Source organism: Mytilus californianus, unplaced genomic scaffold, assembly GCF_021869535.1.
Source record: "Mytilus californianus isolate M0D057914Y unplaced genomic scaffold, xbMytCali1.0.p SCAF_2, whole genome shotgun sequence".
Taxonomy (NCBI): Eukaryota; Metazoa; Mollusca; class Bivalvia; order Mytilida; family Mytilidae; genus Mytilus; species Mytilus californianus.
In genome coordinates, this window is record NW_026262668.1 from 55,046,147 (window position 1) to 55,190,325 (window position 144,179).

General features: G+C 32.4%; 4 protein-coding genes and 1 long non-coding RNA gene across 9 annotated transcripts; 1 reads left to right on the top strand and 4 right to left on the bottom strand.

The window, feature by feature from the left end:
* Nucleotides 1-362: 362 nt before the first annotated feature.
* On the top strand, nt 363-1,842 carry LOC127730066 (uncharacterized). The gene is made up of 2 exons (XR_007994954.1): nt 363-788; nt 1,385-1,842. It is a non-coding gene; the product is annotated as an uncharacterized LOC127730066 (long non-coding RNA).
* Nucleotides 1,843-4,393: 2,551 nt separating this feature from the next.
* LOC127730057 (E3 ubiquitin-protein ligase TRIM71-like) lies at nt 4,394-6,177 on the bottom strand. The gene has a single exon (XM_052238108.1). The coding sequence runs from the start codon at nt 6,139-6,141 to the stop codon at nt 4,597-4,599; it is 1,545 nt and encodes a 514-aa protein (XP_052094068.1). The 5' UTR covers nt 6,142-6,177; the 3' UTR covers nt 4,394-4,596.
* Nucleotides 6,178-15,355: 9,178 nt separating this feature from the next.
* LOC127730053 (uncharacterized) lies at nt 15,356-44,212 on the bottom strand. 3 transcript variants are annotated; one of them, XM_052238100.1, is made up of 12 exons: nt 44,160-44,212; nt 42,581-42,618; nt 40,696-40,839; nt 39,324-39,409; nt 38,387-38,498; nt 36,838-36,957; nt 33,207-33,233; nt 26,050-26,158; nt 24,395-24,519; nt 22,711-22,854; nt 21,803-21,928; nt 15,356-20,709 (listed from the first exon to the last, which is right to left on the bottom strand). In XM_052238100.1, exons 2-12 carry the CDS (start codon nt 42,600-42,602, stop codon nt 19,964-19,966), a joined length of 1,761 nt encoding a protein of 586 aa, XP_052094060.1. In that variant the 5' UTR covers nt 42,603-42,618; nt 44,160-44,212; the 3' UTR covers nt 15,356-19,963. The 3 variants fall into 3 exon arrangements, with proteins under 3 accessions (XP_052094060.1, XP_052094061.1, XP_052094062.1); XM_052238101.1 differs by lacking the exon at nt 33,207-33,233 and adding an exon at nt 36,476-36,502; XM_052238102.1 differs by lacking the exon at nt 33,207-33,233.
* A 13,677-nt stretch (nt 44,213-57,889) lies between these two features.
* LOC127730056 (zinc transporter ZIP10-like) lies at nt 57,890-117,316 on the bottom strand. Of its 3 annotated transcripts, none has more exons than XM_052238104.1 (9): nt 116,903-117,316; nt 74,948-75,463; nt 70,590-70,773; nt 67,246-67,415; nt 63,271-63,429; nt 61,482-61,539; nt 60,922-61,161; nt 58,924-59,111; nt 57,890-58,151 (listed from the first exon to the last, which is right to left on the bottom strand). In XM_052238104.1, exons 2-9 carry the CDS (start codon nt 75,371-75,373, stop codon nt 58,008-58,010), a joined length of 1,569 nt encoding a protein of 522 aa, XP_052094064.1. In that variant the 5' UTR covers nt 75,374-75,463; nt 116,903-117,316; the 3' UTR covers nt 57,890-58,007. The 3 variants fall into 3 exon arrangements, with proteins under 3 accessions (XP_052094064.1, XP_052094065.1, XP_052094066.1); XM_052238105.1 differs by having other exon boundaries at nt 74,944-75,463; nt 116,903-117,260; XM_052238106.1 differs by lacking the exons at nt 74,948-75,463; nt 116,903-117,316 and adding an exon at nt 69,216-69,240 and having other exon boundaries at nt 70,590-70,678.
* A 21,205-nt stretch (nt 117,317-138,521) lies between these two features.
* On the bottom strand, nt 138,522-139,739 carry LOC127730059 (FMRFamide receptor-like). Its single transcript, XM_052238110.1, has one exon. The coding sequence runs from the start codon at nt 139,720-139,722 to the stop codon at nt 138,643-138,645; it is 1,080 nt and encodes a 359-aa protein (XP_052094070.1). The 5' UTR covers nt 139,723-139,739; the 3' UTR covers nt 138,522-138,642.
* Nucleotides 139,740-144,179: the final 4,440 nt, after the last annotated feature.

The following is a 144,179-nucleotide window of genomic DNA, read 5'->3' on the forward strand; positions in this document are numbered from 1 at the left end:
ATAATCTACAAATAAATTAAATGGCCGAAATCCTCAGTTGACTCCTGTCATGAAAGGATTTATTGTCGCTGAAGTCTTTAGGATGCTATTCAATTTTTTGCGGTTTTTTTTCTGGAAACTCTTTGAAATATTGTCATTTTATTGTATCAATTTATGAGAAATTGATAGGTGAACGGTACAGGCTCCTAGTGTTATTTTCAGGCGGTTGCATCTCATTTTTGGAAATTTTTAATTATACTGTTGATTCTTATTTCAATATGTATCAATGACTGCTCCCTTGGGGCAACTCAACCCCGTAATCCAAGTGATATAATTAAAGATGATTTGTTTCAGTAGACAAAAATAATCAATTCGTGTAAAGTTAATGATTTAATGAAGTATTATAGATATATGTAATCCAGACAATTTCAATTAAGTCAAACTATCTTTTTACATGAGATCAACATACAATGAATAACATTTTAATTGTATGCAAGCTAGTGAGTAACTCTGGTCAAGTACTATATACACATGAATTTAATAAAAAAAACTATCTTAATCACAAGGAATTATAGAAATCTCTATAATTATATAAACTATGTCGACTTTTCAAATGTACAAGTTACGACGCCTGATTTTACTGTACTTTTGTGGAGATTCAAATTTGTAATATGTAAAGAATCGTTGGAAAATAACAATAATAATTACTATACTTTTGGTATTTTAAGTGAATTATATAAGAATCACTTTGACCTTAACTTTCTTTGAAGAAAAGCTATGTTGATACTTATTTGATTAGCGACTTTAAGGTAGATTCATGGTATACCGCCATCTTGGATTGTACAACCTCAGTACAAAATTGGTCTAGTTATTTGCCCAAATCTGCAAATTTGGAGACAGATTTGCAATTTAGTGGTGAGATTGTTGATTTATATAAAGAAAACTTGGTGATTTATTCCATTATTCAAAATATTTAAACAAATATCAAATTTTGTGTGTTTAGAATCATTTTTTTTCAAATAAGCCATTTAAGGGGAGATAACTCTTTTAGTAAAAAATATATACTGGACTGATAGGGAAATTTTTTATTTTTACTTGTAGCAAGAAAACAAGTTCAGTGACACCATTTTTTCTTTTTATTTTTTTAAAACATATTATAAAACCTATCTTCTTACAATTTATTTCAAAATTCTATCTCATAAATTTTTTTTTATGCACACAAATGTTTTTTTTCATGAACAATATAACCAAATTTAGGCAATTTTCAACGACTCATAGCTTGGAAAATAGCTCGGTGACCCATACTTTTTATTATATTTTTGAAAAAAGCATAGTAAAATCTTCCTTTTGGCAAAGTATAAGAAAATTCTATCTCAAAAAGTATATACTTATGATCTACTTTAAGACTCGAGTCTGCGTCGTTGAGTCTCTGTAAGAAATAGGAAATATTTTATCTTTCCGACTTTTGGTGTACTTTTCAGTATATGATTTGTACGTCTAATCTTTAGAGTCTCTTTTAAATATAAATACTTATAAAACTATGCTTTATATAAATAAAACTCTGAGAAAATATGTCCTAACCTTTAAAGTGTAAGCTCAAACTGTTAGCTACAGTTACGAAAGGATTTTAATATTTAGGCTTTTGATTATAAGCAACCTTGTGGCATGTAGACCGATCACAACTAACGCTTTCAATAAGAATTCATTTTATATACAATGAAAGAGACTCGAAAGACTTCATAATGACGTCAAAAGCGACTCAAAAGATTCTATTTCTACGTAATACCGCCGTTCACGATAGTGCACTTAGACTGGTTTATGGTAAGCGACGCAGGTAAACATGGCGGACATTACACAGAAAAAGAGAGACTCTGAGTCTCTAGAAACTTGACCAGGTTAACTAATCCACTGAATATAATTATATATATAGATTAAAAGAACATAATACAATCATCAACAAATATATAAAGGTAGGTTAAGAATAAGGAAATTCCGTATTTACACTACACAAAAATTAATGCAAAAGCGACTGAGTTTCAGATGGGACCTAACATTATTTTTATCTTTGCTCAAGTTACTGTCTATAAAAATTGTGTTGAAGTACCAAATACCTAAGTCTGATAACTTGTATTAATAAAAAGAAACATATTTGAAAATTTCAATAAGTATCCAATGCTGTTTCACGGAGGTCGAACTGTTGATGAAACGGTGAAAAGAGGGAGGAGACACAAACTGCCAAACAATGAGGACGAATCCGTTACATAAATCTATTCATAAGTCTGTTGCAGATGAAGTGCTTCGTCGTTTGCTTATATTGTTGTGTAGCTGTGATTCATTGTCGTTGCACACCCAACTTCTTTTATTCAGAACGTGAGAGGCATTGAGAGGTTGAGAATGTTAAGTTATATACAAAGTTAGCAAATAACACTTAAAAGAGTCTTTGGCGATAAGATGACTTGTATTTTTGGATACAAATACCATGAAAAGGGTAGAATGATATAAATAGCAGTGGACACGATACTTACATCTAAAGTAATGCAAATGGTGAGGGAAAAAATTTTTGGTGTCACGAATGCAAAAGTAACTGGTCTGCGTATAGTATCACGTTGAGGTACCATTCACAAATGTAATTTGAGTATTTGCTCAGCTATTGGTACTTTACGGAACGGAACGAAAACGGAACGGAATTTCATTTAAGGTATCCATAGGGGCATCTATAAAAATTTAGAAAAATCTTTAAAACAAAATTAACTTTACGGTTTTCAATATACAGATAACACAATTGAATACTAAATCTCATCTTCATATGTAAGATGTGTAATTATGTATTAACACCAGGAAATATCCTGTAGATGTACATTCATGTCCTGTAAATTATCATGAATTTGACGCATTGGCAGGTCAGAGAAAAAGTCTTACTCCTTTCATTCCGATTATGATATTTTAGAAGACAGACCTCAGGTCGTCTTTTCCGACGATGATTAGAAACATTGATTCTGATATAAACATCTTAAATTTATTATCCGTTCCGTTCCGTTCCGCAAAGTACCATTTGCTAAGAGGAATTGATATTTAACGGAATCGAATGGAACATCTATCATAGTACAATAAAAGCAGTATGTTATATCAAATTTGAAATGATTTGCTCGAAAATTCTTCTATTAGTTTGTACATGTTGTGTATTATAATCTGTTGGTACTGAATACATGATTGATTGATTGTTGGTGTTTTAACGCCATTTTTAACAGTATGATAAAACAAAAATTATCTTGCAACTATCTTTTTTTAAATGAGTGGTAAGTGTTCTAGAAATGCATTCAATAACCAAAAATAACCAAAAATCAGAATCAATGTTCCTAATCATCTTCGGAAAGGACGACTGGGGGTCTTGTCTTCTTAGATATAGTTACGAATGAAAGGAGTAATATTTTTTAATTACTCATTCGTAATTATATTTATAAAGACAAGATCTCCCGTCGTCTTTTCCGACGATGATTAAAAACATTGATTCTGAATTTAATTTTTTAATTTTGTCATTCCGTTCCGTTCCGCAAAGTACTAATTGTTATGAGGAATTGGTATTTAACGGAATCGAACGAAAACGAACATCTAATATAATCAGAGCAGTATGATAAAAACAAATTGTCTGATACATCTATTTTGACATGAGTGGTAAGTGTTTAAAAGATAGCATTCTCGACGTGATCAATAATTATGAATTTAACACAAATGAAGGTTAGATAAAAATTCTTTCTCCTTCCATTAGTAATTATATTTTAAAAGAGGGCTTTCCATCGCCCGTTCCAACGATGATTAGAAACACTGATGAAGTTGAATCTGATTCGGTTATTGAATGCATATCTAAAACACTTACCACTCATTTAAAAAAAAGAGGTGTAGGACAATGTTTATTTTATCATACTGCTATATTATATTATAGAAATCTGTTTCCGTTCGATTCCGTTAAATACCAATTCTTCAGAGCAATTGGTACTTTGCGGAACGGAACGGAATAACAAATTTAAAAAGTTAAATTCAGAATCAATGTTTCTAATCATCGTCGGAAAGGACGACGGGAGATCTTGTCTTCTTAGATATCATAATGAATGGAAGGTAGAAGACTTTTTTCTCTGACCTGCCAATGCGTGAAATTCATGAATATTTATCAGGACATGAATGTACATCTACAGGATATTTCCCGATGTTATACATTATCACACATTTTACATTGTGTTATCTGTATATTAAAAACCGTAAACAGAGAAATTTAAAGTTTGTATTGTTTCAAAGATTTTTCGAAATTTTTATAGACACCCCCTATGGATACCTTAAATGAAATTCCGTTCCGTTCCGTTTCGTTTCGTTCCGTAAAGTACCAATAGCCGATTTGCTCCAAGTTGGCTTTATATAAACATTTGATAAACACAAATAAAAAGTTAGATTATTAAGCCAGCATTTAAATATAAGTCGAGCTGAAATGCAACTTGAAAAAAATAAAGATTTAAAACACAAAACATAAAAGTATTGGTAATCAATTTCTTAACAATCTTTCATGTCACTATAAATTTGACTAAGTTTTCTAACGTCATCATCAGAATGGAAATCTGGCATTTCAAATTAAATTGTCTTATGTGTCACGTATATCAAGATTTTCCCACCTTTCCCTCCGATCCAAAGTTTGTCTTTCTTGTCATAGGCAATAGCAATAGGATTAAGTAATCCTTCCATATTTGTTGGAATTTCCTGAATAAACTGACCGTCACAACCTAGAACGTTAATTTCATGATTGTAAAAATCCGAAACAAAAATTCGTAAATCAGAATCACAACAAACATCAAAGGGTAAAAACTTTGATCTCCTTGGGTTACCTTCATATGTAAAACGCAATTTTCCTACAAAATCAAATGCGAGTATCTTTCCCGACGTCTCTGTAGATAAATCGACAACTATTATATCTCCATTACTGTTCTCTGTCACTCGTCTCGGATGGTTAAGGATGTGTTTCTTATTGAAAAATGAGGCCGTAAATTGTATTGTAAGTTTAACGATATAGTCTTTGCCTAGACGATGTACCAGACGCTTACTATCAACAGATTTGGGATCAGCTTTATACATCTGTGTAACCAGTAAGTCTCCATTCCTACAAGCGTGAATTCCATGTGGTTGTAATGGGGCAGTGTTGAGAACTTCTTTCAGTATCCCATTATTTGTAACTCTTACTATACGCTTATTTTTTGTGTCCGTTCCTAATATAACATTTTTATCGGTAATAGTAAAATCAGACACTTCAGCTCCGAAATCAAATCTCTTATGTTCCGTTCCTTTGCTATCTATGACTCCACCAATCGTTGACTCTGCTGGATTGATCCATGCCAGTTCATTGTCTTGGAAACAAAACGAAGCAACATTTAAACAACTGTACCTTACTGAGGATACCAGCTTAACTTGTATTCCGACTAATCCACCTGCTAAGGATGTCATGTCGGCAAAATTGTCATCACAGGTCACTAGACCAATCATGTTTTTTATTACTTCTCTATCGGATTTCCCTAATTTAAATTTAGGTGTAGACGAAGGTCGTACAGCTCTCGGTTTAAAATCTCTTATCTGACATTTCAGCTTACTCTCGAAAAGAACTAGTTCAATATTATTAGTACTCTTGACGACTTCGGAGGCTTCCTGTAGACTTATGTTATACAAATCTATGTATCTACGAACAATACTGTCTTCAATCTGAAAGTATTTTTCTTGTGAAATAGAGGACTGCTTACACTGATCTATAAGCGAATCGCGCTCTTCCATGATAATTGCCATGAGCTCATTTGCTCTTTTATGTATTTTCTGTATAACGTCATCCGTTTTTGATACTTGTGATTTACAGCTTTTAATCTTATCCAACGTTGTCACCAAAGTGGGCAACTTTTTATTTTCAATCTGAGTGCATAATTTAGGAATGTTTTGTCTCGCATCAACGGCTTTATTTTCTATTTTGAAACATTTGTGGTCTCTGTGTGATTCTCTAGAGCAATCAAAACAAACTGCCTTCTGACAGGTATCACAAAATGCTATCACTATTTCTCTTGGATGCTCACTACAGTTTAACTCAATTTCTTTCTTTTCTAAAGTATATTTTTCTTCGATTTTCTCAAAAATATTCTCCATTTTTTAATTTACGGTGAAGGAAAATATCAAACACGTTCAGAGATCAATAACAAGTTAAACCGAGTTTTTGTTAATAGCAAAGCATTCATTCGAATGATTTTCTTGAATAGGGTTAAAGTGTGGAAATCGTTGATCCTTTCGCGTTAATTACTTTTGTAACGTTGAAACCATATGTAATGTTCCATTATTTTAACTTTGCTGTCACACCTTGTCAAGCCTTTTCGTTTATCGATTCCGCAGTCCGTTAATTTGGGTTTGCCTGTTGCTACATATGAGATTGGTCGGTTGGCCGTGTGAAAGTATTTTTGTAGAAAAGCATATATCGGAAAACAGTTTCCATTCTCAATTTTATTGGACATTTATTTCTATTTTATCAATAGAGTATGTGTCTACCAAAATCATTGTAAAACTTCTGACCTAAGGCATAAAAGTCCATTTTTGTATTTGTGTATTCAATTGCACTTTTTGTTGTTCGATTAGAAAATGTATTATGTACGTTCGAGAACTATATTGATAACTGTTATTGGAGGAGGAAAAATGAAATGCTTCAAAAAAAAGTAAAATCACAAAAATACTGAACTTCGAGGAAAATTCAAAAAGGAAAGTCCCTAATCAAATGGCAAAATCAAAAGCTGAAACACATCAAACGAATGGATAACAACTGTCATATTCCTGACTTGGTACAGGCATGTTCTTATGTAGAAAATAACAGTTGTTAGATCTTCAGTTAACTCATTGTCCTTTCGTTTAAATTCAATTTTACTATAGTCATAACTCGGGTATATATAGGCTCTAGCACTTTATCGAATGTGATACGATATTTCTCCACCCGAAAAAGTTAGATATTAAAATTCACTTGCCGATCGTTTTTAAAGTTAAAATTCAACTGGCGAGAGGGAAGAAATGTCATATTGCACGAGATTTGATGGTTGATACTGTTTATTCATTGATTTTTAGACGATAGGGAAACAACCTTAATCTTTCTTTGCTCATGATCTTTAAAAAATGTGTTCTTTCTATGTGATGTCATCAAGCATGGTCGCATTTTTTTCATGACGTCACAATAACAAATTTACAGGATGGAAGAACATTTGACGGCATAATTGAATATAACCAATGAAAAATTGAGACCAAACGCACCACACGTTGATTCAAAAAAAATAACAGGTCATGAAAGGGATGAATAGGTTACGAATAAATATGAGCCTTACATTTTAGCAATATGGGTTCTTTTACAGTATTGTTTAGTTTCTATTTGTATAGTGCAGTGTTGTCTTCAATTTTGATGAACTGAAAGGTAAAACTATTAACACAATCCGTATGATTTGATAAGCGTGCAAACAATAACAATAACCTTCATCGGGTAAGCTTTAGAACAGAAGTTAAGAAGCCAAAAATACAAAATCTTTGAAAGCATATAAAAACGACATAAACCGAAACAGGAAAGCAAAAAATATCTCTGGTCAACTTGAGTTTTAGTCTTATGATGTAGTTCTATGAACTGGAAATATATGGTCCATCTCTTTAAACAGAAAAAGTGTGTTATGTCATTAGTCAGGAGTCTGTTGTTCAGTGGTTGTCTTTTGTTGATGTGGTTTATAAGTGTTTCTCGTTTCTCGAAAGTGTCAAAGACATTGCTGATATAAACCTATGATTTAAGTTTCAGAAAATTCTTGCAAGAATTGAACACATGAGAGCGAAAACATTGCAATTTTCGAAATAATCAATATTTTCAAGGGCATAACTCTTTTAAAAATAATTGATCGGCACTGATTTTTGAACTCTTCATGAACATTGATGATATAAACCTACAATATAAATTTAATAAAAATCTGGCAAGAATTGTTCACATTAGAGCGCTCATAAGGCAATTTTCCATATAATTAATGTTTCCAAGGGGCATAACTCTTTTAAAAATTATTGATCGGCACTGATTTTCAAATTCTACTAAGACATTGCTATTATAAACCCATGATTTAAAGTTTCATAAAATTCTGGCAAGAATTGTACATATGAGAGCGTTAACGATGCAATTTTCCATAAAATTTATGTTTCTAAGGGCCATAACTTTTTTTAAAAATAATTGATCGGCACTGATTTTCGAAATAGTCCAAGACATTGCTGATACAAAACCTATGATATAAGTTTCATAAAAATCTAGCAAGAATTGTACAAACGAGAGCGCTAACGATGCAATTTTCAATATAATTAATGTTTCCAAGGGGAATAACTCTTTTAAAAATAATTGATCTGCACTTATTTTCGAACTTGTCCAAAACATTGCTAATATAAACATATGATATAAATTTCATAAAAAATAATTGTACACATGAGAGCGCTAACGATACAATTTTCCATAAAATTAATGTGCCCAAGGGCATAACTCTTTTAAAAATAATTGATCGGCACTGATTTTCGAACTCGTCAAAGACATTGCTGATATAAACCTATTATATAGTTTCATTTACAAATCTGGCAAGAATTATACACGTGTGAGTGCTAGCAAGACCGGACGGACGGACACATAGACGGACGGATGGCCGGTATTTCCATGTCCCCCGCAATGCGTTACGCGGGAGACAAAAATGTCAAAAATATGGGAACAGCCGTCAAAATTGTGTTATAATCTTAATCACTATAAAAACAAACAAATATGTCAACAAAGAAAAACAAAATAGCAATTATCTCCCAGTTAAGATGACCCATACCATACCTTATGGAAATAAAATAGGTCATTTTCTGTTCAAGTGATTAATGAAAAGTAGATTAGGTGCTAAACAAACCGCTAAAGTGTCCTGCATGTATTGCTATGAATCTCAGTTTATGACCAAACTCAGTAGAGACACATCATTGTTACATTTGGTTGATACATTCAACAATACCTACCGTTATCTGGATGATATTTTTTCGTTAAATAATCCAGAGTTCTCTAAATATACTACCGAAATTTACCCAAAAGAACTTACTTTAACTAAATCTAACATAAACAGCAGCAGTTGTCCTTTTCTAGATTTAGACATTTCAATTTCTAAAGGGAAACTCGTTACTAAAATTTACGACAAAAGAGACGATTTTTCATTCCCTGTTGTTAATTTTCCTTTTTTAGACGGCGATGTGCCTTTGGCTCCATCATACGGTGTTTATATATCCCAACTCGTTCGGTATGCCCGTGTGTGTAGTGATGTCATAGATTTTAACGAACGTAATCAATGCATCACTGGTAAATTATTAAGTCAGGGATTTCGTTACCATCAACTACTTAAAACTTTTACTAAATACTTTCATAGATACAAAGATTTGATTAGTAAATTTGGCTGTACCTGTAGAAAACTTATTAAAAAAGGTATTTCACATCCTAAATTTTATGGTAATATTGTACTTAAAGCGCGGAAATCATTATGTGATCCGTGTAACTCATCGAACCTTTAAACAAACTTATTAGTAAGGGTTATCGTACCAATGTTGTAATTAGATCTCTGAATATAGTTTACATTGGCACTAATATCGATTTTGTCATTAGCAAATTAAAACATAACTAAATTTGTATTTTCTTTTCAAACGGGATGTATAGAGACACACACGTTCATTTTTATCTATAAAGAAGTCACTCCTAACTATCCTACTACCTGTCGATACATTTTTTTTTGGCATTGCACAAGTCATGTCTTCTTTGACTGTTCATGACGTTAAAATACTAAATCCCTGGGATGTATTTTAGTTGATTTTAGTCTCTGATGCATGATTTTTTATTATTAATTGTTTTGGCTTTTAACTAGCTGTCAGTAACTGCGAGTACTCTCAAATCGTACTTTCTTTTTAATTTGACCTGTTGATACTATTTGTAATGCTTTTTTTTGGTATTTAATGTTAACATGGATCTTGTCTATATACCAGCTTTGATTATTTGGTATTTAATTTACTACAAATTTTCACTTCTTCGTACTATGAACATCAAAATTATTTCATTTTTCCTTAGATGCTGTTCTTGGACCTGTACAGGAAGTTTTATCTAGCACTAATTGTATATTTTTATTGTTGATATTCACCCCATATGTACCAAGTTTTAGATTAGTTTTATTGATACTAAAGAAATTTCTTGGTATTCCTAAACGGAAGATTTTATACACACAGAAAAAGAAGTATACTTAACAACAAAATTATTTTCATTTATCTGTGTATAATATGATGCAGGTTTCTTCAAAAGTGATGATATTCTAAAAATTGTTTGAAATTTCACAGTGATATCATACTTTAACTTTGTTTCAACCTGTTCATTTACTTTTGACATTAATTATTTATCCCTTGTAATTTTTTATTAGCTGTGTATTTGCATTCAGGTGTCACAGGTCAAATTTATTCGTTCATTGTGTGTTAATTTACGTTTTTTGATTGAGTTAAGCCTTCCAATTGATATTTTATAGTGTGTTTTTCTTTGTTGTGATGTTGTACTATTGTTTCAGAAAAGGGAGAAGGTTTGGTACCATTAAAACGTTTAATCCCGCTGCAAATGTTTGCACCTGTCCTAAGTCAGGAATCTGTTTACAGTAGTTGTCGTCTGTTTATGTAGTTCATACGTGTTTCTCGTTTCTCGTTTTTACATAAATTAGACCGTTGGTTTTTCCGTTTGAATGGTTTTACACTAGTAATTTTTTTGGGGGCCCTTTATAGCTTGCTGTTCGGTGTGAGCCAATGCTCCGTGTTGAAGGCCGTACCTTGACCTATCATGGTTTACTTTTATAAATTGTAACTTGGATGGAGAGTTGTCTCATTGGCACTCATACCACATCTTCCTATATCTATGTAATATAATTTATCTAATATATACCAACTTGGGTGTATATATACTTGAACTTACATCAGTGGAGCATGAAAATGATTTAAAATTACATTACATTAAAGTAATATTATATCCAAAATGTGAACTTAAAATTAAACTAAATATATAACAGAAGCTAATATGCCATGTTAAAATGGTCAGTGGTGACTTAAATATATGTCCCTAAATGCACTGTTTGCGTTATTAAGGGTCAACTTACAGGCCAAGCGTGTAGATAGATACTGATTTCTTTTTAAGTCGCTCAAGTGTGAACTTTAGGTCTGTTTTAGTTATATCCACGGACTGTCAAATGGCATTTCGAGTAAACTAAACATTCCCGAGTGTATCGCCTGATTTATTAAAAAGTTATGTTGAAGTCTTTTTCAAAAGTTTAAACCATTAATATTACATGTAAGTGATGTCATGGTCAGATGAACATGTACACATTAGTCATTTTATACAACAAATACGGTAAACTGTATAAAATTTTAACTTCAAATCTATAGTATAACAATGAGGAGATGTTGTATGATTGCCAATTAGACAACTATCCCCCCTAAGTTCAAATGAAGTGGATGTAAGCAATTATAAGCAACCGTACGGCCTCAAAACAATGAGAAAAACCAATACCGTATAATCGGCTGTTTTTACCACAATACTTAACATTATTACTGAGCGATGAAATTGAAGTCACAGTCAAATGACCCATCTCATAAGACATTTTCAACATACAATGATTCTAAACACCATAATTTGCCTTTTACTTATAGGATCTGTGAAACTGACTGAATGACGGAAAAGTTACAACTAAACTATGAAAATGAGGTAAAAAAAAAGATGAATCCTGTCCTCTATGTACATGTACACCTAACAATCATTCTTGACATCCTATATAGTTTACCTTATACATAAGGTAACTGCTAAATGATTGCCACTGAATAGTAAAAATGATGTCAAGTCAGATGAAGCCCATCAGACGAACATGAACTCAGTTACTCTTTAAAAACCAGTAGAAAGCTGGAACTACACATTGTTTTAGTAAAAATCATTTTCCATAAACAAATCTATTTTAAGTGACACTGACCTTTGACCTATTAACCATATAAGCTTTATCCATCCCCAGTATCTTCCAATCAACTAAAGGAAACCTTTTTTTTCCATAATTTATCAAGTTTTACCAACAGTGACCTTTGAACTAAACCTCAAAAGGCTTCTTCCTGTTCCGTTTTCTTTTCTGTACATCTATAATTCTATGCAAGAAAAGGAAGCCCTAAAATGAGGTCAATGTCTGATCAACCTTTATAGATGGATGTGAACACCTCACAATCATTGTCACAAAACACCTACACCAGTCGATCTATCGTTTTAATATAGTTCACCTATCATTTGTAAAAGCTATGAAACTAACCTATTCATGAAAGACTAAATGCTGACTACTCAACCATTGACAATGAGGTAAAGGTCAAAATAGTACAGTCAAAGAAATGTGCGCACCTTACAATTCCTTAATACCAAATAAAGTTTACCCATTAGAGTGTCACAAGTTGAGCAGAAGCTACTGGCCCTTCTAGGTCATCTGAGTTTACCTTGTTCTTAATTAGGTTGTATTGCTCAATCTTGTTGGTCATTGTTATTGGCCATGGTATTAAGTTTTTCTTTGACTTATGGCTTTTGATTGCCCCCTGGTATCTTCACCCTCTTTTTAAAGTATCTAAAGCACATAATACTCAAGTTTTGTCAATGAATCACGAAATGTGGTCACCGTCAAGCCAAATTAGTCTGACAGACATGTAAACCTTGCATTAATTCTAAATGCCAAATATATTGACCTTTACTAAAATCGTATTTATTGAAAAAGAGGCTATGGACAACTGGCAGATCCCAGATCCTACAAGACTTTTGAATATAACATATGGTTATCCAAGTCTTCTTGCTTCTGTTAAATGAAGCTTTATGGAAAAATCTTACTCTGCTGCCACCAGATTACCTTCAGTAAGAATCAAATTTCTTGAAATTCATTGTAAGCCAGACAAAAAACTATTGCTTTGATTGTCTTCGAGTATTACATGATCCTCAGCTGCAGGTTGTCTACATCATCTGTTTGAATGGAAACTGGTCTCTAAGAATATAAATTCCTTGGATTTCATATACAGGAAATTAAGAATGATATTTATTTCATGCAAATTTTGAATTATATTATAAATTTTTACCTTGGAAAAAAATCAATTGATTTTAAATGTACATGTTTCCAAGTTCAGAAGGCAAATGAGAAAACCAACATCACCCTTTCAAACCAAAGTCACAATTCTTACAAAATAGAGAGAGGATTCTTATTTTGAATGCATGTGTCTTGTACAAAAGTTGTTCCATATCACATGTCAGTTTGAATGATCACACTTGAAGGACAACCTCAACAGTGGATTTTTTAAAATAATTTTGAGGTGGAAAATGAAATCAATTGAGAACTAAAATAAATGGAGAATGTGTCCCCATGGACACAGATGATACCACCAATTGCATACAACATTATAAAGGGACATAACTCAAGAACAATAAAAGTGACGGTACCCAAATTTGTACTTGATCTTAGTTTTGTGGTAATAAGTATTGTGTATAGGTTTCATGTTTGGTTGGGGCAAACTTAAGTTACAGAACGGAAACTAAAAATTTTGAAATTTTTCAATTTATAAAGGACCATAACTCAATAATGTTTAAAGTGACACTACCCAAATTCAACTTGATCTGTGTTTTATCAGTGGAAGGCAAAATTAAACATTGCATTGTATAAAGCATTGATTGTAGTTGATTCAACTATAATCATGGACAAAGGAAGATAACTCCAATTTTAAAAATTACTTGAACAATGACATCATTGATATTTTTAGAAAAATAAATGTGGATAGTGTGCACATGTGGACACAGATGATGCCCCCGCTTGCATATCATATAGTTATTAAAGGGATATAACTGAAGAACGATAAAAGTGACGCTACCCAAATTTGAACTTGATCTGAGTTTTGTGGTAATAAGTATTGTGTGTAAGTCTCGTAACATTTGGTTGAGGCTAAATTAAGTAGAGAACAGAAACTAAAAATTCAGCAATTTTTCAATTTGTAAACACGCATAACTCTATAACGGTTGTGTATAAGTTTTATAACATTTGGTTGAGACAAACTAAAGTTAGAGAACTGAAACCAAAATTCAGCAATTTTTATGTTTATAAAGGGACATAACTCAAGAATGGTAAAAGTGTCGCCACCAAATTTCGTACTTAATCTGTATTATGTAGGAATAAGCATTGTGTATAAGTTTCATAACATTTGGTTGGGGCAAAATAAAGTTAGAAAAACGGAAACAAAAAATTTGTACTTGATCTTAGTTTTGTGGTAATGAATAATGTGTATAGGTTTTATAATGTTTGGTTGGGGCAAATTTAAGTTACAGAATGGAAACTAAAAATTTTGCAATCTTTCGATTTATAAAGGGGCATAACTCAATAATGGTTAAAGTGACACTACCCAAATTCAACTTTTATCAGTGGAAGTCAAAATTAAACATTGCATTGTATAAAGCATTGATTGTAGTTGATTCAACTATAATCATGGACAAAGGAAGATAACTCCAATTTTAAAAATTACTTGATATTTAGAAGAAAATAAAAATTTTGCAAATTTTCCATTTATAAAGGGGCATAACTCTAGAACGGTTAAAGTGATGCCACCAAAATTCAAACTTGATCTGTGTTTTGTGGTAATAAGCATTGTGTATAAGTTTCATAACATTTGGTTGAGGCAAACTTAAGTTAGAGAACGGAAACTAAAAATTTGGCAATTTTTCCATTTATAAAGGGGCATAACTCTAAAACGGTTAAAGTGACGCCATTAAATTCAAACTTGATCTGTGTTTAGTGGAAATAAGCATTGTATATAAATTTCATAACATTTGGTTGGGGGCAAACTCAAGTTAGAGAACGGAAACCAATTTTGGGACGTACGTACGTACAGACAGACAAGGGTAAAACTTAATGCCCCCACCGCTACGGCGGGGGCATAAAAATGAAAAATTTAGCAATTTTTCCATTTAGCAATTTTTCCATTTGTAAAGGGGCATAACTCTAGAACAGTAAAAGTGACGCCACCAAAATTCAAACTTGATCTGTGTTTTGTGGTAATAAGCACTGTGTATAAGTTTCATAACATTTGGTCGAGGCAAACTTAAGTTAGAGAACGGAAACCAATTTTGGGACGTACAGATGTAGGTACGGACAGACAGACAAGGGTAAAACTTAATGCCCCCTCCGCTTCAGCTGGGGCATAAAAAGCATTTTAAGTTTGATATAGTCTCAAGTAAATGTACCCTGTATCCTGCCTTTCAAAAAATATGACAAAAACTTTGAACTAAGATATATAGCAGATTTATTTCATTATCAAATAACAACTAAAAACATTTGGAAAAAATTTGTAAGAATCTTTTCAACTGTATACTTTCTGGTATTATTGAAATGCCTCCAAATATCATAATCAGCATACTCCAAAAGTCACCTGGCAAAATATTCTATCAAAATATTGCATCAGACAGTTTGACACTTTTTGTTATAATGAAACATTTAACTGCAAATTTTCAAGGTTAAAACAATGCCAATCATCTATAATAGTATATGTCAAACATTAGATAATTTATTGGAGGTTTATAGATAAAGCAAAACAACTGAGGCCATAGAAAGTCTTAATTATATAAATACTGTTGGAATTTTGAAACAATGAGCTGGTTTTTTTTGTTGAGAAAAAAATAAATTGCTTCCAATTCTAATACTTCAGAATTTTTAGTAAGATCATTACATTTTGTCTAAAAAAGACTGTTTCATGAAAAAATAATGGCATGAGACTTTCTAATACCTTTAATTTCAACAATACAACCACAAATAAAACTAGAGGCTCTAAAGAGCCTGTGTCACTCACCTTGGTCTATGTGCATATCAAACAAAGGACACTCTCCAACATTGTAGAAGAGAATAGACTTCATGACAAAAATCTCTATTTTGTTGATCTTGTATTACTGATCTTTTAGTCTGTTTAGTCTCTATCTTCTTTAGTTTTTGCTCAAAAAGAGGGTTAAAAAAATCCTCATTTAAGGTCAATCACTCCTATGAAGAGTGACAGTCTACTAACTATATCGGCAAAATTTGACTTTTTAATAGATCTTGCCTTGCTGATCATTTTTTGTGATTTAAAGTGTTTATTTATCTATTACAATTTAAATCATTAAAGGCATAACGGAAAAAAAATGTTTCTCTCTAAATATCATAGTTTTCATGATAATAGGCAAAATTGAAAAAAATAGTAAAATTTGTCATTTATGGGCAATAAACTATAAGAATTTGTTTAACAGTTTTGACATATATGGACAATTGGTAGAGCTCATTTTTCTGAACATTTTTGCTCCTTTCAGATTTTCTTTATTTACAACGGTTCAAAAAATAATAGACAAAACTTGCATTTTACTCCTACGTACTATTTTTAGCCATGTTGGTTGGACACATTATAACACTATAAAGGGCAATAACTCCTTAAGGGGGTCAATTGAACATTTTGGTCATGTTGACTTATTTGTAGATCTTATTACCCCGTCAGATTTGCTCTAAATGCTTTGGTTTCAGAGATATATGCCAAAATCTACATTTTACCCCTATGTTCTATTTTAAGCGATGGCGGCCATCTTGGTTGGCGGGCCGGGTCATTGGACACATTTTTTAAACTAGATACCCCAATGATGATTGTGGCCAAGTTTGGTTAAATTTGGTCAAGTAGTTTCAGGAGAAGATTTTTGTAAAAGTCAACGACGACGGACGACGACAAAGGACAACCACAGACGCCAAGTGATGAGAAAAGCTCACTTGGCCTTTTAGGCCAGGTGAGCTAAAAAATAAGACTTCTATAATTATGCTTTCATATAAACTGTATATCAAACAATTAATATATAAACAATATACAACTTCCCTTAAACAACCCTGAAAAATATCAAAATTTGATTAAAATTGTCCACAACAGACATTCAAATAATTGTTTGCCTTCACAACAGCCAATAATAAATTAGAAATAATCATATTAAAAAGTGTAAATGACAATGGCAGGTATAACAAACAAATATATGTTAGATGTATTCACAAAACAGTTATCTTAACTATGAAAATTCTTATCATCTTTAATTTAATAATACATTCTTGAATAAACAAGATATTTTACTTGAAGACCCTTAAACGTCACAATTTCACATACAAAATTTTGATAAAACTTTGAATCTTTTGTCTTTTACAAAATAAAATAAAACACTGTTCTCATAAAGTATTTATCACTGGAATGGTATTACCAAAGATTGTCAAGTTACAAGAGTTTATGACTTGTTTGAAGCTTTGTTTCAAATTGTACTAAAACAAATGTAGTATGGAATAATATTTTTTTAATCTTTAAATTTGTTTTTTCTAGATAGAACAAAAATAACCACAGAGACGCAATGATATGATCTGTGATGCCGACACTTCTATAAAAATACTTGCCCTAAATAAACTGGTATAATAAGGTGGACTAAGAGGGGAAGAGTTCAATATTTATAAAAATAAAAATTGCATTTCTTGTTCTTTTGATTATAAAAAGCAATGAGAATGCAAATATTTGTTTTCTATTTTGGTTCAAAATAAAGTGAACTCATTATACATGTAATTTTTACTTTTTGTCAAAAGAAAAAAACTAATAGATATTTCAAACAATAATTTCTGAAAAAATGAGTCAGAAATATTTCTTTCAAAAAAACATACTAGCAAAAATATCAAAAGATTATTTCATCAAATGGCTGCAACTTTCAATTAACGAAAAACAACTAATCTGCCTTTAAATGCCTAAATAAATATGTAAATATATAAAATCACTAGACATCACTAACCTACTTTGTTAATATATATAAATATTGTGATAAAATGTGGAATGATAAATGTATAAACAAATATAACAAAACTATATACATCACAACTAGGATTATAGAATTTTTATGCTTGGTAAACTTAACTAGGCAAATCAACATCTTTAAGCCAAACTTATAGTTTAATTTAATATAAAATTTACTTCGAATTTATATTTAACTAAATATTTAATGATACTGAAATAAAATTTCAACAAAACTGAACATTTTTACATCCTGATTTTTTTCTTCTATTAAATAAGTAGACTTCTCAAAAAATAAAATATACAATTCAATTTAATTTATAATGTAACAAAAAATGCAAACGAAACAAATAAATGTATAACACAATAATTTTCTTTTTAATAATCAATTTTAAATAAAAGCTCTTTTTTGTCATATATATGTATATTTCAGGAAAGCTACATTTAATCTATGCATGTGCCAAACTAAAATCAAATTAATCTACTTTATATGAGAGCAAAACCAAGAATCTGTGCTACATCATTTAGCATTCATGATTAATTTCTATCACACAGAGAGATTCTAATTTACAGTAATGAAAGTTTGTATATTTGCTTTATAAATAGCGTTGACAACAATCAACAACAATTTCATTTCACAAATCTAATAATTGTATTAACTATTCACTTTTAAAAACAAACAACTTTTGTTAAATTTTAATCTTCAGTATCAAAAACAGTAATAGTAAATTTCATATCTATAAATTATGCTCATTAACATCAATAACTTACTTTTTCACTGTAAAGGCCCTCCCTCCCTCCTTTCTGGGTGCTTACAAAATTACCAGATTGGATGCTGATCAAATTTGTAAGAAAACAAACCACCTGTCTTATAGAGATATTATATCAACACTTCAAGTTTGTAAATCAGTCATTGAAACACACAATTTTTATAACATTAAATAAGTAATTTGTATACACTTTTTCTTGATGATGAGAGTTTATGCCAATGAAGATACCAATGACCTGACTAGCTCTATATAATTTAGTTAACATCCTGAGTTGGGAAAAAAAACTGGCTCCTCAAAAACTTGTAAGTACAATATGATAAAAAAAATTTAAAAAAAACTGAGAATTCATCAATAATCCTTAAACATATATTCTCTCTCAAAAAAACCCCATACAACTTCAGTCTATAATAAAAAGATATAAGATACAAACTGTTTCACAAATAAAACTTCAATTTTTTTTAAACAAGTGCATCTTTTAACAAGTAGACTATATGATATGAATACACAAAATTACTACTGGGAAGTCAATACAGATTAAACGACATGTTTTTACATGGTGTAATTTTCAATCTATGTTATTACTGACACTGCACATTAAAGACATATTTTGATTTTCTAAAGATTTATTGACTAAATGGACTTTATACATGTTTAAATGAAAAATCACAAATAAAAAATGAAAATGTGATTGCAGTGGTGTAAATTGTTTTATTTTAAGGAACTTTTGATGTCCTATTATATCTCTACACCTGTTCAAACTCGTAATGTTGTTTTCTTTAAATAATATGAGGTTTTAATGAGTAAATCTTACAAAGAAAAAAATCAATGAACACCATCTTTCAAGACCAAATTTAATTTCAATATCTGTTATCTATGAAAATTCTAATTTCCTGCACCAATGAATGAAAATAAGGCAGAAACAAAAATTGCACCAATTGAAGCTTCATTTTCTTGTAAAAAAAAAAGGACGAAGAAAACACATAAAAGCAGAAAACATATTTGCATATCATTTAAGTAAGGTTTCTGGTTTCATGCTCTCATATAGTTTGCAACAAAAACACAATGCATTTCATTTCCAGGAACAAAATATAAGAAAGTAAAAAATGATTTAGAAGATAAATCATCAAAAAAAACAAATTTAGTTCTTTTTATGCTGCATTTCACATCAAACGAAAACACAAATAAATGTTATTGCACTTTGAAGCTAACAAAATGATTGATAAAGGTGAGCACTTTTAGAAAGCAAAAAGCATGTCTTATATTGACACAAAGTGAAGAATGAGAAATTCTTGTCTGGTAAATTAGTCTTCATCTTCACTAAGGTATGGGTTGCTAATTAATCTGATAATAGTTTTCATCATCGCTGCTGCCACGAGTGAGGCATATGGTTGCCATTCTTTGTTTCTTGTTCCATCGCTGTAATCTGCTATGCCTCTGATGAACAGGAAACTATCCTTCCTATTACCAACAATGGATTCTAAGACTTGATCAAACTCTGCATCAAAACAGGTGATGTTATATTTATGAGCAAAGTCAAGTCTAGTGGAATCATATTTGGTGACTGGTCTTCCAGAACCAATAACACCGTAATGAACATTGGGAACGCCTTCTCTAATGCTCTCTCCATCTTCTGGTTTTAAGGGATGTTGTACCTCTATCAAATCGTCTTCTCCAATGTTCATGTATAACCTATCGCTTTCTTTTGGTGGTCTATTAAAATCTGCCTCCTGATTACGTAGAAGATCTAAACCTTCGTAAATATATTTTTCCCAAGGTGCCTTATCTGGTTTTCTCTGAGCCCTATCTCGCAGTTTTTCAACAACATTTTGAAGAGTGAAATCTCTAGGAGCAAATGTACGAAGTTTATACGCCAAGTTATCTTCTTTATCTTTTAATATTTTGTCACAGTGATAGTACACATATCCTTTGTCATTACACTGTGACATAACAATATCACCAAGACGAACATGTTTGTAATAATCTGTATAATGGGGAACACCTCCAGAAACTCCCACTACAAACACATGCTCTATATTTTGGAATGATCCTAAAAAAAATATTTTAGCTAATTAGTGCAAATGAAGATGGAAAGAATATACCAGAGTATTTTAAATTCTCCTTTCATAAACTTTATAACACATTTCACATGTCCTTAATATACATTGGTACATTACAGTATCTTATCAAATAAACTTGCATTGGTATTTCCTGCTGAAATCATGAACTTTATGCTAATTTATATATTACCATTGTGTAAGTATTTCCTGATGAGAGGATACCTGTGCTGACCTTTGGTAATTTACATACTAACATCATGTTGAATTGAGATACTTGCTGCTCTATGTAAATTATTTATTAACATTGTATAACTATTTCCTGATTAGATGAGATCCATGTTGCCCTATGTTAATCTATCTAATAACATTGTGTAAGTATTATCCAATGAGATGATACATGTGCTGCTCTATGGTTGTATGCTGTCATCCTCTAATTCCCTTTTTGACCTTGTGATACGAGCACTGTGTTGCCCTATTGTCATTTCTTGATTACCTGCTTGTGGTAATTCCTTAAGTATTTTGTGCTGCCACATGGTAACTGACTTATACCCTCCTGGTGTAGCATATTGATGAGTATTTTGTTTCTACTTGGTATAGATATATACTGTTCTATGGTAACTTATCTAATAACCTTGTGGTTGTGTATCTGATAGATCTATCCTGTACTATGGTAACTTACCTAATAACCTTGTGGTTGTGTATCTGATAGATCTATCCTGTACTATGGTAACTTACCTAATAACCTTGTGGTTGTGTATCTGATAGATCTTTCTGTACTATGGTAACTTACCTAATAACCTTGTGGTTGTGTTTCCTGATGAGATCTGTGCTGCCCTATAGTAACTTACCTAATAACCTTGTGGTTGTGTTTTCTGATAGATCTATCCTGTATACGTACTATGGTAACTTACCTAATAACCTTGTGGTCGTGTTTCCTGATGAGATCTGTGCTGCCCTATGGTAACTTACCTAATAACCTTGTGGCTGTGTTTTCTGATAGATCTATCCTGTACTATGGTAACTTACCTAATAACCTTGTGGTTGTGTTTTCTGATAGATCTATCCTGTACTATGGTAACTTACCTAATAACCTTGTGGTCGTGTTTCCTGATGAGATCTGTGCTGCCCTATGGTAACCTATTTGAGGTAATTTTGTAGACACTACCTTGTGTTCACCAATATACCCAATTGTATATACATTGGATTCACCTTAAATAAAGTAAATTACAATAACTTATAACCTTAAATTGTTTGGCTGACGGATGAAAACTGCACAAGAAATATCCTTCAAAATCAATTTAACATACAAAATAAGTATTTTATTATATTTCTTCATAAATGAAAGAAACTAGAACTGTGGATATACTAAGGTTAACTCCCTGTAATACTATAACCCCATATTCCAATATTGAAGTAATTTTGTAAGTTTGGTTATCTTCCCTTTAAATTGTAGGCCAACAATTATTTTCCTTTATGTACATCCTCAAGCGGTGTTGTGTAAATTTTCATTGATATCCATCCAGCCTGTTTGTTGTATTCACAAGGTATATGGACAGATGCAGTGATTCCTAAATAGCATCCCCCAAATAATACAAAAACACTTTTTGTTTTTGCTCAGGTTATAATAAACTTTTTTGAATGTAATACAGTTTCATTGTGACAACATCTAAACTCATGCACTATTGTCACAATTTATGTTAAGAATGTTTTTGATATTTTTTTTGACAGGTATAAGATATTCTCAATGATGAAATTCCTGGACACGAAAGAAACGAGGCATCCAATAAAGAAAATCTTGCATTCAGGATAAATGCACATGGTTTAAGAAGAACAGAGTTTTTAATCCTTTTTATGCTATGGTTTTCCAACAAAATCATTTTCTTGCATAGTTGTCATTTTTAGTTAAGATAAATTCCAAAGTGTATTTTCCAGTACTGTTATTTGAACTGTAAAAGTAAGGCATCATTTGCCAATAAACAAAAATAAAGTACCTTCTGTTTTAAATTTAACAAAAGTTGTTTTCTGTTCCATCATTGCATCTACTGCAAGTTTTTCCGAATAATTTGCTGTAATTATGGCAATTGTTGGCTGCTGATTGGCTGCTATGGTTGGCATCTGTTTTACATGTTGCACCTCTAAAACAGAAAACAATATATCAATATAAACAACTTTCAAAACCACCGTGCAAATTAACAACATTGTAAATTCAAATTTTGTTGATCTTTCAAAACTAATATTAAATCTACAGTGAGTGACATTCTGCATCATGTAACCCTTCTATTAACCTCCTGTAAAAGCATCAGTGACTATCGAGTGGTGATTAAATGCTAAACTTCAACATAATTCAGAATCAACTTTGTCATAAATATAAAACAAATTCTAATAATGTAATTATGTAAAAAATATTTTCTCTTTCTTGTAAAAGGAGGTATTTTCTGCTCTTTGGTTGGGTTGTTGTCTCTTTGACACATTCCCCATTTCCATTTTATGTTAAGGCTCTAATTGCATGATTTGACTTAGAATTTGAGGTATTACAAAACAAAATCAGGTGATTTTGGTGTAAATGATAATTGACAAGTATGTTCACAGTAAAAACTGTTAGATCTTTGAAATATTATATTCATATTCACAGATATTTGGTGTTCAAATGATATTTTTATATTCAATAATGACAAAATTTGGAAAAATATGTAACAGTAAGCAAAAGTAAGATTTTGTGACCATCATTTAAGAAATAATTCATGCAATCCATAGAAATTTTCATGTGGGCCATGTGAATGATAACAAATCTATGGCTTGCATGAATTATTTAGATTCCAATAGGACAAATATGGTTATTTGAAAAACTGAAGCGGAGGTAAGATTGCCGTCTCTATGGCTGTTCCATTTTACCCCCTGGAAGATAAAAGCTACAAATTTCAAATGCTTGCGTGAATTATTTCTTAAATAAACACTAGAAAAAATATGTTCAATTCTTAACCCAAACATTTTTTTTTGGGTTGGCTACTATTTACTGTCAAAAGGAGAGAGCTTATATGTTGACTTGCTGAAATTCATGAATGCGCGAATGATGCAATAGAATAGAAAACCAAACAACACCTACCTTGAAAACTCCATTTAAACTCGATAACATCCCAATTTAGAGCGTACACATAACCGAATATTCTTCAGCTTAAAGAGTTTTCATTCATATGGCGTCACGTTTAGACATGACTTTAATGCAGCAAAATCATTCTTGAAATTTCTCAGAATTTTATTTTAGTTTGATTTTATACATTTTTTAAGATCGTATACATTAATTCTTTTTGTTATGCGTTAGAATAGGAATAACGGTTCTGTAGTTTCTTTTTCAATTTCAATTTGAACACAACAAAATCCACATAGTGTTTGCACATAGGCTACGATACATGTGGATTTACATTGGAGGTAAATAGTAACAGTTATTAATATGTACATCTCTGAGTCTGCGCTAAGTATAGATATATCGAAAATTTTATCGCACTGTTGTTAACAAAGCTAAAGAAGCATGTCACATTAGAATCTATATTTTATTACTATCTCTGATGATTTTTCATAACGAACAGGTTTGTTTTACATAACAACCAACTCCAAAAAAAAGACTCATTCTAGGCAGAGTTTTATTATAATGCTCAGTGTACTTTTAAGGAATCTAACCTGTTTTGTCGTCATGTAATACATGTCTGACAACTTTCTTTCCATCTTCCATTTCAGCAATTAATTCTTTTTGCTTGAGTTCTCCTAACTGTAGGGTAACCATAGCTGGATCAGCATTTGTTATTCTGTGTTAAATAAAAGAACTGAGTTTTAAAAATTCTTTGACAATCATGTAAACTGTCAGGACCTTGCGTTTTTTTAATATATTATTAAGGATTTCTCCTGTGATGCCTAAATAGCAACCAATTTATACTCGAGCGTAATGATTTCAACATTAATTGCCATTCTGTTCTTTGTTTTTCATGTTTTTGTTCAGGGCTGTTCCACTGAAACATACACGGTAACTAGGGAAGGCACTTTGAAAATCGGGTAACCAACCATAAAGGCAATTTAGAATTTCTCTTTACATTTTCACCGTTCAAAATAATTTAAACACCCACCCATAGTTGAAATTTCAAAGTGCCTTACCTGGGTCCCATGTATGTTTTTATGGAACAGCCCTCACAGAGAATATGGCTTCCTACCCCCTGTCAAAGGTAACCAATCAAATTGCATGATCAGCTTGGATGTTTCACTGCAGTATAATATACAGTGATATTTCTACAGTTAACACTCTGTGTGTGAAGGTATACTTAACTAAATCACTTAACTCAGTTATTTGGACATACTATTGGCGATCAGCATCAGCTTTTGTTTACTATAGAAGATTTATTTTATTTTTTCCAGTTTTACAAAGTTGAAAGACATGACCTCTAAACATGCATGATGTTTGAAGTAAACTTATCAAAGGAATAATTGCAACAAACCATGTGCCAAACTATCCTTAAGAAAAAGAAAATGTCTTATTTTTTTTATATATATTTATAATATCTAAGCCTTTGTGTAATTATAATAATATAATGCAAATGTTGAAATTAAAATGGCAATACTTTAACTATGCAAAAATTTGAAAGTAAATGAACCAGGAAGAGGTGGCAGGGCCATATTATTATTCATGGAAAGGAAATATGCAAATATAAATACAACTCCATACCAATTATCATTGACTTACTATTGACAATTTATCTAAAACTTACCTTATCAAAAACTTTAATATGTAAACTGTGCAAAAATTAGGGTGTGGGGCCAAATAATCTCCATAGAAGTAATATAAGCAAAAGCTAATACAACTGCATACCAACTATCAAAGACCTACCACTGACTACTGATTTCCCTTAAACAGACCTAATCACAAACTAACATTTAAACTTAGCAAAAGTCTGAAAGTCAATAGAGTATGACTGAGGGGGCTGACCAAATTTTATCATGGATATGAGATGAGCTAATGCTGATACCACTTAATACCAAATATGATTGCTGTACCACTAGTGGTTCCCCTTAAACTTACCTAATAAGAATTTTTTAACATTTAAACTAATCAAAAGTTTCAAAGTCAATAGACTGAGGATGCAGGGGCCAATAATCTCCTTGGAGTGAAATGTGCCAATGCTAATACAACTGCATACCAAATATAATTGACCTTCCACTAGTGGATCCCCTAGACTGACCTAATCACAAACTTAATACATTGTTGATGCCGCAGCCAAAAACACCACAGTTAAAGTCATGCTTTTTCTACTTTGTAATGGTGAGACACAAATGGACTAAATTGTCACCTGATCAAATCCTCTACCTCCAACACATTAGGATAAGCTGATTCAAGTATTTGTAACAGTTTTTCCCTCAATTTCTCTTCTTCAGATCTCTTGTCTTCCTTGTTTATACCTGCAAATAATAAATTTTTCAATAGTATTTTATTTTCTCTGCTTCATGATACTGCACTTGCAAAATCATTGTGTAGATCCTGAATTTGAAACTGGACACTTTTTTAATTTTCAGTAACAACCTATAAAATTTTCTTGTCTTGTTTCCAAAAGTTAAAGTATGGAATTTATTTAGCATAACTATGCCTTTTTAATCTGCAAAAATATTCATGACACATACTATTTTGATAACCATTTTACAAAATTATGCATGACACATACTGTTTTGATAATCATTTTACAAAATTATTCATGACACATAATGTTTTGATAATCATTTTACAAAATTATTCATGACACATACTGACTTGATAATCATTTTACAAAGGAGTGAATATAGAAAACAACTACATAAAGTTGTCTGTTTTGATTTTTTGCGTTTTAGATAAAATTTATAATTAGATTTTAAAATCTTTTATATCAAAATTAAAAATCAAATTTCTTAAAAAAATTTTGCAATTGATAATAATTGGAGATTAATGTCATTTCTGTACACATTGTGGAAGAATATCTCCAGTGGAACTTTAAATAACACTTTTCATTTTATCGTAGTTTTTTTCTTCTTCTCATTTTGCACATGAATAAAATTGTTAATGTGAATCTACAGTTTTAAAATTTAGATATGGAAATAAAAAATGGTATTTTTCTGAATTATTCTTGAGTGCTATAAGACCTTTTTTTTCAATTATTCTGGACAGTTTATGAAAAGAAATAACCTGGCTGTACCAATGACTAGCAATAATAAAGACAACTAAAACATGTGCAGCTGTTTATAGTAAATGACGTGTATCTCAGTATTTCTATTTCTAGCTTTATTCAATGTCCATAAATAGAGTTGATACAGTTGAAAAACAGAAAAGAATGGCTCACAAAAAAAAAACAATATGAATTTTGGTGTGTACCAGAACTCTTATTTCAAATCAATACTGCATTTCACCATAAAAAATCTTTTGAATCAAATTACCTAAATGATCAGTTGAGATTTTTTTTAATATTGTTTATGGTAACATACCCTTTCTTATATTTATGCATATATACTTTGGGGTTCTTTTCCTATATGATTATACAAACCAAATAGTATCTGGTATAAATGTTCTACCAAGTTATCTAATGCTTTCAGCTTTTTAATGTAAACCAACTTATTTTCCCAGATATTTTTTTATTTTCACATTTTCCTGCATTTCATTTTTGTAATTTTTATCTCATTTTCAAGTCATTTGTAATATTAATAATTGTATTATATTTCAACTTGTGACAAATGTATGAAAGTGGCATAAATAAATCGCTTGCAAAAATAGGTTGGTTTACAGTAATTTTATATAAAATATGTATATCACATTTTTGTCCTATTCCAAGTCATTCATTTTTCTAATAAAATGCTTCGCTGGGGCGCAGCTTGATACGACCGCAGAGGTCGAACCCTGAACAGTTGGGGCAAGTATGGACACAACATTCAAGCTTGATACAGCTCTAAATTTGGATTGTTATTAAATATTTGACACAGCATAGGTTTCTGACACAGAAAGAATGTGGTCTAAGAACTTGAATTTTTTTAATTTACCTATTATGGTCCAATGTCCAAAATCAAAATACATGGTTAGATTCAGCATATCAAAGAACCCCATATATTCAATTTTTGTTAAAATCAAACAAAGTTTAATTTTGGACCCCAACTTGGACAAACTTGAAAACTGGGCCCATAATCAAAAATCTAAACACATGTTTAGATTCAGCATATCAAAGAACCCCAAGAATTCAATTTTTGCTAAAATCAAACTAAGTTTAATTTTGGACCCTTTGGACCTTAATGTAGACCAATTTAAAAAACGGGACTTAAAATTAAAAATCTAAATACACGGTTAGATTTGGAATATCAAAGAACCCCAATAATTCAATTTTTGATGAAATCAAACAAAGTTTAATTTTGGACCCTTTTGACCTCAATATGAAGCAATTTGATAGCGGGGCCCACAAATAAAAAATCTAAATTCATGGTTAGATTCAGCATATCAAAGAACCCCATATATCCAATTTTTGTTGAAATCAAAAAAAGTTTAATTTTGGACCCCAACTTGGACCAACTTGAAAACTGGGCCCATAATCAAAAATCTAAACACATGTTTAGATTCAGCATATCAAAGAACCCCAAGAATTCAATTTTTGTTAAAATCAAACTAAGTTTAATTTTGGACCCTTTGGACCTCAATGAAGACCAATTTAAAAAACGGGACCCAAATTAAAAATACGGTTAGATTTGGCATATCAAAGAACCCCAATAATTCAATTTTCGATGAAATCAAACAAAGTTTAATTTTGGACCCTTTTGACCTCAATATGAACCAATTTGATAGCGGGGCCTACAAATAAAAAATCTAAATACATGGTTAGATTCAGCATATCAAAGAACCTCATATATTCAATTTTTGTTGAAATCAAACAAAGTTTAATTTTGGACCCCAATTTGGACCAACTTGAAAACTGGGCCCATAATCAAAAATCTAAATACATGTTTAGATTCAGCATATCAAAGAACCCCATATATTCAATTTTTGTTAAAATCAAACAAAGTTTAAATACTGGACCCTATCTTGGACCAACTTGAAAACTGGGCCCATAATCAAAAATCTAAACACATGTTTAGATTCAGCAAATCAAAGAACCCCAAGAATTCAATTTTTGTCAAAATCAAACTAAGTTTAATTTTGGACCCTTTGGACCTCAATGTAGACCAATTTAAACAAGAAATGAATGTAACAGGATGCTGTTACGAAGTCTCCCAAACGAAGCTCCCATAATTCGTAATTCCCAGGGTCGCCTGACATTGGGCAACTTCCAGTGAAAATTGGTTTGGTCCAGTAAAGTTATATGCATTAGTGATGCCTGGGGACTAACCTTGTATATCATTCAAATCATCTTGGCATGACAAACCAGAATATATATGGTTTAGGGGTGGGGATCTCGACCATTTACAAGATACTAAACCATTGGGGGTGGGGAGGAACCCCTGGGGACTGGCCCTATATGTCATTCAAATGTTCATTACATGACGAACAGGAATATATATGGTTTAGGGGTGGGGATCTCAACCATTTACAAGATACTAGAACATTGGGGGTGGGGAGGAACCCCTGGGGACTGACCGTATACGTCATTCAAATGTTCGAGACATGACAAATAGGAATATATATGGTTTAGGGGTGGGGATCTTGACCACTTACAAGATATTAGAACTTTCTCAAATGGCAGGGGGTGGGGGTGACCCCTGGGGACTAATCCTGTATTTCATTTGATGTGCTTTATCATGACAAACCAGAATATATATGGTTTAGGGGTGGGGATCTCGACCATTTACAAGATATTAGAATTTTCTCAAATGGCAGGGGGTCGGGATGACCCCTGGGGACTAACCCTGTATATCATTCAAACCATCTTAGCATGACAAACTAGAATATATATGGTTTAGGGGTGGGGATCTTGACCACTTAGAAGATATTAGAACTTTCTTAAATGGTAGGGGGTGGGGGTGACCCCTGGGGACTAACCCTGTATTTCATTTGAAGTGCTTTATCATGACAAACCAGAATATATATGGTTTAGGGGTGGGGATCTTGACCACTTACAAGATATTAGAACTTTCTTAAATGGCAGGGGGTGGGGGTGACCCCTGGGGACTAACCCTGTATTTCATATGATGTGCTTTATCATGACAAACCAGAATATATATGGTTTAGGGGTGGGGATCTTGACCACTTAGAAGATATTAGAACTTTCTTAAATGGCAGGGGGTGGGGGTGACCCCTGGGGACTAACCCTGTATTTCATTTGATGTGCTTTGTCATGACAAACCAGAATATATATGGTTTAGGGGTGGGGATCTCGACCATTTACAAGATATTAGAACTTTCTCAAATGGCAGGGGGTCGGGGTGACCCCTGGGGACTAACCCTGTATATCATTCAAACCATCTTAGCATAACAAACCAAAATATATATGGTTTAGGGGATGGGATCTTGACCACTTACAAGGTATTAGAACTTTCTTAAATGGCAGGGGGTGGGGGTGACCCCTGGGGACTAACCCTGTATTTCATTTAATGGGCTTTATCATTTAGAACATTTTCAATTAAAAAGATTGTGTCTATCACAAACGGTTTTCAATTTATAATCATTTGAAAATTTAAAAAAATAAAATCCCATAGGGTTCTATAGTAAAACCCTCTTTTCTTTTTGCCCCTCAAAGTACCCCTTTATAAACCCCATTGCACAAACAAAACCCTGATTGCACCACTAGACATGTTAGTCTAACATATTGTGAAACCCTAAGTTAATCTGACAAGCGGTTTTGGAGAACGGGTGCGGACAAGTTCAAATTTAAAAGCGGCGGAAGAAGAAGAAGAAGAAGAAGAATAATAATAATAAGAACTGAGCAAAAACAATAAGTCTTCCCAAACTTCGTTTGGGAGACTTAAAAACAGGACCCAAAATTAAAAACCTAAATACACGGTTAGATTTGGAATATCAAAGAACCCCAATAATTCAATTTTAGATGAAATCAAACAAAGTTTAATTTTGGACCCTTTGGCCTCAATATGAACCAATTAGATAACAGGGTCCACAAATAAAAAATCTAAATACATGGTTAGATTCAGCATATCAAAGAACCCCATATATTCAATTTTTGTTGAAATCAAACAAAGTTTAATTTTGGACCCCAATTTGGACCAACTTGAAAACTGGGCCAAAAATCAAAAATCTAAATACATGTTTAGATTCAGCATATCAAAGAACCTCATATATTCAATTTTTGCTAAAATCAAACAAAGTTTAATTTTGGACCCTTTGGACATTAATGTAGACCAATTTGAAAACTGGACCCAAAATTAAAAATCTAAATACACTGTTAGATTCGGCATAACAAATAAATAAATGTGATCAAAGATTTTACAAATCTAATGCGCCATACTGTGCAATTAAAGATTACTTCTTGAAATTTTTCAATATTTGAAATTTGAAAAAAAAATAATATTTGAAGAATAATTCTTTTTAATTTCTGAAATCTGAAATGAGAAAAAATTGGCCCCCCACAATTTCTTTTTATCCCCCTCCCCCTTTTTCCCCCAAAAAAATTCTTTCCCTCAAGATATGGTCATAATCTCAATTCAAATTTCCAATGGAGTTGGCAACCATAATTACCCATTTAAATTTACCATAGTACTAACTTAATCTATTTTATAATAGAATTAATAAAAATATAGTGTCAAATCTTTCATATGGATTTTTTTGTAAAAAAAAAAGATGAAAACATTTGCAGATATTTTTACTGGTCTTCCTTTATAAATATGCATTTCTTTAAACATAATTTAAAAGCAGTGTAAGGGAAGTAACCAAAACGTTGTATTTGGATTACCTCCCTTACACTGTTTTAGATTATCTTTATTGTTCATTAACCATTACTTTATACATAATTTAAAAGCAGTGTAAGGGAGATAATTTCAATGATGTATTTGATTTATCTCCCTTACACTGCTTTAAATTATGTTTTGTACTAAAGTATTTGTCCATTAACCAGGACAACCTTGGTTTTCCCCCTTTATTGCCCCTAATTCCTAAACGGTTTGAGCCATAACCCCCCAAAGCAAATCCTAACCATCCCTTTGTGGTATGGAAACTTGTAGTATAATTTCAGAGAGATCCATACACCGTTCCACAGTTATTGTCTGGAAACTAGAAAATGCTCATTTTTGGACCCTTTTTGGCCCCTAATTCCTTAACTGTTGGTACCATAACCCCCAAAATCAATCCCAACCTTCCTTTTGTGGTATTTTACCTTATGGTCAAATTTCAAAAAGATCCATTCACTTAAACTAAAGTTAGAGTGCGAAAACCAATATGTATTCGGACGACGACGCCGGACGACGACGACGACGCCAGACGACGACGACGACGCCAACGTCATACCAATATACGACCACAAAATTTTTTTGCGGTCGTATAAAAACCTAGGGATTTAAGAATGCATTCAAAAATCAATAATCATGCTAAACTAACATATTAAAAACAGGTAGCACACATGTACAAGACTGTCTTAATATCAAACCATTCAAAACAGTGGAACTTATTTTAAATCAAAGTTGAAAATATATTTAAGATAAAATATAAACAGATCCACTAAGTACTTTAAATTATTTAAGGGAAATATTTCAAATACACTGAAGGTTCTTAATTTTTGTTTTGGAAAAAGTATTACAGATATGAAGATTTAAACATCCAATGAATGTAGAAAAAGCAGGATACCTGTGTGCATATGTATATATTTTACAAAAAAAAACATTTTTCAGGGTAGCCTAAGAACTATTATACCTTTAAACATATTCAGTTCAACATATATCATCAAAATTACATGTTTATTACACACATATCATGTGAAAGCCAACTTAAGCTACCTGACTATAAAGGCAATCATATCAAAAATATGTAACAGTCTAGTTCTTCACACAAATTTTTCTCAAAAATAGTGATAACTGCCGTCTCTTAAAATTTAGAACATAGATTGATCATTGACTGCTTACAGTCCAGTGGCAAATATTTCAAGCATATTCTAAAAAATTTATGATGGTAGTTGTTAAGCTGACTTTCACATGAATTTTGTTGATTAAAATATTGCCAAGAAAAAGAACATTTACTGTGAACTTCAAATATTTTCACTAAACAATCATGCATCACATTCTTCAAATACACGTCTTTCTTTATTTCACACAGTGATTTAAAGCAAAACAATAATTATCCATGGTTGTGTTAAGTGCAATTTATTGGAAAAGCCGGAAACTCAATGTGTAGTGTTATAATACAAATTATGCATGCTTTCACAAACAATGTTAAACAAACTTAATGTTACTGAAGTTCACACACTTTTTCTTGCCATAAAAAACTAAAGTTACAGTAATAACATATTAGGTCGCAATCTCCACAACTACAACACTCGTTCTGTCACCATGGCAACCAAATACTTACCAAAATATTGTTCAGCATCAGAAGGTCCTAACAGTGAATTATAAATTAGTTATCAGCATTACTGATTCTCTTATACATGTATTGTGCACCCAAACTAGATTTGAATGAGTAGTAATAGCTTTCAAAATGTTATACCTCATTGGTTACCAGAGCATTAGAGACATATCACTACTTAAAGAGAGCTTAGTTTGAAACAAAATCATAAACTGCATGAACAATTAATTCATTCTATTATCCATGAAAGATTTACAATTTCATGTTTTAGAAATCTCTTATGGAAACTCATCATATATTCCAATTACTTTGCAAATTTAATCCAATATGCAATATATTAGAGCAAGATTTATAATTATTATGTCCATCAAGAATACTATATGATAATTCAATCCTGAGCTAGTTTGATCAGGCTTTCCTTCGAACGTTCACAGCAAATTCAAACATGCAACAATAGCATCATAACTGTTAGCCACTGTGCATGAAGTATTTTATCTATTCTGCTGCAACAATAGCAGCATAACTATTAGCTCAACATTGTGCATGAAGTATTTTATCTATTCTGCTGCAACAATAGCAGCATAACTATTAGCTCAACATTGTGCATGAAGTACTTTATCTATTCTGCTGCAACAATAGCAGAATAACTGCTTGCTATGCACTGTGCATGAAGTATTTTATCTATTCTGCTATCTATATACCTATAGTTGTACAGATTCCTAATTTGAAGATAATCAAGGACACCAATCAGTAAATATGGCATCACATTAGCTATGACAACCTAACTATGTCTATTTGTGTCAATTAAATAACATATTTATAGTGTCCTTACAGGCTAAGAATGCATTCATATGATTTCTGAAATCTGGAGTATAATTTGTTCAGGGATTGAACAGACATCAGGGATGGGCACGATTACTGACAAATGTAATCGATTAATAATCGATTACATGAAGGATTTTTGTGTAATCGATTAATAATCGATTACTCTGATTTTTGTATGTAATCGATTGCAATCGATTACTTTATCAAAAGTAATTACATTACTTTTCGATTACTGTCAATTACATGCTACAAAATTACAAAAAAATAATAAAGTAAGTTAAACACAATATTGTTGCTCAACGTTTGTATAGTGGAAATTTAGAACTTTACCAAAAACAGCATTTAAAGCATTGTATCCAAATTTTAAGTTGACAGTTGTTTTCTAGATGGTTTCTCTTACTGAGGATCAGAAATATTCAAAATTCTTGAAATTTTGGCTTTCAACATGAATGAGAGATGACATCGCATTGCATCAAACACTTATCTATATTGTAGATTTTTTCATAAATTTTGCTTTCATACTGACTTAAGTTAGCTTTTTGTTTTTTACTAATTAAAAACAGGTATATTTTAACATAGTTAATTACAATGTTGGAATTTTCCTCTGAAAAAAAATGTAAAAAAGGTAGAATAATTAATTAGTTCAGCTAATTTTAAAGATCGAAATTTATAATTATAATGACATGCATGAATTATTCCTTTTGTTTGGATAACCACCCTAATTACAGGTTATAAAACTGCCAATGGAGTACACTTTATAACCTGGGGCAAAATAATGTAAATCTACTTCTTAATTAGAAATAATTGAAAAGAAAACAAAGTCTGCATCTTATTGATTAGAAGTCTTTGATCATCTGATTAGTAAAGACAAGAAGTTTGTTTAGATTTTTTTATTCTCTATTCAATTTATAAACAATATATATTTATAGTGTCAAAATGGGATACATGTATCTATTCCTGAAAAAGAATTTCAATGCATAGCCATTGGTTCATTGTTGTAAGGATTTTGTGTACTTTCTTAATTTTTGTATCATAACATTATAAGGAATCAACTGTGTATCTATTCTAAGCTAAAATTTCAACTCTTATTGAAAATTATGCTTTAAGGAATTTAAATACAAATAAAATTACTACTTTAATGTAGTACAGAACTTAACTTCAGACTCATTTCTTATTTTAAATCTATTTTCTTATTTCAAATCTATTTTCTTATTTTAATATAGGTCTTGAATTATTGACAAGCACATAAATTCATTTGTTTCAAAAGCTAGATATAAAGTAAAATTTGGTAGGGGATCTGGTTGATCATATTGCAGCTTGAGACAGAAGATAGAAATAAGGCAGTTGATAAACTCTTCAGTCATTTTAATACATTCTACTTTTATCTGTACTATAAAGTGATGAAAACATACATATTTTCATTTAATATATGTTATATTTCATCAAACTGTTTTACTAAAGTAATCGAAATGTAATCGAAAAGTAATCGATGATTACATCATAATTTTTGCTGTAATCGATTAAATTACGATTACATGTAATCGAAGATGTCTTCGATTACAGATTACTGTCGATTACTGGAAAAAATGTAATCAATTACAATCGATTACGATTACGGATTACGATTACCCCATCCCTGACAGACATGCACAATAATTGGATGATAAGGGTACTTTTTTTTTAAATGAAAACATTCTGAATAAAACACTCTTTCATGATCAAACATTTCCAACAACGAAATGTAATACAACAAAATTTCACATCTGAAAATCCATTACATGTCCATGAAAGTTTTTGTTTTTAATGTCATGCAACTGAATGTGGATGTATGAATGGATAAAAATTATCACAAACATGCTGAACTGTATCTGCAGTGCTAAGTCATAAAAGTATGTGAAGAGACTAGAAATGTGCAAATTAAAAAAATTATAAATTGTCTTTCGTTGTAAACCCAGGCACTATAATGATATTATTTTCATGTTAAAGTTTCTTCTGATGTATTTAATCTGAAGAAAGAATTTTTCCACTTGTTTATTTTTTTCTGCCAACAAGAGTTCGATGAACAGTGTACATTTTAATAAAAGAAATGATAAAAAATAATTCAACCGTGACATATGATGAATGTCTTCAAGTGGCAGTCCAAATTCCTGCCCTTCATCCCAGCCTATCCTTTTGCAGGACCTACATTTTGGATTAATTGTAGCTTCTTCAAATCCTGAATACATGGAATATGCATAAAATATTTGCCACTGGATGAAAGCTAACAGCATTTAATGAACCACATTGCTTGCTTAATAATACATGTAATAAAAGTAATGAAATATTACTACAGAGATATGTAAACCAACACTTAAGAAATGTAAAAGAAAGAAAACAACATGTATAGTACATACATTAAGATATACAAGGGGATATCAACTGAGTACTGCAGATACAACATTGACACATACCTATCATATCGGGAGAAATTCCCTCCCCTGATAAAATCAATACACATTTTAATGTTCATACTGGAATTTTCAACTTTTCTACATCTGTACACTTTCACGTCATAAGTAAATAAGTATACAACAAAATATTATTAATCCTGCTTCATCACTAATAGAAATTAATTAGTATGAAAAATATACAATTTTTTGTTTTTAATACTGACAATGATTCTGCTTGAATTGCACAGAGAACTCATTTTGTCAAAATGTATAAAACAACAAATGTAATTCAATGCTAAACATAATACTTAAAACTCTAAAAGTTAATTGGCCTTTTTCCTTAATTAATAATAAACTTAATAAAAATGTCAGCATCAACAAACCTGGACTCATTGGTGCTTCCTCATCATCGAGCAGCCGGATCTCCAGATCAACATTCTTAGCTAACTTATAATCAGGTTTTTTCATCTGCTTCATACATTTCTTAATAAAACCAACATAATCTGAAAAAAATAAGTTCATAACTCATTTCATTTATCTTATTTGCTTTTATTGTCTTTCCATTTTTTTTTAAATACGCTGTTCCTAACCACCTTGCATTTTATGGTTAATAATGATGCTCTTTCATATACCATAGTTGTAAGGCAGATAAATCCTATTCATAGAGACAATGACAGGGATAAAGTCAAATATAGTAATGCTACACCACCTCCATCTTATTTCTTTTATTCTTTGTAAAACTAACTGGATAAAAGTCTGACCTGAAAATTGTCCTCTTTTTCTTAAACTTATGAATCCACACCAGTCATATTATTTCTCATAAAGTTTCAAATGTTAATATTGAATCTTTTTTTAAATACAAGCTACTTTACGGATATAAAAGGAACATAAATTTCACATAAGGTTCTTAAACACATTATCCCATGTATATTGTATAGAGCAAAGTTGTTAATTTCTATGTCATTTTTCTAAGTCAGGGGTTAAAATCTGTTAAAATTTAATGGAATAATCAAGGCAGTGTCCAGAGCAAAATTAAGAAAAAAAATGCATTTGTCTGTGTATTACTGGTAATTGGAATTGGTTTGCTTTTTCACTGTTAACTTTTAGTTATTTTGGCTATTTTTAAAGTGAAAAACTATATTCAGATTGAATCAAATAGAGAATACAAGTGCAGTTGAATTATCTTTGAGAAAGAATGCTAATATCAATGGAAACAATGGCGATCGTATCCCTCAGAGAGATCAAGCTCTTTGATTATTATTAAGTTTGATTTCTCTCAAAACTTATCAAGCAAGCTTTGAATCGCCTGGACTTTTTATAAGCAATTTAAATCGTGCTATATTTGTTGTAGTCAGGGAAATAATGAGTTTAGTTACCATGTTAAGACAGTTGTTTTATAAAAATAAGGAGATGTGTTATTATTGTCAGAAACCGTTAGATTTATGCTTTGATTGAGGACAACATGTCACTTGTGGTTCTCCATTTTTTATGGAAGTTCAATATCAAAGTTTCATAAAGGTAACATAATAGGAACAACACCACTTTAGTACTTATCTAAAGGAAATAGTTTTATTTCGGAACCAGTCTCGCATTTTAACAAAACAGCGGAATTCCTACTTTGACGTGATGCTAAATATACAAAACCCTCAATATAGCTACTACTTAATATTGATTTTCCGTAATGTAAAATAAACACAATTTAAAAAAGGGAGATATCAAAACATGAGGATTATGAGAAGGAAACTAATGGAAAGTTGTTTAAATTCAATCTGTTTGTTAGTTTTACTCTTTAAAATAAAACAATCCTAAGAATCTGAGTTGTTCTTAATATAAAGCACAAAACGGTTGACGTGAGAGCATTGGAAAGGAGTCAATCATAAAAGTCTACAGATTGCTTGACAGCAATCGTATCCCAAAATTATCTATACAAACCCCTTGGAAAATTCTGTGGTCTCACAAGTTCTTTAAAGAATTTGTATGCTGTAGTAACTTGTTCCAAATAATCAGTTCCATCAACATACCAAAACTTTAATCTTCTACTCTCCTGGTAAAGAAAAAGACAACAAAATGTGATTCTCCCAAAAAAGTATGTGGGTTGAAATTCATCTCCAAATGGTAATGCAGAAATGTTGCAGTCCATGATTTGGTAAAAGTCACTCAGATCCAAAATTAAAATAGCAGATGTACAACTTAGAAAATCAAGTGCAAGTTTGATTGACTTATGTCTAAATTTTCATAAAGAGTTTCAAAATAAGAAAATGTGACATTGGCTACTGTGCTGAAGATGATAGAAATTATTCCTGTATGTTGTTGCAGCTTTGCTGTCAGGAACAAAACAAAATTTAACCCTTATCCTCATACAGTTTAGAATGTATATTTTAAACAGTTTTTCATGGGTATGATCAAAATAGGCAAAAATCTTACCTCATACCCATACAGACCAAAAAATGAGCTTTGTTTCCTGCTTCCCTACCTACCCTAAATATTCATGATTTTATGGAAATTTTTGGTTAAGAACCTTTAGAGTCAATATATGATTTGGTTTAGCATCATTGGTGTCCAGAACAATTCCTGATATGGACGATGTAAAATACTGTTCAAAAATCAATTATTTCATCTACCTCCAGTTTTTTTTTGCCTCATATCTGACAGTCTAATGCTGAAGGATTTATTATACCTTGTGATTTTAGCATTTCTGACCTTATAAAGACCAACAACTTATCTAAGGTGACAATCATCTCATCACTTGGCAACAATATCTGATATTCAGAAAACAGTACAAATGCCAAACCAGTCAATACATAAAAATGCCTACTTTTGCAAAGATTGTCTAATACTAGTAGAAAAAAAAAACAATGTTTATACAAACCACATGTTTTTTCCCTGTTTTCTGATCAACTAAGAAACAGTTAAATCCTATCTGTAACTGTGGTCTTCCATAGGAATCTAAATCTCCTGAAAATATTTCAAAATCTAAATCATAAAATATATGCACATACATTTGTAAATATGTTCACTTACAGAATAGGTTTCAAATAATTTGTAGCTGAAAAAGATATGACATCTTAGATATTATCTGTCTCTCACTGCCTTGTAACATTGCAATACAATAGTCTCTACTCTAGGGTAGACTGATGAACAATAGCAAACATTTAATAGCAACATGCAACATTTTCTTCTCTTAACAGTGCTTGATATCTGTAGTGTATTCTAAACACTACCAGAATATGAATCACCATGATAATAAAACAAAATTTTGCATTAAAAATATTTTAGGGTTTGCATGCAAAAATAGTTGAATCTTACAAAAATTGCAATAAATCTTGGAAAAATCATCAATCATAATGGTTTTCTACACTTAATGACTTCCAATACACAGTACATTCAAGGTCCCAGTACATCACAAAAATAGTCACATTACACATTTTGTAAAAATTGTGGTTAACTATGACCAGCTACACATAATGATGATGGATGACTATTTTATGTCCAGTGACAATGTAAATACATTTTTAGGAAGAGAACATCTTAATGTGATATGAATGCAAATTTAACCTTGCTTTTTACTAGACTGACAGACTGAGCCAGTTTTTTTATGTGCTAGTTCACAATGTAACAGTCATGACAGTGTGCATGAAGACAGATACCCAGACACATTAATCTGACTCCAGACAGACCAGTCTTTGCTCTTACTCCTAAATGGCACAAGCTTAGCAGTCAAGAAGCAAATACCAATTTTCAAGTCTTTGGTTTGACCCAGATGGGGATCAAAACTAAGGACCTCTCACGCTTGAGGTGAGCACGCTACAAAACAAGATGGTACACATGGTGACAAACAATCTCATTAAGTTTGCTACAATGAAAAATAATTATCTAAGTCCCATAACTCTGCAAAATTTTCTTTTCAGGAAGTATAGTATGGTCAACTATATCATGTATATAGGATGGCATAATATAAATTTTATAAAGTACTGTCTCTTGTGCCTCCCTTGCCAGGGAATTGTCACTCAGAGAGTCACTTTAGTGTCTCACACACAAAACATGCCATACACCAGAAAAGGTCATGGCCAATGGTCGTTAAACTTAACTCAGTACTCGGAGTACAAAACTTGTGCTCGAAACATCAAATCCAGTATTATGATTGGTTGATTTCTGAGTATGAGTAGGGTAATTGTGCTCTGAATTTTTATGACCACAAGGCGAGGAGTATACTTATTTATTTGTCAATACATAAGACATACCTTGAGCTTTTTTATTAACTACTAATCCTTTATCTTTACCATCTCCAACATGCTCTGCTATCGACGTGTCAATTTCTTCTTTACGTTTCTTTTCAATCCTTATATGTGTAGTCTTGCCCTTCTTTGTTGGGGTCATTACAATCTCTGAAAGACCATTAACATTATATTTAATAAAGTTATGATTTTGGATCTCTGTACATAATTCAGTGCTCTCATTAGGTCATCTAAACAGCTGGAGATACATTGGTACTTTAGGGCTATCATTTTTTATCAACATCATATTAGAAATTAATTTCTTTACATTTTCAATGAAACTTCTTTGTCCTCATTCTTTATATTTTAGCTAAAATATGCAGTTTAAAATTCCTCTTTAGTCAGGAGGCTATTTGAATTTGTATGAGACAACACTGAACTTAAAAGCATTTTAAAAACTATTGTTACTTAAAATGTATGTATTTAAAAATTTCATTCACTGTCCATTATATGCAAATTTTCATAGATTTCAAACAAGAGGATGTTTCTTGGCTATAATCTCATGAGATGAGATGTGGCAGAGAAACATCTTTTGAGTTTGAAAGACCATTGCTAATCTGTTTATGGTTAGGGCTATTCCAGAAAAAAATTTGTAAGGGTTCCACGGAACCCAGTGTCTAGCCTTCTTTTCTGTTAATTGCAGGCTCAACAAAAATGAGGAAGTAAATCAATAAAAATATTCCTCTTGATACTATCTTTTGATTGTAAGAAGCTTCTGTCCAAGTTTGGTAAAAATCCAGGATAGTTTATGAATCTAATAAATGTTTAAAAATTTAACTGCAGACTGAATGTAATGTTAACTGGAAAAAAACAAAATTTCCTTCTAGATACTAGCATTTGATCATAAACAAGCTTCTGTCCAAGTTTGGTACAAATCCAAAATAGTATAAGAAAGTTATTAAAATTTTAAAAACTTTAACCGCAGAGTGAATGTGTTGTTTCCTGGCAGAAAATCTAAGTCCATTTAAAAGTAAAATAAGGAAAAAATGGATTTATTTTTTTACAAAATTTACTTCTGGATACTATCATATATAGGATCATAAACAAGATTCTGTCCAAGTTTGGTACAAACCCAGGATAGTTTAAGAAAGTTATTAAAATTTTTAAAACTTTAACCACAGAGTGAATGCAATATTTCCCGGCAGAAAAACTAAGTCCATTTATAAGTAAAATACAGAAAAACTGGAATTTTATTTTTACAAAATTTACTTCTGGATACTATCTTATGATCATAAACAAGCTTCTATCCAAGTTTGATAGAAATCCAGGATAGTTTAAGAAAGTTATTAAAATTTCAAAAACTTTAACCACAGAGTGAATATTTGTGGACGCCGTCGCCGACGACGACGGAATGTAGGATCGCTATGTCTCGCTTTTTCGACTAAAGTCGAAGGCTCGACAAAAATGTATGGGGGTTGGAAGGCACTTTATATTTTTAATACATGGGTGATGAGTATCAGAGTAACTTTTCACACTATAATGCACTATGATTCTCAATTACAATTGTCTGGGTAGGGAGTGCTAAAACAAACTGCCTTCCAACGCCCCTATACATTTTTTTCAGGAATAGCCCTTATTTTCCTATGACGCCGTTGATGATAACTTGACAACAGCACATGCACCTTTAGTTTCTGACAATAATTTTCTATCTTAAGCTAGTAGCATGATACAAAAATTATCACAAAAAAAGATCAAAGGATAAATGCACAAAATAGCACTAACTATAATTTATGTTATTTAAACACAGCTGTTTTATAAACATCTACCATGTCTATACTATAAACTCTTTGGTTTCTATATTAGATAATATGGAGAAACAGTATTTTAAAGTGGTTGGATTAACTTTATATACCTTCTTGAACTTGATCAGCCATCTTTCTTCTGTAAGTTCTGTTCATGTAATACAAAAAAAAGGGGGGTTAAAACATTTTTATTGTACATTTTTTGTGTGTGTCACAAAATTGTCTTTTATAAAAGGATGAAATAAATACTGTGTATGCAGCTGTTGTTACTTACATGTACTGTTGCAGAAAAAATTGCATGTGTCTACCAGCATTGAATATGTACAAAAATTGCAAGTTTTTGCAGATAAAGAGTCCCATTTAATTTTTGAAATATGGGACAGCCTGACCATTCCTGTTTATGTATTTTTCTTTCTTTAAAGTTGATTTTCCAGTAGCTCCATCATTTATCATGTTTATTAGGTAGCTAGAATTGCTGTATGAATATGTTTGCAAAGCATTCACATTTTTACCTTTAAAAATTTTGAACTTTCCCAGTCTTCACAATTAAGCACAAGCCCTATGGACCAGGCAAGTAAAATGATGTGGCCATGTGCAATATTCTTCTTAAGCCATATTAATTTTCAATAAATTTATGACAGACTGATTTTATTTGTGCATTTTGTAGCTGGACATATATGCATAATGTTTAGAAATTATGTTTTGAATTTGTAACAGAGTTGTTTGTGTAAGGAAACTGTAGACAAGATCAATTAGGACCAATTCTTATTTTGTGATTGACAGATTGAAATGCTTGAATAGGCCCTTGCAGCCATATTTAATAGATTTTCAAAATTGGAAGTGAAAATGCTTCGAAAAACACAAGAAAACATCACTGAAACAGAATAGTTGATTGGAAACATACATAGGTTTCCTTCTTTCTTACTATTTCCATCTCCATCCCAAAATTCAGCCCCCTATTCAATATGGCTGCAATAACCTTGAAGTGGCCTATACAGTAATGAGTTATATTAAAAAGGGATTCTGCTTTACGTCATGGGAAGTCGTCTCATCAAAAATTAAAATAACTTTCAAGATGTCATAATTATTTGGCTTACTACATCAACCTGTACATTTCAATTATGGAGATTTTTGCCTTAAACTAGCTGGTGTCCTAATATTTAGAATAACTGATTATTGATATTTCATGAATTTTTGGGCAAATACAAAATATTGTTTCAGGAATCCACTGAAAATAAATACTTTCCTTTGGAACATTCATCATATTTTTGTTTTTTTGGCACAATAATGTTCAAAATGTGTTAACAGAGAAAATTAAAGGTGTAAATAATTGTTTGTTGGTTAACACCAACACTAACAGGTTAAGTATATGGATATCATTTGATCCACATACATGACATACTTGTCTGCGAGAACATGCTCTCAAGTCGGAAAGTAGTTCATTCCGGTAACATAAAATGTAACGAGCTCCCAGGACGAACGAAATTACAGATTATTATCATATGCAAAAAATATATTGACCCAAGGCCAAGCTGGGTCGCTGTTAGAAAAGTTAGAAGTTCTTTCATGTACCGGCGAACTTCACTTTTGCAATTATATTATCAATTGGTGCAATATGAATAAAAAGTTGTTTCTAAATGCATTAATTGAAATTAGGACTAGCTGATTCATTAAGAATACATGTACAACCTCTCGAATAAACAAGGTGCGACTTCCAAATTTCTGCACACCTGTACACTGCGCATGTGCAGCGTTCTTGTATTTTGTCCGCGCTCGGATCCGGACCAAGCTTGATACTTTTTCCGAGAATTTCAGACTTTAACATCAGTGTTCCGCCACTGATAATAAACCTTTATTCACATAGAAAGGTTGTTTTTATGTTGGGGGGGGGGGGGGGGGTCAAAGTGGTTGGAAGTTTTGTGTTATTCTAACGTTACATTGATTTTGGGATGTTACAGAAATACGTATGAAAGTTCTATCCTATCAAATATCAAATGATTTGGTAACGTGAAGTGTAGGATGACATCTATATGTTATTGGAACCATAAATACATGGCCATTTTGAATCTCAGTGAAACATAATACAGATCAAACAGATTTGTATCGATTAATGAAAAAAAACTAATATTAAATGTTTTTTCAAAGTCACATATAGAATTACATATGTGCGGACGGATGAAAAATGTAATACATGTAGGTTCTAGGTTTACTGAAAATTACATACACTACAGTCATTATGGATTTTTCCAAGGCCATTCTCTATAGTGGCCAAAATTGCACAGCCCACTCTACCATAAATTTACAACAGTAATAGGTCACTCTGAATTTTAAGCTACAAATATCTATCAATGCATTTATTTAAATAAGCCTTTAAAAGATAAATAATATCACAAAAGCAACATTCAAACTGTATGTATTTGCGCATGGCAGGCACATAGAAAAGTCAGGTATACCGATAAGATAAGAAGATATTTTATTTTCCAATAATGGGCCCCAGGGGCATAAACATTACAACATCAATAATTTTTCATAATACAATACAAACAATGAGATAAAAAAAAAAAGTTAAACGAGAACTATTTAAGTTCTTAAAGAATACGTAGATAAAGAATCTATAGTATGTTTTTTTTTAATACTAATGCATTTTATTGCAAGTGTGGTTGATATAGAAAACAAACAAGCAGCCCAAAAAGAAAAAAAGAAAAATAGATATCCATATATGTATAGTACACAAAAAGTTGGATCAATTAAACATATAATAATTAGCCAAAAAGAAAGTAGAAATTAAGCATGACCTAATGCATGCTAAATTGAATTACAAAAATTCTCTGCCTATACCGATCAATCAAAATTTTCCTTACTAAGTTAGAACCGGGGGGAAAAGGGGGGGGGGGGAAGAAAAAAAATATTATTGGATGTTGGATGTGTACTGATTGATATTTTAGTCTTAGATAAATTATTTTTTTCATTAGTTGTTATTGGCTTTGAACTAGCTGTCAGTAACTGAGAGTACTCTTAGGCCGTTAGTTTTCTCAATTGAGTTGTTTCATATTTTTCATGTCGGGGCCTTTTATAGCCGACCACACGGTATGGGTTTTTCTCATTTTTGAAGGCCGTACGGTTGCCTTTAATTGTTTACATCCACTTCATTTGAACGTTGGTGTATAGTTGTCTAATTTGCAATCATACCACATCTCCTTAGTTTTATATATGTGATTTACTTTTTTTATCCTATACATGGAACGTTTGATGTGGTTCCTTATTGAATGCCAACGCAATGTGAACTCAGATTGAGATTGAAATTGTAGATGGAGTATCAACTGCAGAACATGTAAATGAGATCTACGAAAACTACAAAAACGGTTTTATAAGTAAACTAGACAAGCATGCTCCTGTGAAGTCAAGCCAGTATCAAAAACAAAAAGTCCTCTTCCATGTATGAATGGAGTGTTAAGGAAAGCCATATACAGAAAGCACGCGCTAGTTTCTCAGTACATCAAAAAAGAATTATTCATGCATGGGAAAATTCAGACAGCAAAGAAATTTAGTTAAGTAAGTTAAAAAGGAAATCTATGAAAATATATTAGAGATCGCTGTTCTAACGGTTAAAAAAGTGCCGATTTTTGGAATACTGTAAAACCTTTCAGTTACAAAAATGCAAATCTGGGGGCAAATAACTAATTTAATATGAAAAAAATACAATAATTATTGATCAAAAAGAAGCATCAGATGTTTTTAATATTTTTGTTGCTTCTTTTGATAAGAAATTAGGAAGATTAGTGATGTGGTATATGATCCATCATGCATTGCTACCGTAGTATAAATGTCATACATGAAAAAATCACTTGATAAAGGTTACAATATTTAATTTCGAAAAGGTGACATCAGAAAAAGTGAAAAAATCATAAATAAAGTAAGCATTAATAAAGCAACAGGAGTAGATGGTATATATACCAGAAAAAAATGTAAAATCAAGTAGATCATTATGTAGTTGCACCTCAGCTAACCCGTCTAATACATTTGACTGTAGACACAGTCATTTTCCGGATCGACGTTAAGAGCCTTACATAAAAAGAGCGACCCGTTACTTAAATCAAACTACAGACTATTTAATGTTTTACCTAATTTTTCAAAATTATTCGAAAATGTATTTGAACAACAGTTGTATGACTAGTTTGATTACATCTTTAATCCTTATTTATGTTCTTTCCGTAGAGCACATGAATGTACGCTACTCAGATTACTGATAGATTGGCCTGAAGCCCTAGACAAATAAATTATACAGATGCAGTTCTCATGGATTTATCAAAAACTTCCGACTGTTTACCATATGGTATTTTATTGAATAAATTATAAGCATATAGTGTTTCCTATGGTGGCCGGATGCGGCCATTTCGCCTTTTCGCGTTTTCGCATTTTCTCCCTTCACTTTGCAAACGCGAAATCGGGAAATCGAGAAATCGAAAAATAGAGAAAGCGAAATCGAGGAATCGGGAAATCAAGAAAACGGGAAATCGGGAAATCGAGAAAGCGAAATCGAGAAATCGGGAAATCGAGAAATAGAGAAATCGAGAAATCGGGAAATCGGGAAATCGAAAATTGAGAAAGCGAAAACGCGAAATAGAGAAATCGATTTCCCGTTTTCGCGTTTTCGCCTTCGCGTTTTCTCGTTTTCGCTTTCTTGATTTCTCGATTTTTCGAAATCCCGATTTCCCTCGATTTCCTGATTTCTCGATTTCTCGATTTCTCGATTTCCCGATTTCTCGATTTCTCGATTTCGCGTGAAAGTGAAAGGAGAAAACGCGAAAACGCGAGGTGGCCGCATCCGGCCACCATAGTTTCCCTACATTCAGTATCTTTATTAAAATCATATCTCTCTGACAGAAAACAGCAAATTAATGTAAACAGTGTTCTAAGTAGATGGGCTGCCATCCAAAAGAGCGTACCACAAGCTTCTAAATTGGGCCCCTTTTGTTTAATGTCTTCATGATCTATATTTTTTATTTTTGCTAAACAGAGTACTTTGTACAATTATGCTGACGACAATACCCTGTCTTTCAGGAGTCCTGACTATGACCGTTTCATATAAAAACAAGGAGATGTGGTATCATACCTACTTTACAGTCTGAGTCTCAAGTACTAATTGAGTGGTTCAAAGAAAATAAGATGTATAGGCAATTCTTATAAAATTTCAGATGATTGCTGTAGGGAAAACACTTTTCAAGGAATGCGTTACTCCAAATACAGCAAAATATATAGTCCTGTTACTTGAAATTGATTTTGATTACCAACTTAAATTTGATGCACATATAAGTAATTTGTGTAGAAAGTCATCACAACAGCTAAATGTTCTCAAGAGAAGTGTATCCTATTTAACCAGATTGAACAAACTTACGGCTAAACAAACGTATGTGCGGCCATAGATCAGATATCAACTTCAATGCAAAAAACGACATTCTGTACCAGCATTTTAATCAGCCTGATCATTCCATCGTTTCTATGACAGTTCGTATAATCGAAAAAATATACCACAAGACTAACAATCCTCAACTTGCAACGCCTCTCCGTAGACAAAAAAAAGGACTACTGGATTCGACAATTGGGAACTACGACACCATATGGTTGCAATGACAAAATTGATGGTATAGGTATTCTATCTAGTCCTTCCTGTAGCTCGGTGAATGTGATGAATATTTTCAACTCTACTCCTCGACGTAGACGCAGTCATGGTCATCGTTATTATACATCACCTACTTTGCATGATGTCTCTATTAATGACTTCCATTTATACAAAAGCCGTTAGGTATTCATCACATTCGCACGAAACTGTATTCATTACCCCCTTTCAAAACTTCATTCTCTGTTCAATTTATGTTTGGAAACCACTGTTACAAACCCTCATTCAAATCAATACAAACTTACAGCTATCATTTCGGATATTGCAAGTCACAGACTTTTTAAACCAGTTCGCATTGGAAAAGATGAAAAAGAGAAAAGATCTTTTCTTAAACTTTCCTTTGCCAACAAAGGTCTCGATGGCGTCAATTTAGGCAATATCCTTCATCATAAATTAGTTCAGTCGAAAGTACCTCCTTATTTTAAAGATCAGTCTGTACCAATAATTTCTTATACCTATACCAAACCAATTGCAACTAAAATTTTCAATTACAAACACGTTTTACAGGATCTCAACATTGACGACTTCAAGTCTAAACCTCCTTATTGCACCTGTGCTAGTTCCCAATTCACATATAATCCGGCTGGCCACGTTATTACCAGAGACCTCAACATTGTCAATAACACTTCCCTGTGAAATTTGTTATCCAAAGGTCCGAAATATCGTGAGCCTAAATCCATCAATTGGAAATACAACTTCAAAATACTGATGGATTCAGTCGAGGATTATGCCAGGCAATGGGCTAAACGCGAGAAAGAAGACGTAGATACTCTTTCCGAATGGATTAAGGCTGTGAGGTCGTTGATACAAATCCGAATCAAGAAACTAAATGGGCATATCAATACCCACGCTACATCAATTTTTAAAGACCCAAATGTTGCAAAACACTTGTCCTACCTCCATGACAAATATGTTGTTGTCCCCGCAGATAAAGCCCCAAACAACATCGTTTTTGTGTGTAAATATCATTACATAAACTGCTTGATAAATGAATTAGGTATTGACAATTCACTTGGAAACTCAACATATACCCTCACGACACATACCAAAGAGGAAATCCTGGATAATCATAGGTCTGTTCTATGTTCCTTTGGAATTTCAACCAAAGATGAAGAACTGGATCTTCCATCACTGTATTGGATACCTAAACTACATAAGTGTCCTTACAAACAACGGTATATTGCTGGGTCTTCCAAGTGCTCCACGAAACCTCTTTCTAAATTATTAACATCTATTTTATCAGCAATCAAAGCCGGGCTCCAAGTTTATTGTGAAACTGCCTTTTCTAGAGGTGGCGTGAATCAGATGTGGATACTAAAAAATTCAAAAGATCTTTTAGAGTACATTTTTTACAAACTTTGGTGACTATGTTGAACGAATCTATCCCATCGAACTAGAGATAAAGGATACTACAGATACAGTTAAGTCTGCCTCATATCTTGACTTACATCTAGAAATTGACAATGAGGGTCGGTTGAAAACAAAACTTTACGACAAAAGAGATGATTTCAGCTTCCCAATTGTGAACTTTCCATTTCTATGTAGCAACATTCCAGCAGCGCCTGCATACGGAGTATATATCTCCCAATTGATACGATATTCCCGGGCTTGTGTTTTCTATCATGATTTCCTTAATAGAGGATTGCTGCTCACAAGGAAGCTATTAAGCCAAGAGTTCCAAATGGTGAAGTTGAAATCATCCCTTCGTCAATTTTACGGACGCCATCACGAGTTGGTTGACCGTTATGGAATAACCGTTTCACAGATGATATCGGATATGTTCCTTATGTCGTAACTACAATACCCTTCCCTTTTCACGAATGTGACTTACCGAATTAGACTATTTACCGGATTTGTAATAACATAAGCAACACGACGGGTGCCACATGTGGAGCAGGATCGATCTGCTTACCCTTCCGGAGCACCTGAGATCACCCCCAGTTTTTGGTGGGGTTCGTGTTGCTTAGTCTTTAGTTTTCTATGTTTTGTCATCTGTACTATTATTTGTCTGTTTGTCTTTTTATTTTTGGCCATGGCGTTGTCAGTTTGTTTTCGATCTATGAGTTTGACTGTCCCTCTGGTATCTTTCGTCCCTCTTTTACAATTTCCCATATCATCATTTTCAGTAATTTTGATTTTTGCTCTTTGGCTTGGCGTTTTCTACAGAGAAAAATTCTTGATAAACCCTGAAAATTCTGAGAAAAAACCAAGATAGAGCGTTAGGATTTGTCTATGACGACTGTTTATCGTCCTCTGAAACTCTTCTTGAGTACGCAAAGGTTACAACCGTACAAGTGAGAAGCATCAGGACAATGGCACTTAAGACCTCCAAAATTTGAATAATTTGGCTCCTTTATGTTTACAAAATTTAGTTCATATCAAACAAATTAAACATTCTTTTAGATACAGTAACATCCTGGAAATACCACAGGTTATAACTACTGTATATGGTAAGACATATTTTTGCTTCACTGCTGCTTCTCTGTGGAATAGTTGACAAGACCGCTTGAGGACTGAAAACAGCTTCACACATTTAATAAGTCTTGTTCAGTCAAGAAGGGGTTCTTACTGCTTTTGCTCTGCTTGCAGCTAATATGTTACATTTTCATGTATTTCATACTTCATAAATAGCTTGCACTGTAATTTTAAATTTTACCATTTAGTATTCACAAAAAATATAGGATTGTTTTACTTTATATCATTAACTGGCCATATTTTTGTTGCAAATTTTTATAAATTGTAAATTTTTATAGTTTATCTTAGTGCTTCACTATAATCTTAAGCCTTTTACCGTCAGCAGTTAACGTTGTGATGTTTTATACTAGTAATTTAGAATTTCATAACAGCAAATTTGAATTAAACATTTTCATACCAGTACCAAAAGTAAAGGCTACTAGGCTATTGATACTCTTGGAGACTTACAGTCCATCAGCAGAGGTAGTAAATGTTTATTTGCATGCTGCATGTTTTGTTTTATTTTTAACTGTATATGTTGTTTTATTTGGAAAAAAGCTCATCAGAGCTTATGTTCAAATATTTGTCAATTTGCCACATATTTAATTACTTGCGACAGTATGGGACCCTTAGCAAAACCAAAATAGATTAAATTGAAGAGGTACACAGGCGAGCTGCCGTGTGACGGTTACCAGCACACTGAGACGCGATGGTACATGATTTGGATAAAAAAAAACATATTAGTGTTTGCTCTGAACGGTTACGGTTATTTGTATTGTGTTGGATTGCTTACCAACTGCATGGTAATTGCGCCTAGGTAACTAACTTTCAAAAAATTGTGTTAATTAGGACTAAAATTAACTTCTATATTCTATTCGTATTAGAGATGTGTGAGTGACCCCCCCCCCCCCCCCCTTAACTTTCTTTGCTCTGAATACTTAATTTTCGATTTTTAAACCACAACCCTACTTAGCTTGTCTTACCTTTGTTTTGGGTGAATTTATCCACTCTTATAAAATCTCCTTTTTTCGTAATGTGTTTATTGGCAAAAATACATGTAACAATATTATATGTGAAAATTACGGTAATTAGTGATAGTTACATCTGCGAAATCAATCATTGGCAATTGGCAAAATCAAGACAAGCACATATAGTTGTTTCTTTGGATCACTTGACAAACTTATAAATCATTAATATTTATGAAAAATCCAGACTCAGTCTTGATGACATTCGATACAAATCTCTTATTCGAAAAACAACAAGGCAGTTTTACTTTGTTTTTTTTTATCATGGACAGTAAAATAAGAGATTTTTATAGTTCGTATAATATCTAATAAATTTGTTTGTTAACATGCATGCTCATGATATTATTATTGTAAATATGCTTATATTGTAATATGGAGAAGACTTCATGAGAATGATTTACTAGTGCCTCATCCATTTTGCTTAGAGTTAGCAATTGAAATAAGTTTAAACTAAGAGATTTTATCTAAGCGACTGTCATTCAAGTGAGAGGTTTCGCTAGCTATAAAACCAGGTTAAATCCACCATTTTCTATATAATGAAATGCCTGTACCAAGTCAGGAATATGACAGTTGTTTTCATTTCGTTTGATGTGATTGAGCTTTTTATTTTGTCCTTTGATAAGGGATTTTCCGTTTTGAATTTTCCTTGGAGTTAGGTATTTTTGTTACTTTACTTTTTATCAAATTGGATAATAAATTCACACAAAACAAGGTAAGACAAGCTTAGTAGTGTTCAGTATGTGGTAACCTTTTAAAGATAAGGCGAAACACATACTCATTAAATTTTGATCTTTGACCACCATAATGGAATACCACTTATACCCAGATTTTAAGTATCACGACGGGTGCAAGATGACACATTCAGACCTGTTCATGAACACCTAGCTGTGTATATAATTTTAGCTGTTTCTAGTGAGTTCGAATATCTTTTTTTCTATGTAATTATATTGTACGAGTTATAATATGCTGGATTTTCTTTGCCAACAGCATATTAACATTTTCTACACAAGGAGACGTCTGCACCCAGTCAGGAATATGACAGTTGTTTTCTATTCATTTTATGTGTTTGAGCTTTTGATTTTGCCAATTCATAAAGGACTTTCCGTTTTGAATTTTTCTTAGAGTTCGGTATTTTTGTAATTTTACTTTTGTCAAGTTTGAATTGATATTTCAACAAACAGTAGGTACTTCAACAGGAACTGATTGTGCAACCATACTGCATGGTCGACTTGTGAGGTATTCACATGACGCTGAAAACCTTTCAAATGACATTAAAGAAAAGGCAATTTGTCATGTTCTTTAATCCACATATCAGCCAGTGCTTGCAACACAAATGTGTATATCCCAGTGAACTTGATATTGAGGATGGATACTACCGAAAAATAAAAGGTCTACCGCATATTTGGATCTTTCATTGAAATTGACACAGATGGACGTCTTCAAAAAAAGAATATATGACAAAGTGACTATTCTAATTTTCTAATTTTCAACTACCTATTTCCAGTAGTAAGATACCCCCTGCCTCATTGTATGGTCTTGTCTACATAAATTAAATAAATTTACAAAATTAGACGAGATATCACTGCTTTTGTCGGAGGACAGTAATGATCCAAAAGAACAAATCAATACAGTCGTTGACAAAATAGGTGATATTTATAAAAGCACCACTTATCGTGTATTTAAACCCAAGGGAAGATTATATCCATCTGGATCTTCTAACCAACTTTGGTTTAATAAAAAATGCAGGGATAAGCGAAAGGTTTTCCATAAAGCGAAAAACCGTTACAGTTTAATTAAAAAATAAAGAGAACCGAGATGAGATGAAAAAGTCCGGGAAAGCTTACAGAACCGAAATGAATGAAAGTTTTGATAGTTTTCAACATGCACTAGAATCTGACATGCGTAAACTTTCGAAAAAAGATTCTGGTAAATTTTGGAAAAGATTTGATAGAGGGGGGTCAGATAAAGATATCCAAATTACTATTGATCAATAATATGAGTATTTTAAGTCATTAAATAAAAGCGATGTTCCAGATGATGATATTGATTATGAGGAATTAGCTAATAGCATAAAAAGTCAGGGTGTATAGATCAGGAAATTACAGAGGACGAAATACTGTCAGCTGTTAAAAAATTATGTAATGGTAAAGCACCAGGGGAAGATGAGATTGTCAACGAATATATAAAAAGCACGGTGAATCAGTTTTTGCCCATTTACACTAAGTTATTCAATTTAGTGTTTGATTCTCGAATCATTCCAAATTCATGGCTTATTGGTATCATTAAGCCGTTATTTAAAAACAAGGGGGATCCAAATAATTTGGATAATTACCGAGCTATTTGTCTTACATCGAATTTAGGAAAAGTGTTCACCTCTATACTTAATTCAAGACTTAATGCTCTGTCAGACGTGATCGGGATTATAACTGATGCCCAGGGTGGTTTTCGAAAGGGGTATTCTGTCCAAGATAGTATGTTTGTCATGCATGCTTTAATTTCACTATATTTGAGTTCGGGAAAGAAATTATTTTGCGCTTTTGTAGATTTTAGAAAAGCTTTTGACACAGTGTGGAGGGTGGGACTATGGCAAAAACTATTAAAATATAACATTACATGGTGGAAAAATGTTTAAAGTTATATTGAGCATGTATACAGATATTAAGTCTTGTGTTAAAAATGGAGAACTAAAGACAGATTTTTTGCCCGTGTGAGGTAGGTGTAAGACAGGGAGGAAAAAATGTTACCCTTTCTCTTTGCCTCATACCTAAATGACTTGGAGGAATATCTGGATGAAAACTCTGTGGATGGTTTAAAATTTATGAATGAAAAAATTACAGAGAATCTTGATTTGTATATCAAGTTATTTATTCTTCTGTACGCCGATGACACAATTATTTTTGGGGAGTCGGCAGAAGGGTTACAAAAGGCTCTGGATGTGTTTGAGCAATATTGTTTTGAGTGGAAACTCACTGTTAATGTATCAAAAACAAAGATTGTGATTTTTTCAAAGAGAAAGTTAAACAAGAATGTTACTTTTAAACTATGTAATGAAATTTTTGAAATTAAAGATTTATACGTTTATCTTGGTCTGCTGTTTAAGTACAACGGAAATTTCTTTCAAGCTCGGAAAAAATTGATAGACCAAGCTCAAAAAGCACTTTATGCTCTTTACAAGAAGATACAAAATATCCCACTTCCGATTGATTTACAGTTAAAATTATTTGATGCATTTGTGGTTCCTATTTTGACCTATTCCTCGGAAATATGGGGTTTGAAAATAAAAATAATACTGAAAAATTACATCTACAGTTTTGTAAGCGCAGTTTTGGGTGCGATCATCTACGCCAAATTTTATGGTGTATGGGGAACTTGGAAGATTTCCACTTGAACTGCAGATCAAGTTAAAAATGGTATGTTTTTGGCACAAGCTAGCAACAAATGATAAAAAACTATCGGGTAAACTGTATAAGTTACTTTGGTACATGCATGAGCATGAAGGTTATAATTTCAAGTGGTTTAACTATGTAAAATCTGTGTTTAATGATTGTGGCTTTTGTGAACTGTATAATATTCCGGGGCAAGTTGATTATAATTATATTAAAAGTAATGTAAGGCAGCGTCTCCAAGACCAGTTTATTCAAAAATGGTTCTCTGATATAAACAACTCATCAAAGGGTAGGGGGGGGGGGGGTATTTACACTTTAAAAAAGTTTTTTGCTTAGAACCATATCTGTTAAAAGTAAGGCAGGGTCATAGAGTAAATATATGTAAATTAAGGGTATGTAATACAAAGATTCCCATCGAAACGGGAAGATGGAGAAATGCACCGCAAAATGAGGGAATTTGTCCACTTTGTAAAGCTGGTCTTGGGGATGTATACCACTATATATGTAAATGTACCAATTGTGAAGTTAAGGATTTAAGGGGGAAGTTCATACCTCCATATTATTTAAAATATCCAAACGTAAAAAAAGTACTGGGCATGCTTAAATATTGTAATAGTAATGTGCTGTCTAAGCTGTCAATTTTTATTCAAAAGGTAGAAAAGATGCTTGTCTAATTTAAAACTGTAATAAACAAAGACTTATTTCTGAAGATGTATAATTCAACAATGTATACTGTTTGTATTATGAGCTATGTTGTAATTAATATTGTGTATAATATGCTCCTGTTACGCAGTCTTCTGCGGCTGAGTTTTCTTTAATAAACTATGAAACTATGAAACATATCTCAATAAATAGGGTACACGAGAAAATTCAACATCACAATGACACCATTTACAGTTGTGTCCTCTTTAAACATATAATCATCCTGCAGGGCTATTAGGAAGAAAGACTGAAGTCGATACCTCACAAATTTTATGGTCACCATCACAAATTTTTCAAAGATGATGATGTGCCTGTTGCAAGTTTATTGTATTGAATGTTGCATGTAATGATATCACCTTATCTCCCTTATTCCATTGTTCATGTATATATAAAAATAATATACAAGATGTTGTATGATTGTTAATGATATAACTCTCCATTTAAAAGCAAATGACTTAGAAGCTAGAAACTATAGGTCACCATATGACCTTCAACAATGAGCAAATTCCATACCGCATAGCAAGCTATAAAAGGCCCTGAAATGACAAATGTAAAACCATTCGAACAAGGGTACTAACGGTCTGATTTATGTACAAAACAATAAACGAAAAAGAAATATGATAAACAGCAAAAAACGACAACAACTGATTTAGGATAGGCACTTACAGAATGTAGCGGGTTTAAACATGTTTGTGGGCATCCAGCGTCGACAGAATGTACGACCATGGATGTTCGTAGGTGTATAGCAATTATATTTAGTTGAGTTTTAATTTATTGATAACAAAATCAATATTTATACCGATAAAAACAATATTCAATTATCTAATTACATATAGTAGTTTATTTTATAGTGGAGTGGCAAATACAGAAAAAGGTGATTATTTTACAACTTTAATGGACCGACATTCATTCAAAATGCTACCTGACAAAATATATTAAGTTTGTTTCTTTTTTGTAATCCTATAAATTTAAATTGCACCGATATCTTCCGATTTTTTAAAAATAAATTGTAACAAAAGTTTCATTTTTGATTCTGCTCCGACCAAATCAATGTCCACGCCTATTGACTGGACTGATGGTATTTTCAAATCGTACAGATGAGACAAACATCAAATTGACAAAAGAAACTAAAAAAAATGGAATTAGTAGACAAAAAAGAGATTTAGAAATAAAAAAACCTCCATTTTTCACCAGAATTTAAAACCCTTCAATACACTTCTGCCAACTTACAGTGTAGGTTAGAAAAAATTATGGACAGTCAATCGTTATTCAGAAACAGAAAGGACAGGGAAGATCAAATATAGGGTTCAGTAGTTTAATTTCAGAAGGTCCGATCAAATGGTGCTTGTCCTGTGATTCATTTCTATCGATATCAACATTAAATGACATTTTGTGGACGTTCTGTCTAATAAAAGCCCTTCTACATATGAAATATATTATAATAAGATGCAAATGGTTATAAATTATTCAAGTACATCCATGTATATGCCCCGCCTGTAGGGGACATACTGTTTCCTGGTTTATGTGTTCGTCCGTTCGCTATTCAATCCCGTATCCCATTAAAGTTTTTGATAAAGGTTGTTTACCATGAAGTTATGGTCTCATTGACTTGAAGCTTCGTTAATATGTTTTTTTATTTGATTATTTTAAACTTATACCAAATTACGATTTTGATCCCGATTTCACGTTCAATGAACCGATGGACACATGATAATGCGAGCGGGGCATGGTGTCCTATGGACACATAATCTTGTTTTAAAGATTAATTTTCATTAAAAGGGTATGGAGATAATTTCAAAGAAACTTCTTTTAGAACCAACATATTGGTTTGTCATTTGATTTCCAGTGTTTTGGCATCATTCATGAATAACAAATGAGGTATCTCGTACAACTAAGTTTAAAGAATTTGCAATTCGTCGTCCAAGTCTCATTCTGTTTTCTTGATTTTTAAATAATCTTTCAACATAATGGCATTGGTACACTTCTAGCACTGTATAAGATGAAACGGCAGGTTGCATACTCAATCCAATTGGCAAGATTTATTACAGTCTAAACTAACTGTTTGTCTGTCTAACTACTGACAGCACCACTGAGTACCCAAGTGTTTTTTGTTTAGTTTTATGCTTTTGAACTTTTCTTACATGTCAGCTGTGAAGAAAAAATACCTTTATGAACAACTCCGCATATTATTTATTATAAAACCTACAGCACCAGCATATGCTATTCCAAGGTTTATTATGCACATGTTTATATCATATGTGTCTGTTATAACCAATATTTCGTTGAACTCCAATTATTCTAGCATAGTTTTGATTTTTTCTTCGTATATTGCAATGGTCAGCATTATTCCTGTTCCAACACCTAATCCACATATCTGAACAAACAATCGTCTCCACGAATGCTCCTCCCCGTCTGGTACTGATGTAAGTTCAGGAAGCTAAGAAAAAAATAAATCCGTTTACATTATTAGTTATTCAATCGACATCTACTCTTGATTAAATTTTGGATACTATTGAAACAAGTAACAAAAAAAATCTAATTGGATTGATCTTGTACCCTAGGTGTTTCAGCTTTACATGTACATGGTGAGATCATTTTGTGTATAGGAGCAGGAGCAATATTCAATATTCAATGGTAAAATATGGTAAAATAAACATATCATAAGGGTCACTCGTGTGGACTTTACAATTAGGAACGAGAGACACGACATACAACGAGTTCAAGAGGCTTTATGGATAGTGCAAACTTCAGTCATAGCGAAAAGAAAAACATTTAAAGATTAAATTAATTAAATCAGTTGATAGAGTTTCATCTCTTAGAATAGAGTTGCACTATAACATAAGTAGATTTTACCCATCATGTTTTCTTTAAAAGTTAAAGATGTTGAAAGTGTTCGGAATAGTAATATGGACTTTTGCTTGTTAATCTGTTGACTATATGATTGTTACTAACCATTACTGCAGATATATTTTTATAATACCCTATATTTCTTATAAGGATGTGTACAATAATTACTAGCATGTGTGGTATGCAATAATGGCAATTTAATACATCGGTCATGAGCATAGTCATAAAAGGGATAATTTGACAATGTTTGTTTAACACAGATCCAGTAATGCTGGTGTCAATTTTCTTAGTGTACAATTTATATCAAATTTATATCAAAATTACAGCAATATGTTGTTTATGTAAATGTTAAAGATATATACCATATCAACAAGGGATATATAAATGAACATCCCAGCAATCGCGACAAAAATCCAGAGGCTGACAGCACTAATGTTTCCCACTGCTATGCCTATCACCATACCAATGCAACTTAATAGTGATGATAAACAGTTAAACAAAACTGCTCGTTTTACACTCATTCCCTTCTTCAACAGCATAGCGAAATCTCCTGAAGTAATAACATGATTTTAAAACCACGATAACGAGAAATAACTGGTAAATTTAATTCAACTGAATATGTACTTCCTAACAAGAAAATTCCTTAAATCTCCTATTTATATATATAACAATTATACTGACAAATTAATTTAAATAAACAATTTAGACTTATGTGAAAAAAGATTTTTATTATACAATTAACATATGTGTATTATATCAGAATTAAAGGATATTAAAAGATAAAACAGAAGAAAACATAACATAACAATTAGTGTTGTCAACGGTTAACCGATTAACCGGCTAACCGTCGGAAAGATCGAATATCGAATACCAAAAAAACGATATCTGGTTAACTGGACCTTTTTTCAATTCTAATAGATTCGATATTTAAATGTGTATTGCAGTCATTAAATTTGAATTTCGTTTGAATTTTTAAATGATTGTATTGCTACATCATGTACTTAATTTGGCAGATCAATTGTCCTGTATATTGATTGCTATTCAATTATCTTGAAAACATTTTAATTTTACAAATTTCATTAGCACCAAGACAACTTGTCTATCAGCTTGGGGCAAAATCTAAAGTAAACATAATTATCATCGGTGCATTACGTCTGCGCGCATTACCATTCCATTTGCGCTATAATTAGATTTTGATTACATTTGCGCGCCTTTTTTTACAGGTATATTTATTTAACCATGGAAGTATATGACAATATAATACTTTCAGGATTTAACTATATACAAGTGCAAGTAACCCATTCATTAGTCCAAGTCCCCTGCCCAACAACGAGGATGTGGAAGAGGGATTTCGAGCATGATAAGTCTGTTTTATTTATTTTACCATACATGTATTTTGAACAATTATAAGCTAATTGAATTTTACTATTTACTTCATTATTTCACTTTTGATTTAATATTGCGTAAATATGCCACCTCCATCGACCAAGTCTTTGGAATCCCAACTCAAAAATTGTGAAATGCAACATATGTGAATGGAATTAACATATACTGTGTAGTACGAGTAACACGCTTAATCGTCGTCTCAATTTGAAACACCCCACAGAATTTTCATACTTTATCAGTTCGCCGAGATCAAGAAGATTTTCATCTTCTCAATCTGACTGAAATTATTACAAACGGCATTGTAGATATGGCTGTATTGGATTACCAAAATAAAAACTTCACCAGGAATTCTCAAAGCCAAGACTTATAATGCCCAAGAATAAACTTCAATTCATCGTGTCATGAAGCCTGCATCTTTAGTGTACTGTAAATAAAGCCTTTAAACATCAACTTAATTACCGGTTAACCGGTTAATCGGTCGAAAGATTATCCGATTAACCGGTTTGGCAAAACTTCAATTTGACAGCACTAATAACAATGTAAATACCGAAAATATTATTATAGTTAATAAAGCAACATCTCTTCTTCATTCCAAGCTGATATTTATATGTTTAAAACGGGAGGTAAATACTCAAAATTCATATGTCGAGAGTAACACACTGGGTATCCGAAATCCGCGGAGGGGTCCGAATACCGAGGAGCAATTACACGAAACCGCAAACGGTAGGAAAGTTAAATCTGGATCCAATTCTCACTGAGAAATTGGAAACGCCATGGCAAAAAAAAACCGAAAGGAGACAAAATACAACCAGGTTCACAAAACACGACATAGAAAACTAAAAACTAAAAACACGAACCCAACTAAACACTTTGGAGCTGCTCTCAGAAGCTCCGGAAGTGTAAGCAGATCATGCTCCACTAATGGCACCCGTCGTGTTTCTCATGGATAGTACGAATAATATTTTTTTATTTACCCATTTCGTGAGGCAACTCGTGACATAGTACAGCAATTGACGTGCTTACGCCTCCAGTTATACTGTTTGCAAAAGCAACTCCGATCGCTAAGCCGTCACTGAAATTGTGAATGCCATCACCGATAATTATACGCCATAACATTCCAGAAACAGAAATTGGTACAACGTGAGTATGTGTATGTCCGTGATTATGATGTATCTGTACATCAAATTCCTGTTCAAAATCTAAAATTTCGATACCTACAATGAAAATGTGTATATATGATGTACCATATTTTTCAAAAGTAGATATCTGATATTTCATGTAGTTTATCACATTTCATTATTTATTTAGTATTTGTCATACATACAGTTACGCAAATTTTATAATCTAAAATTGTTTACTTGCAATGCAAATTTTGCGTAATTGATATATTGTACAACATTTTGAAAAAGTAAATATGTTTTATGTAGCTAATTCCAATTTACTATTTATTTGTATTTGTCAAACATAAAGTTATGTAATACACGAATTGAGTCCTACTCTAATATTATATTGTCAAATATCTGTATTTGCATACCTTCTGTGTTTAACTTTTCGTTTTGTTCTGGAATTTTGACAAGTTTATTGTTGTTTTCCTAAAACAAAGGAAAAACAGATGAATCAGACTAAATTCAGATATTCATTAAAGTTATCATATGACTGTCCCGGTATCATAGACGCCAATAAGATAAGTAGTAATACTATAGTATTATATTGTATTCTTAAGCCCTAGTCAATTTGCCTATACGACTAGATTGCTGTTTATGATCAAGTAGTTATTATAAAATTATTTTAAGTCTGTCATATTTGTTTATCGTGAACTATTTTGTTATAAATTAGGCCGTTAGTTTTCTCGTCTGAATTGTTTCACATTTTTCATGCCGGGGCCTTTTATAGCCAACTATACAGTATGGCTTTTCCTCATTGTTGAAGGCCGTACGAATTCCTATAATTTCTTACATCCACTTCATTTGAACTCTGGTTGGTATTTGTCTAATTGGAAATCATACCAAATCTTCTTTTTTAAATATATATTCAGCACGATTCATGTTAACACTTTTACTAGACAGAGATCAGCATGATCAGCTGAGCAACATTTTAACAGGCATGTTAAACTAGTAAACAGTCTACAAGAAGACATTTCGCGCTAACCGGACACAATATTATTCTGAGTACAAAACGATCTGTCTTAACTCTTACTACTTAAAGACAAGTGGTTGGTAACTTAACAAAATACTAATTTTAAAGTTTTTTGCTTGACACGGCTGGGGAAAGCATGACCACAAACTCCCACATTCGATGCGTTACCATGTGTACTGAGGCGGTTTCGTTACATAAAACAAGTACAATTTCCATCTATGTGATGAATAAGAAATAAAAGTCACAGCTGAACATTGTAAACTAAAATTATAATGAATTAGCAAGGCATAATTCATAAAAACAGGATATAAATGTGCGTATCATTACTGTTATGCTAGGGAAAGTAACTGTCGGATTGATACTACCGCTTAATAATTAGAATGTGTCATTTTTTAGCTGTAAAATTTGACAAATTTGCAGTTTCCGCACTCTAATTTTACTTTGCCACAACCAAATGTAATGAAACTTATACACAATGCTTATTACCACCAAACACATATCCAGTTCGTGATTAAGCAAGGTTGCCCTCAAGGGTATCACTAACCTGTAACCAGTGCATTTCACTTGAATAATGCGACTTTAATGGTGATACTTTAAAAATGTACAATGGTATTGACAGAAGTTATATTTTCTATACTTTACTTCTTTGCTTGTCGTTTTCTCCGTTATATCATGTTTATGTGGAATGTTTTGCGTTACAAGTATAAATGGGTAGATATGTTGGTATGATTGAATAAAACAGCAATCAGTCAAAGTTTTGAAATTTTTGTATTTCCGATGTTTGGTTTCTAGAAACTTGGACTAGAAATGCCAACTAATCTTCGAAAAGCGCATTTGGTTAAATCAAATTAAGCCGGTGTCTTAAAGCTTTGTATTTAACCATCGTTACACATAGCAAACTGACTGTTAAAATTTTACAAGCAGGTTTGGTGGAACAGACCTAGAACCATTATGTACTAGATTGTGTATCCAACGGACACGTGAATGGTGTCAAATAATATCAGTTTAATCACATGATCGGGATCTGGCTTAAAAAATGAGTTTATTTTAGGGACCATCTGTGAGATGGGACGGTTAAATATAATTGATATTCAGATTGCTCCTTCGAAATATTTAAAGCTTATTTCTTCCTTCTCAAAAGTACATTGCTATCAATTTATGGACATATACTGTTCACCTGACTGTACCTTCATTCTGCTGTTCGCAAATATTGTCTGAATCCGACTAATTAGGAAGAAGAAATATATTGTTGATAAACCACACAGTGCTTTGTAGATGTTTTCGTGATTGTGAGATCCTGATTCGTGATCATGCTCATGATCCGTTTCCACTTCTGGAACAAGTGCCTGGAAATAAATTACATGATGCATTGATTCAATAATAATACATAACCAAAATTCATTATCATTCAGTCTCATTCCCATTAACGTTATCCTATGACCAAAATTGCTATATAGTAGCCAATGTCCCCCTATCGGTCATATACTGGCATTTAATACATTACTTAGATTCCCAAGGGCAAAACTCCCTTAAAAACGATCGATCCGTAATGATTTTCAAATACATCTTTCATATAAACTTCATCAAACCCCAAAGAAAAATGTAGGTACGACAGAGTTTCAAATGTTGATTTTCAATGTTAGTTACATTTTAAAGAACATATTCCCTCCTATCAACTCAACTCGCTCAACTCTAATTTTCGACCTCGTCCGAGATATTGCTGATGTTCACCATCGTCATAAATTTTACTCTAGTGAGAAATGTATGTTTGAAAGCTCTTCAAAGGTTGATTTCATTTACTATTTACAATCAAAAGGGGCATAACTCCCCAAAAATATTCAATCAACCCTAATTTTCAAACTCATCAGATATAGTGCTGAAAATCCTTTGACATAACTTTCATTAAAATCAATTGAAAACTGCAGATGCCAGAGAATTCACAGTTTTTAGTTTTCAAATTATTTACATTTCCAAGTGACCCTAAAATAATACTTTTATGAGAGATCTTACAATATTGATTTTCCAAATAATTTATATTTCAAAGATGTATAACTCTTCCACAAAATATTACCCCGCGCTGATTTTCAAACTAGATCAAGATATTGGTGATTTTAATCTTTGACATAGATTTGATTTTACTCCATCGAAAATTTGGTGTGAGAGTGCTTACAATGTTGATTTTCCATATTAGAAACATTTCAAAGGAGCGTCACTCTTTCAACGATATTCAATAAGCCTCGTCGGAGATCTTGTTACCTTAGAATCAAATTGAATTATTATACTCTAAAAAGAACTGCACGTTAAGAGCGCTTACAATGTTGATTTTCGAAATAAAAAAATATAGTCATTTACATAATTTTTAAATCTGAAACTGAAACTATGAAACAAAATTTCATCAGAAATTGTCTAGTGAGATTTTGTTATTGCCAATGGGAAAGAATTTTAAAAGGTTAAAATCAAGCGTCATCATGCTAAAAATACTTTCCGATGCTTTTACATACAGCACAACTATACTTGGATGAATTCGATGACCCTTTAAATGCTGAACAAACAATGTAATTGGCGAGTTATCGCTACGATACTTTGTTAAGCTCAAATTACACCCATAATATATATACATATACAAATTACAATTTAAACAACATCATATGGCATTTACATAAAATTAAATCACAACACATGACCTCAAGTGCCCCCTGTCCCCAGTTGCATAAAGGAGCCTAAGCTTTCACTTGCTGTCTAGTATATGAAATATAAACACTTTTTAAAGAATTTTAAGTCATAAATATAAAAGTTGAGTGTTTCAATTTATCGCTATTTATCATATCACAACAGTTTTGTCCCCAGTTAACCCGCTTTTGCTTTACATATTTTAAACTAAGTCATGGTTAATAGACTTACTTAAAAAAAAACTTTTACCAAATATTTTCATAGATACAAAGACGAAATTGAGGATTTTTAAAAAGAATAATCAAAACAATTATTAGGAAATTCTTACCCAACACCGATATTATATTAGAAGTAAAGCTATGTGTTGTCTTTCGGATACAAATTAATTAATTTTAAGTCCTTCGATATAATATCTTATAAAAAAAACATATAAAATTTGCATATTGATTCAAAATTGCCTTCAAATGTAGTGTGATGTCATGAATAACATTTTTTTTTAGATTTTCATTGTATGTGAAATTAATGAAAAAATTGTATGAATGTGATATTCGAATTTCAGCAAGTTTCAACATCCTTCCTATTTTGATCCTACGCGTAAAAAAAACAAATACATGTTAAACTAGCCCTACCTCTATTTCTGAAAAGTAATTCTTTGTCAAATTCTTAGCTTTGTAAAATCATTCAGATTTAACCTAGCTTCGGACCTCAGTTAACATTCTAAACAAGGAATACCGTTGTCTAAAAGTACAATTTCCGATTCGTTTAGTGTGTCAAAACGATATGAAATGACTTAAGAAGTTTGATACAATATAATTCTTTATTTTATGCGACCATCAGCAATTAAAAAAATATTTTCACGTTTTACAGTCCATCAACTCTTTCTGCACTGAGGTTAATATTCATATATGTACCTATATTCGATATTCGATTCAACATATTTTAAAACGCTGTTAAAAAGAATTTAGCAAAATAATGTACTCAAGCACAATGCAACGATATTTGAAAAAAATGCTCTCTGTCACGTCCACATTTTAGATGTACTCAGTAATGAATATCACGGTGAAAAATAGTCGTCAAAAAATTATCATGTTCTTCGACGAAAACAGTTTATGATTGTGGGAAAGTGTTGGTCATTTTAACCCATGTCAACAGTCCATTAGCCAACATGTTTGTGTTGACATAAAATATCCATGCCATGTTAATTTTCTGTAAATTTACTGTTTATAAATTATCGAATTATTCGAAACCCTATGGCATGGATTTTGCCGTAGCCGTATTTGACACAACTTTTCGGAATTTTGGTCTTCAACTTCGTTTTTGATTTGCCTTCCAAACGCTTTGATTCGAGCGTCACTGACGAGTCTTATGAAGACGAAACGCGCGTTTGGGGTACACAATTATATGCCTGGTACATGTACTTTTAACGAGTTTTTACAAATACTGGGTCGATGCAACTGCTGGTGGACGCATGATACCCAGGGGTATCACCAGTCCAGTAATCAGAACTTTTGTGTTGACTCAAAATAGCATTCATATGTTAATTTTCTGTAAATCTACTGTACTGCGGTTTTTCTACTCACAGGCTTAGATTGCCTAAGCCGTATTTGCCACAACTTTTCGAAATTGTTGGTCCTCAATTTTGTATACGAGTTGACATTCATGCTGCTTTGATTCGGGCACCACTGACGAATCTTGAAAACGAAACGCCCGTCTGGCGTACCAAATTATAAACCTGTAATCTTGAATAACAACAGGATAAAAGATTGAACCAATGGTTATATATAATAAAAAGTTATGTTTACATACACACTTAATGGTTTTATTGTATTTTATTGTATTTGGACTTTTAAAATGGTTGTTATACTTTATTTCCAAAACAGACATAAAATTAATATTATCAATTGGAAAATTAATGGTTTTATTATTTCAAAATAGTCTATATTCTTTTAAGTTTTACTAATAAAATAAAAATAATACCGTGTTTGTTTTCCAGCAGTTAAAGTGTAAATGCATCCAACATGTTTATGTAAACAGTTTTATTGAATGACTTACCCACAGAAAACTATCCAATTATTTCATGGTTTGGATTTAAAAAAAAAAGACCTGGGGAATATAAATTGTTAGAAAATCATATCAATTTTGTTTTATATGTATTTGCCAATAGCATTAATGGCCGAGTACTTAGCCAAGTTAGGAGAAACCATGTTCCAAATATCTTGAATAAATTTTTTTCTCATTTTATTTTACATTTTGTAGTCTCAGTAGAAATCAAACAATACTTTTCATACACATTTATGGCAATAGGTGCAGTGATTAAACATGTTTAAAGTGTCAAGTATATGTACGAGTCCTCAAATGACTATTTATAATATGATTTCAGGTTCTCGAACATGGCTTAAACATTTGATACCTCCACAATCTTCATAATAGTCTCTTAGAATAAGTTGATTTACAGTAGTCTGTAATCTACTATATAACAAGATAAAACTCACATGTGGTAGAAGATGAAGCATAGCATCTCCAGTCAGAGCACCAACTGCAAGCGATATCATGAACTGTAGAATTCCATCAAATGATATGCGTTGCAATAAAGGAACCAACGATATCACCAGCAAACCACTAATACTTATGATGATCAGACAAACAAAGCCATATCCCCATGCTTAAAATACAAATGTAATTCTATGGTAAATATTAACTAAGAATCATTTAATATTTTCGCATAAATATTTATAAATAAGAAATGTTTTTATATTTCTAACAACATTTTTAGAATATTAATCGATATTTTTGCCATTTTTAAATCCTAAGGAATTTAGAAAAACTTCACAGTACTTATACTCTTGTACGAAATATTAGTCATTGGCTTGTTCTTTCATTCTTTTAACTCAATCGATTTTTTTTATTATAATTCAGTACTAAGGTACTTAGTAATAAGGTTCTACTGACAGCAGACTAACTGCATGTCTTTACAGTTAGTTACAAGTTTTAAGCAAGTGTTTAAGCAAAAGAAACTAGAGGCTCTAAAGAGCCTGTGTCGCTCACCTTGGTATATGTGCATATTAAACAAAGGACAAAGATGGATTCATGACAAAATTGTGTTTTGGTGATGGTGATGTGTTTGTAGATCTTACTTTACTGAACATTCTTGCTGCTTACAATTATATCTATCTATAATGAACTTGGCCCAGTAGTTACAGTGGAAAATATTTTGTAAAAATTTACAAAAATTTACAAAATTTATGAAAAAATTGTAAAAAATTGATTATAAAGGGCAATAACTCCTTAAGGGGTCAATTGACAATTTTGGTCATGTTGACTTATTTGTAGATCTTACTTTGCTGTACATTATTGCTGTTTACAGTTTATCTCTATCTATAATAATATTCAAGATAATAACCAAAAGCTGCAAAATTTTCTTAAAATTACCAATTCAACCCAACAACGTGTTGCCTGATTGGTCTGAAAATTTCAGGGCAGATAGATATTGACCTGATAATCAGTTTTACCCTTGTCAGATTTACTCTAAATGCTTTGGTTTCAGAGATATAAGCCAAAATCTACATTTTACCCCTATGTTCTATTTTTAGCCATGTCGGCCATCTTGGTTCGCGGGCGGGGTCATCGGACAAATTTTTTAAACTAGATACCCTAATGATGATTGTGGACAAGTTGGTTAAATTTGTCTTAGTAGTTTCAGAGGAGAAGATTTTTGTAAAAGATTACAAAAATTTACGAAAAATGGTTAAAAATTGACTATAAAGGGCAATAACTCCTTAAGGGGTCAAGTTGACTTAATTGTAGATCTTACTTTGCTGACCATTATTGCTGTTTACAGTTTATCTCTATCTATAATAATATTCAAGATAATAACCAAAAACGGCAACATTTCCTTAAAATTACCAATTCAGGGGCAGCAACCCAACAACGGGTTGTCAGATTCATCTGAAAATTTCAGGGCAGATAGATCTTGACCTGATAAACAATTTTATCCCCATGTCATATTTGCTCTAAATGCTTTGGTTTCAGAGATATAAGCCAAAATCTACATTTTACCCATATGTTCTATTTTTAGCCATGGCGGCCATCTTGGTTGGTTCGCCGGGTCACCGGACACATTTTTTAAACTAGATACCCCAATGATGATTGTGGCCAAGTTTGGTTTAATTTGGCCAAGTAGTTTCAGAGGAGAAGATCTTTGTAAAAGTTAACGACGACGGACGACGACGACGACGACGACGACGACGACGGACGACGGACGCCAAGTGATGAGAAAAGCTCACTTGGCCCTTGGGGCCAGGTGAGCTAAAAATATGAACTAACAAAATAAAAGAATAGATAAATAAAAATAAACAAAATTGAAAAAAAATGCGAGATGCCATTTAAACTAAGGAATACTACTGACAAGCGATGAAGATCTATAAAGTTGGTAGCTACAATTATTCCATAGATATCAGCTTACCTTTTTGTAATGACAAATAATGTATCTATAATGTAGGCAATATTCTTTATACTTAAGTATAACATTGTCAAAATTCTTTACACTAAAGGATAACATACGCAATATTCTTTTTACTTATGGATACCAAAGGCAATATTATTTATACCCAAGGATAAAAGAGACAATATTCTATATTTAAGGATAACATAGGCAATATTCTTCATACTTAAGGATAACATGGACAATATTCTTTATACCTAATATAAGGATAAAAAAGGCAATTATCTTACCTGCTATACATTTCTAGGAATATGATTGGTTAAAAGCGACCGTGTATAGTTCATATGGGGTTAGTATGCATAATGCGTGGTTTATTTTAATACATGGTTAGTAGTTATAAAAACAACACGGTGTTGAAGAATAATCTGAAAAGTTTCGTCTGGACAATATTTTTTATACTTAATGATAAAATAGGCAATATTCTTTATTATCTTACCTCCTATGCACTTCTAAGAATATGATTGGTTCAAAGCAACCGCGTGGAGACCGTGTATATTTCATATGGGATTAGTAGGCAGGGTTTATTTCAATGCACAGTTAGTAGAGGTGTTATGTCCCTTTGTAAAAACAAAAGTGTTGAGGAAAAATCTGAAAGGTTTCAACAGACGAAGAAATTTATGTTGAACGATTGAAATAAATTTAAAACACATTTAAAGCTAACAAGTTGTTATTGTTGGCATTTGTTTTTGAATAGACCAATGGAAGTAGGTTCTTAATACTAGTATTGAAGACTTCATCACTTTGATAGGCCACTAGTCTAAATACCACATGTTAAGATGGTCGGTAAGATAAATTCGTTACACAGTGTGCTGGTGACCTAATACAATACTAGTACCTAATACGATATACAATGTATATGGGGTCAGTAAATTCAATATGGGGATTCGAGCTTCGCACTCATCCCATATGGAATATACTGACCCCATATATTTCGTATTAGGTCACTAGCACACTATGTAACTAATATTCTTGAGGATAGCATAGGCAATATTCTTTAAACTTAAACAGAAAATGAAAAATGTAAATACAAAACAAAACAAACGAATCCGTCAGAATATTACAAAAAAGTGCACATATAATAAATGTTTATATATATATATATATACATATATAATAGTGTAGTATATAAAGTAACAATCGTAACTGATTTTGCGGAGTAGGAAAGAAATAATAAATAAGTTTCTGTTCACTTGAAAAACACAATTGGAGCAGGAAACAAGCTTTAGAAAACACATATTATATCTAAGATTATTAAAGTATTCAACATTGACGGATTCATCTTAAATCAAGTAAATATTTCAACTTTCCTTTCAACTTATAATGACAGCATCTTACCTTTGGTTCCTAATGTTTCGGGTGTTGCAAAGTCCCGGTAACGAATCAAAACACCCATTTTAAGGCATCGTCTTTGATCTAACTGAACTATTAGCGCCGGGCATAGCTGTTCGAAATCTCTCCTCGTGATCACTTCATCTTCGTGTATATCATAGAAATCTAAAATTTGAACTGGACTCAGACACTATAAAAATAAACAACAATCAATTTCAAATGAATCACACTGCAAAAAAAAACTCTTTCTTACCTAAAGCAAAACAAGTTATTCTTTCAAAAACGTATTTTTTTTTTGCAGTTTCCGGTTTATGCCACATTGATAATTTGACTGACTCAGCTTACAGTCGGTGCAATTTGGGGGGATTGAATGTTTTTGATGATTTTGATGTGTATAAAAAACATAAAACAGTTATTTCGGTTTACATCAGGCATATTGTTTGGTGCTTTGTCTGCAGAGACGACCACATGTCATGATGGTTAGACAGGTGTCTACCTACATTTTGGTCTTTGAAAAAAGTTCTGTCAGAATGATCATACATTAGATAAGTTCTTTCATTCAAATCTGCATCAACGCCTTTTCCATTCGAATAATAACCGCATCTTATATTTCACGTTTACCCTCCTTGACAACTTCATCGCAACATAATTTAAAATGTCAATCTTAATATAATGATATAAAATGGATTAATATATTCATGTTTAGCTTAAAAAAATAAATAAGTGTTTACAGAAAGAAGGATTTTGGTTACACATGTATAAGTATTTCATTCTTCTTTATAAAAATAAACATATTAATTTTTCATTTAGAATAAGGAGCTTATACCTTTTCAGTATTAGATAGACAGTGTTGTTCGTCTTGACACGGGTTCAGTTTCATTCAGCGACAAAGTAAATGACAATGTTATATAATTGTTTTGATTTGCTAGAGTATACCGGCTTTAAACATTTGGTGTCTAGTTTCTGTTTAATTTTAGGCACTGGCTACGGTTACATTAAAATGTAATAATAACAAAAAAGTTATTGTTACATTCAAGGAATTGTATAAATATACAATTCCTTGCTTAATTCTTCGATATGTACTTGATAATAATAATAATAATAATGATATTATTATTATTATTATTATTATTATCATTATTATTATCATTATTATTCAACCGTGACATAGTGTTTTTAAATAGTTTTTAAGTATAAATTGTTTTAATGTTCTTCAAGATACTACTACAGTTTAGTAGTGCCCAAAAAATATAGTTCTATAGATCGATGTTAAGAAGAAAAGTGTTCACTTCTATGTATTTAACTGCACACCTACCTTTATTACTGTCAATATGCTTTGAACAATGGATGAAGTGATTCCTATTACAAAATTTGTTTTGGGTGAAAAATTTAAAACTTAGGATGCGTTTGAATCGAAACTCAAACAATATCAAGACTCAAATTGTATACAGTTATACAAACGCAGTTCTAGTTCAAACACTGATATTGTAGAGTGGAAATGTAAAGTCTGCAAAACCGACATGCACATTGGTGCATCACTCGTTTATGATGGCTGCCTAGAGTGGTTTCACCAAAAATGCGTCGGTCTGAAACATGCTCCTAAAAACAACATACTGGATGTGTAAAAACTGCCATTGTAAATAAAATTTTAAAAATTGTATGCAATATTGTAATATTCAAATAAAAGTTTTCAAGTTTTATTTTAAAACATATTACAAGTCCCAGCATACATTGAAGTGCATTAACGTAACAATAACACAACGTAGCCGTAGACACAAATATTATTATTATCGGTTCCTTACCCAACACTGCATTCCGGCAATTAGTCTCCAATGTAATAATAACTTTTTTATTATTGTTACATTTCAATGTAACCGTAGCCAGTGCCTTAATTTTATCAAATGAATTTGATTTTTGACGTATAAAGCTTTATATTTATGGTTTTCAATCTCTGCATGATTATTAAGTTAAATCCAAGCGGTCTTGCATAATTTTAAGAGAGAGAGAGGCCTCATTGTGACTTTGAGATGAAGAACAGCAATATAAGCGCTGTTTCAATGCTTTTTTGTGTTTTTTTGCTGTGTATGTATGAAAAACTATTTATCACTTCCCCTAATAAATATTGCCGGAATGGCTTTGAGTGGGATTCCGTCTATGGGAACGATTCACAATGCGGGTACTAGCTCTTTATTCACACACAAGTCGGCAGTTCAATAGAATAAACATAAACAAATTGGTAAAGTCCAAATTCATTTAATAAAGTCCAAATATAAAATATCAGTGTTACAAATTAGTTATTTTAAGCCAAAAACAATATATATGATTGCGATGGAAAATCAGAACGCAGTTTATGTGCTCTCGTTGGCATATCCAAACGGAGTCCCTGATTATAAATTTATCTTTCTTTAAATACCAAATAAAGTTGCTATAACAACACAGTTTGTTGGGGTCATGTTGTAAACAGAAATTATATAATTAAGTGATTTAATTCATCAAAGATAATTAGGATAGGTGATCAATCCATCAATCAATTGAATTATGTGTGTATTTGATATGACCAAATAAAAGTTGCATAACGAACTTGTAAGATGTTTGCATAAACTTAGAGTTTAAAAGGTTATTGACAAATATAAATTTATAATCTTACATGTTTCAAATATTAACAAATATTTCGGACATTTAAAGTCATTGCGAATTTCGAGATCGTTACAATTGAATAAATAAAATATGCATGCTGCATACGAAATGTACACAATAGAAATCGATATAATAAGACAGTTTGAAATAGAAAATTAAGTACCAAAATAATGTTTGACATATGTTCCGATTTTGAGTCATGAATGGATACCCCATATCATTTGTTTTTCTATTATAGGTGTTTTTACGACCCTGATAACCAATTCGGTCTCACGCGATCGAGTCAAGGTCGAAAAGGCCTTAGTGAGCTTTGTTGTATTTTTCTCGTTGATGGTAAAAAAGGGGATTTGGAACATTGGAGCTTGATTTGCGATGTTTGGACCAAATGACTGAATTTATTTCATATTAGGGCCATTTCAAATGTCATTCAACTTTTACTTTAATCTAATTCATCACAGCGTAATATGCGTACTTTGAGGTTCTAACAAAATAAAGACTTTCTTTAATGAGATACTCTAAAAACTGCAATTTTTATATATTTCCAGTAATTTTCAAAACAACAAATTAAGGGCATTCTTTGCAAAAAATAAATTGCAAAATTTACTATTGCAAAAAAAACTAACATATTGTCTTTTAGATACAAATTTTACCAAAACAAAAGCAAACAGAAACAATTACTCAAAATAATGACTATATTTTCGTTCTTCAACACGATTCTGGATGAACTTCTATCAGTGCATACACTCATAACTCAAAGTTACATAAACTTCCGAAAGGTTACAAAACCAAAGAGGACTACATAAAACTACAAAAATCGACTAAGGTCAGCTATTTTACGGTAGTTGCAAACTTTTTAACTCAATGAATTACTTAATATACTGGAAATGTTAACAGTTCTAATATATCGCCTTAGTCATGCCAATACTAAAGTACTGTCAAAATTGCCGTGAACGTTATTGTTCAGCGCTGAATAACATTATTAGTCATTTTAAGTTTCAACTGTGGTGAAATTAAGCTTTGGTCACAACTGAAACTGATGAAAAAAATAACTTGCTCTCAAATTGGATGATAGTCATCTGTTATATGTTGTGTTCGCTTTTGTTTGTTGGTTAAACTTGCGTATAGCACACATCTTTTTATTCCTTTTATACCTTTAATATTTAACATATTGTATAAACCAATTTCACAATTTGATTAATCCCAATGCTATCTTTAAAACTCGTTTTTCTTTAAATGAACATTATGTAAGTTTCATTAATTATCCGTAGAATGCTCAGATATTTGTTTGTCGCCATTTCTATTTGTCCGTCACTATACAAACCTGTCAGAGCTGAACAATAAAGAGACAATATCCAGACTTTAAATGCAAATCATTCTTTCACGATTTTAGGATGAAGGTTATCTTTATTTTTTTTTTACCATTGAGCATTAGTGAATATAAAAATTATATACATAATTATGATGTAATTTACGGGCGTTTTAGATAACCTTAATTTTAATTAATTTGGAAATGAGAATTCATATCACACTCTACATAGATCCCGTCAATCTTTTTAATGCACTCATAGAGTGTATACCAATAAATTATTACTAAACAACGTATGATAGAAGGACTTGATTTCCATTTGCACAAACATGTTCTGAAATTACCTTCATCTAGTACGCACTGGAAAGCCCTTAAATACAAAATGTTGTTTAGAAAAAAAGAGTTATAACAACGTACAAACCATTTTCAAGATGTCAGATGATTCAGTGACCGAAGGTCTTTCACTTTCATAGTGCACATGGCGTCGTTTTCGTTTATGTATTGGCAGCTGATGGTTTACATCCACAACATGGCTGTGGTTGTGATGGTGTAAAGACTTAAATTCGGTTTCGTTGCTTCCTAGTATGCGATGGGCGTTAACAGAATCCTCTAAAATGATATTTCCTAATTCTATTCCATTCATTAAATGTTCAAAGCCTTCAAATGTCATTACTGTTTTATTTCCATACTTGTTAAAAAGGTTGTCTATGAAAATGTTTGAATCATGAGATTTTGAATGGTTTGTTGTCCGGAAATCCTCATCTTGACCATTATAGCTTGCAGACACGTGGTACGTATGTAAAAGATAACAAACTATGGCTGTATTGACAAAAGGAATTCTCTCCATCGTCGTAATGATATATGTATAGATATCGTAAAATCTTATGTTAATCTAATGTCGTTCCGTGTCACTGTCCATCATAAACTCAACGTATACCTGTAAGTGAAAATGGCCAATCATCTATTATAATGATATTTTACATGTGAGAGCATTTTAACAAATGTTCTAAAATGGAATATCCTAATTATTTTACCTGCTTTAACTGTTCAAAGTCTTTGATGTCATTTATATATAGTAATATTAGAAATGTTATATGGTAAATAGTGTAAATTAACAGAAATGCAAGTTTTCTCCTGCCGATGACATAAAACTGTAAAGTACAATTTTGGAGAAAAAGATACAAAAACTAATGTTTATAAAAAAAATCCTTTTTACCCTCAAGTCTTTCTCTAGTGGACAAAAAAAACCAAGCAAAGGCTCAGAACGAAAAATGTATATATATCACTTATTATTGAGATTATGATACACAGAATGCATAAACGGATCAACCAAAATCGTACAGGATCATTTTTGCCCTTAGGAGTTGCAACTTTATTTTGGGCACCAGTAATTATATAAGAGGAAGTAAATATTTTCGAAAACCACAATTGTTAAATCGCTTTGAAGTTCGAAAAAAAATATTGCTGTAGCACATGCATTACTATTTCTAAAGTTAATTTTATTTTTTAAAGAACGTGTGATATCATAAATAATTTGTTTATCAAAACAGTAAAGAAAGTTAAATAATCTAGTATTAATCAAAGCACAACTGTCAAGGTTTACTCCTGTAGTATTTTTAGGCGTTGAGAACCTTTGGCGACCCTATACATTAAAATGTCTATGATAAATACAACGTAATAGTGGGTGTAAAAGATGAAGCAAGCTGTTGTGAGTTCAATAATATACCCATTGAATTGACACTGATAAAGTAGTCTTAAAACATGATCATTTTAATAGTTTTTATTTGCTTTGAACTAGCCTTAAGTAGCTGCATGCAAGTACTCTCAGGTCTGTACTTTGAATCTTAAGTCACTTTGCTCATTGTTTTTGTGCTTTTGTTTTTATCTGATGACCCTTTTCAACTGATGTTTATAGTTTGTTCTTATGTTGAGGTGTTACACCACTGTCCCAGATCAGGGGAGGGTGAAGCGCCTGCAAACATGTTCAACCGCGCAACATTTTCTATGTGCATGCTCCAAGTCAGGAGCCTGCAATTCAGTGGTTATCGTTTGAATGTTTTATATTTGACAGGGTGAACCTTTTATAGCTTGCTATCGGTATGGTTTTTGCTCACTATTGAAGGCCATACGGTAACCTTAGTTAGTTGCTATTAATCCTATCGCATCTTCTTATTTTTATCTTAATACTTTAAAACTGAAATAACGGACAATTGAAACACAGGTATGAGTGAAAATATAAATCAAAATCGCAGCTTCTACTACCAATATCAAAGAATACAATATCAATATCTGCTGCTATAGAAATCATGCATTGTAACATTCTTCTATCGTCCCTTGTACTTCCTAGTGGATTTCATATAGCAACTCAATGAACAATGCATAAAACACGATCTTGTGTAATAAACACAGTCAATTTGTTAAAAAGAATTAAAAAGCAGAAAACATTTTATATTTTGTAATGAAATAACTATCCATTTAGGACAAATGGACACAGATGTGAACACTTACAGATAATTTTTCAACCAAAAGCATACATTTCTGGCTAGGTTTAATGTTGCTCTTATATGCATACAATTGATTTTTGGCTGTTAAATTTATACGATCAACTTACTTGCATTTTTTTTACACTTCCATGCAACTGTTCGAAACATAGGTTCTATGGAACAGTGTAGTTCCATGTAATTAGAAGCTATTATATAATCATTACCAAGTGCAAGTTATCAGTCCTTTTGCTATTTTTCTTATCGTAATGTATATAATTGTATACTTCATGTATTGTGATGAATCTCATATGTAATAACAAAGTTATAAAGAAAATATCTGTAAATCTTGACAATCACCTTTAAACTGAACTGTACTCGTCTTGTTTGAAGTATTTACCTTTATAATGCTTTTTCTTTCATTTGAAACAGATTTTTTTTATCTGATTTGTCAAAATGACAAGTGTGCATAATGATTTTATTGTTACAAATCAAATCCCAAACCCCACTATAACTCATTATGTAGAAACCACAGCACTATTTTAAAATATCTCTCTGTGAATAGTTTGATACCATAGGTCGTTATAATTAAATCTTGACCATTTAACTTTCACTTGTTTAATAAAGGGTACAACTGTCAACTTTGCTCAAGTCAGTAAACCCTTGCAATGCATAAAATGTAGCTTTACAATAAATATACATGTTTGAAAAGGATCTTTAGATTGTTTTTTATCATATATCAGATAAGTGAATTAGCGATCCGTAAAAATTCTTTATTGCCATGTTTTAAATATCTTAGATACACCGTATGGAGGTGCTCTTAATTGCAGGAAGCTAATACAGATAAGATGAATAGGTGTTCCGAATGAACAACAATTTAGCTTCCGAATATTCCTCCATAAACTATATTTCTAACTAATATATATGCGTGAACCCTCAGGGGTTCACGCAAAAATTATGTTCCAAATGTCTATCTACTGCAGTTATCTTTATAGACAACTTAGTTTCTCCTGGTTCGTATGTTTAAGATGTAAACAACAGCGTGATAAAATTCTCGATATATCTATTATACTTAGCACAGACTGAGAGATGTACATATCAATGGCTGTTACTATTTACCTCCCACGTAAATCTACATGACATGAAGTTAATGCGCTAAGATCATTCATGAAATTTCGCGGAATATTATTCATTTTGATTTTATACTTAAGATCTTATGCTTATCTTATTTTGTTATGCATTAGAATAGGAATAACGGTTCTGTAGTTTCTTTTTCAGTTTCAATTTGAACATAACGAAATTCACATAGTGTTTCAACATAGGTTACGATACATGTGGATTTACGTGGGAGGTAAATAGTTACAGCCATTAATATGTACATCTCTGAGTCTGCGCTAAGTATAGATATATCGAGAATTTTATCACAGCGAAAGAAGCACGTCATATAATGACAATTTTTCACCAAAACCGATGGTTTCATGTACAGTACATCAAACATTTTACTGGAATTAACATGTAAAAGCACGTGACGTTTAGCACGGTGAATATCACTTTTCGTTAAATGGATATCATCCGTTTAGGTCTCCTGAGCACCACTGAATCACATTTTGGCCAAAAGGGCACATATTCGGTTGTCCTACTGAAAATCCAATTCGTGTAGAAAAATCTACTAGAATCATGTGCAAAACAGTGTAGGCGAGACCATTGATTGGCGCGCTAAAATATCCCATTGACTGGGTCAGATTAGGTGAACGTTCGTCTGTAACGCCCACAACTCACGACGTATTTATTATAAACATTTAAACTGTGGGGTTGCCAAAGGGTTTCAGTATATATACGAACTACAGTGCACAGTATATTATATACATATTTTATTTGCGATCATAAAATGTACGAAGTCGTCCATTACTATGTAAATTGGGTCGATTAAAAAAAAAGCTGAAAATGTTTCTGTTGCCAAGGGTTTTTCACAAGTATAGTAGTTAGCAGAAAAGTTCACCAAACTATACATTTTACCTATTCAAAAACTTAAATGCAAATTCCACAAGGCTTGATCCAAATAGCCTTTTTATTGTCTAATAACTTGCAAGTACGAAAAAGACAGGTCAGAAGTATATTTTGTCTATATGTTTTGTGTACGCACACTTTTTAAAGTTGATCATGCATTCGTTCTAAAATAAAATTTTGACCAGATAAAAGTTAAAAGATGACATAATTGGACAACCGCAATTGTTAAATCGCTTTGACGTCCGAAAAAAAAGATAATAATCAACACATGCATTGTAACTTTTAAAGCCAGTTAAATCCTTTTTTTTTTGCTGAAAGAACGTGCGATATCATAAAAATTTATTATCAAAACATAACGAAAACACAAGTAAAGAGCGTTTAAGTATTCAATATAAATCAAAACACAAAGGTTATTCCTGATTAGTTTTTCGAATTATTTTATTTAGGCATTGAGACCCTTTGGTGACCTCACAGTTTAAATGTCTATAATAAATACGTCGTGAGTTTTGGGCGTTACAGACGAACGTTCACCTAATCTGACCCAGTCAATGGGATATTTTAGCGCGCCAATCAATGGTCTCGGCTACACTGTTATGCACATGATTCTATTATAATACCAAAATAGAATAATATGGCTTATTTCCAAACACATGATCAAAGAATAAATGCTTCAAAATAGCTTAAAATCGCAATTTGACACATTTTAGAAATTATTGAGTAGCTATACGAATAAAATGTATAAGAAAAACAGACCTAACCACACCTAATTTTTATTGGAAATAAAATATTTGTTCCATATTGGTATTATCCTAATAGGTTTTTCTATATGAATTGGGGGGCCTCGGTGGCCGAGTGTTCTAAGTGGTTACTACTGTAATCACTAGCCAGTCAACACTGAGTTCGAACCCCGCTCTTGCGGGTGCACTCGAATCCAATCTTAATTGACTAGGATTGTCAGTTTTCCTATCGAAGGTCGGTGGTTTTCTCCGGGCACTCCGGCTTCCTCCACCAATAATAAACTGCTTCGCTGAGCGCAGCTGGATACGCCCGCAGAGGTCCAACCCTGAACAGTTGGGGCAAAAATGGACACAATATTCAAGCTTGATACTGGTCTGAATTTGGATTGTAATTAAATATTTGACATATTATAGGTTTTTGAATAAATGTAGTCAAAGAACTTGAAATTGGTTATATGAATTGAATTTATATTCAATTAAAGATTTCTTGCTGTTGAGCAATACACTGTGCCATTGCGCAATACTTAGTAAATCTGTTGTCAGACTATAAACAAATAAAGTTCAATTAATTCTCAATGTCATATTAGAAATTTATGAAAATGTAAAGGGAGCTTATATTAATAGATATAAACAATTCACCAAAGTTTCATGAGAATTGCTGACAGCATTTTTGAGTTATTGTCTGAAAACTGGAAAATCCCCTCCTTTTTTAATGAATAAAACCCCATAACTCAGAAATGATAAATGAAAAATTTATAAAATTCTAAACGGAGCTTGCATCAATAGATATATAAACAATTCACCAAAGTTTCATAAGAACTGCTGAAAACATTTTTGATTTTTTGTCTGAAAACTGGAAAATCCCCCTTTTTTTATGGATAAAACCCTGTAACTCGGAAACGTCAAATCTAAAATATATAAAAATCGAAAGAGAGCTCATGTCAATAGATATAAACAATTCACCACAATTTCTTGCAAGTTGGTGAAAGCATTTTTGAGTTATTGTCCGAAAACTGGAAAATCCCCCTTTTTTTAATGAATAAAACCCCATAACTCGGAAACATAAAATCTAAAATTTATAAAAATCGACAGGGAGCTCATGTCAATAGATATACACAATTCATCACAATTTCTTGCAAGTTGGTGAAAGCATTCTTGAGTTATTGTCCGAAAACTGGAAAATCCCCCTTTTTTTAATGAATAAAACCCCATAACTCGGAAACGTAAAATCTAAAATTTATAAAAAACGAAAGGGAGCTCACGTCAATAGATATAAACAATTCACCAAAGTTCTATGCAAATTGGTTAAATCTTTTTTGAGTTAATGTCCGACATGTTGACGACGGACGGACAGACGTACAGACGGACGGACGGACAGACGGACAGACGGACGGACGGACAGACGGACAGACGGACAACGGTATACCATAATACGTCCCGTAAACGGGCGTATAAAAACTGGCCGCCACGAAATAGCCCAAACACGGTGCTTAAAAGTGGCGTTAAAACACCAAAAATCAAATCAAATCTATATGAATTGGATTGTGACTAAAACAACATATTCACCTAAAGATAGGTGATTTTCTCCGCGCTTATTATAACGTCAGGACTCACGTTCTCTTACATGTAAGGTAATTTAGGGACCATATTTAATTCTTATTAGCCAATAATCTTGATAAGATATAGTGTAGAAATTCAAAATAAAAAGTAGGTTTTTAGCGAGAAATAATTCAAAAAGGGAGACCTTTATTCTTATTTTTTTTAATCAAGATATACTTTATTTTTATCAGTATATCACAGACGACACAAAGGTGAAAAGCATGATAAAAGTACTAAACAATATTATAAACTTAGGGAGCTACCATTTGATTTTTATTGGGGGGTTGGGGGGTTGGCTAGGATGAAATTTGAAAAAAATAGGCAGAACAGGAGTTTTGAGTAAAAAAAAAGGCAGGATGAGATTTTTTTCAAAAAAAAGGCAGGGTTTTTTTTTGGCCTTTCAATTTTTTTTTTGTATACATATATACTTTAAAGTAACACAGTAAACCCTGTTCGTCATAGTTTCAGATAATTACTCGTCAAAATGTAATACTAAAACTATAATAAGGAATGATTATATATACATATAATATCTATGTTATATGAATTAAAGGCGCAATTATTATACAAGACAGCAATCCGCCGACCAAAACCAATAACAACAACAATGATAAATGGTTCTATTGATTTTTGAAAAACTGATTCACTGAGACTAAAAACTATGAATACAGACCTTGTCAAAATATGAACAGGATACACTTTCTTGGAATGTCGATAAAATTACATAATTACCACGCCCTGCAAAAATTGTAATTCAAACAAAGTAACAAGATAGCTATTCTTTATACTATTGATAACCATCACTTGGCGCGCTCAGATCATCAATTGACTGGGTGAGATAAGGTAAACATTCCTCTGTAAGGACTATGACATTTGCGCCAATTTTGAAAATATCATTGTTTTGGCGCGTTTTTAATTGCGCCAATTATCAATTTTTCATATGCGCCAATTTAATTTGAACAGTAAGATCTGATACATTTCAGACTGTAAAAGAACAAACAACGGCCCCGAATCGTTTCACTCGCACTACAATGAACAGTTTTACTCACACCACCCGAATATTTACATTTTTATAGATGTCATAAAGAAGTCCAGGCAAAAACTTATGTAAAATTCAGATCTCTCGAATCAGCCAGCAGCCGTAAGAAAACATAAAAAGGAAAAAATGTCATTTGTTTGTGAAAAGTATCGGATATATTCTGAGAAGGATATCACAAGGTGGCAGTTCATCAGAATTGTTGCATACACAGTCTCAGCTAGGACAGATAATGTGTTTTTTACGTCAAACTGTAACTATTTTATTTGAAAAGTGCTATTTTACGTGTTATGCGTATAGTTTTAGAAACTTTTACAATAAACTTATCATGCTTGTAATCCTACTTCCACTCCCCGTGGTGAGCAGGGGCAAAATGGCAGGCGGAAGTTTTTTTTATTATTATTATCAATAAATTGTGTATAACTTATATGTCTCTTGACTTGTGTTAACCTGTAAATTGGTGCAAATGATAATTTTTTTTTGCGCAAATGAAGTGTATGCAATTGGCATTTATTTTATGAAATGGGACAAATTCAATTCAATATCTAATCAAAGTACTGAAGTACTGAACATCGGATGACCACAAGTTCTTGAGGATGGTCAAAAGCACTTGTCTCAGAAAAAAACAACATATCTCTATACCTGAAACTGAGGTTAATGTACAGAGATATATTTTTTTCTGAGACAAGTTCGTGCGTGGATGATGAATAAATGACAGGAAATTCAACTTCACCGTAATAACTATTATATTGTAGTGATACAAATCAGTATACACTGATTTGTTGTTTATATTATATTAAAATAACAGTTACATATATATATGATTTGAATCCATTTGTATATCATTCTATTCTACTATTCTAAAAATAGTGCAATGCAAGTGCATGGTGGACACTTTTCTGTAAAAATTCGATTTTTCTAAGATTGGATACGAGTAGGCATTCATATTTTCCCGCAAAACAATTACAGAGTTACCGGTCCTTGACGGTATTTTCACAAAACGTTCAAAAATATTCTTCCGCATGCTTTAACACAATTTTTCGGTACGTGTGCATTGATATTATCAATGATTTTTTACTTATATATATATATCTAACTACAAAACATTTTCATATTATTAATTTATGTTGTAAACAAAAATATTTTTATCGGTATTCATTGAAGAGATGTATTTATATCAAACGATAAGGAATGTTATTTTGCACTCGTTTATGTGCGCATATTTATCATGTTTATAGATCGGTTACAAACCCAAAACTAATTTACATAATGGAAATCTAGGCGATAGCAATACATCGGAATGACCTCAAGGTCATAAATAAGTATGTGTTACAGTAATTTATTTACAAATGAACAGGTCCGAACCGGAAAGCTAAAACAAAATTAAAATATAGCATTGCCAACATTCATCTGACTGACTTGGCAATCGGACTAGGTATTGAAAAATATCATCATTGTTTTTTCCCATGCACATACATGAGTAATATCTGTATTCTTCATCCACTCAACTTTTAATCCCACATGAACATTGATGAATATCATATTTATTTTGGGTTTATTATTTTGTACAGAAATGAGGCGGTTATTTTTCTCGTTTTTTTTCATGTCGAGGCCTTTTGTAGCTTGCTGTGCGGTATGGGGTTTGCTTATTGTAAAAGGTCGTACAGAGGCCTATAGTTGCTAACTTTTACGTCCTTTGGTACCTGGTGGGAGTTGTCTGATTGGCAATCATACCACATCATCTGATTTTATGTGCAGTTATGCCTGTAAGACTAAAAGGCCTTACAACGAAATCATGTTTGTTTGGACTAATAAGAATGACCGTTTGGTCGATAAATGAGCTGTCGGACTGTATAGAAGACCCCTTGAACACGTGTACAAAATGTATTAAACAAATAATAGAACGGATGCATAGTTGTGTGTAGCAATTGATTATTCTACTGATGTAGTGAACAACAATATAAATGTATATTCTTAGCACAAAGGATGGCCGAGTGGTCTAAGTAATCGAACTACTGTATCACTAGCCTGTTAACACTGAGGTTGTTCGAATCCCGCACGAGGCAGGTGCGCTCGACTCCAATCTTATTTGACTAGGATTGTTAGTTTTCCTACCGAAGGTCGGTGGTTCTCTCCGGGCCCCCGGCTTCCTCCGCTAATATAAACTGACCGCCACGAAATAGCACAATATTGATGAAAGTGGCGTTAAACACAATCAATCAGTTAATCAATCTTAGCTCAAAACAATACCATACATAACATATTATATTGATAAGAAAAGCTTCGATGTTCGATTCACAAGTTGGCAATATGGATTTAAATTGTTTATAATTGTTATGATTTACACAACGTTACTTTTTGAGTTGTGTAGTACTTCAATATCCAAGACAAAAAGATGATATGAGTCTATTATATGACTGAACGACTCAAACGATGATTCATGCGAACATATCTAGTCTAAAGGAAGAAAATGATTTTTTTTTCATTGACCGGAGCTCTTTTCACAAACAAATATTATGCTTTAAATAAATGGTAGGTTGTTCTTAAATGATCAAAACGTGAGAGTATTTTTTTCTCGTAAGATATTTTGTAAAATAACCCTATCAACTTAAAATAGGAAAACAACACGTTAAATAATTTCATGCATCCAAACCGCTTTTCTGGATTTACCTTCATCAGGAACGCTCAAAGCCGAATACTTGAAAGCCGAGGATGTATAAGTACCGAAGCAGTTGAAGAGCTAGTTTTTTACAATGAAAATCGAAATGTATAAATGTATTTTTCGATTATTTAACTGTATTAGCTCTGAACATTTATTATTCTTTAAAATGAAACTGTTGGGTGTGCTGATATAAAGAATATTGAAAAAAATTCTTTTAAAGTTATGTGAAAAGAAAGTTTCATTTTATGTATTGAAATGTGTAACAAGAAATTATTTAAATCCCCACTGGAAGGCCCTATATTAACAAGATACGCATTGGGGTTGTCCACACTGTTATGGTTTTACCCATATAAACCGATTTCGGTGTTTCATACGAGATCAAGATTCACTGGTTATGTAAATATGAATAAAGCAAACATTTGACATGATACGAAAATGATGTGTAAAGGGCCTCCGTACATCTGTACCAAAAGTTACTTTGGTGATCATGTGACCCTAGTCATATTTAGATTTTTAAATAATGTCAATATTTGTCACTCAAAAATAGTTGGTTTTAGTACACGTCTTACAATATAAGTATATATTTTTTTTAACCATTTTAAAAACGAAAAAAAAAAGAAGTGAAAACCCATCTATCATTGTTATATTTGATTTCATCCGATAAATCGTAAGATATGAATCGCCATCATAAATAACAATAGCAAAGTCTCGGAAATGATATTCAAATTGTAGCTTGTCAGACAACAAAACTAACTACTAAGTAATCGGTTATCAGAAATATGAAGAAGAAATATGCATTTTACTTATTAATAAACTTTTGAATTTGAAATGATAAAGTTTTATCCAGTATAATATCCGGATTATTTGGGTTTCAATTTAAAAAAACTGAAGGGTAATACATGGTCAGTTTGGGAGGTAACATATCGCTGTGTCACTGCTGTTAAAAATATGTCTAATTAGACTGCTAGTACATTGTAATACACGTTTAAATCCCACCAATGGAGATTTCGAACTGTTTGTCCCAACAGGTAATAATAAGCAAGGTTGTATTTTGTTATTAAAGCACTACTGAGAATCAAGGATTTATAAAGTAAGATAAATCCTTGTGAGAATTAACCCGTTTTAATCATAATAAAAGTGGTTCGTTAAAATTCACAATATAACGTTGTTTCCTCACCCCAAATTATTAAAAAAAACAAGCATTCATATGGCGGGACCTTATATAGCCGATTATACGGTATGGGTTTTTCTCATTGTTGAAGGCCGTACGGTTGCCTATAATTGCTTACACCCACTTCATTTGAACTTTGGTGGATAGTTGTTTTATTGGCAATCATACCACATCTCCTTTTTTGATATTGGATATTTTGTTTCCATCGGTATTTGATAACATTTTTAAGTAAAAGATTAACAAATATGTAGAAAGAAACATAATAGTTACGTCAATAGTCAATGCTATCACAACAAAAATTGAAATGAGTATTTTATTTGCAACTTAAACCGAATTATTTTATAATTTTATTCAAGAAATAAACATGAGCAGCCAAACTGATGTCAGAAACTAGAGATCAGGGTGGACACAATATATATCAAAAAGAGAACTATGTGTTAAATGACAGCATACATTAGTTTTATAAAACGATTATTAAAGAGAATTGGATATTTAACCGGAAGTGTTTTTTCGCGGGATCAAAATCCTTATCTTGATAAAACCTAGCGGAATTTTGAAAAAAAAATCTAAAGACACACTGTGAAAAAATTTCAATAAATTATAATATTGCATACAACAATGAAATCAAAAAGTTATTTAGTGCTTTACTTACATAATTGTAGAAAATAATTTTCAGACAATATTACAAAATTTACATTTATGTTAATGTTATTTGTTTTTTTTTTTTGCCTCGTTTTGACCTTTTCTGTAACGTCAACTGTAACTGATTTTTACAGTTTGTTACACAACTCTCCTAGGTTAGGGGGAGTTGAGCGTTTATAAACATGTTTGGGACAGCCACATTCTGTATGTGCCTTTCCCTAGATGTCAGGAGCCTTTAGGTGTCAGACCACCAATTCACCCATTTTAATTAAGAACGTATGTAAACGTAGCCCTTCCCTGACAAAAAATAGTGCTTTTGATGTCATTGTTTACTTTAACTAACAAACAAATTTGCAGAAATGAAAGTGTTGGTGAACGAGAAATATATTTAGACCATTGTGACCCAAAATTTACTTGTCCATGAGTTTGCATTAAAAATTATGGATTAATGCGCTCCATACTATACTTATTTAAGATTTTAAAAAAACCAGTGGTTATTTTAAGTAGTAGTTACCTTCAGAAAAATTGGCATGTAGAAAGGATATACATCGTTTCTATGAAGTTAAACTTACGGTAAAATATTTAGAAAGCTGTGAAAATTGAAAAATTTGGTTGAATAGATAGGGATTTTTGAATTGGTGGTTTGACACCCAGTTCAGTGGTCGTCGTTGGTTTAATCATTGTCATATTTGTTTTGAGTGAATTATTTTGTTAAAACTTAGGCCGTTAGTTTTCTCGTTTGAATTATTTCACATTTTTTTTTCATGTCGGGACCTTCTGTAGCCGACTATACGGTATCGGTTTTTCTCATTGTTGAAGGCCGTTCAATGACCTATTATTGCCTATATCCACTTATTTGAACTCTGGTGGATAGTTGTCTTATTGGTTATCATACAATATCTCCTTATATTTATATATAGTTGGAAGTAAAGCTATGTTTTGTCTTTCAGATACAAGTGTATATGCAGGAATGTTGATATGATGAATCGAAAATTTAACAAATGTTCCACGGGTGTGAAGATTTAACTTTTCAGTCTTATTGTATAAATGTCTATTGTATATACCAATGGTCTAAATATAATTCTGCCTCTTTAAATACAATGCGTGTTTAACATTTAACAGAAAAAAATAAAGCATACATTGTTTGTCAAAATTTCAATACCACAAATAATAACTATTGTATAATGAGGACTTTATTGCAATTAGCATGAACACAGGGAAAATTTTTACAATGTTAATAAACTGCTTCGCCGAGCGCAGCTGGATACGACCGCAGAGGTCCAACCCTGAACAGTTGGGGCAAAAATGGACAAAATATTCAAGCTTGATACAGGTCTGAATTTGGATTGTAATTAAATATTTGACACATTATTGGTTTCTGACACAGAATAAATGTAGTCAAAGAACTTGAAATTGGTTGTATGATTTGAATTTATATTCAATTGAAGATTTCTTGCTGTTGTGCAATACACTGTGCTGTTGCGCAATACTTAGTAATAAAATTGAGAATGGAAAGGGGGAATATGTCAAAGCTACAACAACCCGGCCAAAAAGCCTGTTTTCAGACTATATACAAAGAATAAGCAAAATAAATTGTGACCCCCAATTTTTTTCTTTGGAAAATTGACGATTTCTTAAATCTTGAGGGACAAAAAATTGAACCCCCCAAAATTTTTTTTTTACCCCTGTGGCACCGTTAAAGTCCACAATTCATCTAAAGTCCACAACACCGCTATAGTCCACAACAAATTTCCGCTAAAGTCCATAACGCCGCTAAAGTCCACAAACTTTCCGCTAAAGTCCACAAAATGACCTCCGCTAAAGTCCACAAAATGACCTCCGCTAAAGTTCACAAGAAAACGCCGTTAAGGTCCACAATAACAAGTTCCGCTAAAGTCCACAAAAAAGCACTTCATAAATTTGATCTTTGTATTGCGATTTTCTATCAATCAAACAGACAACATTTCTGAAAAGTTATCAAGCTATGGTGCTCTTTTTTGTATTTTTTAGTAAACATTTGTACATCCACAAGAAACTCCAACATAGCGTTCTCTTTAATAATAAGTATATGCTGGAGACACTGCCAATCTTGAAACCTATATTTGACATTGAAATTTCCTTTGCAAATATCTATAAAACATAAGAAAGAAATCCATTCAGTGTGTAGGCTCCGCAGCAGCCAAAACGGTCCGTTAATCTCAAAAATAGACTTTAAACCATACTGCTCTTGTTTGAAATCAAAATAATGATAAAGAATTCCACACAAGCATTTTGTGGTGCTAAGCAGATTTCCATGACTCACTTGTTTGCATTTTTGTTTGGTTTTCAAAAAGGAAAATGTATTTGTTTCAGAATGCGTTGAAGATGAATTGAATAAACTATACTCGGATGCGATTCTGTATTGTGTCTTACCCATGATGAGTACAAGTCTATTTATCGAAAACAAATATATAGTTTACATTATACAGTACGGAATAAGTAAATTGTCAATACAAAATAAGGAGATGTGGTATGATTGACAATGGGACAACTCTCCACCAAAGTTCAAATAAAGTGAGTGTAAGGAATAAGACAACAATTTGTTGTTTTAAATAAGAGAGTGCAGAACAATAAAGAAGTAGTTAATAAGGATTGGAGTCGAACGCCCTTGCTTCGAGCGGGGTTCATCGAATTTATAACCTTGGTGTTGACATCCTAGTGATTATTTTAGATACACTTCCTAGATCGCTCGCAAACCAGGCATAGGAAATTATATAACTAATAGAAAAAATATATAACTAATAGAAAAAATATGTGGTATGATTGCCGATGAGAAAATTCTCTACCAGAGAATTGAACAACTATTATAGATCACCGTACGGCCCTCAACAATGAGCAAAATCGATACCGAACAGTAAGCTATAAAAGAACCCGAAATAAAAAAAAGGGTTAAACAATTCAAACGAGAAAAGTAACGGCCTGATATAATTACATAACAATAAACGGGAAAATAATATGTTATTCAGAAACTACGACATCTATCGAGTTACAGGCTCCTGACTTGGGACAGGCACATACAGAATGTGGCGAAGTTAAACACATAGAGTGCGTTTCTTTCTAACACAAACGATGCAAACGGCTAAGCGCGCACATGTTTTGATCATTTGTTTCTAACATACGTTTGCAAAGTTTACATAAACTTTGACAAACTATGCACTCGCTAAAAATGCGTCTACAGTTTGTCGTTCGTCGTTTGTTAGTACAAACGCTACATTTGTTTCTAACTTCAACTTTGAATCAATAATCTGCACGTGTTTTTTCCGCTTAAAACAAACACTGGAGCAATCTGCAAAAAGACAAACAATGCAGTGAAATCTTCACCCAAGTGCCTATCATAGCATATAAACGTAACAAAAACATAAAAGAATACCCCCTTCCATAAAAAATAATATTTGAAGAGAATTTTCTTTTGAGGAAAAAAATTGCCCCCCCCCCCCCCAAAAAAAAAATTTAACCCCCCCCCCCCCCCCCCCCCCTTTTTTTCCAAAAAAAATTAATTTTGAAGAAATTTTCTTTTTGTAAAATGTGGTACAAATTAAGAGACATCCATACACTTAAACACAAGTTATTGTCTGAAAACTAGAAAAATGCTTGTTTTAGACCCTTTTTGGCCCCCAATTCCTGAACGGTTTGGGCAATTACCCCCAAAATGAATCCCAACCTTCTACTTGTGGTATTGAACCTTGTGGTACAATTTCAGAGCAATCAAAATACTTATACACAAGTTATTGTCCTGAAACTAGAAAAATGCTTGTTTTTGGCCCCTATTTCCTAAACGGTTGGGACCATCACCTCAAAAACAATATCAACTTTCCTTTTGTGATATTGAACCTTTATTTCATAGAGATCCATACACTTAAACTAAAGTTATTGTCTGGAATCCAAATGTATGATTTGAATTTATATTCAATTGAAGATTTCTTGCTGTTGTGCAATACACTGTGCTGTTGTGCAATACTTAGTTAATCTGTTTTCACACTATATACAAAGAATTAGCAAAATAACTTGTGACCCCCCAATATTTTTCTTTGGAAAATTGAGTTTCTTAAATCTTGAGGTAAAAAAATTACCCCCCCCCCCCCCCAATTTTTTTTTTACCTCCCCTCAAAATAAGATATTTGAAGAGAATAAAAAATTGCCCCCCCCCCCCCCTTTTCCAAAAAAAAATAATTTTGAAGAAATTTTCTTTTTGTAAAATGTGGTACAAATTAAGAGACATCTATACACTTAGACAAAAGTTATTGTCTGAAAACTAGAAAAACGCTTGTTTTATATCCTTTTTGGCCCCTAATTCCTGAACGGATTGGGCAATTACCCCCAAAATGAATCCCAACCTTCTATTTGTGGTATTGAACCTTGTGGTACAATTTCAGAGCAATCAAAATACTTATACACAAGTTATTGTCCTGAAACTAGAAAGAAGTGTAAGGGAGGTAAATCCAAACATACACAACATTGTACTTTAAATGTTTTTGGATTACCTCCCTTACACTGCTTTTAAATTGTCCATTAACCAGGAAATCCTTGTTTTTCCCCCTTTTTTGCCCCTAATTCCTAAACAGTTTGAGCCATAACCCCCCAAAGCCAATCCTAACAATCCCGTTGTGGTATGGAAACTTGTGGTATAATTTCAGAGATCCATACACCGTTCCACAAGTTATTGTTATTATTTTTGGCCCCTAATTCCTAAACTGTTAGGACTATAACCCCAAAAATCAATCACAACGGTCGTATAAAAAGCAGTCTTTGAAAACAAGAAAACTATTTAAATACAAGTATATGCATTTTATTGGTATTTGAAAAAAAACAAAAGAAAACTTAAGACGTATGCAAAATATACAAGTTTTCTAAATATAGATCTCACAAACGGTGATTAAAGACATCGTTTATTGAAGTAAAAAAGGGAGAAATAGAAACCATTTTATTCAAAATTTTATAAGAAGGTATACAATGAGAAGAGTTTTTTCTTAGACACATTCTTCAAAGCAGTAAATTTCAGTGAATCACGATGATACACTTTCATTACAATTACGTATCGAGTCTATCTAGACTACAACAAATATACATTATTTTCTTTTCATCAAACAGCCCAACGACAAAAATAACCAAATGGTAGTTGTACAGTCTAGTTTTTTATTGCGCCATGTGTACTTTTTTTTACTCAAAGCAATTTAAGATTCGTAAAGTAAGAAAATTTCTGTAGATACTTTGTTTTTGTCCAGAATAAAATTTGATAAAGTAGTATACATTGGCATTTCTGAAATACGAATTAAAAAAAAATCATATTAATTTCATAGCTTTAAAAGTACTATCAAACCGATCCTTTTTGCGTCTTGTTAAACATAAACATAGCAATTATGATTCAATGGATACTTTTTTTGTCCAGAATAATTTTTGATAATACAAAGTGTATATTAAGATACATTATTAATCGAATATTTTGTGATTCGTTAAAACTTGATCACATGTACAATTGTATTATACAGTACATGTTACTAAAAATACATTCTAGAAATCCCCAGTTTTACATTGTTTATGCAGTAGTTATTGATTAATAATATAATATTAGCCTTTGGTTGGGGTCAATACATTTTCTTCACAGTATATACATTTGGAAAAAAAACATAGTTTGATTGCATCATATACTGAAAAATCAAAATTTATGTTATCATAACAATATAAAACTGCTTGTTTAACTGCCAGTGACAAACATTTCAGACATAGTCAGAACGATTTCTAGGTCCAAATCACGGTAGGTATAGTGTCCGGCTAGGATCGTGGTTTTTCGAGTGAATCTGTCCATTTTTTTCGAGTGTAGATCGGGCTTTTTCGAGTGACAAAACATGCGATCAGGTCAATTAACTGATAATTCGTAATTATAAAAGTTTTTTACGTGACTACCCAAAAAGGTATTTCTGACTTTAAAAAATGACTTTTCTAGTATATAAATGTAATTTAATGAATGAAAATATCATATATTCTCAATAAATCACCAAAAAATATTACTACATTGATCAAAATTAATCTTTTTCAATTTAATGCAAATTTTCTGTTCGGAAAACGTTCTACCACAACTTTCCAGTATTAAATTAGAAATTATTGAATCCTTTATAAAAAGGTCTTAAGAACATAGTGCAGGAGACTCATAATCTTTTCAACTTCATTTAATGGTATTTTTGTTGTCACAGTTAATAATGTTTTTCGTGGTGAACCCCGGAGTTTTTATACGGTACGTATTATGGTATACCGTTGTCCGCCCGTCGTCAGCATGTTGGACAATAACTCAAAAACGCTGTAACCAATTTACATGAAACTTCTTTGAATTTTTTTATCTATTGAGGTATCCTCCCTTTCGAATTGTATAAATTTTAGATTTTACGTTTTCGAGTTATATGATTTTAGTTAACAAACTAGAGGCTCTAAAGAGCCTCTGTCGCTCACCTTGGTCTATGGGCTGCAGTGCATATTAAACAAAGGACACTCTACAACATTAAAGACAAGAATAGAATTCATGGCAAAATTCTCTGTTTTGGTGATGGTGACTTGTTTGTAGATATAACTTTACTGAACATTCTTGCTGTTTACAGTTATCTCTATCTATAATGTAAAAAATGTTTGCGTTGCACATGATCTGCTATCCTTAACATTAAAAGGCAGTTATTAAGCTGCTCAGATTGTGATCTGTTCAACAGCAATTAAAACTCTAGACGTATATATCCGAGCATCACGGGACGACACAATGTAAAAGTTAACGGACGACGACAGACGCCAAGTGATGAGAAAAGTTCACTTGACCCTTTAGGGCCAGTTGAGCTAAAAAGGGGTGATTTTACAGTTTTCGGACAATATTTTTAAAGAAGAGTTTTTTTGAAACTTTGGTGACTGCTTTATATAGATTAAGGTTACCTCATTTTGGTTTTTTTAATAACTTTTTGATATGACATTGAGAAATTATTTATAGGTTTCATAACGAGTGATAATGGATATCGCTGATATCAACTCGAGTTATTTAATTTCAATATAATATTAAACGATGCTCCGGCGAGTTTATTATTACTATTTGAATTTAATAACAAGAGGAAATTACTTACTTACTTACTCACTTGAATTAAATAACGAGAGTTGATATCAAGCGATACCCCATTCTCACAAGTTGTTAACCCTATTTGTCTTATGGTCAACACTCTCATTGTGTCAAATTAAAATTCCACAAATCGATGGTATAGTATTTTGCACATGAAATGTACATTGTCGTAACCTTTGATGGTCATCAATAACCTAACGAATAGCCAATGGAAATGCCTTAATATTGTCTTATGATGCTGGATAAGCAAATCAAATCAACGCAGATTTTCGTATCACACTCTGTGCAGTGTGATATGGGAAAATGTCTATTCATGAAAGAAATATATAATAAGCCACAACCACAAGAGAATGAACTTTATTCTTTGAAAACGTGACGGGCGTATCATGCGCCCATGGCGCAGCTGTTTATTAAAAAACGGAGCAAGAAACCTACTGGACAGCAGAGAAGAATCAGAGAAATGCATTTGTTTTTGTTAGATATATTTCTATTTGTATCCATCTGATGAGTTAAGCCTTTTTCAACTGATTTTTATAGTTCGTTCTTATGTTGTACTGTTACACAACTGTCCCAGGTTAGGGGGAGGGTTGGGATCCCGCTAACATGTTTAACCCGCCATATTCTGTATGTATGTGCCTGTCCCAAGTCAGGAGCCTGTTATTCAGTGGTTGTCGTTTGTTGATGTGTACATATTTGTTTTTCGTTTATTTTTTTTTACATAAATTAGGCCGTTAGCTTTCTCGTTTGAATTGTTTTACATTTGTCATTTCGTGGCCTTTTATAGCTGACTATGCGGTATTGGCTTTGCTCATTGTTGAAGGCCGCACGGTGAGCTATAGTTGTTAATTTTTGTGTCATTTGGTCTCTTGTGGAGAGTTGTCTCATTATCTTCTTTTTTTATATGTAATAAAAAATATTCTACTAAAAGACACTTAATCCGACCAGTTTTTATTCCCATTGACAATAACATCTGAATTAAATTTCAATATAGTTAACAATGAAATGAACAATTCAGCTTAATTCACTCTTTGTACGTACGTCTCAATCCAAATTGTCTATGCTTACATTAGATTGTTGACATCATGAATATATACTGTACATGTAATTTATTAGATGTGACAAACAAAAATATATACAGATGGCTGATACTTGTTTATAAAGTCTAAGTGTTAGCACACCTTTATTAAACTGATGAATGCATTGGTTTCGTGCCTTTAAAAGTACATAATTTGAACCCTTTTTTATTGTTTTTAAACGTAAATACACTGACACACAACATTCTAAGCTATAGGAAATTTGTATAATCACTCGATAAAACACGGACGCACTCGAAAAAGCCCGGACTGCTTTCGAAAAAACCCGAACACATAGAAATGAATTTAGTCTCAAAATATCGTTTTTCAATGCAACAACAAGAATTTTTGTAAAGTGTCTGTATATCTAAGGATATATGGATTCCATGTATGCATTTCCATCGACGTTTGCATTGGTATGTGTATAAAAATGGCTTTATTCTGTTTTTTGGAATATAAGCATTGTAAGGTTAAATTCAACTTTTTGAACGAAAAATAATGTCGGATCGATAATATCTTTTTATTTCAAATACTACACACCTTGTATATCCTTGTATATTAAACTCAAGCTTCTATATCACGTCTTTTCAGAAAGTAAGTCTGTTTGTTTACATTTTTGGTCATATTCACTCGAAAAAAAAAGTGGTCACACTCGAAAAAACCCGATCAAATCACTCGAAAAACCACGATCCTAGCCGGACACTTTACCTACCGTGCAAATGATAAAGATATTAATATGTTTCACTGACAAATACAAAAGTAATACAAAAAACAAATATGACAGACATAAAACCAACGACGACCACTAAACTACAGGTTAAAGGCACATACAAAATGTGGCCGTCTTAAACATGTTTGTGAACGCTCAACCGCCCCCCTCCCCTTAACCTGGGACAGTGGTGTTACAGCACAGCATTAGAACAAACTATAAAAATCAGTTGAAAAAGGCTTTACTCATCAGATCGATACAAAACAGAAAAATATCTAACAAAAACACATACCGGACGTGGCAGGGTATTTATAGCATATTGTTTTTCTTAAACTGTTTAACATTTCACAGCGGTATAACATGTTACTTTAATTATTCTTCCCTTAGTTTATTTATTTTGTATTTACATTGTATCATAGATCAAATTTATTTGTTCACTGTATGTTTACTGGAGTTAATATGTCTATTGATTGAGTTAAGCCATTTCAATTGATATTTTATTGTGTGTCTTTCTATGTTGTGATGTTACACTATTGTTTCAGATAAGGGTGAAGGTTAGGTACCATTGAAACGTCTAAACCCGCTGCAATTGTTTGCATCTGTCCTAAGTCAGGAATCTGATGTTCAGTAGTTGTCGTTTGTTGATGTGGTTCAAAGGTGTTTCTCGTTTCTCGTTTTTTATATAGATTAGACCGTTGGTTTTCCCGTTTGAATGGTTTTACACTAGTAATTTTGGGGCCCTTTATAGCTTGCTGTTCGGTGTGAGCCAAGGCTCCGTGTTGAAGACCTTACTTTGACCTATAATGGTTTCCTTTTATAAATTTTGACTTGGATGGAGAGTTGTCTCATTGGCACTCATACCTCATCTTCTTATATCTACTAAATACAAAAAAGACACTAAGTACAGATCTTAGACTTAGAGTACCCGCAGTTACTGACAGCTAGTTCAAAGCCAATAACAACTAATAAAAAATATCATGTAAAAGTATGTAAGACTAAAATGTCAATCCAGCATCCAACAGATTTAGTGTAAAGACGTCATTAACAGTCAGAAAAAAAACATAACCTGTGCAATGTCAAAATATAGGTATCGACAGATTGTAGTACCGTGAAAGTACATATGTGTAAAACATTAATATTTAGTATGGTTTTAATTTAACAAAATCAATATTTATACCAATAAAAACAATATTATAGGTCTTATTACAGTGAATCTTTTTTGACGAAGTTTGTATCGAGCATAGCAAAACACAGGTTGCTAAGCAACAGCAAACATATTTTGTTTAGTTAAAGATAACTACAAAACCTATGGTTCAATGTGAATGTCTTGTCATGAAAACAAGAATATAAAGGATTAACTAATTAGGGTTGGGGTATGAACACTTTTTAAGATACTTAATAATTTTAAAATGAAATGAAAGAGACGTGGCTTGAACCACAAACTGACCTCTTCTGCGTAAAATATATTTCAATGCTTTTCTTCAAAAAAGTATCTTTTTCAAAGAATGTAAACGCATGCTTTGTAAACTTTCTCAAATTTCTGAAGAATGCGGTATTTCAATATTGTAAAAATTCACCGTATTACAAAAAATCGAAAAAAGGTAAGAATTGAAAAATCGAACCTATCATACCTTTTGTTTCATTCGTCAAAATATCATGAACTCGTCCAGTGTACAGTTTGATTGTCAATTTCAACCATACGTTTGTTTTAAAAGAAATGCAAATTAACCAGTTTTCAGATATACAGAATATAATTATACTTTAAAGCATTCATATTAGGAACGTCCAGCAAAGTTAAATTGTGAAGTATTAAGTATGAAGGTCAGGATGGGATCTTCATTTCTATGTTCTTTAATATTTAACTTAAGACATTTTTCTTTTTTCTTCACTGATGTTGCCCATTATTCTCAAGACTGACTGTAACATATACAGACTCTAGTTAAAGAACATTGGTTTTATCGTATTTATTAAAAAAATAATGATTAATATTCGACTTCATCTAGCGTTGTCATCCTTGTTTTCATAAACACACCCGCAACATCGTGGGTCCCTGACTCAATTAAAGTACCTACGTCTTATTTATAGCTTGGCTCTTTCAAAGTATTTGTTTGTCATCTGATAAAGTCATGCTGATTATAAGGTGCACAGTTTTCTCTGCTTTCAAAATATTTCTGTTTGATTCCGTCCTGGTTTTCTAGCTACATGTGACATATGTCAAGGATTAAACCGAAATTCTCTCTCTGTATATATATATATATGCATTATGTAAATAATTCACTTGCACTAATAGGTATACATAGAATTCAATTACGGTTTTTACATTTCTGTATATTTTAAGGACAATAATATTTTATGAAGGAATTATATACCCTCTTTGTTTTAGTATTTGAATTCTTAATTTTTGATTTTTAAATAAGTAGTATTAAATTTAAGAGCTTTTAACATTGTGTGACACCGTCACGGGTGCTCCGAAGTAATTACTAAGAGAAAAAGAAGACATACTATTGGTATCGGTATCGGATTCGACCCGAAACTTGTTTTTTTTTAGCTTATCATGCTGAAAATTGAAAATTGTTTTTTTTTTTTTTGCTTTGTATTTTCATCCATTCAGAATATTGCTTTGCATATAAATTGCAATGGGGTGACAAAAAAATGGAATAGAGGAAAGGCCAATATAGTATTGTAAGGGTTACAATTTTAATTTTGTGCTTTGTCATCTTTAACTCCTGGAAAGGTCTTAATTTCTAAATCACTTGCGTTTTTGCCTGTACTTATTTCAGTAAACTTATTTTATAATTCAATTTTTCAGCGGACATGTCATTATTTACCCTCTGTTTGAGAAAAGTGTGATCTAGATCTTTCATTAATTGTTCCAATAAATCAACTCACAAGCATTTTAAATCCCAATGAATATTTATCATACCGGAAATTGTGCCTATATCCTACTTAAGCATGTTCCAGGAGCGTATAAGGGTACGTGTACATAGTTACTGCGGAAAAATATTTAAGGAGTAATTCGGTTTAAAGTTTGTTCTAAAAAAAAATAACAAATTGGCATGTTATGAAGTAAAGTAAATACATGTGTGACTCTCTGACCGTTACTTTCTGTCTTTCTTCTTCTCGGTAACAATTCGAACTCTACAATTCTCAAACATCTCAAACAGACAGGATGCCACTCCTTTGGCCAAAGGTAAAAGTCCAGGAAAACTGGATGGTATTTACATTAAAATCAGTAGGTGCATATTTACAAATATGTACACTGGGTACCATGTTGTCTAGTTGAGATGTGACTGGGTTCAGGAGATGGTGTTCACTCTGGCCCTTAAGTCCTCTAATGCCTGATCTGGACTCCACTACAGATTCTGGTAATTTGTTCCATTCTCTTGTTGTTCTTGGATAGAAGGAATGATAATATACATCACTCTAGCCTGTCTGAGTTTGCGGTTGCCTCTGGTCCTACTGTAACCTGATGTGTTGTACTTGGATGTATCAATGACAATCAACTGGTGTTAGGTCTTGTAACACAGATCAATACTTTGTTTTCCATCGTCTGTGCTGGAGTGATTTCCACGAAATTTGGTTCAGTAATTTAGTTGCAAATCCTGGAGAGTTTTCCTGATAGCAGCTATAGACAAAGCACGTCTCTGTATTTGCTCGATATCTCGTGTGATAGTGATTTGGTGCGGGTCCCATGCTGGAGAAGCATATTCTAGGGTAGGTCTTACAAGGGTGGAGTATATTGGTATTCTCGTTTTCTTAGCTTTGAATCAATCCGATGAGTCAACCCCTTTTCAACTGGATTTTACAGTTAGTTCTTGTATGTTAGAAAAGAAAGGATATTGGGTATCCATTTAGGACACAAAATCAGTACAAAAAGAACATGCACACCAAAAACACAAAAAGCAAAGGAACAGCGCTTTTAATGGTGTATGTTGCGGTTTAACATGTGACTGTCCTAGGTTATGGGTGGGTTTGGGATCCACAAACATGGTTATCCCCGCCAAGTTCGCTGTGTGCCTGTACCAAAATCATCAGCCTGAATTTCATTGGTTGTCAATTGTTGCTGTAAATTACACCTGCATTTCGTTTATAATTGTTTTGTACAAAAATAATGACTCGCCGTTGGTTATGTCGTTTGAACCTTTTTTACATTTGTCATGTCGGATCCTTTCATAGCTTACAATGCAGTATGAGTATTTCTCATTGTTAAATTCTGTAGGGTAACGGATATGTGCGAACATCTATGTCATTTTGCCTCTGGTGGATAGTTACCTCATTGGTAATCCTACCATATCTTCTTATTTTTATGTTATAAATATCTGACTGACTCAATTTCTGGACCGTTTCTATACTAAAACTACGGTTTTGAACATTTGCCAGCACTATTCACATGCATTGATCAAAGTTCAACTATATACCATTTGTTGTCAGAACATTTAAATACAAACATATCTTCTTATATCTATATATATGAAGCTGTAATTATTGTTTTCTCCGATGTTAGCAAACGGAGTTCGTTCCTGTTCATTCCCTTAAGGTCTCCTTAATTTGTGTATTTAATTTTGCGATTTAAGGGATTTTGTGTTGATTGCATATTTTTGAAAGTCTTTGTAAAATTATCCACAATTATTTTTTTGTAAATTTTGAATAAAAGTGTTGACCTTATTTAGCTTTGTTGTTAAATTGGTTGCTGTCTTATTTATGATACCCTACATCTTCTTTTATTTACACAACCGTATCTGGCAACGCTCTAGATATTTTTAAATACATGTATACTTTCTTTCAAATTCGACCTTTACCGACGCTTATGTGTATAAAGTACCCCTTCCCGAAAAAAGTTACCTGTATTAATATTATTTTCCCTTAGGAAATTTACCTTAGAAATAGACCGTTTTGTTATCAGAACTTCAACCTAGTCCGAATAATTAAAACGTCTTAAAAAGCTAAATTTTTTTCTGTGATGCCTTCCAGCGCAAAAAATATAGATTATTCTGACTACATTGGTCCGTGATGGACGTTGGCATGATAAGGAATTCGACACATATTTACATCAACCCATCTCTCCGCCAGACCCGGTATAAATGAACATTAAAATTAATCGAAAGACATTTGAAGATACCTGTTTTCACATTTTTTTTATACTTTTGAATTATATCAGTTAATAGATAGTCATCTTTAATTTTTCTTAACTACAGACAGAAGCATACACGATCCTTCCAATATATGTTTTTATGGACATTTGTACATGGCTCTGCATAATTACGACAGTGTATAATTTCTTTATATAGCGTAACTCAGTTAATTTATACATAACAAAATCGCTAATGCTTCGGCTATTTATAGATAAGCGTGTAAAGTTATTATCCTGTATAACGATATCCATGAGTCATAATTAATACATATCAACAACGTAATTATGAGTACGAAAGTTAAAATAATATTTATACATGTATCTGATGCAAACACAATTGAATAATATTTACCAATGAGAATCCATTAACAGATTTACCCCATTGTGACGTGAAGCGTATGACTTATTTGACCGGGTCTCAAGTGACTCGGTAATTAATTTAAACTGGTCCGCCGTTCCATCTATAGCTTCGCACCGTCAGTGTAGCGATAAGTGAACACAACAGGGGTCCAGTTTATAATTAATTATGTGGAAAACAAAAGGTCCTGGAATGGTGTAATTTTTAATCAACACCATTGTCCTATATTAGTCATATATAAAGTTGATTTCTTTAATTCTTCGTTTTTACGTCATGCCGGGTAACTAATTGGACCTCGTTATTTTAGTAGTATAAGATTATTGTTACGTAATAAAATTTCGTGTGCCTACAGAATAACAGGACAAATTTGAACAAATAATCTTCATCCAATCAAATTGCGTAAGATTTAATAACAATGACCAGTTCATATCAAATTATGCAAATTAAATTTGGGTAGGGAGAAAATGAGAGATTTTTTAATACAATTCATGTTCTTGTAAATACTACAAAACACTCATCACCCAAACTTTTTTTAGAAGTTCAAAAATCTATATGTCTGTATTGCCATCGTTTTTAGATCGATCTCTCATTATAGCGCGGTGACTAAAGACAGATTTTTTTAGATTTAATCTCCCCATCGAACACACGGCTAAATTATATATCATTTGAAAGAAGAAACCTTGTACTATAAGAATATGCCTGTCGTAAGGATCAGATATTGTCCAATTTTTTTAAAACTAAAGATAAAGGTCAACTTCACATTCTTAAAAACTTTGATGTGTTTCAGTTATGATTTGTTTTCAACTTATATTTTCTGTCAAATAACAAACTTATACAAATTCGGCTTCATTAATAGTAGATTTTCGTATAAGAACTAAACTCTAGATAATTGTTCACAAACAATTTCTCAAAACGACGTTTCCAATTACAAAACTCAAAATATGAAGTTTTCAATCATATATAGTCAAAATGACCTTGACCTTACACATAATGTTAATTTTACGTAAACAAATCATTTGTCATGAAAGACAAAACTACAAAGTTATGTATCAGTTCAAAAGCAGTAAGGTTTAATATAACATAATACTGATTTTGTCATATTAGTTTACAATAGGAATTTGCTTGGCTTTATCCATAAAACTGTTTCCAAATGGGTAGTTAAATGAATGAAATGTCTTTAAGGTAGTCATATTTACTTACATTGATTTTATAGGAGCCCTATCCCTTTCTTTTTAATAAGCATAATATAGATTTTCAAAGGTTCCCAAGTCTGTACTCCATCATTGTTATTTCCGTCATTCATTACAAGACGTGTTTTCATGTATAACATATTTCACTTACATGGCATGAACAAAAGTCTGCGCATGATGGAACCGGCTCAAAGCAAACGCGAATCCTTTTGAGTATTACAATAATACATTAAAACGATAATAATAAGTACCAACAGTACAGAGAATTAGGAGATACAACACGAACCACGTACTCCCTACTCCTCAGGAAAAAATGAAATTCCGGCACTCTTCAGTGATAAACATGGGGTCAATAGTCTGACCTAGTACAGGCACATCATGAGTGTGTGTGGTGTTGGTTGTTGGTGGTGATGGTGGATTGGGGTGGAGGGGGTTGCGTGTGCACAAACCTCCACCTTTGCTTTTTTGGATCATATATGGTAAGAGTAAAACATGCAATTGAACGGAAAACTAAATAGTCTTGCTACCAACATCATGACTACCAACTTGAAACAAAGAAACAAAGCAACCTCTTATTTGAAAAAGCATTTTGTTCAGAACGCGCGCATTAATATGGAAAGCAAGCTAAGGTTGCCAAAAATCCAAAATGTTGGTTTGATACTAGCACTCTTGGGAAAACGAAAGAGACATCACTTCTAACGTGTTTATGAAGTCTATTAAGTAGCGACGAATTGAAATAACCGGTATGTGTGAGAGACCTAAGGGAGCAACTATTTAACTTCAATTTTTTTTTTTGGGGGGGGGGGGGGGGGGGTATGGTTTTTTGTCGGCGAACATTTTTATTAAAGTTTTTCAATGCTATCAATCAAATAATTTTTTTTCAATATTTAGCACTATAAGGTATTGGGAAAATCTGGATTTAGAATATTTTTTTTTGTCATCTGCTGGACCGAAATATTTTTTTTTCAGCAAATTAGGGATCAGAATATTTTTTTTGGAAAAACCATAACCCCCTCCCCCCCTCTCTTTTGAAGTTAAATGGTCATTCAATAAACGTATTCAAAATCAGCAGACCATCGAAGAAAAAAATCTATTTTGACTGAATCATGCGTGTTTTCCTTGCAGGAAGTTGTCAGAACTTTTCCGAGTGTTCATATGTGATTTTTTAATTTTTCAGTTCTATTTACTACATTTCAATAGAATATTGGATGAGAAACACTGTCTTATATAAGATTTCGTAGTAAACGGTATATTAACAGACACAAGAGAGACTAAAGATACCAAACTGAAATTGCCATTGCAAAGAACGAAAAACGACCAAAAGATAAACACCCGGTACGCAAAACACAGCATAGAAAACTAAAGACTGGGCAACACGAACCCTACATTATTTGTCTCTATTCTAAAGTAGCTAACTTGTAATTTTGTACTCATTATAAACATTATTAATCTGATTAAAATGCAGATTAGTTGTCTACGCTTCACTTCCAAGCAAAGCAAAGCGTAGACGCTTGATTGAGACTTGGTGAAGTACTTGTAAGAAATACAAAACATTGGAACTTCTAGTAATAATGACATCAATCCGTCCAAATTTTAGCAGAGATCACGGTGGAGGTTTACATAGATGTGAATCAATCATTTTAGGTGGATACTTGAGGTTAATTGTGTCTAAAGTGAACTAACCAGGAGACGTGTCTTAGTAAAGAGCAAGTTTTATCCGCCATATATTTAGTACAACCGTAAACGCTGTTTGGTTCACCTTTTTGATCATACAACACTGCGACTATTTTTCATGCAAATTGAAGATATTCATCAATATCACTGTCTTGCAATCTGTCATCTGTTTAAGAACTTTGTAAGCCGTCATGTTACATTTTCTGTGAGAAGTCATATCATGCAATCGCATGTGCTAAAGACACGCATTAACTTATTAAAGTATAAATAACTTCATAGCTTATGTTCAAGCTCGTAACGTCTTGTGTACTTGGCGAAAGTAATAGTTACTGTTTAATACCACAGATCATCTGAATTTTTCAAGGCTAAAGAAAAATAAAAACAAAGAATTTAAACGTCAATGTCAAGATATTTTTTAATATGAAAATAAGGAAATGTGCTGTGAATGCCAATGAGAACATTCCCCACCAGTTTTATCTGTAAAAGTGAACATATTCAAACTGTTCGATTACTTGGACACTTTGGAATACCTCTAGATATATATGGTGTAAATGTTGACATTCATATTCGACCATCTTGATAGAGAGTTTAACGTAATATCTGTCAAACAGGTCGCCCTGGAAAACAATGAAGCTTAATCGCGAAAGTCTTCAATGGGCTAGACGAATCAATGCGGAATTCACACGAAATGTCCGTCGTTGATTTTGCTTTAAAAGAAAAGACGTTTTTCCTTTACATAAAACGGCGAAATTACTAAAACATAAACATAAAAAATGCATATTTGTTATACATAACAACATTGAGCAGAAAAACATTATATATAATAGCATAAATACAGTAAATTGAAATATAACTAAGAGTGTTAATTAAAAATTAATGACCGTGAGAGGAGTGATCAATTTCCGTGTTAAACTTGAAATTTTAGAATTTTAATTTCTGTCATCAATATCTTTATAATTTTCTATACCTGCTCTTAGAAATTTTTATCAGGAATACCTTTTAGGATGTTTAACAAGTTTGTTACACAATTAGATACAAATGTGTACATATAGGGACAAGCAAATAAAGCTTATGTCTATATTTTTACGAAAAAATGAGATAATTTTAAACAACTTGAAATTGTATAATTTTATAGGTTAATTGCCAATTAAAATCTGAACTTACAATTATGAATTATGGTGATCAAACCAAATGCTCTTGAAGCAAATGTAGGCACTTAAGTTCAAGTAAACATTTTGAAATAGGTGGGTGACAAAATTACAAAAATAGTCTGATCAGAAAAACTATTTTTTAGGACAGGGGGAAATTAAAGTAGACATATGTATGTTTAATATAAGATAAGTTGCAGCCGTGTGTTATTTGGGAGATTAAACTCAATATTTAGACGACTTTTTGCCTGTTTGTCGCCGCACTATTAGTGTATTAAAAGCAATGAAAGTTTGGGCTTCAAAAGTCAACAAAATTATTGACTTTATACGGAAAATTAACCTTCTTAAAGCGTTAATTTATTAACATATAATACACGGATACATAGCAAAATCATCTTTGAAATTATTGCAAAAAAATTCATTCTGATTTATTCAGCGGTATTGTCATGAAGTCTATTTAAGCGAACCATGGTATAGCAAACATCGTATTCCCTCACAAAATCTTATCACATAGTAGATTTCCACTTGACGATAGCATGACAGTCGCATATTTTTATAATTCGAGTCCGAGTATTTATGTTCACATTTTGTGTTTCAGGACTCCAATTGATATACTAGTAGTTAGAATACCTATGATTATGTGATGTGCTGTTAACCTTGCCATTTAAACTCGCTCCACAAGTGGTAATAGTGGAATATTACAAGTTCACATCGGTTCCTCTCATATATAAGATAGTGGATTCAACAAACCAACGATGTAAACGGGCCTCAGTGAAATGATATGACATAACCGACTGTCTAAATACAAAGCCTTATTTAATGTTCCAAGTTCATTATTGTACAACTATACCCATCATAAAACATATTTAATACTTATAAAAAAGAAGTATGTTCCATTTCAGAACATTGCTAAATTACCCTAATTGTATTCAACACAGTCAAACATAATTAATTGAAACTTCAACTTTTCAATTTAGTCAAACCAGTATATTGATTTGCAACTTTATCAAAAGAAGAACTGCCCTTACCCAAATTGTCCACAGCCTGCGACAAATTAAAGCTGGCCCTTAAGGACTTATCAATTTCCCTACATTGGCATAATGATCAACTATATTTTTTGTGCCCCACCCTACGTGTTGATTAATTCCTTCACCATTCACCCTATGATACGTAATGTAACTGCATATACTTTACTACTGCTGTTGGAATTTTTCCGTTCATATAACTTCAACTATGTCTCTCTGTCATGCAAGATGAAGTAACTGGTTCATTTACAATTTTGCGTGACCCATTTCGTTTACTGAAAACATACCCTTCAGTAAAAGTAATGCTTAACTCCATAGCGTTGATGATGTATTTTTTAAAGTTTTTAACCGGAAAGATATCAGTCCTTTGAAGAAAGAACTATGAAATTTCTTGTATTATCTAAAGTGGTGACTTTTACAGCTGTTTGCCACACAAAAATTCTCTCCGAGTCGGGTATTTGAAAACATCTGTCTGCAGTCAATAAACCAAGGTCACCCCTCTGCTACCAAACAAAAACATAAAATTGGAAATTAAGCCAAGTCTCTTGCATAAAGAAATTTCCAAATAGGTCTATCTCTACTGAAACTCGATATGATAAATGTCTACATATGTTTCATAACTTAATAAACATTAATGGAGTAGCTTGTTATATAGAAATGTTAGCGTTAGTCTGCTCCTGATTTATGACCTGCAAATGTTTTTTTTCACAAATGTAAGGCAGCCGGGTTACCCGTAAGAAGCATGGGATTCCACTCTCCTGATCGACTTGTTTCTCTGAATAATGCTCTGGTTTTGCCTAGTAAAAAATCAACAGACTGATGCTAGCATCCTTTGGCATTTGAAAATTTTAATGCCGTGTTTAGTGTGCAGAGAGCAGTTGTTATCAAGTAACTGTGTTTTCTCACCGTTTTCTTTGAAATTGAGAAATTTTCTTATGTCCTCTTGACTTGCATTATTAATTTTTTTTTTTGCATATCTAAAAGATGAAGAAAAAAAAAAGAAAAACTTTTCATGTCGTTCTTCAAGAAATATCACAAAACATTTTTAAGCACATCATATAAATTGTTAAGAAAAATTGATAATGGTCGATCTTGCATTTATAGCTTCATCTTTACACATGATTATCGATGATAATACAAAAGATACGTGCCTATCACTTTCTAACGTACACTCTAGCATTTGTGCTTAATGTTTTTAAAAATTGTTGTGTTGTACCAAGAAGGTTATATCTCATATAACCTCCTTGGTTGTACTCAATAACTGGGTAAACTCATTTTTAAACAAGAAAGACTTGCTAACATTATTGACACCTTCATGAATGAAAATTAGCCTAGGCGGGTATGTTCTAGTTAGTCTCTCAATTTTGGGTGTTAATCATTTCACACAGTAGAACACCACCTTATGAAAATAACATTTAACATTGGGTTATTGAAATCTTTTTGCCATTCTTAAAATCTTACCATTTAATCACCAATACTTATCAAGTGAAATTTAGTAGAAACAAGTGGTTCATTAAGAAATAATAATTTTCCAGAATAAATGCATATATATGGTTTTTCTTTTATGCGTATTGCCTACAGATTTCCAGATAACCCCAAAACATCCGGGTCATAACCTTTCTTCCTTTCGTCGCTTGTTATCAACAACAAAAGCATTTTGTATAAATTCATCAAATGTCGGAACCCATGCGGCTATTACTCCATAGACACGCAATATCACTGTATACAATTTAACATATTATCCCTGATAAAAATAACACCGGTAGTAATAAAATGAAAAGGAGGAAATACATAACAATTTTCACTCTTATCCACTGTTTGGGCAAATACATTTTCGCCTGCCGACAAAGGAGAAAAACATGGTGTTAATTTTTTTAGAATTCCACCGTGTCTGTCTGTGATGCTATTAAAATCTAAAGCCATCAAGTTGATCGTATGTCCTGTATTGTCACCAAAATACTCTTATATTTTATTCCATATCTCGTTATCTAATGTCGCGTTTGATTTACTAAGTCTTCTCGATGGTTCATCTACTAATATCAATTTAGATAGTACAAAATGTAAATTAAGCATAACGTCTAAATCCAAAGTCAATTGAAAATAATCTTTAAGAGTAGAATTCAGTTTCATAGATTTGGAACTTTCATTATTTCAAGCACCTATCAAGGTCTGAGTGTCTACGTTTGCGTCCACCCGACTACACTTTATGTCTTCCTGTATTGATCTTAATACATTTTACAAACTAAGCTTTAGCCTCTAGTACCATAATAGGAAGCGATAACATTTCCTGTGCCCATGCACGAATCACCAACGTTGTTTTTGTTTCAAATTCATATTCGCCTTTTGAGAATACTAATGCAGGAGTTCCGCAAGGCTCTGTATTAGGTCTCCTACTATTCCTCATTTATGTAAATGACATAGCTGATAATTTGATAAGTCTAACTCGATTGTTTGCTGAAGACACATCCCTTTCTTATTCAAGTAATAACCCTTACACAATATAGGGTGTCTTAAATAGCGATTTAGAACAAATTTCAGCATGGTCTAAAGATTGGCTTATTAATTTTAATCCTAATAAGACAAAGGCTATGCTATTCTCCTGTAATACTTCCCCAGATGATATTAGAATAGAATTTCAAAATCAAGCAGTAGAATTTGTCTCCTGTCATAAACACTTAGAGATTACTTTTGATTCCAATGGTAAATTCCATACACATATTGAAAACATTTTAAATTGTGCAAGTACAAGATTAAATGTTCTTAAAAAATTGAAATATGTTTTGAATAGAAATAATCTTGCTCGTATATATTTAACTTTTATAAGACTCATTGTGGAATACGCATGTGAATTATGGGATGGTTGTACTCAACAAGATGCCGACAATTTAGAACATGTTCAGTTGGAAGCAGAAAGATTAGTAACTGGGTTGCCCGTGTTTGCTAGTCGGGAAGCTATATATTTTGAAACAGGGTGACAATTGCTGGTGGACAGATGAAAGTCCAGAAAGCTCAATATGTTTTATTCTTTACATAATGGGACTGCCCCTGATTTTCTCTGCGATTTAATGCCCCCACATGTTGGTCAAATATCTAATTACGATTTGCGAAACAGTAATAATTATGTAGTACCAAGTTTTAGACTAGATATAACCAGAAAATCCTTTTTTCCATCTACTACTATTGAATGGAATAACCTAAACCCCGACATACGTACGTCCAAAAATATAAATATTTTTAAACAAAAGATGAAGTCTAAATTGATACAGCCACCCTCCTATTTCAGTTGTGGTGATAGAAATCTTAATATCATTCATACACGTTTGAGAAATATGTGCAGTTCTTTAAATTCAGACTTACATCGTGTTAATATTAAACCCAGTCCCGCATGCAGCTGTGGCCACCCTGTTGAGGATAGTATTCACTATTTTTTTGAGTGCCCTTTTCACAACGAAGCAAGAGAAATATTGTTTTCAAAATTAGAAAGGTATGCTATATCCATTGAGCTTCTATTGGCTGGTGACGGTGACCTTTCTTTTCAGCAAAACAAAGAAATTTTCGAGTCTGTACAATCATATATCAGAATAATACAAAGATTCAAAACAATCAATTAACATTCTGAATTCCTACTTTCCAACTCTTCACTCCAGTCCAGTTTTATATATTATTCCATATTATATTGTATTTTTTGTATTTTTTTTGTTTTTTGTTTTTGTATGCAGTTTGTATTTATACATGCATTCCTACTATGTTTTTCGTCATTATCTAATGTACTTTGTGTTTATACTTATATAGGGAGAGGACGTCACTAATGTTGTTATAACTTGTGTCCAATCCCTTTTGCTACTTTTGCAAAAAAAAATATGTTTAAACTAAACCAACGTTGTGCTCTTTGTCGTTTATTTTGAAATATCCACCTCATTTGTACATACAATGCAAGCATCTGTATAAATGTTAACAACTAAATGCCGCTCTTTTTTTCTAACTTTCCTGTCCATGAATCCAAATAACCGCCAATTAATAATCTTGTCTTTTTAATTCTTTTGTCATTGGGATACTTTTTTTTTTTTTTTTTTTTTTTTTTGCGGATTCCGAATGAAATTACCGAAATCATATCTCGAGTGTAAAGTTTTGCTGCCATAATATAACATAAGGTAACATAATAATAGAAATACATGACCCACTATATTTTATATTTTGTAAATCTAGCACTGGGTCTAGCACTGTAAGAACACTTTTTCCTGAACAATTCTTGCGTAAAGTTACAAATTTTTGTTTTTTCGACTCAGTTATTCTGAAACTTCTAGCTATAGAATCAAAAATACTACTGCTTGTGACGGGATAAACACAGTTTTGTCTAAATTAACGCAATACCCTTATCTAGTTATAACTTTACAAGCAATGTAATTTGCCAATAATGCGCAACAGAAACCTGCCTTGAACCAGTTCCCCCCCCACCCCCCCCCCACCCACCCTCGATAAGACAATCATCTGTATACAATTTTTGATTCCTGATGTAAGAAGTTGCTTGCAGATTTAAAGTGTGATAAATCTAGCTAGATAGTTTGAAGCCAAACGGTTATGTTGTGAAAATGAAATAAAATCCACTCCACTGAAAACCCACGAGTCCTCGGGAATCCTCGGACAAACAAAATTATCAAAACCTGACTTTATTTTTGTGAGTGACGAAACTATAAAAGGAATATCTTTGATCCAATTGTTCAAATACATTAGGTTAATACAAAGTCTATGTTTTGTCGGGTCTACTGTTAACGGTGCTACAATGTGGGGTGGTTTAACTTAACCTACTTTTCCTACGCATTTAATGGAACCATTGTTCAGTCTTTCCACAACAGTTTCTGTTATGAACATAGAAAACTTTTTGCATTTATTCGAATTATTGAATATTCTGCAAGGTGGGCACTTGTCCCCAGAAATCTGCTTTAATATGTACAATGTACTCATTGATATTAACACCATGAACTAGCCAATCTAAAATTTCATTTGAAGAAGACGAACAAGATAATATCTTTTGCCATTGATATAACCTAGTGTGAATTTTTCCAGCAAAAGTCTTCGGATTAAAAAATTTCACGTTTTGTATATCTGGAGAGACACCATCCATTTACTTTAAACTTATGGGAACTTGGTAAACTGGACAATCGCAAACAAAATGACCTGGCTTGTTACATTTAAAAACACAGATTGTGAATATAACCACGTGGCCTACCGCGACGAGGTGAACCTAAAAATCGAGGAGGCATTCCATCAGTGTGACCTTGTGCTTGTTCAAAAGAACCTCCCATAAAACCAGCCGCATGCGAATACAAATTATGCGACTGCATATTATAATTATCACTTTGAACATCATCTTAACCAAATATCTTAAGTAACTTCTGTTCTTTATCAAGCTTCATCTTCTTTGTTGCACACAAGTTTTAGCACTAACGCTGCTGCAAAATTTGGTTTATTCTTGTGGATATGAAATCTACTTGGAATCAAATTTTTCTTTTCGCACTAATATAACTTTTTCTTAAGATCTGCTATTTTATCTTCTAATGTTTTCATCTAAACAAATGAAGCAAAGTAATCTATCTTAATTTGAAGCATTGATCTAATTATGATCTAATATTCAACCCTCCAGACCACCTTCAACCATAGTAAATAATTGTTTTTTTTTATATCAGACGTTACGCTCGATGTTCGTGTCTATAAGCGTAACAGACGTTATCGCTAAATTGGACGTTTTTTATGGTTCAGACGCTACAAAAATACTTCTAGAATAAGTAAAGTTAATAACAATTGTACTATAATGATATGTATTCCCAATACAATAAATATGAACACTTATTGCAAACCATTTGACATCTTTTAAAATGATTCATTTCAATCTAATTTTAATACAGATAAAACGAGAACTGTGATCACGATCACCTCCCCCTTTCCCCCTCAAATTAAGAATATATCAAGTAACAGTTGTCAGACTACATTATTATTTTTTATGCACATCTATGCACATAGTATACTACACTAATGTAAAGTTTCATTGAAATCCAATAAACGTTTTAGAATAAGGGAGCTACCATTTGATTTTTTATGGGGGGGGGGGGGGGGGGGGGGGGGGGGGGGGCTAGGATGAAATTGGAAAAAAATAGGCAGGACAGGAGTTTTGAGTAAAAAAAAAAAGGCAGGATGAGACACTTGCAAAAAAAAAAAGTCAGGATGACAATTTAGGTAAAAAAAGTCAGGACAAACTTTAAAAAAAAAGGCAGGACCGAATAGAGTGAAAAACTAAAAAGGCAGGACAGAGATTACAACTGAAAAAAAATGCAGGACAAAATTTTTCATCCTAGCCCCCCCCCCCCCCCCCCCCCCCCCCCCCCCTAAAAATCAAATGGTAGCTCCCTAAGTTGCGCTTACATAACAAGACTATATATTACCCTATATTGTAATATTTAACGAAGTGATCTATCTTCCTGCATGCACATCTTTAGCTAGTGTACTACAACTACATGACATTGTGTAAAGTTTCATTAATATCCGTCATAATTTATAAGGATTACCTCTTACAAGGAAAATGGACAGACAGAAGGACAGGGTGATTCCTATATAGCCCAAACCTTTTTTGCTGGGGGATATAATAATATGTTTTTATGGAAAAAAGAGTTTTTAAACAATAACTTTATTGTGCTCCTTCCATTTCATCCAATACTGATAAAATGTCAAGATGTGTAGTTTCCAGAAGACTAAGAGTTCCACGTGTCAAACATTGAAGAGTTGGTGAAATGTAAATAACAGATGCAATGGAAATGATGGAATGTTTCTTACATGTATCCAATAGTTTATACGACAAAATTTTTTTTGTTTGGTCAAAGTATAAACCACGAACAACTTTGGATCCCTTTACGTAAGTTACGCCCCAATTATCGGTAGTGTCCTTTTTAAGATTTTCGGGACAAGCATCTGCTTTAAAAAGGTAATAATTTGAATCTGATTCATCAGTGTATACTGCCAGTATTGTGCCAAGCGCAATGAGGACTTCCATTTCGTAATTTTCCGTATATTCTGCGGGACCCGAATGGCGGGTTCGGTTGTTCTCGACAACTATCGGTATGGTCACCTTACTTCCAATGGAATTATTTATGCAGTCTTTGTAAGTACCAACCAAACAGTTTTCACAAGAATAACATGACAGGTACCTAACTGTTAAATTAGCTTCGTCCAAAGAATAAAAAACCTGATGGAGACTTCTAATACCAGGAACGGGTTTAAAAGATATTGTGTCACGATCTATACTCTCGACATATCAAAAATATTCGGCGCTTACAATACAGTGACTTAGTGTCCTTCAAATGTTTCCCGCAATATTTAAAAAAAAATCTGCCGCAGATTGTATTATTTCGTTCCCGCGAAAAACAGCCATGTCTACTTGATTCTTTAAAAAGCCCCCGGCTGCGTCCTGAGGTCCCTTTGCGTGAGAAGTTTCGAAATAATTTCGAATGAAAAGTTCATATTCTTATTACAAAGAAATGTTCAGTGATAATACATGGAATATCTGGCAAACTTTCTACTCCGTCTACCTCTAGAATTGCATGTCGATAAATTACGGACACATGGAAAGATACCTCGGTGCGCTGAAAATAAGTTTGTTGAAGTTCAAACTTTTCTTTGCAACCGTAGTTTTCGGAATAGTCATAAATTATAATACTGTGATTAGGTAATAAGTTTTCTTTCAAACATTTAAGTTGTAGATTTTGCCACTGTGCACGGAACTGATGTCCAGCGAATTTATCTAAAAGTTCTCTAAAGTAAGTAATCATATCACCCGGTTTAGTGCATTTTCTGACAAGTGTAAGTTTTTTCTTAGAAATCACAGTGATCTATTCGTACCGTTCCCAAGATACATTGGGAGCATCATCCGAAACATTCAACTCTTCGTCCGTAAATTTTAATAACGAAAGTCCACATTTACTACATCGACAACAGCACGTAACACGATCCTTTTGTCTTGCTGACCGGACAAAATACGGCTTTAATCTCTCAAATGTTCTTTGGTTCATTTTTATGTTTGGATTATTTATACAAAAATCATTAAACACTTCAGTTTGAGATTTATCAAGTATATATATAGGATATTTTAAGAATTGTTTGTGGCCGATACTACTTTTTACTTTCAGTTTCGGACTTTAGTTCACACCTTTATGACACTCCTTACACGTATTACAAAATGGTGTACACAGTCATTTTCCTTAATGTAAATAAACAAAGCAATTATAATGTCACTTATTATCTTACTATTATATTAAACAACCATAAATCCAATTCTATACTAGTACAGTTTGATACTAAAATAAGCATGCTATTCATACACTATTACACAATTTTCGGTTCCATTTTCTCCCGTATTTCATATTATGTTCTTTTCTTATCTTTAACTATTTTACTATAACGATCTTTTTCCTTTCAAAGCCCACAATATAACACGTAAAACAACTCTTTCTAATTCGTACTTGACATTCAATTACAAAATTGTCTTAAACCTTTTTACCTCGAGTTCAAAAATACAGCTTTTGAACACCACATTTCATATCACCCTCAAACCTTCTTAGTATATCCACCTTTTATGTCTATAGTTATCAGTATTTGTCTCAAAATGTAGTATATGCATCCGAAACACTAAATAAAAATTACTATTTTCTTGAACTAAATTTTATCTCTTCAATTCGTGCAAATATCTTTTTTTTTTACTCACTCATTTTCGGGCACTCCACCCACACGTTCTTTAATCTTAATGTCTCTGAATTTGTGCAAACATATATTGCGTTTTCTTTATTTTCTTTTTCTTATCTTTTTTTTTTTTTAAGGGGGGGGGGGGGGGGGGGGTAAATTTCGCATTATTGCATGTTCTCCCTTATCATCAAAGTCAAACAAATTTTGAGATATTCAAGCTTTTATTCTTTTATTTTTGTTTTCATTTCCTTTTTCTAAATTTTCTATTTTTTGCCGATATGAAAAAAATAAATAAAAATAAATAAAAATCATTTTTTCTATTCACATTCCAGCATGATCCAGAACAAATTTCTTTTGTGACATTCTCTAATTTACATAATAATAAAATCAAGTAAATTCTTCCTAACTCGTTCGAACACGAATCATGAACCCATAAATCGCCTTAAGGAAACATATCACTTTTTTTCCCTCTTTCTTCTCATATTTCAGATCAACAGCTTTAAAATATATTCGTACACGTTCAAGAAACAATAATCTTGAACAAATTGCTAACATCATCTTCATCCTTTTTTTTTTTCTTTTCACGACTGAGCATCATGCACAATAAATTATGATATTTCCCCCCCTCTCTCTCCCTATTCTCGTTCGGCATAAAAGCCCGAACAATATTCACGTTCGGCATAAAAGCCCGAACAATATTCACGTTCGACATGAAAGCCCGAACAATGTTCACGTTCGACAAAAGCCCGAACAATATTTAAATTTCACGTTCGGCATAAAAGCCCGAACAATATCAGAATTTCACGTTCGGCATAAAAGCCCGAACACTATTTAAATTTCACGTTCGGCATATAAAAGCCCGGACAATATCAGAATTTCACGTTCGGCATAAAAGCCCAAACAATATTTAAATTTCACGTTCGGCATAAAAGCCCGAACAATATCAGAATTTCACGTTCGGCGTAAAAGCCCGAACACTATTTAAATTTCACGTTCGGCATAAAAGCCCGAACAATATCAGAATTTCACGTTCGGTATAAAAGCCCGAACAATATTCACGTTCGGCCTAAAAGCCCGAACAATATTTACGTTCGGCATAAAAGCCCGAACAATATTCACGTTCGGCATAAAAGCCCGAACAATATTCACGTTCGGCATAAACGCCCAAACAATATTCACGTTCCGCATAAAAGCACGAACAATAATCGTTATATCAAAATAAAAATATCTAAAGTTATATGTTTTCTTTTTCTATTATATTTTAACCACTAAATACTTTTACAAGTTCAAAAACTTGAACAATTTTCTTCTATTTTTCTTCTTTCCACTTACGAGCATTATACTCGCTCTAAAGAAATTTTGTTAACTTTGTATTTTACCTCGGTTCACGTTCGAGCATCTTACCCGAACACTATTCTCTAGACAAATTGCATTGAATTTCAAAAATTACAGTAACATAAAATATAAACAGATTTTCTTGGTCTTCACGTTCAAGTAAAATACCCGAACAAAACATTTTTCAACCTATTTAAAGAACTTTCTATTCTTCCGTTCTCACTTTCCTAAACAAATATATTAACTGTGAAATATATGCACCCGTTCAAATATGAACAAATTATCTATAACTAAATATGTAACATTAATTTTCCTTTACATATTCAGTATGAAAATACCACAGACGTACAACTGTCGTTCCGATAAAGTTCACTCTAGCACGTGCATAATTTTTATTTTGAACTCTTTAATTAAAACATATGCCATATATACATAATACACACATACGATGACCTTTGTAATACGTTAATTTCTGTATTAATTATCTTTTACATTCATCGTATTCTTTTCTCATGCACCTTTGTTATATCAAATGTTTCGAAAACTTACCCCTGACGATTTGTTTTCTGAAGTTTTAGTTTCTTTTTTTTTTTCTTTTTTTTCTATTTTAAGAGGTTTTTCTGTCACCGTATCCTCCTCCTTCAATGCATCTTTCTGCTCGAAGGCAAAATTCACAACTTTGCATAAGTTCTCTCTAGAATCATCGATATCCAGAAACACTAAAATGTCATTTAATTGTAACTTTATTTTGGTGGCTACTTGCATTAAAACTTCTTTACTGACGAATGTGCTCAAACTCTTTCCATCGAACTGTTGAAGTTTCGCATCATTGTCTGATCGGTATCGATTTATTATTTATAAGAGATCCATTAGCGTCTGCACGACAGTATGACCTCCAATCGAGTTAAGATTAGACTAAGAGTGACCTTGCTATCTTATACATTCGAGGTACCGAAGGGGGAACTTGGAATAGTATATTGAATTATAGTTTGGCATTATGTGTAGCCGACCAACAATATTGTATAGTAAACATGAGTTATCTTTCGTAGGTTTGGAGATTTAACGAATCAATAATATTGACATCATTAGTCTTTAAGATTATGATATCTGCAACTTTATGATTGCTGTGTGATAAAATGTAGTTTATTATTATAAGTATTATATATTTTAATGAAGTTATTGTTATAGCATTAATTACACACTGTACGTAAAGTAGCCATGCAGTTGTAAATACACTCACCACACCGTTTAGAGATCACATACTGATCGTGCGAGGGCTTTAATAAATATAATATAAACGGCTTAAATAAAGATTAAAGAAAGGGCTTAAAAGTCAAGGTCGTGAAACACTTAATAGTCAAAACCAAATACCGATGTAGTGCGTGATTTAAAGGACTTATATAGAAAACTACACGTGACACAGATGTCAATTTCAATATATGTAAACACTGAAAATTACATATTACTTAGATAAACAACATGATGATGTATTATTTCATATTATATTTCTGTATTATATAGTCTGTGATGTTTCGTAAAAATAAATACTTATGTTATACGAAATTATAGCTAATTATTTATATATGTTATATTGCTATTTCAGAATTAGTTTTTATCTGCTGGTAATAAATCATCAGAACCCTAGATCTTATTAAATGTTATTCCTACGCATAGGAATCCATCTACTACACATATTAAAAAATAGGAAAACGTGGTATGATTGCCAATGACTATCCACCAAAGTTCAAATGAAATAGATGTAAGCAATTAAAGATAACCGTACGGCCTCATTTTTGTTAAGACTTTTAAAAGGAAACTGTTCCTATTTCTAGTGTGAGCCATTTATCTTTTACCATACACATTAAATTGAAATTAAAAATGTTTCATGCGCAACAAACTATTTGGGAAGATTTGCAGAAGATTATACAATTAACTTTACCTTATGAATTATAAAGCATCACAACCATTGCAATAATGTTTTGTTATATGCAGATACAGAGGTCAATATGACTTGTTTGTTTAAAAGCTTACAGATAAGATAACATACCTTGCCGGTTCAAATTAAAGGACCCACGATGAGAAAAATAGTTTGCTTGAGTGATTTGAATCGAGTCTTCATATTTGTTTTCTAATAGAAATGTATGTTTAAGGAAATCTCCTTATCTTTTAGGGGTTGGTTTTATTTGCTTTAGTCGTTCTGATCTATAGAGGAATATCAATGCTAAGCTTTTCCACGGCACCTGACCCAATTGTAATGACATTTGATTAAATTATATAATAGTTTTTTTCATAAAACAAGTACATTTATATGTTTTCTATTTCTTTCTTTCTATGTTTCAGATATGTTATGTGTTTGTCTCTCCGTGTAGCGACCATGGAATAAAAAAAATCTGTTTTTAGACTTCCTGTTTTGAATGACTTATTTTCTCTTCATCACCTGGAATAGTTTATTTCCCTTTTCTAACCGATGCTTCAGACACATGGCACATTTTCAACTGTGCATCGGACTATTCCCTTTTTTTTTTAAACTTATTCAAACAATGTGCGCTCTTGATAATAGATCAATCTGTCAAACCCCTTATACTTTAAAGATGGCGTATGAACAAAATTAACAGTACAAAAATATGTCCTTCTGGTGAACTCTTCACTAAAATCAGTTAAAGTTCTAACCCCATTTATGAATTATTTTTCTTTTGTTCCTTTTATACTTACTTGTCGATTTTATGTGTATTGTATAAAAAAAGTCAATTTTGTGTGTAAAAAAATTGAAATCTTTAAAGAATATAACATCCAAATAATTCTGCAATATGCAGAATGTACATATTAAAGGTAATCAATGCAGGAAATAGAAATGGGCACTAGAGAAGTGATTCAGATGATGAAGCAAAGGAAGGAAGAAGGGAAAATTACGGCCGATTTTACCTAAGCGGTCCGACGCCCCACTCTATCATATTAACTTAACTTTTTTATCTTATATAAACGTCACTCTCCTAACTATAACCTCAACCTTGCATTACAAGAAAACTAAAGATTGAAAGACTTTTCGTGATTGACCTTAGCATGAAAAAATAGAAGGAAATTGACCTTGCCTGTTTTTGCTACAAGATGGTATCTTTTAATCTAATAATTTTATTGCACCACTTTGTTGAAATTTACCAAGAGATTTCAGGGATATATATAATGGTTCAAATACATATATATAGTTTTTTTTTAACAAAAATGTTTCAACAAATCAAAAATTAGTTTTATACAGCGTTTAAACTTTACGTATAATCAGAATGGAAACAAGTCTTATATTACTGTTTTATCATTTCGAACAACAGTCACAATCTAGGAGATTTGCCGAGTCTGGAATTCAAATTTCACCCATTCATTAAAAACGTCGAATCATGCGAGCAGGAGTTGCCCTTTCTGGATATTATAATTGTAAAAGATTGAGCAAAAATAAAAACATATGTATATATTATATAAGAAGACAGACACGTACCATACCTGTTTTTTTTCATTCGTGTCACCCTTCACACATGGAACGAAATATACTGTTTTTGCATTGCAAGGGGTATGTGTACTACCGCCAGTGAAGGAACCAAGAATTTCTTATTTGCACTAAATCATCCAATAAGAATAAGATGTGTTATGATCGCCAAGCCAATATAAACTCAGAAGATGTGGTATGATTGACAAACCAATATGAAATAAAGAGATGTGGTATGATTGCCAAGCCAATATAGATAAAGAGATGAGGTAGTTTTGTGTCTAGAATATCCATTTTCTGTCCTCGAGACTTTCATTGGACAAGAAATATCAGTGAAACACTGTTTGGCAGGTTGTAAGAGTGAGCCCAAGCATTGTGTACGTAATGTGTACATTGTGTTGAACAAGTGTAAAGATACTTGAAGACGGACTTATCCGTCAGAATGTAAAAGCTTGGTTTTCTGAACTATTGTTTTATTAGTTTAACTCCCTCAGGCAAAGTTGACTTTTAAGTTAGTTAAATGCTATTTTAGGTCACTGTTGGTCATATAGCTCCGATCTTTTCTACACATTTATACATTCATAGCTTTCAATGTTTATGTTCGAGCGTTCCTGATGAAGGTAAATCCAGAAAAGCACCTCGGACGCACGAGATCTATAAAGCCTCCAGTTCATCGGACAAAGCTCTAAAAAATATGGGGCGAGCGAGCGAAATTTTTTGTTTTTATTTTTTTCCTGAAGTGATTTATTTTAGGCGAGAGCTCTATAAGATGTTGTTGTATAAAATTAAAATATGTGTATGTATCCAAACAAATGCCCCTGAAAGATATCTAATAGAAGTTGTTTTCATTATATGGTAATGATTGTTTATTGGCTGCTTGACATCCAGTTGGAAACTATTCATCTATACTCAGGATCAAAATAATGAGCGATGAGAATATTTCTTCCTTTGTACTTAAACAACATGCTGAGCAAGATAGTTATATTGCTACATATGTAGATCCCTAGGTATTAAAATATTCCCTTAAAATGCCTGTCATCCCATTCAGTATAAACAAGAAGATGTGGTATGAGTGCCAATGAGACAACTATCCATCCAAGTCACAATGTGTAAAAAGTAAACAATTATAGGTCAAAGGACGGCCTTCAACACGGAGCCTTGGCTCACACCGAACAGCAAGCTATAAAGGGCCCCAAAAAGACTAGTGTAAAACAATTCAAACATGAAAACCAACGGTCTAATCTATATAAAAAAACGAGAAACAATTATGAACCACACCAACAACCGACAATCACTGAACAACAGGCTCCTGACTTAGGACAGGTGCATAAAAATGCAGCAGGTGTCAACGTTTTAACAGGCGCCAACATTCACCCTAACCTGAAACAGTGGTATAACATTACAACATAAAAGACAGATCTATTATTCTGACAGAGCAAAATATTCTTTCTTTTTGCTCCTAAAAGCAGGAAATTATTTAAAACTCTTTAGCTTGACTAGAAGTGGGTGAACCAATTACATACCCCTTATTACGATGAGCATGCCAATCACAATACCATCACCTTGGTCTCGTTGGTACCCTTTAAATCCCCCCCCCCCCCCCCCCAAAAAAAATAAGAGTTCTGCTTGCACGCCAAAAGACTAATAGGGGGATACGAGTTTTCATCAAAATCAAATACTTCTGTGATTTTAACAAAAGTTAATGGGAATTTACAATTAGTTTCATCCAAGACAGATAGGTCTATGATAGTCTATGCCTGTTGAAACAAGGATCGGGGGTGATGTTTTAACAAACACTGAAGTGAAGTGTTTGTAGTCATTTAACGAAAGATTTTTAATCTTTGAATCATGGAACAGGTCTTCAAAGTAAAACGAGAAGCATATCGGATAACTGTGTGTTCAATAATATTACTACTTGTCCACAGCAATGAATTGACACAACTGCATCCCGATTTTAGACTTTTTATTTTCAAATCGATTTATCACATGTGGGTTTGAAACGATTGGAGCATTATATGCAAAAGAAAAGCGTCTATGCGAAACAAAATTTTCAAGGAGAAACTATTATTGGGGCGTCATGCGGACCACAAATACCCGGAAGCAGTAATTTTTTTTTATTGAAAAGTCAATTTCTCCAAAACAGGAGCGGGAAAATCCAAAGAACAAAGAATCAAATTGGTGTGGCCTAAAGTGTTATTTTCATTAAATATTGATTTTCGATTTGTCCAAGCATATATGCAATTATGCATGTTCAGGTAAATACTTGTGTTTACGCATAAATTATAGGTGACATAACGTAGTGATGATTATTTGTTGTCTATCTCTATATACACTAAAACAAAACATGCATAAAAACATTTTTAATAACATAGTTTTGCCACCCAAACAAAGATACCAATTTTAATTCAAACCTCATCTTACTTCTTTTCCATCTAAAATTTACGGCCAGTATATTAGAACTTCTAATAATAGTAAACTCTCAGATTCTAAACTCTTTTTAATACAGCTTACAAAACAACAGTTGGTCTTTGATCCCGGCATTTCTTATGAACAAGTAAAATCTTCCAATACCTCGATCAATAAGATTAGTTTCATCGTTGTCAACACTGGCGTACTTAGTACTATTTGTAGACTTGTTTAATCATGTTTTCTTTAATTTTCATGTATAGAATATCCATGTGTTCTATCCTCGAGACTTTCATTGGACTAGAAATATCAGAATAACACTGTTCAAATGTGTTTTCTAAGGTTTTAACAACATTTTTGTATATTTTCTATTTTTTAAACAAATTATAAAGCCTTAAGATAACTCAAAACTGCAATTTTGACAGATTTAGGCAAATTTTGAGTATTTATCACAAAATGTGTAAGAAGGGCATCCTTAACCAAAACCAATATTCCGCTGTGGGAAGTAAGGCTAAATAGTGTCCTAATATATAAGATTATTTTGGTTAGATACGTCCTTCTATGCAAAATTTGCAATATGATCAATTATAGTTTCGAATAAAACGGTAATTCAATAATATTAAAAAAGAGTGAGGGAAATTAAATAATATTGCGTCATACCTGTTCAAAAATATATTTTGTTTTCACTCAAAATATTTCAATACATCAATGTTTTACTAGCCTCGACCTTTTGTGCGACTACAGCTTTATCTGTGGGTCTCATTGGGGTCTAAGCGTGAAGCAGAATTGGCTAATTTTTTGTAAGCGTGACACGTGAAAACGGGAAACAAAGTTGGGCGGGACACGTGAAATTACAAGTGTTATCATTACAACGATAAGCGGGATACGGGAATCTGATAAAACAATAAGCGGTTTCCGGGATCAGATACCCCCAATGAGACCCCCTTATCTCGCCTGTGTCAGATGACACGAGGGTCGATTTGCCGTTGACAAGTAACGCCGCAATATATTCCTAGAGTTTTTCATTAGTCGACTTAAAGTTACCATTGCTGAGTTAATGACATTTGTTATTGTTATTTTGAGGACGTTCGCAGCTCGTTTTCAGCTAAAATATTTTGATTTTTATTACTCGGTCATTGATGATTGACAATCCACACGCTGATGAGCCTATCCCAAATAAGAAACCGCGTCTGTAGTTGTCTTTTGACAAATTTTAATGTGGTTTTGTCATTTTGGTAGAATTGGTGTTAATGGATGATCTTTGATAGCTCTGTTAAATCTATGCACTGCTTGTCTAAATTCAGGACGATTTAAAGCTCAAGGCATGTTAATATAGGCACTTGTCCTGTCTGTCTTTGCTAGCAAATGCTGACCTCTAGATGTCCTATGGTTTTTTGTATTGATTGGATGCTGATTCATTGACGTATACAACATATTCATGTTTCATGTTTGGTCAGTTGTCATCTTAACCCTGCTTTAAGGAGAGAAAAACTGAAAGTATGTTGAGCATCTAGTGTGGTTCCTTGCTACTAAACATATGCATTACATATATCAGTAACTATTTGAAAGAGAATGAATAATAAGGCCTTTGTTGTGATGCCCAAAATGTCTTCTTGTCTTTAAAAATACCGAGTTTTTATCGTTATGTTTTTAATTAACACCACTAAGAAAGGACTTATAATTATATTATCCGATCGATAGGTAATATTAATATATCTATAACAATAACAACAAAATAAAAAGAAGATTCCATCAGGGGTCAAGTTCAATGCATGGCTAAGATTAAAGAGTCCTAGGTTAAGATAATTTGTTGTGGACTTATGTCCCACTGGTGATGAAGAGGAAAAGGTAAGCAAGTATGTACTAAGTTGGGTAATTTTTGCATGCTCTCAAAATTGCATTAGTAAAATTTAAAAAGACTTGTGATTGATGATGCAAGAATCAAAACAATGTATCTATATGGAAGCTTGTAGCAAAGGGTGCTAGATAAGGAAAAGCTTGCAACAATAATCTATATATAATTACCTCATGTCTGAATTACATCCAGCTTTACATTTGTAGTTGTGATCTTATTCTAATGCTGAATCATTTCGAGTGGATCCATCACTGTACGATTATGTATATGCTGTATGGAGCGTTTACTAAACAATGATTGTAGCGAAAGAGGCTTTTAAGATTTCTCTGCTTTTTGCATGTTGAAAATAATTTTGTTGTGATCATATCTTAATTTCGTAACAATTAAAAAAGTATTTTGCAGTAAGAAAATAAATAGCATACACGTTTACTTTTCTACATTGGCTAGAGGTATAGGGGAGGGTTGAGATCTCATAAACATGTTTAACCCCGCCGCATTTTTGCGCCTGTCCCAAGTCAGGAGCCTCTAGCCTTTGTTAGTCTTGTATTATTTTTAATTTTAGTTTCTTGTGTACAATTTGGAGTTTAGTATGGCGTTCATCATCACTGAACTAGTATATATATTTGTTTAAGGGCCAGCTGAAGGACGCCTCCGGGTGCGGGAATTTCTCGCTGCATTGAAGACCTGTTGGTGACCTTCTGCTGTTGTCTGTTCTATGGTCGGGTTGTTGTCTCTTTGACACATTCCCCATTTCCATTCTCAATTTTATACATACAGAGCAAAAAAAACGACAAAATTTTGTATTTTATATTTCAAAAAATATATACTATACTTCTAAACATAGCATTAAAGAAATTATTGTAATAAAGAATTTTACTCGTAAGGTGCGATTTTTACTCGACAAACACATTTATAGAAAAAAATAATTCCGCAACTTTTGAAACTTTTGTATTTTAAGTATTTTTAATTCAAATATATGTTGCTAAAGCGCATGTTTGTTTAACAAATTTTAATCTCTCTTTACAAAAGCAGTTGTGGATAACATTTTGTTCACAAATCTGTATAATTCATCCTTACCTATCTTACTGTAAATTCATGTAAAACATAATAAAAGAAAAGATTATTGCAAAAATGGCAAATGTAGATAGATTGCTAATTATGCATAACTCAAACACGTTATGTCATTGTTAAGAATCATTTATATTACTAATAGACTCAAAACGGATTCATGCTTATTCCAAGTAAGGTATACATGAAATCATATACTGTAAATTCAGAAATTATTGCGAGGTTTTTATTAATGCGAATAATACGATTGAGTGAGTATCGCAATAATAAGAACTCGCATTCTGATATCTGATATAAATAACTGTATGCAGATTTTCCTGCAATCGCAATATAAATCTCGCATTTTTATCCTTTCCACAAAAATCGCAATAATAAATGCACGCAATAATTAAAGTACGCACAGCACTTTACTTCTGCCTGAAAAAAATGACTGATGTGTTGGAACACCGAGTTTGCATTAGATATGCCAAATGTGATTCCTTGTGAATATCTATACTTAATACTATTTATCAACCACCAATGCACAAAGGCTAACACAGATCTGCCAGTGTAAAACATTAAAAAAAATAAAGAAAAAAGAAACCAGGTCCTGACGCGGTTCCTAAATCAAAACGATAAAATTGTCTATTTAAAATTAAGAGTAATAACAGAGGAGGAAACATCAGTTAATTATACAAATTTATATCAGGGAACACTGTTTATAAATAAGAAGATGTGGTATGAGTGTCAATGAGACAACTCTCCATCCAAGTCAAAATGTATTAAAAGTTAACAATTATGGGTCAAAGTACGGCCTTCAACACGAAGCCTTGGCTCACACCGAACAGCAAGTTATAGAGGGCCCCAAAATGACTGGTGTAAAACAATTCAAACAGGAAAACCAACGGTCTAATCTATATATATAAAAAAACGAGAAACGAGAAACACCTATGAACCACACCAACAAACGACAACCACTGAATAACAGGCTCCTGACTTAGGACAGGTGCATAAAAATGCAGGGGTTTAAACGTTTAAACAGGCGCCAACCTTCACCCTAAAAAGGTAAATGGCTTGTTTGTATGTAGACTCTATACCCACCACATTCAGCTTTTGATTTACTCCCCTTTGACTAACTTTACGCTAAATATATAAGATATATTGATTTCTATAAAGTAATAACCTTAGTACGTTAATTACAAAAGATTCAGACAAAACATACAAATTACACAAAATGTAGAAACACAAACGTTAAAACAAAACCCAAAAAAAAACAAACAAACAAACAACAAAGTATATCTTGTTTTTGTGATAAATTTTGTGGTTCAAATGACTTAATATCAACTGCATTCAATAAGCGAATGGTATAGATAGTGTTCATTATTAATATAGTTGCAATGAATTAAAGGGGCACTAGCTGTCAAATTCATGTTCACCGATTTGACTCAAATTCTCATATTAGATTTATAACAATGTAAAACATTTATCCAAATTATAAAAAGTTTTAAATAAACAATTTTACAGGGCATGGGCTCGATGATATGTAACTTCGTTTCGTGTGTATTTTAGTCTAGACGTTATCTAATTAACTATCGAGATGACCCCGAAAACAACCGACAGTCACATGACACGATATAAACATAAACATAAATATCAATAGATATATGAACCTCGTGCAAATGGATTTTTCTATGTCTGTTTGATTTCAATTTTAAGGTTAAGAAAATAAGTTAATTTTCGATTTTACCTGTATACGAATGATTTTTTGTGGATCGAATCAGTCAATCAAATGATTTACCTTTGTTTCACTTTCAATATTGACATTCTTTTCTTTTAATAGCCTAGCACGCATCAATCATGCATAATCCATCTCTAGCTAAGAGGTTAAATTGAAGTTCACATGAATACGGATTCAAAGAGGTCGAATTATTCACTTGCAAGTGAATAATTCATCATCGATGATTCTTAGCTTATTTTGACAAAATTGAACCATACTGGTTGCTAATAGCGAATAATTATTTCACTATTTCACTTTCATTAATGATTGAACAAAAAAAATCGTAATTTAAATTGTTAATGTATGTCGTAGCTAGTGCCCCTTTAACGTGATTTCTCAGTGAAATAAAAACTGATGATTTCACCTGTTAAAAAAATCCGATAATTTCACTCCTCTGACGTCATGCAACATTTGGGTGCTGTCAAGACACTCAGTGTGTTGTTCGGTCACTCGCTTAACATTTTTCTATATTTGAATTCTTGGTTTAGTTATTCTATAATTAATTAGGCATGCGTTTAAGAGGATGGTAATTAGAATATAAGAAAAAAAATCACTAAAGATGTAGATATTGTTCACTCATATTTCAGGCATATATAAATGCAGTGGCATTGGTATGATTAATTTTAGTATACTGTTTTTCTACTTTCAAGGACATTAAGTCATCGGCATATATGAAGACCGAATACACGGCTGTCATTCGGTATATCTAGAAAAATGATCGTGTATGAAAGAATAAGTAACGGTGGTCAAGTATTGCGATTGGATTGTGAAAGATCTGGTATAGGATCGTGAAGGAAATCTTACCGATTTAAAAATAAAGTAAATAATCTAATTCAATGAATAGTAATGACAAATATTGGAAAAAATAAAACTGTCTTTCAAAATGGTTCAACATCATGATAAGTATCCAAAAATAAATCAAGGTTTAAAAGTACACCGATTTTACAAAACTACAAAAGACAGATTGCTCCTCGAAATTTCAATCAAATAAAAATGTAAACCAACATGATTTTTTTTTAATATTTTGAATTCATAAACTATTTTTCTCTTAAAAATATAGTTCCCTAATACTATTTAAAATGGTTCATAATGTTATTTAGTTTTTTTTTTAAATCAGAAACATTGCAAAAATTGGAATATTTGTAAAAAAAAATATATATTTCGGATCGTGAAAGATCGGGTACAGCCTTTTGATGATCGTGAAAGATCTATTGCCGCTTATTCGTTATTGAAAAAAAACCACGAAAACGATCAAATCATTTTTAAACACATGATAATATATAATTGTTATTGTTATAGCAAAAGAATGGATTTGCATGACTTATTCCGCTTTACTTTGTTGTGAACAGGGCGGTGATAGTTTAATGCCATTGGATCTGATTATTTGATAATACCACACCGACTAGATGCATAATACCCATATAAGTCCGTCTATCCGTCTGTCCGTCTTGCATAAGTTTTATGTCGTATGAAAAGTTAAGATTGTCTTAATTGATTTCCATTAATTTTGATGCAAAGTCGTATCTATAAAACGAAGTTCCAGTTGGTTTTTGTAAAAATTGAAGGAAAACAAACATTGTTTAACAAAACCGCAGGAAAACAAATGTCATATTTCTGACTTGGCACAGACATTTTCCTACATGTAAGAAAATAGTGCGTTAAGCCTGGTTTTCTAGCTAGCTAAAACGCCCACTTGTATGACAATTGTTTTATGTTCCATAATATTGCAAAATTGGGTGAGCAACCCACATAGACATGATGTTCTTATGTTGTTCTGTTACACCACCATCCCAGATTAGGGGGAGGGCTGGGCGCCCACTAACATGTTTAACCACGCCACGGTCTGTATGTGCCTGTCCCAAGTCAGGAGTCCGTTATTCAGTGGTTGTCGTTTGTTTCTGTGTATCATATTTATTGTTCGTTCATTAATTTGTACATAAATCAGGCCGTTAGTTTTTTTCGTTTGAATTGTTTTACATTTTTCATTTCGGGTTTTTTTTTATAGCTGACTATGCGGTAAATGTTTTGCTCATTGTTGGAGGCCTTACGGTGACCTATAGTTGTTAATTTCTGTGTCATTTGGTCTCGTGTGGAGAATTGTCTCGTTGGCAATTATACCACATCTTCTTATTTTTATATGATTGGTTAACGTGGCCATAACTTGGATCCAGCAGCCAAAACTGTGTAAACATACATATCAGACATGCAACACAACTGAATTAAACATTCAATATCAATTGGTAAAAGCAATGGTGTTTTCTGATCATTCAGTCTGGTCACGCCTTGTCTTTCACGATCAAAATAATGCGTTGCGTGATCTTTCACGATCAATTTTGATTAAAAATCAACAAAAATATACTTTTTTCAAAAATATTAAGAACTTTTTCAAGTAATATTATACTTTTATTTTACTGGACTATCTGACACACTTAAGATTAAGCTTCAAGTATATCATGATATATTGGAATATGACCATTTTAGATACAAAACGTGATTTTATCTTAATGATTCTCATAGGATTGTGTTTCGCCTTTTGTGTTTTCTTAAAAACAACTGCATTTTTTCTTTAACTAAGTGCACAGTATTATTGAGGATGTTGAATCATTTTGACAGACATAATTTTGTTTTCTGATTTGTTCCACCTTTTGAAAATACAGCAGATTTTTCAAAGATTTTAAAGTAGAAATACACTTAATTGCATTAACGATCCGATCGCAATGCTTGACCACCGTTAGTTACTCTTTCACGATAATTTTTCTCGATATTCCGAATGACACCCGTGGTAAAGGAGAATTATTTCTCATAAAAAGATGTCCTTGAAATTAAAATCCTTCGAATTTACGACTAAAGTACATACTGTAATAGATAGTGATAAAGATGACAAAGACGTGGTATGGGAACATGAGCACTAAAACTATCAAATAACAAACAACAACTAGATATGTAATTGCTAGCAATAACGGATGTCACCCTCGTTCCCCTATTGCCAGGATAACGGCAGCCATTTTGAAAATTCCAAAGTCAAAGAGGGCATCTACACATGCCAATTAACATTAATGTAAAGTTTCATTGAGATTGGAGCATTTTAAAATTTTGGACATTTTTGCTGTTTTCATGGTAACGGTGGTATAATTCCATTAACATTGGTTCATACAATTCCAAGATATAAGCTGGACAAAAAAAAAGTGGAAGAAAAATGAAAAGAAGAAAAAAAGAAACGTAGAATAACAATATGTCACCCCAACTCCGTTGAGGGTGCCATAATAATCACTCAAACAATATCTTCAAGTTATTGTATAGTCTTAATTGAATAAAGTATGTAAAACACAAAAAAAAACCAAGGACATAAAAATGATTTGTATTTCGATTAAATAAATATAGAGTAATTCACGAATAAAAAACTATAAATTGTCACATTTTGTAATAAAATATGACTAACATATATGTAGTCCGAATAATATTATTCTGGTTTTTTTTTAAATTCAAAGAAATTTCATTTGTATGTACTTGATTGTTTGTGTTTTATATTATACTTTATTCAATTAAGACTATACAACAACATGAAAATATTGTTTGAAACGTTATATCAGGCAATGATTCTTAGACATTTTATCTAATAAATATAATTAATGTTTAGTATTTTTGACATTGGAAAGCCTATTGAATTGTTATCATTTTTTAGTTCAATTATATTCCGTCTAGTATTTTTAGCGTTTTGATAACATTTAGACGGCGTGAATACAAATTGCAATACGTATCATAAATGTTTTAAGCCAAAACATTGTTACATTACACACTGATGGACAAAACAATTCAATTCCTACATGCAATACATGTAAACAAACTACATATACATAAGAAGATGTGGTATGAGTGCCAATGAGACAACACTCAATCCAAGTCACAATGTGTAAAAAGTAAACAATTAAAGGTCAAAGTACGGCCTTTAACACGGAGCCTTGGCTCACACCGAACAGCAAGCTATTTAGGGCCTCAAAGTGACTAGTGTAAAACAATCCAAACAGGAAAACCAACGGTCTAATCTATGTAAAAAACGAGAAACGAGAAACACTTATGAACCACATCAACAAACGACAACCACTGAACAACAGGCCCCTGACCTAGGACAGGTGCACACAAATGCAGCGGGCTTAAACGTTTTAACAGGCGCCAACCTTCACCCTATCCTGAAACAGTAGTGTAACATTACAACATAAAAAGATATTTGTCATATTTTATTACAAAATGTGATATTATATATAATTTTTAATTCGTTTAGTCTTGTAATATGTTTTATTCAAGCAGTGCTAATGAGAATGCTCAAAACATATTTCTAAAGTGATTTATGTTGTTGCCAGATTTATGGGAAACTTATGTGATTAAAACGAATCCGCTAATTTAAATATAGAATTCAAACATTGTTTCACAAATACACATGGGAAACTCAATTTGTTATCATCAAACATTTTGCCTAATTTATAATGTTCTATCATATGTGTAAATCATCGAAATTTAGAAATATTTGTTCTCAATACAAGTTGTCACATATGTCATTACGGTGTCTTTTATAGCTTGCTATGCGGTATAGGTTTTGCTCATTGTTTAAGGTCGTGTCGTGACCTATAATTGCTTATATCCACTTATTTGGTCTCTGGTGGATAATTGTCTCATTGGCAATCATACCACATCTTATTTTTCTATGAAGCAATGAAGATAAATTTCTTACATGTTATCACGCATCATTGTACATTTAAGTCAAAAGGTCGATACGACTAGACACGATAAATATACAGGAATAGTTGTTGACGCGTTCGTTTTATCTGTAGATTTCCTCAATTAATAACAATCAAATCTTACCTTAATTCTAACACTGCTAAATCGAATGGACATATAAACTCATCAAAGATACCAGGCAGAAATTCCGAAAGGTTTTGACAAATTCAGCATGAATAGAAACAGGAAATTGTACAACAGTCGACTCCATGCAGGACATTATAGGCGTTGCTACATTAAAATGGAAACTTCACTCTTGGAAAATTGAAATAAAATTGTTACATGTACACGTAAGGACAATGTTTACAAAGAGGATTCTTTGATGACAATAAACATATTTTGTCTAAAATAACCCTATCATACTAAACTTTTTAAGAGGCATTCGGAATGTCTAGCTCTTCATCCCGTTCGCAAAACATACCCTTTAGATTTATTGTTAATTTTTTATTGTCCAGGATATGCATGAAATATTTGCCAATGTATGTTAAACAAACACTGATCAGTCAATCATATTGTATTTTTGATATAAATGACAAAGTAGAAAATTACCGCAGTAAAATCAGTTAATTACACATACACGTCACCAAAGCCCAAATAACGGTATCAGGAACTAAAGCATATTGGTATAACACGCGACCATGCAAAACATTAAAACATACAAAGAAAATGCAAAAACAATATTCAACAATCAAATTAACTGATACCTGCAAACAAGCAAAACGAAAAGTGACCTAATCAGAAACTCTGGGAGGGTTAGCATTTACTGATATGCATGCTCTGGTGGCAGTACTCGACAAAGTTAAAGTCGTCGTCCAATAAGGTGTCAAATCAGCCGTGAACGGGAAGCAGGTTCTGAGTTTTACTGTGCGTATTGCTGTGTGTTTGTTTATTCTACATTGGCTAGAGGTATAGGGGGAGGGTTGAGATCTCACAAAACATGTTTAACCTCGCCGCATTTTTGCGTCTGTTCCAAGTCAGGAGACTGGCCTTTATTAGTCTTGTATGTTTTTTTAATTTTAGTTTATTTATATGTTTTGGAGTTTAGTATGACGTCCATTTTCACTGAACTAATACACATTTTTATTTAGGGGCCAGCTGAAGCCCACCTCCGGGTGTGGGATTTTCTCGCTGTGTTGAAGACCCATTGGTGGCCTTCGGCTGTTTTCTGCTCTTTGGTCGGGTTGTTGTCTCTTTGACATATTCCCCATTTCCATTCTCATTTTTATCATGTACACTGATCAAAATAAAATGTACAATTCTTTGCTGTTTTAATTAACTTATAAAGCCACGCTTTCTGCTTTTAAAACACTTTGTTGGTGAGTCAGACCAGCTTTTTGGTAAACGTATGATTGACCTTTAAAATTTTATGACACAAGTTTTGTTTTACCAACTTGCATATGGAACAAACACATAGCACTGACTTTAGACTAAAAGTGGATAATTTGGACTCTCTCAAACGAGATACGTAAATTGAGCTCTGACAACATAAAGGCAGATCACAACCTACTCGCTATTACTGGTATGGACCGCAAAAAGACCGGGGCAATGGAAGGCAGACATAATTATGGAAGATCTTTATAAAATGAGGGTTTGATATTAACAACGATGTGGGTTTTTTAATTTGATAAATATTTGTAAATGTTTCTATGGGAGCCAAAGAAATATTTTCCCGTTATAAACAATTTTGCAACCGTTGTACATATATGTTAATTAAGCATCAAACAACAAGGAAATACATGTTTAAGTAGTTGAATATTAGTTGGCTAGAAAAAGGATATTGTAAAATATATGAACCATCTAATATGATGGTTGTTTTCCCGTTATTTCGGAAGTCACCCTGATTTATTACATTTGACGTTGTCATTTTAGTTCATGTTTGATTGCTATAATTGTAGGTAAACAGTCATCTAACCGTGAAACACCGATTTTCATGAAGTTACGGATTGTGATTTATAAATTTAATCTTAATTCTCAAAAAAAAAATCATTTGCATTATTGCTTCAAATTCATGCGAGAAGTGCGACGGCACAATTTCAAAACCTGAAAGTATTTAAACATGAAACCAACCCCTAAAAAATTAATTATTTAATGTCATACATTTTGGGTTTTTCAATACACAAATAAAGCAATATGCTACTTAATGTGAAGCAATCAAACTATTTGGAATTTATAAGATTTGCCTAACAATTACATAACAGCGAAGGGAGACTGTTCTTAAACACAAACAAAGCATGTTAATTGTGTCTTACAAAGATTCTGCAAATGTAATTTCTGCTTTCTCCCATTTTTTCTCTTCCATTCTATCATTTAAGTTTGATTTAATCATCAAATCAAACTGTCAATTTTAGTCTATAAATAGAATGATACCGATATCCGTACGTTTGACAGCCTGAAAAGTCATATTAGGAATAAGCATATTAGTAGCTGGAACGTCTACGGTGAACTGTGTGTACAATCTAAGTTTAAGTACATTTACATACATACAAAGTTTGCTGGACTAATATTCTTCTGACAATGTGTGTATGACAAATTGTTGGTTGTTCCTATTAATTGAAAATAAAAATGAAAAAAACGAACTTTTTTTTATTTTTAAATCTTTTAGATATGGTATGTACTTCATTAGATAATAACTTAGTATATGAAATAAAACAATAGATTTCCTACGATGTGTTCTAACTTGCACTTCAATGGTTGGACTTTGCTCATGTTTACTGCGATAAGAAAATCGATCTTTTGCATATGCAAATATAAAAATAAAAGTTTTTTTAGAAAACTTCAGATAAAACAGAAATTGGCAAACAATAGACAATACTGTAAGCGAAAAAGACGCATAAAACTACATCTGAAATATACATGTTATACTATTTGAAAATAAACACAAATAAACTGTTGACACAGAGATATGTCTCGCCTGTAAGCAAAAAATTCAGAAAAAAAACAACCTGATGGACAGAAAAATTGCTAATTTATTCAAAGTTGCTGGGCCATAACCTAGCGGCAAGGCCTCGAAATGATCGACATTCTGAGATGTAGTGATAGTAGTGCAACTTTATAGAAAATATCATTGTCTATCATAAGTAGATGCTATCAAAGTAACGCAAGCAGAAAACTTAACATTGAAAATTGGTAATTGATTGAAAGTAACTGGACCATCACCTACGGGAACAAGGCCTCGAAATAGTCGTCAAACTGACATAAACTGGTAGTATCGCATCTTTATAGAAAAAATCATTGATCTATCACAAGTAGTTCCTTTCAAACTGACTTAAGCAAAAACTTAACATTGAAAATTGCTAACAATTCAAAGTCACCGGACCATGACCTAGGAGGCAGAGCCTCGAAATAGTCCTCAAACTGATATGTACTGATAATAATGCAACTTGATAGAAAATATTATTGATCTATCACAAGTTGTTCATATCAAACTAACTTAAGCAGAAAACTTAACATTGAAAGTTGCTTATTAATTGAAAGTCACTAGACCATGACCTAGGGAGCAGGGCCACACAATAGTCGTCAAACTGATATGTACTGAGAATAATGCAAATTTCTAGAAATTATCATTGATTTATCACAAGTAGTTCCTATCAAACTGACTTGAGCAGAAAACTTAACAATTGTTGACGCCGACGACGCCGCATTCGTTGTCGTCGGAAAAGCAATACCTATGTTTCGCTTATCGCGACTTTCATCGCAGGCGAGACTATAACTCACAAGAACAGTCATGCTGTGTATTGAAAGGTCAAGAGCAATATCAGTTAAAAATTTCCTGATTCTGGCAGCCGTCATGTCACCATCAAGTGGTCAATTGGGAACTTAGATGTGTTTTTCAATTTGAGTTGAGAAATCATGAGTTCAGGTGTCCTGTAAAACCGAAAATGCGTGAGAGTAAAAGCAATCAAAATCCATAAACGCAAAAAGAACAGATTTCGAAATAGTAATCTTGCTAAGACAAGTAAGGATATGGGAGCGTTTGGACGTCCGCACACAAATTTTAACCTCGCCACATTTTGTATGTGTCTTGTCCCAAGTCAGGAGCCTGTAATTCAGTGGTTGTAGTTTGTTGCTGTATATTATGTTCGATTTTCGTTTATTGTTTCATACATTAATCAGGCCGTTCGTTTTCTCGTTTGAATTGTTTTACATTTGCAATTTCGACGCCTTTTATTTAGCTAGTTATGCGGTATGGATTTTTCTCATTGTTAAAGGTCGTAGGATGACCTATAGTTGCCAACTTCTACGTCAGTTGGTTTCTGGTGGAGAGTTGTCTCATTGTCAATCATACCACATCTTTTTGTTTTTATAAGGAAGTCTTTATATTTGAATTATAATGACTTCCTTGTTTGAGCAAGATTACTGTCAGAAAATGATTTTACTCGAGCACTTCAATGATGATTTAGTTATAAGATATAAACACCACACGCATGTGACTGGTACATGACGCAAAAGGGAATTAGTTAACTATTTAATATTTTGTACAGTTTTATTTCTTCAAAATTTTAATGTACTTTTATATTAGTTTGTAAGTATGTATCAATGTACGAAGCAGATTTAGTTTAGTCTATAGTGTTTTTAAATATTGCTCTGTAGGATTGATAAAATGCGAAGGTGATTTCAGTCAGTGCTTCGGTACTGGTATAATTTTCAACATATTTTTTCTAAAATTCACTGTTGATAAATTAAGAAACCAATTAAACATAATATAGGTTTCAACTCCCTCAGGCCAAGTTGACCTTATCTCAATTTGGCTATTCTTTTAAGGCCTCCTTTGGTCATATAGCTCCTAACGCTTCTTTTTTCGTTTTGCTAGAATAACTCTTGAAATAAATCTACTTCGTAAGAATCTAAAAACAGATATGCGAGGATCGTGGCATAATTTATTTCACAATCTAATCTAGCATAAATGAGAAAATAATAACATGATTAGGGTTACTTAAAATGCATCGTCCGTGGTCGTCAGTGACGCATATATTCTGCATCGGTTAACCAAGGCATGGTAGTAACTGTAACGCTTTCAAAGTGGTAACCTAACATTTATCTTTTAGAACCCTAAGCTTCACAGCTTTCTTGTAAAAGAAAGTCAAAAGATACCGAAGGGACATTCAAACTCATAAGTCGAAAATAAACTTACAACGCCATGACGAAAAAAAAAGAAAAGAACCAAAAGACAAACAACCGTATAGAAAACTAAAGACTTAGCAACACGAACCCCACCAAAAACCGGGGGTGATCTCAGGTGCTCCGGAAGAGTAATCAGATCCACATGTGACACCCGTCGTGTTACTCCTGTGAAAACATGCTAATGTGTTATATCAAGAGATTAAGCATCACGCAATAGCGGATTGGTAATTGACTCTAACCCCAAGACATCACCAAATTCATAAACCATAGGTCAAGTAAATTTTCAAACCCTAAAACCTAACTGAACATGAAATTTTGAAATTGAAACAACGTTTTCCAGACAAAGGATAGACAAGACTTTTACCGTTGTAAACATCACATACATGTAACCAGCAAATAGTTGTGATAGACTCTTGATTCTCTTAACAAGGGCAATTGTATCAAGAGGAATTGTATCAAGACGCTGCTGAAATATTTCTATAATTTGATATTTACTGTAGCTCAATTAAATGAAACCATAAGTCCTTTAATGTTATCTTTGTTTTCGCAGCAGACAAAATTCATTTGAAGTAAAATATATTTCGTACTTTGCACATTGAGGTTCCTTTGAGAACTGTTGAGATTAATTTTCAATTGTGCCAATTATGGTTAAATCGCAATCAAAAAATTGATGGCCTAAGAGTGATGTGTAATTTTAGTTTACTTTTGTTGCTGGTGTTCTGTCTTGTATTCTATCAACACAAGTTCTAGCATCCCATTCCATTGTTAATTGATATCTTATGTTCATTGTGTAGTTTGCTGTTATGTTCATTGTGTAGTTTGCTGTTATGTTCATTGTGTAGTTTGCTGTTATGTTCATTGTGTAGTTTGCTGTTATGTTCATTGTGTAGTTTGCTGTTATGTTCATCTTTCTTTCGGTCACTGTCTATAGTCTGTCGATTTCATTTTGTTTAAATTCTGGTCATGTATACTTGTATCTAACCTTCTAATTCTCCAATTTGTTTGTTTTTTAATCTTTTAAGGTAATTTTCTTTGATTGAGTAAAATAAAAAGGGTTAATTTCCTAATTCTTTGAAAATTATGGGTCATTGACGTATGGCGAAATCTCTTTTCCTTGTTACATGATTACAAAGATAAAGATTGACCAGTTATGGTAAAAATATCATGTGTGATGTTATAGTGACGCCATGAACATGTCATATCTGATAAATTGGATAGGAAAGTGCCATTTTACACATATTTTTATCTTTTTGTGTTTCTTGGGGAAAGGATGGGGTAAAACTATAGATATTCAAATTGCATATCTGACTCGATCATAGAAACATCACAGTATGCTATACTTTGTGAGAAAAGTTACTTGATAAGCATATTGCTTATACATTTAGCTTACAAAAGAATAAATACAATGATCTCTATATGAGGATTTTTGAGAAGTTTTTATAGATTTTTTAATGTGCAAAACATGTAAAGGTCTGAAGCAAAACTCAAATATATCATAACTGATATCTGAAAGACTTGTCTGTCCTTCTTTGTTTTCCGTTGTTATCTCTGACATAATCTTGTTCTTCAAAACAATTGTTCATCCCTGAATACAATTTAACCTTAATGCAAGTTATATGTGATTATTGTGTATGTCTTTATTGATAACAAGTAAACAATAGAGAAGCAATCGCATTTTTAACCATGTTACAAAGACTTATGTTGAAAACTCACACTTCTGCTACATGTACATGATGTCAAATTGATATTTTTCATGAAAATAATCACAGAACTTCCAGTCTACTCCATTCAAAAATATATCTTTGTATAAAAAATATCACCTACATAAATAACAATCACACTTCCGTTAACAGTTTATCATCATTAATACTGCGACGATTTCCATTAATTCTCAACGAACCTCTAGCAATTAGTGACAGACGTCGAACGTTACTATCTTCTATATAAAATCCTGGAGTAAGACAACATGGACAGAATAATTCCTGAAAGTTTCTCCAAAATATTGTGTTAAATATGCAATAGATAATAAAATTAACACCGGTATTGATTAACAATAACAAATCTGTGATTTCACGTATACCACGAGCTAAATAATTTTCCTCATAATACCCGAGTCCAAGACACGTAGACATGATGGCATCTGGAACTATACAAATAAGAAAAACTATTATGATAACAATCAACATCACAGTTATTCGGTGTTTCCGACGACCAAGTCTACATCGTCGTATTCCGTATAGAATGCAAGTATTTAGAATAATGAGTAGGAATAAAGGAATGATGGAACGCACAAAGTAATGTAACCAATTAAATGTTTTAGCAAACGTTTCATTTGCCCATAAATCTGTTAGATGAAGATCGTAGCTTATACTTTGTGTCGTATTTTGTAAAACTTCTATAGTTTTATATCGCATAGCGTATGGAACAGAAAATACCATCATTATCACAAAAACTGTTGTTGATATTGTTTTGGCACGTGATATTGAACACAATCGTTTAACTCTAGTCGGATGACACACATATATGTACCGCTCAAAAGCAACCGAAACGGTTAGCCAGGCAGAAACACATAATGATGCATTAAATATATAGTGAGCGTAAGGATATACAAATCCTAAGGCTTTATTTCCGGTTGATGGATCTACTTCTGAAAGTAGTATAACAAGAAAGTAGAGAACATCACTGAGAATTTTGATGCAATCAGATATCGCCAATGAGAGAAGATATATATTTGTAGATGAACGCATTTGCTTCTGACACATGACGATTATTCCGAGGATATTTCCAATCATACCAAGAACACATACGGTTGGAAAGAATATCAGACCTGTCACAAATCGGGCTTGATAATAAAATTCCTTGAACTCAATTGGCTGTTCTGGTTGATTGGCCACAACACAGTTTTGACATCCCATTGCTGTGAATCGTCAATTCCTCCTCATATTATAACTGAAATGATAAGAAATGGTGTTAAAACAGAACTATAATATCGTTCCTTTACATCTGTAAGATAAAATATATTTTCTTTTTGACCAAAACGCTTTTACCGAACCCGATATCAGCGCAAAACGAAGAACACAAAACGGCACTGGAAAAACTTATAGCTATTTGACAAGTGAACATTATAAACAAGCAGCACCTAAAATTGCATCTTATGATGCGACAGACGGCATATATTTTACGAAAAATAGAAATGTAATAATAATTAGAGCATAACCATTTGTGATAACTGAGTGGAGAAGGGCAAAATGTTGTCACTCCTTTTAAAAAGGCATTTTTATATTGCACGCCTTTTTCCAAACTTGACTCAAACATCATTGGTTTTAAAGAAATTATTACAAGAAGATGTATTCAAAGATATAATCATATATATCTATAAGTCTAACACATATGGAAGAAGTAAAGACGTCTATGACCAATTTTGGTATTATTTCAATAAGACTTAGTATTCTCTGAAGATTTTGTTACGTTGTTCCATATGAACAATTTTTTTAAGTTTATATAATTCTGACAAACTCAATCTGTAGTTTGTAGCTATACTAGTATATTAGGTAGGTAATCTACATAATGTTGTAGAAAAAAAGTTTTAGTTATTCTAATGTGATAATTAATTATGAATTAGTCATTATAATGTTCTTGTTGTACGTACTGTCGAACTATGCCGATTGTCCAATAGGAGACACACGCAAAATCTCGGGATGCGGATTGTATATCTATGTTTATTATCAACATTAGCATTGTTAACTGATACAGTGCGTGTAGTCATTACTTTGTTGAACAAGTTTCGTTAAGTCATCTTTTTATTTCGGGGCCTTTTATAGCTGACTATGTGGTATGGGTTTTGCTCATTGTTGAAGGCCGTACGGTGACCTATAGTTGTTAACTTCTATGTCATTTGGTCTCTGGTTGAGAGTTGTCTCATTGGCAATTATAACACATCTTCTTATTTTGATATTTTCAGTTTTGTTAATCTTAGACCAATTTTATTGCTTTTGATAAAAGGATATGTTAGGGTGAGACATATATTTATAGTGTGTCCGTCAAAAACACAAACAATCGATCTATCAATCTTCACATACGATAAGTGTTGTATCAAGGATCGGAACAGGGAATGGTAAACCGTGAGCACCGATTGCGCGGTATTTATGTATAAGGGCACTTCCCATTAATTATCTTTACAAAAGGGCACCTTATTGCATTTATTCACCATATGCGTATTTCAAAAAGGTATATAGAACAAGAAGAACAAGAAGATATTTTATTACCAATTATGGAATATATGAATAAAAGGAATTATGAGGTAATTTTTAAGCATCACTGTAAACAGCAACCAAACAAAACCACTCAACAAAAAAAAAAAACGGTCATGTATTATAGGTCATCAAATAGTCTTCAACAATGAACAAGCGTCCACAACATGCATTGATTGACCTGTGACTAGAAGAATATAGCAGAATAGCAGAGAAAATGAATGACCTACTATGGGCAAACATATTTTACTATTGTGCCTACATGATAGGCTGTAACAAGTTGTAAGGAGAAAATATATTCCGGTATATAAATCGTGCTTTTGGTCACGATTTCGTCATCAAGCGTCTCATTTCCAGAAATTTTTAATTCGTTTTGCCAGATTTTCCAATGCAATAAACTTAATATGGTTTCGTAATTCATCCCACGGGCATACTTGATCTAGTGTCTATATAGTAATCGTGCTACTTTTACATCAGGTTTAGTTTTCGAAATTATCGAGAAATTTATCTTACAATCATTAATTAAAGTTACCATTCCTGTTTCAATTATGTCTTTGTTAAAATTTCGCCACAGGTTACAATGTTTCTTCATTATGTGACAAGTTTAAACGAAGTTTTACTCGGTAACGTTTCTTCATTATGAAATATTAAAAAGGATTATCAAGTTAGCCTATTGATATGAGTCTGTTTATTATCCAGGGAGCATAATCAGTGTAGTAATATATCTTTCATGGTATCACCTTAGCATGGTACCTTGAGAAGTATGGTGATGATTCGTAGAATGTTAACATCAAGTAGATTGAAATATGACATGCATTTCAGGACGAGAACATGTTAGAGGGTCTGGATTAGGTTTACAGAATAAAAAATAATGGGGCCAATACTACAGAATAATTTGAGAAAAATAGGCCAAAAAGAAATAAAGAATAGAGAATAATGGGCAAAACATATAAAGAATAGAGAAAAATGGCTTTAAAAGACTAAAGAATACAGGGACCCCCATCCAGACCCTCATGTTACTGTCATATGAATATTAACCCTGCTTTGTACTAGTTTGACACGCTGAGTCGTAATTTTAACGTGCTATTTTACATTCCGTAGAAATACATGTTACCCTACCTTCACACATTATTCTGACTCCGAGCCGATCAGTCTTTGCACTAACTCCTAAATGTCGCGTGCTTAGCGGAAAAACAGCAGATGCCAAGTTTCCTGTTTGACCCAGTGGGGATCGAGAATAAAACCTCATGTGATGAGAGCACACTACTACAAGACCACCGATGCGGTTTATGGAATATTTACCTTAAGACAAGTTTGAAGTCATATAAAACAAGTTTCTGGTGATTATAATGTAATAAAATTATTGAACCAGTGCATGTATATAGACTACACTTAGTCATCTGTGTAAGTTAATTTTATGTTTATTACGAATCCGTAACGTATAATGCACAAAACATATTCTATCATAAATTCTTTGTAGTAGATATCATTAGCTTCTTATCAACTTTCGGGGTTTTGTGCCGAAGTTTACCGAAACTGACCTTGATAAACAATCAACAGAATTATGGAGCACGTGAAAAAATAGTGAGTTGAGAGATTTTCGTTTGTTTTTTTTTTTTATATTGTCCATGAGTTCCAATTAGTTATTAAGCTTTGTCATAACAGTTGTTTAAAGTGTTGGTGTATTAAAACTTTTCTTTCAGAACGGATTGATAATATCTTCTTCCCTCGTTTGTTTACCTTATCTTTCGTTACGGGTTTTCCCTTTGCACTTGCACTGCGTTGTTGCCGAATTTCTAACAATTATTGCCATTGAAAGTATTTACATGTAAAATTACTGTATCAAACAGACATTACATAACAAATTTTACAGTAATGATCTCAATGACCTTGTGGAGCTTATACCGGCAAAATTGCCTAAGCAATTTTATCATGTAAATCGTCATTTGATTTTTTTTTCTAATTTTACAACTTTTGTTAATTTTACGACTTAATAATCAGATGGCGTCAAATCTGAACAAAATAACTTCAGTGCATCGGAAAAAGTTATAATTAATTACAGTTACGTTCAATGTTGTAAATTTAATGTATTTTCTGTGTGAGGCAAATATGAGTCATATGACACTCTGGTTGCATTATTTATAAAAATTCGCAAAGACTCTGTGTCTCCCTTGCGATTGATGCTTTCAGTATCAAAGTGTAATGTTGACTGTATAAAGTAAGTGCATTCATCAGTAAAATACAGGTTTTTTTTTTTTTTATTTAAATCAAACTTTTTTCTTCCGATGCTATTTCTTGATCTTGAAGATAAGCTTCTGCCAAGATTCATAACAATCAATGAAGGTTTACAAATTTATAATGTCAAGAAAATAAAATCACAGACTGTCTGTAAATGTGTATTGCAAAAAGTCCATCTATCAGTAAAATACTGAAAAAAGAAAAAATATATATTTTTCAAACTTATACTTCAGACATTATCTCTTAATCATAAAAAAAGTTTCTGCCAAAGCTTCACAAATTCTATGACGGTCTTACAAAGTAATTGACGTCTAACAAACTTTAAAACCAGACTGAATCTACATGTTAACTTCCAAAAAAAACCTAAGTCCTTTTATCCGTAAAATACGGAAACATGAAAAATCAATATTTTCATTATGTTGCTCTGGGTACTGTCTTTTGATCATAAAAGGCTTTTGTCCAATTTATGCAAAATTCCATGAAGGTTTGACAAAGTTATTGATGATTGAAAAACTTTAACAACCTTTGACTGTATTTAAATGTTAACTATAAAAAAAACTCAGTTCATTTATAAGAAAAATACAGAAAAATGAAAACATTAATCCAAAATGTTGCTCTGGCTATTGTTTTTTTTTGTCATAAAAAAGTTTCTGTCCGAATTTCATAAAATTTCATGCAGTTTAGACAAAGATAATGATGTTAAAAAAAACTTTAACCACAGACAACCTAAATGCGACCCCGCTGACGGAATATATGATAGCTATAATGTTTCGCTCCCTTAAAGGGGTGAGGGGAGTATGAATTTGTAATGGCACTGGGGAATGAGAGTTAAGTGAGGGACAGAAATTGTGCCTTGCAAAACGCCACCAACGAACCCCTTAAAG

Excerpts from the sequence above, each read along its gene's own strand:
- LOC127730057 (XM_052238108.1), bottom strand. The coding sequence starts at position 6,141 with ATGGAGAATATTTTTGAGAAAATCGAAGAAAAATATACTTTAGAAAAG.
- LOC127730053 (XM_052238100.1), bottom strand. The coding sequence starts at position 42,602 with ATGGCTGATCAAGTTCAAGAAG. Across the intron at positions 38,499-39,323 it reads AAACAGGGAAAAAACATGTG|GAGAGTAGAAGATTAAAGTT; the intron begins GTTTGTATAAAC and ends TTTCTTTACCAG. Across the intron at positions 22,855-24,394 it reads ATTACATGACGACAAAACAG|AGGTGCAACATGTAAAACAG; the intron begins GTTAGATTCCTT and ends TTTCTGTTTTAG.
- LOC127730056 (XM_052238104.1), bottom strand. The coding sequence starts at position 75,373 with ATGGAGAGAATTCCTTTTGTCAATACAGCCATAGTTTGTTATCTTTTA. Across the intron at positions 61,540-63,270 it reads TTGCGAACAGCAGAATGAAG|GAAAACAACAATAAACTTGT; the intron begins GTACAGTCAGGT and ends CCTTTGTTTTAG. Across the intron at positions 61,162-61,481 it reads CGAAAAGTTAAACACAGAAG|GTATCGAAATTTTAGATTTT; the intron begins GTATGCAAATAC and ends TTTTCATTGTAG.
- LOC127730059 (XM_052238110.1), bottom strand. The coding sequence starts at position 139,722 with ATGGGATGTCAAAACTGTGTTGTGGCCAATCAACCAGAACAGCCAATT.